Genomic DNA, 119375 nt, shown 5'->3' with positions numbered 1-119375 from the left:
TTGTTCAAGTATTATGGAGAAAAGAAGAGATTTTACGACTTTTATTCTAGTTTTTTTCTCTTATTATTGATATTTGTATCAGTATCAGTGTTGTAAATCAGGACGACCTCTAAACATGCTTGTCTGTATTACACTGTTGCTTTACTAAAGTCAAACACTGCCATTAGCGACTGTGTGTTTTGCATACTGTATTTAAATTAGAAGGGCGCAAGGTTCACAAATGCAAATATTAGCCTAAGAAGATTTGTCATCGTCAGATGTGTAGACTCTTACATTTGCCTTCGCAGCCACACTCTTTGCTTTGCAAATAGACCTGGTGTCATTTGTGAACTATAGGTGTTTTATTTTTATGAGGTGAATAAACATTTTATAGAGATCAATTTTTGTTTTATCTTTGGATTGCTTTGTTCGCGTGACTTGGCGAATTTACAGTCATTTGTTGTCCTTTACTGCTTTAATTTAAGACATTAATATTGTCATGTTATTATTATTATCCCATCTATTCTTATCTTACTTTACATCTTAAATAGGTCAAACAGAAAGGTTGAGGATGGCTAAGATCTTAGATAAATGAAATCATTGCACCAACATGCACTCCAGGGCAAAAATGATATCCATTTGCTTAAATAATTGTAATTTAGAAGGACGCAACACACGACACGTAAAGAATAAAGCACTCGTTATAGGAAAATAATGAGTGACGGGGTTGTGTGAAGAGCAGACTTACTGTTACCACACTGAAGTTGATTATCTTCCAATAATTGTTTGTCCTTTAAGTGTTTTATTCTTCTTAAACCACAGCAATTTGCCATTATGATTTTTTTTTAATTAATTAAAGAGTGACACATCATTTTTATCCATTTACACTTACATTTAATGTCCAATATTCTTTTTGGTGGAGTTTTTTTTTCCCCAAAACCTTCCCCAAATGAGCATAGTCATAGCAAGTGAGGCTTAATGTAGCCTGAACAAGTAGCGTAAGGGATCTGCAGGATCTATCAGAGGAACAGTGATCACTTTGGAGGATCAGCTTTTACATGAAACTGTATCACATTTACAGCCACTGGGATATACAAATTCTACACAAACAAGTTAAATCTTCTATAAATCTTTTATTATTTCAGAAGCATGCACTCCACCCAGAGTGATAATATTTGCTTTTCTGACAAATATCATTATTTTGCAGGAAAATACATAGGCTACATTCTCTGTTCACACATGAAGTATAGTGAGGCAGGGAGGTTTGTGGCCGTGTGTGTAGTCCTAGATATACTTATATTAATGCAAGACACTACAGGTAGAGAAAACAATGTTGTTGATGTCAGCCATTTTTCAGATTTCTGGATAAATTCTATGTCTATAATCTATATCTATAACACGTAAGTTTTTTTTTTTTTTTTTTTTTTTTTTGTCCACTTTATTATGTGACCACTGTATTATCTGAAACTTAGCAATTTCGAGGAAGGCTTTAAGCTCCGCCCACTTGGTACAAATATCAAATATTCCTGAATATCTTGTTTCCTGTTATCATATCTATGTTCAGAACAATATTGCAGAGGTATTTCTCAAAACGTTGATTGCTGTATAATGTTGTTTTCTTGGTTTAACAATAAAGAAATTATTTTCCAACAAAATTTCCTGTAAATATTTTCCTCTTGAGAGGCTTCAGTGTGAAGCGAACATTTTAATTCTAACATCCAAAGACTAGATTTTTGTTTGTTTGTGTGTTGGTTTATTTTAATTAAGTATGCAAATTTACACATAATTAGACAAAGCCTCATTTTGCATAAATAAATCTACATTTTTGAAAAAGTTCCTATACAAAAAATACTCTCAGTATCAGTAATATCTGATGATATCTTCCATCTACTGGCAAACAATTGATTGTGGTATCTGTTGTTTTAAAACAGCTTTCCACCTGTAGTGACTTTCTTATCTTAATTAAATTACACACTTCTCAAGCACACAAACAGCATGGATCATAGAATATCATCTATTATTAGTTTTGGGGCATTTTATCAGGTAAATCTTCATCTGTCACTGTCCCCTATTTAACAGTCCCTCATCCACAGAAATAAATTTAATCAAATTAATATTATACAGCTTCAAATAAGACAACTAAACTATTTTTGGCTTTAAGTTACACTTGCAGCACGATTACTTTACTATATTTACTGAGATCATTAGATTACTAGTTAGACAACGACATTTAGGCGCTTGTTTTGTCCCTCTGCGTTTGCCGTACCCCGTTTTGGTGAGGCTTTTTTTTCCCACCCAAATTTTAATAAGTCCCGCCTCCCACGCTAAGATTGGCTGATCCCACGTCTTCAGCGCGTAGACGTAAAAATTGATCCAATCACAGAGCAGTATCGTAGTGAAGAAGGCGGGTTTAGTGTGAATACGGGTAGGAATAATAACCCAGGTTTGGTTGATGGGTTGGAAACATGGCGGCTGTCGTTTTGGTTAGCCGTCCTGCGAGTGTCCTTCCCAGGCTTTCCAGTAAGTATTTAATAAAAGTTGTGATAATATGTGTTATAATGAAACTGCAGAATAAAATGTTGTCACTTTAGAAGGCAGTAAGAGGTGATAATGTTGAAGTCAGGAGTTATTTAAGATAAACAGTTGTCCTCTGTAGCTTATAGCTTGACCCCGCTCGAGCTCAAGGCCGGTGATGTTAGCCACACTTTAAAGTAATGATACAATAATTATAAACGTTAGATAAAATACATTTTACTCCAAAAGTCTCAATGACAGAAATATTAGCTAGCTACTTAGCTCACTGAAATTGCTATTGAGATGATCTGAGCTGTTATTCATAGCTTTAGCTGTCAGTTAGCTCCACTAGTTTAGAGTTTATGATGTTACTTTACATCACAGAGAAATAATCATTTTGTATTTTTGCTCCTAAAAACAGTTGGTTAATGTATTGACCAGATATTTTCATTCACATCGTTCTTACAGATCCACTTACTGTTTCTATTAGCACTTGTATTACCAAAACTGATTCCTAAACAGCTATTGGACATGGTTAAATCCAAAATTATTGGCACCCTTCATTAAAATCAGTAACCCATGCCAACCATATTAGGATTAATATTAATAACTCTCTTCAATTCAGACCACCAGTTTGCAGTCATGTTCATAACTGGAGAGTTGTCTTTAGCAGTTACACTATATGGCCAAAAGTTTGTGCACCCATATGTGCTTGTTGAACATCCGATTCAAGATTTATTCCTCTTTTGCTGTTATAATAAGCTCCACTCTTCTGGGAAGGCTTTCCACTAGATTTTGGCGCGTGGCTGTGGGGATTTGTGTTCATTCAGCTACAAGAGCATTAGTGAGGTCAGGCGCTGATGTTGGTGAGGAGGTCTGGGGTTCAGTCGGTGTTCCAGTTCATCCCAAAGGTGTTCAGTGGGGTTGAGGTCAGGGCTCTGTGCAGGACACTCGAGTTCTTCCACTCCAACCGTCACACACCATGTCTTCATGGAGCTCGCTTTGTGCACAGGGGCATCGTCATGCTGGAGCAGGTTTGGGCCTTTTAGTTCCAGTGAAGGGAAAATGTAATGCTACAGCGTACAAAGTTGTCCTGTACAATTGTGTGCTTCCAGCTTTGTAGGGAAGAACCACATGGATGTGATGGTCAGGCGTCCACATATTTTAGCCATGTAGTGTATATGCAACATCATTATTATGTTATCCTTATTTTGTTCAAAGATTCATCTTCAGCTTAACCTTGTGGCAGAGGTGACCAGGTTTGGCACCAAAGTATTGTACTAATTTACGATATTCATAATGCCATCAACGTACGCAGGAGGCCCTGGAACACTAGCTGTAAAAGCATCAGCGCAATTCTCTTTTTGTTCCTGCCAAACATGTCGATGGTGTGCGTTGCATATTCAACTGTAATTCCAGCGAGTCTTAGTGAAGAGCTCTGCATTTTCTTACCACCCTGACTGACTCTGGCAGTAACATACCCCCCCCACAAAAAAAGAAGAAGAAGAAAAATTAAATTAAAAGATTGGCGACACCAGAACTGAGTTTGCTTTGTGACTTTATAATTTTTTTTTATAAATGAATAGCGGATATTAACTTCAGAAGCTGATTAACTTCAGGACAAAAATTATAATCCACCCCAACTAACTATACCCAGAATAAACTAACTACGCCAAACTAAATGAAACAAAAATGCACTTTCTTTCCTTAGTCCATGTCTAACCCATAAACAGGAGAAAACTGATTAAACGTAAATGTCATTGACTTCCTACTATAATTTTTTTTTACGAGTGTGTGTTTGTATGTATTGTATACAATTTATAAACAGAGAGAGTCACAACGAACTTGTACACAGGCAATAATTAAGAGACGCGACGTAACAATGTCAGTAGTCTGCAGTGGCATGCATTATGGCGAGACGTTATATAAAATACGCTTGGACACGTCGGTCAAACCAAGGAGCGGGAAAAAGTCACGTGGCAATGAGCTGGACCTGAAAGACAAAACACACCCACTTTACTGACATAGACACACCTACACTCACGGAACAGACAAAAATACAACAGAGGTCATCTTCAGCCAAGTCTCAACCTCCAGGCAGACAGGTTTTCAGCCAAAGTCATGAGCAACAATTTAAAAAATAATTAAATTTTTTTAAAAGATGATGGTTTGCTTGTATTTATTTTTAAAGGTACAATTTTGCCACATGGATGGGAGATGAGTGCTGTTTATTTTATTGCTCTGTGTCTTTAAAAGTGTCTAATTCTGTATGGTGCACTAGAGAAAAGAAGATAACATAACGTGCATAAGTCGTTCACTTATAGGGAGATACATCGCACACTTTGACACACTTCGTCACTCCATGTGTAATGTCTATAACGTTTTGTGCGTGCCGTCTCGTACAGGTGCCTGCTCGCCTGCGGTGCTGGCCGCTGGGCCTGTTGCAATCCAGCACAGGCAGATCCACCATGCCCTCATCCCTAAAGGCAAAGGGGGTCGCTCCTCGTTCAGCGGAATAGCAGCCACCGTGTTCGGGGCCACTGGCTTCCTGGGCCGATATGTTGTCAGTCGACTTGGTGAGTGTGTATCAGACGTGTCCAATCGTGGTCCTGTAACAGTGATTTCCTGCACTAACATGCAACAGATAATAAATTAACATAAGATGCAGTGTGAAATAAAACTCAGTTAAATGCATAAGTTTGCGTACCTGATGAAAAAATAAAGATGAAAAAAATTAATCCATTCACTGTGTTAGGTTTTACAGATGCTCATAAGTATATAAATGATCATGTAATGTAATCTATGTTCAAGCTACAGAGCATAGGAAAAATACAGTTAAATAAGATTATTGAGTTAGGAAACAAAAATACTCTATATTCTGTGGAGACGAAGTGGTTTGAGGCGTGACATTAAGTGTAGTTACTGTTACCACCTCAAAGTGGATTATTTTCCAATAACATCACGTCCTGAAGTGTTTTATTCCCCTTATACCATAGCATCATACTTTATTACTTTATAGTTACGTACAATTTTGTGGAATGTCCATGAAGCAGGTTGGTTCATGTCACTTATGTTATAGCAGCTATAAACAGCCATTTCTTCACGTTCTCTTGAAGTTAGTAAGACAAAAAAATTGTTTTTAGTTACTATAGAATCGATAACATTAAAATAAGCGCATTAATATAAACCCGTGATTTGCAAGTGATGCTTTTCTTTTCTTTTCTTTTTTTAATCCGAGCCTTTAAGAATTCGACAGTAGTATGATACAAGTCGTAATTATTGTTTGTAGTAATCAGACATACACTATGGACAAAATAGATTCGGTTTAAAAGTGTTCATTTAATCGGATGTATGAATTAAGATGCTTATTAATGTCTTTTGCTTCGTGTTCTCAGGACGGATCGGCTCTCAGGTCGTGATTCCTTACCGGTGTGACCAGTATGATCTCATGTACCTCAAACCCATGGGCGATCTCGGCCAGATCATCTTCATGGTACGTTCTGTTCACCTTGTGTTAAACCAAGTGCGCACTACACGATTTTAACCCTGACAGTCCGTGACCAGTCGGACAGTGTGCACCGTACAGGAATGTGATTTTCTCAGTCTGTGATCCATCGCCAAGCAGGTTTGGTTTTCTCGCCGACGAATCACATAGAGAAGCGGTGTCCAAAATCCGGCCCCAGGGTCAAATGGGGCCTGCAGATAGATGTTAACTGGCCTGCAGCTTCTCTAACAGGACGTACGATAGGTGGCCCACTGGCCAACATGCTGCAGTTTTTCCTTTCACCAGGTGCAAGAGCCTGTTTTTCCTCTGACTACACCTGCAAATTAATTTACAGGATGATATTTAGTCATGGCTGCAAAGAGAGAGAACATGAAGCATGTAAAGCCTTTTGTGAGTCCTGAAGTGGATTTGCAACCAAGTGATAAAATAATGTCTGTTTGCCCAAGTACTTTTGGTTGCTGAAATAGGGCGGAACCACACGTGCTGTAATTCCTACACTGTTTACCTGATTTGGATGTAAATAAATCCCTGAATCCAGTTTATTATCCATCTCTTTCTGTGGGAGTGCGAGGACAAAATGTGAGCACAGTAATACATTTTTTGGCATGTCTTACCCAAATGGTTGTTAAGAACGGCAAAAATAAACACAAACATGACTTATGTTGGCACACAGTATAAAAATACTTCATGCATCTCCCCAACCATTACCACCACATTTTCTCTTATTTCTCTTTTTTCCTGTTTCTGTACAAAGTAGCGTCAGTCCCATGATAGACAGCTCTCACGGTTATTTTCATGAGAAGGCAGGATTTGGTGGTGAGGTGCACTTCAGCTGTGATCTCTCCAGGTGAAAGATGGTGTAGTGTGAACGCCTTGTCTTCGAATGATGGTGTAGTGTGCACTGTGCACAACACCAAACAACTGATCGCAAGCGATTCAAGTCGTGTAGTCTGAGATGGTCAGCGATTTTGAAAGTTAAATTTTGTAGTGTGCACTTGGCATTATGGCATCATGTGAGTGCAACAGCATCCTTTTACCTTTATCATTATACCTCAGACGTCTTGTTTTTTTATGTTTCAGGAATGGGATGCAAGGGATTCAGAATCAGTCAAAAGAGCAATAGCTCACTCAGATGTTGTGATCAACTTGGTGGGAAGAGAGTGGGAGACCAGGTATGCAGGGCTTGGGTATGTTTATTGGATGGAAAGTTTTGGAGGTGAGGTGGAGTCTGCTATACGTCCTGTTTTGCACTCTGCAGAAACTACAAGTTCGAGGACGTGTTCGTGACCATCCCTCAGCAGATTGCGAAGGCGTCACGGGAAGCCGGAGTCTCAAAGTTCATCCACGTCTCGCACCTCAACGCCGACATCCGCAGCCCGTCAAAATACCTGAGAAATAAGGTACGCTGGATGATGCACACAATTTCACCACTCTCATGAGAACTCGCACAGCATTCTCCATAGTGAGAGGGGGAAAAAAATAAAGCAATAGACGCACATTTGTGGAACTTTTACTAGTGCTGTTCATTTGTAGCTGTTTAAAATGGATGGATGTCCATGTTTTTTCTCTTACTCCAAATATAGTCCATCTGTAAGAGTCTGGGTCTTTGTTTTTGCACTTGAGCTAAGAGGCTGATGTTTACGATTTTTAAATTACACAGACTTTATCTTAAAAGACATTTATCAAGTTGGATATGAGCAAATTCATTCGTAAATTGTTTGCAGGAACATGTGCACAAGAAATGTGGTATTCATGAAAATCCAGTTAGTTCAGAAAAACGTTCATATCCTACGAGAGCTCCTGACTTTGTCTAAATTCACATACAAGGAGACTCACAAATCAGTCCGTGAACTTTACCTTTTATGGAGTTTTGTGGGCATCATATCCTTGGTAATTGGCCCGAGTGGAATTTTTTTAGTTCAGTTTGCCTTACGAAAACATTAAACTTTTATTTAAATTTTTATTTAAATTTTTACACAGTAGTCATGTGTTTATTTACAAAAGATTGATAAATAAGGCTCATTTTTAGGTTTAGTAATGCCATTTAAATATTAATCGTTTCATAAAATGAGTTTTTCTTTAAAAATTGGAACGTTGTTTTCCAGCTAAATCACTTCTAATGTCAGACTTCCACCTTTAAACTCTGAAAACCTAAAACCCACTAACCCATGAGCTAAGGAGGTTCAAGATGGCTGGTGCTGCTGTTTTTAGCTTTGTGACATCCTTTTTCCATTTTTATACATTATACATTCTTTATACATTTTTATTGGCTGAACTTTTCATGACAGGCAGTAAATGATTCTGACTTGTGTTGAGCAGGCTGTTGGGGAGACGGCTGTGAGGGACGAGTTCCCAGATGCCATCATCATGAAGCCGTCCGAGTTCTTCGGAAGAGAAGATCGCTTTTTCAACCACTTCGCTAGTATGTGTCTAGTAGTCCATCTCCTGCTTGACAAACATCATCTATAACAGCATGTTGGGATTAGATTGTGATTTATTTCCCATTTGATTTATGGATTAGTTGAATTATTTCAATTTTTAAGTAGTAGTACTACAAAAGTGTTAACTAGGCTTCATTAAGTAACAAATCTCTAACTGAAATACAACATTACTGGCATTTATCGGATAATCTGTCATGTCAGAGACACCAGCTAACATAACATACTTTTCTCCAGAAGTCCTCATCTAGACCACCTTGGGGAAAAAACAAACAAAAAAAAATTGTTGACATTTAATTGTGGGATAAAAAACGGACGAAAAATCAGATCACATTGTTTTGTAGTCATTTGCAGTACAATGTAGAATAAATTTGAGACAATTTTAGACTAGTAGGATTGTATATGCACAAGAAGATGGCAAAAAATAATTTTAATCTTAGCACAGTGTATCTAGTTTGGTGTTGATGGCAATTTGCCATCACTGCAGATTTGTCTTAGTTTAGCAATCTGTCCTCCCACATTAATTGGCTGCCAGCATGTAAAATAGCATTTGAATACCACACTCGTGTGCATTGGATATTTTTTTTTCCTCATTACTCACACTTACCTCAACTCTGAATTCAGCTCTAAATGATTACTTATGAGGATTAATGAGTAATAATAAATACCTTAAACACTGGCTAAAGTAAGTAAGCACTAATTTATGGGTAGGTGATATGACAAAAATATGACATCATATGTAAAGACAATCATTTGATATGAAATGCATCATGATATGACAGTAGTGTTGCTTTTAAAAAAATACTGAATAGAAAATAAATAATGTAACACTGAAAAGGGGAAATTGTAAAAGAAAATCTGTAAAAATTAACTTTTTACAATTTTAAATACTCAAACTAGTACAAAACATTTAATGGCTGCTTTTGGAGTTTTTAACTATTATTTTAAAAAAGCAACATAGTTTTATATAAAGCTGTCATGATACAGATGATTCCTGTATCTCACAAAACTGTGACATAATTTATGACAGTATCGAAATTATATTTTCATATTGCCTAGCTGTAGTGTAAATAGTACAGAGCTTAATCTGCTGCTTTTGAAGCTTGAAACTGTTATTTAAAAAAGTAAACATTTTATTTAAAAAAAAAAAAGCAATAATTATTAAAAGTGAACAAAAGTGTATTTTTATATTAATATTAAGTGATATCATTATCATATCATATTGCACAGTCCTAGTATAATATTTTTGTTTAAATTGTTGAAAACATGATTTTACATTACACTAATGTATATGTGTGTGTGTGTGTGTGTGTGTGTGTGTGTGTGTGTGTGTGTGTGTGTAGACATGCGTTGGTTCGGCAAGGCCGTGCCTCTGATAGCGATGGGCAAGAAAACAGTTAAGCAGCCTTGTCACGTGAGTACTTTATACACTTTTTTGACTCAAATGTTTTTAGGTGACTACATTCAGAAATCTTTATCACAGGGGTGTGTGTGTGTGTGAGTGTGTGAGTGTGAGTGTGTCATGATTGAGTCTAGCCTACATTTTTTTATTTATTTATTTTTTTAAACTGAAAGTACGCCAGTTCCATGGGCAGTATTTGCAGTCATGACCTCTCTGTTCTGTCTGTAGGTGGTGGATGTGGCCAAGGCCATTGTTAATGCCATTAAAGATCCTGATGCCAACGGCAGAACATATGCATTAGTCGGGTAAGAGGAAAGCATGATTATGTATGAGCACTGCTTTCAGTGTTGGTAACCTACAGATTACTGAGCAAACACGGTCATCCATAATGCCGACATATCCATCAGAACTCTCACGTTACCTCCCTTTGACCTTTACAATACTTATGAAGAGCTGTTAGGAGGGTGTTTCTTCTTTGTGAAGGGAAATGGTGTGTTTCTCAAACATTACATGTACATACAGTGCAAATGTTTGGTTTCTGGGTGAAAAAATCTCTCTCTCCCTCTCTCCCTCTCTCCCTCTCTCTCTCCCATTTTACGGAGAAGACTTTCCCATGCTGGGGAAACTTTGCAAAGCGCTATGACTGTTTAAAAGCACTGACATTGGAGACTCCTTCCATAAATGTTAAATAAATGTCTCCAAACCAAAAATGTCACATCAACAATTCTACATTTTACTTTGTTAAAAGCTGTTTGTTATGTTATAGATAAGTGGAGCGTCTGCCATACAAGTCCCTGTGTATCAGCTGTAACTATAGAAACATTAACGTATTAGAACGAGGGCATTAATATAAACCTGTCGTTCATGTTACAGCTGGAACTACTGTGTGAGCCGTGCTGTTCTACAGAAATAATGCACACCTTCTGACCAATCAGAATTGAGAATTCAACAGCACTGTGGTATAATATTATGAAAAAATATTACCTGACTTTGTCCGTTATCCTGGTCAAACATTAATATTGTTGCTTTTGCCAAGTCTGTAAATGTGAAAAGGGGAACACAGTTTAAACACTGCGCTGAGGTTCTCCTTTTAAGAAATGTCCTGCCTGCTGTTTACTCTGTATGAGCTGTAAGGTCAAAAATCTGCTCGACCATGACGTTATATTCTTAATGTGATTTTTAACTCTGCGTTTTTATCAATGTTTAAGGAGAAAGTAAAGTTAATAGAAGATTAAAGCTGAATTTCTGAAGGTTCAACTCAATCCAGAATGGAACACAAACCTATGTTTAAACAATCTGTAGTGTCTTAAGCATACACATGTAAATATGATGATTAAAAATGTAAATGCATTAACTTGAATATGTCACAAAGCACAGCTGAGAGGAAAATAAGACTTCTCTTGTTGACTCTGTCTCATGTTTATAGAATTTCTTGCTACCTTATAGTGTGCAAACAGGTGGGATTAATCGCTTAAACAATGTCTTGTACAAACTGTGTGTAATTCAACACTGTGTTCTCTATCAGGCCTAACCGATACCTGCTGCATGACCTGGTGGAATACGTGTACGCTGTGGCCCACAGGCCATTTGTGGCGTACCCCTTGCCACGCCCTCTCTATCAGTAAGCCTTTTCTTTTGTTTCAGTGGTTTTCAGATGGTAGTGATCACTGATGTGTGCATGAATTAATAATTAAACACTGGTGTTCTCATTTTTAGTCTCATTGCCAGCTTCTTTGAGAAAAATCCCTTTGAGCCATGGACGACACGTGACAAAGTGGACCGGGTATGTGTATCAGAGCCTGAGATATGATAAGGATTTCAAAGTACTTGCATAATAGTTAGGAGTGTACTGTTAGACTTGTCTAAGGCATGTTGTTAGGCAGTAAAGTGCCTTTTTTTCCCACAAAATGAGTTATTCCTGCTGTAATTTTGTTTAACACACGCTTCCACATTGCGAACAGTAACTAATCCCTTTAATCCACTTTGAAATGTTAATGATAGCAGCAACAATGGCAAATCATCTGTAAACAAGAAAAATAATTGTATAAGTAAGGGATAAACCACTTGGTGTGCAGTTATAGGGAAGTAATCAGCAACGGGCTGGTGTGACAAGTTGATTTATTTTCCAATAACAGCACATTCCAGTGTTTTATTCCTCTTGTACCACAGTGATTTGCCACTTATTATATTTTTAAATATATATATATATATATACACACACGCGCGCGCACACACACACACACACACACACACACATATAATGTACATTTTATGCTTTTATATTTAGAATTCAGCAATGCTGTGGTAAAATTAGAACTAATTACACAGCAACAGTTTAATGTCAATCAAAGCCACCTGAAATATCATTCAAAATTTAGTTTAAATTTCCCTGTAATGCATTTACCCATTATTCAACACCTTATACATAAACAAAGATTTAGTCTTCATGTGGTACAAATGTTTAATCTATTTTGTGTTGCATTGAAAGTATACTCATTAACTGCAATACCTGAATTCAAAGCAAAAAAAAAAAAATCCTTGAATCCCTCCACATCGTTGATGGATATTTGTGTAGTGTCCAAACCGCATGTAAATAATTTGGTCCTGCTGGGTTCAGACATTTCCATATGATTTCCAAGCACCTGGCTTACCTTAACTTATCCTTCATCGTCAGTGGTGCATGCTTGCCTAGGCAGAACAAGTGGCCAATGTCAAAAAAGCAAACATGCCAAACCACAAAACTGTGTTCTCCCCGTGCCCACATGGGTTCCCTCCCTGTTCTCTGGTTTCCTCCAAACTCCCAAAAACATGCCAATAGGTTGATTGGGCCTCCTTTATCAATTATGTAGTAAAGTTGTGTGTAAATGTTTTCATAGGCCAAACCAAACTAAATAATTAGTGCATAATCACATGCATATATTGATAAACAACCATAATTTACCAAGTGCAAATTATAGTTACCAATCAACCAAAATGTACCAAGCATTCACAGCACAGCTGATTCACATGTAGTGACACCCACAAAACTCCATAACAGCTCACAGAAAGCTGAAAACGACAAAATGACGACTAAAAAGCAGCATGTGCTGAATCTTCCAGTACTGCAGCTCAGCCACTGCAGCGCGTCAGATACCTCAGACACGCCGACGCTTCCTGCTTTTATAGGGTGGAATTGCTTTTGTCCTATTTGAATGACTAGTCTTATTCATCTTAATACATGGTTTTCTTTGATTTGGATTGAAAGATCAAGTTATTAATATATTACTGAGTTTCACAAAATGTTTTTTAAACTGAGAAATAAATTATTTATTAAAATAAATAAGCGATTTATACTTCAGCATAATCTGTAAATAAAATCCCAGTAACTCACCAACAGTTACATATTATATTTAAAGCTGATTAGTGAGTCTCCTTTTACATAAATTTACACAAACTCAGGAGCTCTTGTCAGATATGAACTTTTTTCTGGATTTTCATGAATACCAAATTTCTTGTATAAATGATCCTCTAAATGATTTATGTTAAGACTTGTATTACTGTATTAACAGTTGGGACATTGCTTTGCTTTCCAGTTCCATTTAACGGACATGAAGTACCCAGACCTGCCAGGCTTTGAGGACCTGGGCATCACGCCTTCCTCTGTGGAGCAGAAAGCCATCGAGGTCTTGCGCCGTCATCGCCGTTTCCGCTTCCTGGAGGCCGAGCTGAGCGAGACCAAGCCTGCCAAAACAGTCACCTATTGAGCAATCAGTCAGAGCGCAGTCCTCTGCTCGTCTTCACACCTTGTGCTGTCTGGTTTTACTGCAACTCTGTACATAAATAAATCATAAATAAATAATTAAATAAAGATGACCCCTATTTTGGGCTGGCTGTCTGTGTGTTGTGAGTGAAGGGGAAATTTAGTGTTCAGGAACTGAACGTGAAGGGAAGTGGAGTCCATAAAGGGAAATTCCGCCCTGAATGATTTGTATATCAATATTTATAATCAATGTGATCTTGTGATTAACTGTGCAAAAGTGCAAAATTTCTGGGTTGAACTTTTTTAGTTTAAACTTCTTTTACTAATATGTCAGTCTATTTTCAGGTCTAACACAATAGTTTCCTACATTACCCACAATGCTGTTTGACAACCTGCTGACAGTGGTGCTGGGAGATTTATCCCTGGCTTCACATCTACCTAAAGAGTGTGATGCAGCGGTGCTTTAGTCCTTTAGTCCAGCTCTCTCACCTCCTCATCTGTTCACTCTGCTCAGACAGATCAGCTTCCAAAGCTTCAACCTTAATTCTCATGCCACCATCTACAACATCACACTCTTCATCTCAAAGTTCACTAACTAGCTGAGCAAAGTCCCTGCAATAACTCAGCCTAACTGCGTTGTATAATTGTATTGCATTCTGGGACTTTGAATCCAACGTTTGCTATCTCCATTACTTCTGTGTTGGAATTCTCATGAATTTGATGTTGAACATGATGGAAAATTGAGAGTGAGAAAAGAAGCTCTTGCTCTGTTTTCTAGGCGCTAACAGTGAAACCTGACTTATTTCTCAAGTTTGAGATCATTGAAAATGTTTTGTCCAAACATTTCAGAAATATTTCAGTATAAACAATTTTATGCGTTTCAGGGTGGAGATTTTCTTTAATCTTTCTCTTCCACAGACTTTCCACAGTGTTTCAAAATTACTAAACAGCAAAATTCCTTTAGGTTTCTGTCTGAAAGGTCGTCACCTCACTGCTCCTGGGTCCTGGTTCATTAAAGAAAACTAATTAAAGACAGTCCATACAGTGGGGTCCAAAAGTCTGAGACGCATTGAAAATCTGTTGTTTTTTTTTCTTTTTCATTCAAATCTAGAACTAAACAGAAAATTAGATTTTTTTTTTAAACAATGGAAGGCTATGAAGAAGAAACATTCAAGACTGTGCACTGTTTAGGTCACTATTCAAATGTATCCAAATTTAAATTTTTTTTTACATTTCACATATACTCCTTTTGTACAACAGGTCAGATTTTCCTTGATTCTTATCACCTCCAGTGAAGCTATGTTCAGACGACACTGTTGAATTTGATATGATATGAATCATCAGGTTTTATGAAGTCCATGCCAGCTCGAGCGCACGCTGTCATTAAGAGTAAAAGGAGGATGTACAAAATACTAAGAAAGTATGTAATAGTTGAAAGATTCTATGTTTCACTCAAATTGTCATGCTGGTAATATAATTTGTCGATTTAATTTTAAAAGCTTGTGTTAAATTACAAAAGACTGCAAAAGAGAAGCATGTTCACTACTGATCTCAGACTTTTCCAACCACATTGTATTTGCACTACTGATAAATTCTTAAAATGACATTTTAGCTGTGATTATATTGGGGTCCATGACTCTTTTTTTTTACTCAATAGATGAGTCATTGGATGAAAAATCTGCTCTAGAGGCTACCACTCCAGTGACAAGGTGCAGTGTAGTACTCTGTGATAATAGGTACAAAGTTCAAGAGATCTCAATCCTGTTTGTATGGCAGGGACTTCTTTCTTTTGTTGCAGTGTAAACACTGCATTGTTTTATCCTTTATTGGTTTACATTTGCAAAGGATTGCAGTAGTGTTTTTTTTTTTTTTTAATTTTTCTTTTATTCCATTCATCATTACCTGCTGGCCAGTGTTTCCTGTTCTTCCTGCAGCCACTCCCTCTGGCTCTTCAGGCTCTGGACTGCAGGGAGAGGATGTACTTTCACATCCCCAGGCGCTCATACATACTTATCTTAGAAATTCCAGGGTTTTTTGTGAGAATGAGGAGTCGAGGAGTCGCAAAAGCTGCGTGCTTTCTGAGCACTTCTGCACTTTTGATGTACGCGGTGTTTTATTTTACCATCTTCCTCAGAAATCCGTCTCCAAACCTCCTTCCAGAGCTGAGGCTGGACAGAGCAGCTGAACACACCATCCTGGACAAACTGGAAGCAATAGAGCGTCAGATTAATCAAATAGGTGAGTTTGTTCAGTTAGAAATTAATGGGTTTGCATGCACAACATTTATTTTTCTTTAATAAGCACGTGCATCGTGTGTTACCTACATGGCATTAGTACTAAGTGGTTTTTTATTGGTAGTTTTAAAGATGTACCTGTGCCAGGTGTGGAGCTTCATTATGGTGCGGTATGACGCACGTGCATTCAGGTTCAGAATAAGGTGCTCCAGTCTTCAGTACTGCTGCACCAACAAGTCGTTAAAAAGTCCCTGAAGTGTTTTTGGAGCCGAAGTTAAGTTGGTTTACACCATAAACAAGCTCACCTGCGAGGTGTATACATAAAAATAATCTCTAACTTACATAAAAGGTTGTACTTTATACTTGGACTCAATAAAGCTGAGGGCAAATTTGCTGTGAATGAGACGTTAATATTGCACCTGACAGGGGAGAATGGGGTTAGTTGTATCAACCAGTACAACACAGATAAGATGTTTGTGTAACAGTCATGGAAAGTCATTCACATGGTGAATTTGATTTCTACTCATTTATACTTTTGACTATTATATATTATTGGTAAAGATACAAGCTGAGCTATATTTCTCTTTTGCATGTATATCAATTATAAGTAAAGCTGTAGCCAAAAAAATAAAAATAAACCCTCTAAAAGTGAAAAAGGAGAAAATTGTTGCAGAAACATTGCAGACATTTTGACAGCTGGTATCTGATCACAAACTGAAACACTTAGGCTTATGTCCATTTCACTAAGGCACCTAACTATCCATCAACTTAATAAAATCGTGAGAATTACCACACTTTAGCTACCCAGAAAAAAAATGGAATATGTCGTCAGTCAGATTTAATGAAAAAAAAATGTATATATACACACACTCCCGGGCAAAAAAAAAAAAAAAAAGGATATCTAATGCAGGTTTTGTGTCTAGGAGATGTGTTAAAAGCCATTGCTATCTCAGACACACTGATGTTTGGTTTTGACAGAACATGGAAAGTTTGATTCAGGGTGGTTCAGAGTTGTGTAGAGTGGTGAATCATGCTTTGAGTTGCATGGTGATGCTCCAGAGAAAGGTCTGGTGAGAAATACAATAGTGAATGCATCTCTGCTACAGTTAGGCATGGAGGAAGAGGTGTCATGATGTGGTGAGCCTTATCAGCTGCTTGTACGGGTGAGCTGCTTCACTGTGAGAAGTCAGTTAATGCTTTGGAATACAGAGGAATATTGCAGAAAGGCTTGCTTCCCACAACTGAAAAGTTCTTTTCTAAAGAGGAATGATCAGATGTTATTTTTCAACAAGACAATGCTCCTGCCCACACTGCAAACACCACCAAAAAGTCACCTGAGAACAAGTCCATCAGCCTCATGGTTTGGCCTGGTCAGAGTCCAGATTTGAATCCTATAGAGAATATTTGGTCTCACAATAAACCCAAACTCACCAGGAAACATTTTTCAACTACTCATCAACTGTTTGAAGCCATCAACATTGAATGGAACAACACTGACTCCTCTTTCTGTAAAAAGTTGGCCGCAGGTTTACGCACAAGACTTAAACATTTTAAAGAAATCAGAGGGAAAAGCTATCCCATACTAAGTTACTTTATCTAGTTGTTTAATTCTTGCTAATTTCCTGACCAATGATTTGTTGTTAAGACCAGGCGTAATATTTTGCCATTTTGGGCTTGGTCCATTTTTTTTCCCCCCAGGAGTGTATATTATTTATGTATGTTTCTCTATGTGTATTTCATTACTTATACTAAATTTAATTTAAACAAGTATCTAATCGACTAGCTTGCATTATGTAGAGTGAGTGTGATCAATTCATGTAGTACCAACATGATCCAATTACTTTGTAAAATCTCACGAGAATGTTGGTGCTGACTGGTGCTGAAGAAATGACTACAGTATTAAGTTGATTAACTCATGTCTGGCACAATAGCGCAGTGGATAACGTTGTTGTCTCACAATGCCGTGGTCCTGGACTCCATCCTGAGCTCTGAGCTCTCCTGAGGTGACTGCACAGAGTCTGATTTTATTGCAGGGCTTTGAAACTACATGATCAAATCATGTGGGCTGGAAGAAAACAAATTGTGTTGATGCAACTCAATTCTTTCATGTGGAACCGATGTACACATTTGAATTAAGTACATTCAATGAATTTTTTTTTTTTTTTTTTTTAATGTAGCAAGGTTTTTAGGCAGATTGCCTGTTTTCACCACCGTGTTTGTTAAACTAACTCCTTAAACAACATGATCTTTGACTTTTTTTTTTTTAAAGTTGAGCTGCCGAAACGCGTTATAGGGAGAAAAACCTAATCTTAGCCAAATCAGATTTTTCATCCATTTTGTCTGTTTGCCAGAATTCAGCCACAGCCACATCTGACACACTTTCCCAAACCACCACACATTTAACAAAACACTTGGAAATGCTTTCCTTCCTGGAAATCTTCGTGGCACAAGGAAGAAAGACCTGAACATTTCAGCTGTTCATAAGCCCTATCCAGACAGGATTAAATTTACATGGGGTCCTGGGGTAATTTCCTATTTTACAGATGCTACTCTGTGATTTTATTATTTATATTCAAACTGCTAATCATTTACAGTTATTCATTTATCAGCATTTAACAGTAGATATTTAAGGAACTGATGCACATGACGCAAACATCCAGGTTCATAGAAAATACAAAAAATTCCTGTGGTAATTTTATTGCAGTCCAGATGCAAGAGCTTTTTTTCACTGAAGAGACGTGTAAAACTAAATAGGGCTAAATAGTGCCAAACATTTATGCACCCACTTACTAACAGTTTTAGCAAAGAAAGTGCTTCATCTGGTGCAAACATAGTACAACTATAGAACAGCTCCTCACTGCATGAAAAATAATTTTTAAAAAATATACCTATCTCTCCCACAGACATGGATCTGGCAACATTTTGATCCTTTGATTTAATTTGATATATCTGCTGATATTAATATAAGAATGGTAGTTGTTTATTATGAATAGTTAACAGACAAATTTACTTATGTGTACAAAAAACTGGAGCTTTAGCATATTTTACTTATAAGATTTTAAAAAATGTATGACAAATTTTACTGCTCACCCTCTATTTTCTGCTTAAAAGCACTGTCCCGAAGTCGGAAATTAAGCCGTAAGTAGCTTATAAGGAAAAATAAATGTTATCTTTTGAAAACTATCCATTCCATCCATTCTCTGTACTGCTTATCCTACACATGGTCACAGGGAGCCTGGAGCCTATCCCAGGGGACTCGGGGCACAACGTGCGGGACACCATGAACGGGGTGCCAACCCATTCCAGGGCACAATCACACACAGTCTCACACACCCAATCACACACTACGGATAATTTAGAGATGCCAATCAGCCTACAATGCATGTCTTTGGACTGGGGAGGAAACCGGAGTACCTGGAGGAAACCCCCAAATCACGGGGAGAACATGCAAACTCCGCACACACAGGGCGGAGGCGGGAATCGACCCCCCCACCTGGAGGTGTGAGGCAAATGTGCTAACCACTAAGCTGCCATGCACTCCCTTTTGAAAGCTATATAAAAAAAAAAAACTGTATTTTTAGAAAATATTTCTTAGAACCATTAAGAGTTCTTCATTTGTCCCTCTGAGCAGGAGTGGCTGGTATAAATGAGCAAGGCTTAGCCCCTCCTGTCTTTCAAAGATATAAAAACATCAATCCAAAGTTTTATTTTTGGCACCAACATCAGATAATTAACTTTTAACAAATGGCTTAGGGTGGATTATTTTAGAAAGGACTTTGTGGAACCAAGCACAATAGCACCACCAACAGTCAAAGAAAAATATGAATAGAATGGTATAAAGAAGCGAGAAAGCGAGGCGGCGGCTGAACCCTTAAAGGTGCTATGGATGATTCTATCATTGCGTTGCCATTTAGCCCTTGTATCTGTTATAAATTAAACTTTTTTTTATTATCTATGAAAACATGCATTTAACCAATCAGAAATGTGTTACTTCATCTCAGGCAACAGTCTCTCTCTCTCTCTCTTTTAAACAGCATTTCTTTGCTGCATTTTGCTCTTGTATAATTTTAGCACAGAATTAAAAAAATACAAAATTTCAATTGATCTAGCATCTATGCTAATGTCATAAGGACATCAAGGACATTCTAATGATTAAACCTCTTTTTTATTCATAAGCTATATTCCAGCTATAATTTGGGTAACAGGGTTGTACTTTCAGAGTGACTTCATCAGACAAGATCACTAAAAAAATAAAGAAAATAGAATCAGAGAAAAGAATTTTCTTCTTCCCATGGTATTAAAGAAATTCAGCTCATGCAACTCCCTGAACATGTGACTTGTGGAATATTCCAAATATTTTATAGGGGTGAATATTTTCAGATATCAGGGTTGAGTGAATGTTGTGGGCCATTACAGAAATGTACATTTTTCATAACCTATAATGGATGACTTGAGATGTTAACCATGAGACGTTAAATGGATTTACACACTAAGGCAAAAATTACAATTTTTGAAGCATTTTAATGATTATATTTCAAGGTAAAGTATATTATTTCAAGGTAAAGTGTAGTTATAGTGGAGTTTGACATGCAAAAATGCTGTTTTCTAAGTGCTGTAGAGGTTTTATTAATGTTTCTAGTTATTTATCTGAAATATAAACACAGGTTGGTGTGAAGAGTGTATGTAAAGGCGTTACATACATTTTTGTAACTATAATAAGTAGAGTATAGGTAGAGCCCTTTTTTGGAAGCTAAGAACCCTTAATTATCCAATGAACCCTTAAAAACCCCTATAGGTATGATCAAGATGTTCTGTGTGTTTCCATAGCTAAGGAGCTGAGGAGTCAGAAAGTCTCACAATCTGGCGAAGATCGGCCGGCAGTGGAGAAGAAGAAGCAAGTGGTCAACAAGTTGTTCCCAAACTCAGAGCTGTTCATCAAGTGGGGTGATGAGCTGTCCGAGGAGGAGCAGAAGCAAGCTGAGCGCTTATTTCAGCTTTACGGCTACAACGTGTTTCTCAGTGACAGACTCCCTCTGAACAGGACACTACCTGACACCCGAGACTCCAGGTAAAAACCTGCTTACATGTACATTTTACCAGAGTACAGGGGGGGTCTCTCTCTCTCTCGGGGTGAGACATGACACATTACATTATGTACACTCCTGGGCAAAAAAAAAAAATAGACCAAGCCCAAAATGGCAAATATTAAGCTTTTAATGGTCTTGACAACAAATCACAGGAAATTTGCAAGAATTAAACAAATGCACTCCTGAGAGCTCCTGTGCCATTTACTTTTGCTGCAGTGAACTGTTTGGGGAAAAGCCAGAAACAGGGAAATTCGCTTATATATATATATATAGTCTTCTTGTACGCAAAGGTAAAATCATCATAATGATTAAAATGTTTGATGTGATGTAAAATTCAAACTAACACGTCTGGGTGTACAAAATTTTCCGAAAATATCTTCTAGGGTGTTTTTTTCTTAAGATTAGACCCACAAGGTTTAAACATTTAAAGAAATCAAAGGGAAAAGCTTCCCATACTAAGTTCCTTTATCTATTTGTTTAATTCTTGCTAATTTCTTGACCAATGATTTGTTGTTAAGATCATTAATATTTTGCCTTTTTGTATTATTTGCCATTATTTTGCCCAGGAAAAACAACACAGAATGATAGAAGGAAGCCAGCTTAATAAAAATACACATTAGCAAAAAAAAAAAAAAAAAAAGCAAATGTTTTACTAGATTTGGCATAAAGTGTCCCAATTCTTCGCTATTTTTTTTATATTCACATGCATTTTATTTTTTTTTTTACACATACCTCCCCTCCCAACCCCCTGATTTGTAAGAGGTGAGTGTGAGAAATGCTTCTCCTTTAGGTCAGTTAGTTAGCTGATTTACTAAAGCAAGCTAATGTTGGCTAACTGAACAATCTTAATCAACTGCTAAGTGGATTAACTAATAAATATTAATGAGCAGTGGGTGGAGTCAGTGAAATGTCAGTGTACTAGATTTTCTAAATGTATAGGCATGACTTTTAGTTTAAAAAAATCATAGTGAAAATAGAACCTTTTATACATTTAAATACAAATATAGGGACAACATATTATGTTTTCAATTATTTGTCCTGTGTAATATGCTTCCATCGTTACTAAATACAATAGACCTGATACTGAATGTGCAGTCACCATATTTATTATAGTCTGGAATAATGCATTTACCCGAATTAAGCATATGGTGGGATGGTGGTACAGTGGGTAGAGTTGCTGCCAGGGAGCAGCAGTGTTCAGCTGTGGTGGCTGAATGGTTTAGGCTCTGGGTTACTGATCAGAAGGTCAGGGGTTCAAGCCTCAGCACTGTCAAGCTGCTGCTGTTGGGCACTTAACCACATCTGCTCCAGGGGTGCTGTAGAGCATCATGGCTGACCAGCAAGCTGGAACATGTGAACATCTGTCCTTGTAGTCTGCACAATGACAATAAGGTTGAATCTAATCTAATGTTCGATCCTGAGCTTGGGTTAGTGTCTGTGGAGTTTCACGTGTTCTTCCCGTGTCTGTGTGGGTTTTCTCTGGGTTCTTCTGTTTTCTCCCCGTACCAATAGGTAAATTTGTCTCTCTAAATTGCACCTGTAGAGCAAGCGTGTGTGTGTGTGTGTGTGTGTGTGTGTGTGTGTGTGTGTGTGTGTGTGTGTGTGTGTGTGTGTGTGTGTGTGTGTGTCATCCCATCCAGAGTGTATTCCCGCCTCATGCCCAGTGTTCTGAAGATAGGCTCTGGATCTACCATGACCCTGAGCAGGAATATGGCACTATCTGGAAATGAATAAATGAATGAATGATATGGTGGAAAAGTGGAAGTGTGATTGACGTGATAAGGAGTCAGATTTTAACTTTTACTTAAATGCTGATAGAATTAATTAAAAAACTCTATAGACTTCCAACCCTGCTAATAATCACATTCCTGATAGGTGTGCTACGAAGGTGTACCCAGAGCAGCTCCCGTCACTCAGTGTGGTTCTGATCTACCTGAACGAGGCTCTGTCGATCTTAAAGAGAGCCATACACAGCATTATCCACAGAACGCCTGCTCATCTGCTCAAGGAGATCATACTGGTGGACGATCACAGCACTAATGGTTTGTAACTACAGTGATGTGCAAAATTTTTTATTAATATTTAATGCAAGTGAGGTTTTACAAGTGTTCCTTTATTATATCAAGTAAGAATAATTTTAAATTTAAGGATTCGTTTCAATTTTCACTTTTTGATCATGTTTTTGTGTCTATGTTTCTTATATTTATTAATAATTACTTGTTTTCATAGCCTTCTCCAGCTCTGTGAAAGTTAATATCCTGTTTAAGTTAATATAATTTCTACTGAATCTCAACATGACTGCTCCCTACTTGAGGTTTTGAGAAAACAGTGCAAACTTCTCATGCCTTAAACAAGACAAAATGAAAGTGGTGTATTTTCAGTCATTAGAAACCTCAGTAAAGTGTCTAATGTTAAATAAAATAATTAGATCTAGTCAAAGGGGGTGCAAACTTTTCAACTGGCTGATAAAAAATAACCACTGATTTAGTGTCATTTGCTGTAATGTTGTATTTAAGGTGTAAATGAACCAGTAAATGAACATGTTTTGTAGATACTATAATTTACAAGCACTTTTTAATTAATTAATTTATTTTTAACCTGGGGCTGCATATTTTTTACTCAAATGTTTTTTATTCAAAGTCAAAAGTATGAACAGCGATCCAACAATAGCAGCCTGACCCATGGGTCTGTAAAGTGATGGATTGGATGAAAATCCAATGAGTCCGGGGTGGGGGTGGGGTCAGGAGATTTTACATAGTAGTTATTGACTTCACTGAAAAGAGGTAATGATCTTAACTGATCACAGTCTGTTTTTAATCATTGTAGATGATCTGAAGGAAAAACTTGGTGAATTTATTGACCAAGTTCATCAACAGCGGCCTGGCTTACTCAAGAAAGTGAGTCACAAACAGCGACTGGGTCTGACACAAGCTCGTATTTCAGGATGGAAAGCAGCTATCGGCGATGTAGTGGCCATCTTGGATGCCCACATTGAGGTGCATAAGCAATGGTAAAAACAACTTTCGCATGTATAACCATGTGTGTCTTAGTTTACATATACAGGAAGTAAGGAATAAAAAACTTGGGGATGTGATGTTATAGGAAAATAATCAGCGACGGGGTGGTGTGATGTGGCACAATGTGAAGCAGCGTCTCTGTTACCACCCTGAAGATGATTATTTTCCTATAACAGCATGTCCTGAAGTGTATTTTTTCTCTTATTTCTCTTATACCACAGCAATTTGCCAACGATTACATATTTATTAAAGAACAACATGTCACTTTTTATTCACAATTTTGAATGAAAGCATTTCGATCTATGAATCAGTGTAAAACTGCATTACATCATTATTATCACCTTTATTCTATGCTAGGATTTATATTTTCATTAAGTATATAGTGCCAGAGCTCAGGTGACATTTCCTAATTTAACCTCTGTACATAATAAACATACAGAGTGAAGTATTATTTGGTACACACTACTATTTAATTGTCTTGATTAAGGGCATGATGGGAGCAAATAGATTCATTTGTTTCCTTTGGTTTTAGGGCAGAACCACTGCTGGCCAGAATCAAAGCAGACAGGACAGTGGTGCTGTCTCCAGTGTTTGACCGGGTGGAGTTCGACACACTTGAAGTGAGTTCGTACTCTGCAAACGCCCATGCCTTTGACTGGCAGCTGTGGTGCATGTACGAGTCCTTCAGGCCAGACTGGTATGAATTTAAGGACTCGTCCAAACCTGGGAAGTGAGTGACACCTATTTTATTTACAATGAAATAAGATCTATTTACTCTATACAAGGCTCTGTTTATTTATATGTTCTCCAAAATGTAATGGAGAGCACGTCATTCACATATGCAGGAAGTAAGTAAGAAAACACTTGGGGTATGCTGTTATAGGAAAATAATGAACGAGTGGGGGTTGGTGTGATGAATGACTGGGGGAGTTGGCCCAACTGATACCACCCCAAAGTTGATTATTTTCCTATAACACCCCAATGTGGTTTATTCCTCTTACACCACAGCAATTTGACAATGATTACCTTATTTTATTTATTAAAGAATGACACATTGTACTTTTTAATCCATTTATAGTTACTATTATAGTTTATAGTTAGTTGTGGAACGTCCGCAAAACAAGTTCTCACTTATCTTATAGCAGCTATAAATAGGTTTTCCCTCATCAGACTCTCTATGTTCTTCCTCGTGAACTTAATGAGAGAAAATTATTTAGCTTATGATACTGAGAAACCAGAAAGAGCAACGTCCTTTGTCCCAAAGAATTCCCCATGGCAGTAAACTTAGAGGAACAGCTTTACCTCTGACTGTTACAACATGCTGACACTGGAGACTCCTTCCATAAAAGTCTCTGCACAAAAAACTTCACCATATCAGCAAATACATACATTTTTATTCCTTTTTGTGTAGAGCGTCTGCCATAAAAGTCCCGTAGAAACGTTAATCTTTAGAATGAGTGCATTCATATAAATGTGTGGTTCACCTTACAGCCGGCAATACTGTTCAATGCTGTGGGCAGTGGTAGCTCAGTGGTTAAGACGTTGGACTACTGATCGGAGGGTCATGTGTTCAGACCCCAGCACTGCCAAGCTGCCACCGCTGGGCCCTTGAGCAAGGCCCTTAACCCTCAACTGCTCTGTTGTATAAATGAGATAAGTCACTCTGGATAAGGGCGTCTGCCAAATGCCATAAATGTAAATGTTCATCCTGCTGTTATAGAAACTTAATCAGCACCTTCTGACCAATCAGATTTGAGAATTCATCAGTGCTATAATATAGACCTTAAATTTCACTGTATGAATGTTGTGTACATGTTTCCTAATGGTTCTGCGATTATTGCCAGGAGCCCTTCTGTCATGGGAATCCTCGTGGCTGATCGATACTTCTTGGAAGAAATTGGAGGTTTGGACAAAGGAATGGAAATTTATGGAGGCGAGAATGTTGAGCTCGGAATACGAGTAAGTTGTTATGTGTGTGTTTGCTATTTAACATTTGAAGAGTATTTAAAGTATGGTGTTTTTTTTTTTTTTAAACTAGGTTTGGCTGTGTGGAGGAAGCATTGAAATCATCCCTTGCTCAAAGATTGCTCACATAGAGAGAGCACATAAGCCCTACGCACCAGACCTAGGCGAGCCCATGAGAAGAAACGCGCTAAGGGTGGCTGAAATCTGGATGGATGAATATAAGAGAAACGTTTTTATAAGCTGGAATCTCCCTCTGAAGGTTGGTTGTAGTAAGCTGTAGTAAGCTCTGATTATTCTTTGGATAGGATGTAAACATGCTTTAGCATCTACACTATTGGGTATCTGCTCAAAATTTGGTTGCTGAAGAAAAGCATGTGTATTAAGTTGACTGAATGCATTTCTCAGGTGCGGCATTGGAAAGTGTGTTAGTTATGACTGGCTGCTTATCTGCCTAATTCTCTCCTTACCCAGTTACTTTTGGTGTTGTAAGGTGCTTTTAGTAAATGCAGGACACAAGTGCATAAACTCAGCTTTTGCTTTATTAGGGCAAATCTGAAATTCATTGCCAAAAAGTGCATAGCTGGGGTTAGAACACTGGTGGGCAGCATTGCACAAGGATAATCCATGATCAGAATTCAACACAGGAGCAAGCGTAAAAATAAATATGAAGAAACAAGAAACCAAAGACAAGACTTCATGAACATACTAAGACACAGCAGGGTATAAATAGCCAAACTAATCCTGGACCTGAGACAGGACTAGAAGCAAAACATAGGCCTAACACATGGCCAAACATAAACACAAGCATGATAATGGGTTTAATGATGCTTTGAAGGGTGTTCAAAGTTTGGGATATTTTTTTATAACCAAACCCTCATTCACAAAAATGTTCTCCTGTATGTTCTTCATGATGCTGTTTGTTAAGGTATGTTGTCTAATAAAGTCTGTGGCTTTCAAAGGACAGCTGTATTTATATTGAGATTATGTGACCCATGCTCACAGGTCGACTCCATTCAACCAATTATTTGACTTCTGTTGGAAGCTGGTTGCACCAGAACTAATATCGAATTTATGGGAAACTAGAATGAAAAATGAAGTAAAAGGTAGTTCACTGCAGTAAAAATAATAGAAAAAGAATAGAAGAAGCAAATCATTAAATTATTTACACTTCACTTGTAGCAGTATTGCCTTCCATTTTTCCATGCACATCTGCAGATCTTCACTTACAATTTTCCCTTATTTCTTTCCAACAATTCAAGTGTTTAACTCAACTCAACTTTTATTTATAAAGCACTTTCAAAACCATTAAAATGGACCAAAGTGCTGTCCAAAGATAATAAAATACTAAAATTCATGAAAATGTAGAATAACAAGAAGACATAACATCATGAAAAGCATACAGCCAATCCTTCACAATTCTCCGACCTAATCAAACACCGAAAGCTTGATAAAATAAATAGGTCTTCAAGTCCTTTTTAAAAATGTCCATGCTTGACGAGGATTTTATAGATAACGGTAACACATTCCAGAGTGAAGGAGCCGCAACAGAAAAAGCGCGGTCTCCACTACGCCTCAACCGAGACCATGGGACAGTTAGGAGCATAGTTTGAGAGGAACGTAAATGACGTTGAGACTGGTAAGAGATTAACATGTCCTTTATATACTCAGGAGCCTGATTGTGCAATGCTTTATAGACAAACATTAACACCTTGTATTGTATCCTGTATTTTACAGGTAACCAATGAAGAGATATCAATACAGGCGTTATATGAGCTCGTTTTCTGGTGTTTGTCAGAATTCTTGCAGCAGCATTTTGGACGTACTGAAGACGAGCAACCAGGGATTCACTTATGCCTATATAAAGAGCATTACAATAATCCAACCGTGTGGAAATAAAGGCATGCAAAACAGTCTCCAAGTCCTTGTTTGAAAGGATAGGTTTCAGTTTAGTCAATTTTCTTAACTGAAAAAAAGGTGTTTTCACAACGCTGTTAACTTGACGATCAAAGCGGATTTCAGAATCGAAAATTACTCCAAGATTCTTCACATAACTATTATTGGACAACAGTCCATAACTTTCAATCAGGTCATTTCCAGGTAGTTTGTTCCCAAACATAATAAACTCAGTCTTTTCCTCATTTAGTTGTAAAAAATTATTTGCTAGCCATCCCTTTACCTCAGTCAAACACTTATAAAAATTAGCAAAAGATGTACAGCCATCACACTCCAAGGGAAAATACAGTTGTAGATCATCAGCATACAAGTGATAATTAATATTATATTGCCTAAAAATTGACCCCAAAGGTAACATATATAATGAAAATAAAGTCGGACCGAGAATTGATCCCTGAGGAACCCCCCAAGTGATGCTCGCAGATAACGAAACATAATTTCCAATTTTAACTGAGCATGTCCTGTCCTGCAGATAGGAAGAAAACCACTTAAGGGCTACACCCTTAATCCCAACATAATCTCTAAGGCGTTCTATTAAAATCACATGATCTAAAGTATCGAAGGCTGCACTTAAATCTAACATCATTAAGGCAACACTTTTCCCGGAGTCAATACTTAACAAAAATATCGTTTGTAACCTTTAATAATGCTGATTCTGTGCTGTGTTTGGTCCTAAATCCAGACTGAAAAATATCCATTATGTTGTTTCCAATCAAAAGGTCAACAAGTTGATTATGGAAAACTTTCTCTAAAATCTTATTCATAAAAGGCAATTTGGAAATAGGCCTAAAATTTTTTAAATCCTGTAAATCTAAGTTCTTTAAAACTGGTTCAATAACAGCATGCTTAAACTCTAACGGTACAGTGCCATGAAATACACTATTGTTAATAATCGATAATATACTGGGACCAATAGTGTCTACCATCTCCTTAAACAATCGAGGTTTAAAGTTTTTTGCTTTTACACTAGTTCTGATTTTGGTAGAGAGTTTGGGTCTCGTCCTAACTCGAACACTACCCAGTACACTTTCCTACTCCACAAATCAGTGTTTACATGATATAAATAAACTTAGATGAATATAAAGTGCAGCTTTGGAGTGAAATATAAAACTGGTTAATCAAATCTGCTTCAAACTCTTCCATTCAGGATCATGGAATTGATATCGGAGACGTGACTGAAAGAAAGAAGCTGAGAAACCAACTTAAATGTAAGCCCTTTAGCTGGTACCTGAAGAACGTGTATCCTGAGTTAGAAACCTGGGATGATCTACTTGGCTACGGCGCAGTAAACAACATTTATTTCCTTTGCTTTTTTTATATGAAATCTATTTCTGAATCTAGAAAATATAAGTGATACACTTAAGTGGAAATTAAATACACAACACTTTGTTTTGATTTGATTTGATTTAGAAAAAGTCAGTGAACTTGAATGGTTTGCTTTTCTTGCCTTTGACAGATACAGTCTAGCCTCTTAGAAAATCACTGCATTGACCAGGGTCCTGTTCCTGGCAGTGTCCCTGTCCTTTACCAGTGTCATTTCTTTAGCCCTCAGGTATGTGTTTGGATACTGTCACTACTGCGAAAACATTTAAAGGCTGTGACACACTAAGCCAACTTTAAAGAACTAGCGCCAACCAAAGCCAATTAATCATCGCCTCACGTCTTCTGTGAAAATTTGTATTGGAATAAACTGGAAAGGCAAAGGGATGGTAGCCTGTGTGTCAACAAAAGGAAGAAAAATAAGCTCTATGAATAAAAAATATGCTCCACCCAGCAATGTCATATTGTACAGTGTCTATAGGTTGTGCAAATGGACGAATGTAACTTAACCTAAAAGTGGATGGTCAGTTTGGTCAGACTCTGATGTTGCCTTTTATGATTTATGTCCATGCAGAACACAACACTGACACTCCCATGGTCCAGGATGCTGACTTTAGGTTGCTTAGATCCAAATCTGTGTGTGACTTGTTCAATCAGCCTGACTCCAGACTAAATTGACTAGACCTCAACTCTACAGAAAACGTATGGAATTGCCCATCGTTAGGAGATGTTAGAATCCCAAGGATACCACTCCTTAGCCGGGAGTTAAGGGAGCAAAATTGGCCATGCTCCCCCCGCCCACACAATCGCAGTGACACAAACCAATTGTAGGCATCTATGAGCACATGTGTGTGGAAGAGGGCATATAGTGCTTTCCTCTATTTTTCATCAAAGCTTTATATTAATGCATTCACTCTAACAAGTTTCTATAGTAACTATTCATTCACAGGGATTTGTGTATGGTGGGACAATCTCCATAATCTAAGATTAATAATAAACAGATTAAGAAAATATATACTCAGTAATATGGTAAGGTTTTCTGTAATTAGACATTTGTTTAATCTGTGTGGGAGGGGTGTACTGTCTTTCCCTGTCAATCACAGTGACACAAGCCAATTTCAAGCATCTGTGTGTATATGTATGCGGAAGAAGGCAGATAGTGCTTTCCTCTGAGTGTGTTACACGATTACACTGCCCTGTGATGCAGCATGAGCAGCAGTTTCAGGATTCACATGTTTCAGAGGAGTCATGTGTTTGCCCCATCCTACCCGGTTGGTTGTTGTCATGTGATAGGAGGGGAGTTAGCTAGTGGGTGGGAAAAACAAGAAAAAATATTAACTTATAGAATTGTTGGGAACAGCAGGTAAAACACCAAAAGAGTTGCCAACGAACTCTAGGTGAGTTGGAAGAGTGACAGGAATTGGCGCTGTTATTACGGCAAGGGAAAGCGTATTAGGAACAAAAGCACACAAGACTCATTTTTTGTCCATGGAGCTCGTTTTGACATACTACTCAGTGCAGTAGTATGCAATATGTGATTATATCCACATAAAATAGCCTGGCTACCAATTTAACGCCACTTAAAATCTAACAAGCCGTTATTTCTAGCCATACAAGATGATTGTAAATCAAGAGATGTTAAATGGATTAACAGATATTGGAAAATTAAATACTGTAACAATGCAGAGACATTGCTTTTGTGTTTGATTCACATATGGGTGTAAGGAAATTTAAACTAATTTATTTTTGTGTTAGCTTTAAGGCCTAGGGTTATTGTTGTGTTAAATGTTTTGGAAGTTGAGTTTGTCAGTTAGTTGTATGGGTGGTGTGTGTGTGCATGGATTAGATAGTCTTGTTGGGATCTTCCAGCTCAGCAGGCTTTATATACAAGTCTTCCAGTATGAGTACAATACTTTACAATACTCTTCAGCGTGTCATTTCGTCACTTTGCTCACATTACTTACTGCACTGATCAGCTCAGCCTAAAAGCCAGTCAGAGAATTCCTTCTCATGCTATCCGCTTATATCATTTCAACTGCAGCTGACAAGAACAAACCAGTGCCAAAACGCAAGACTGTGAAAACTATGAGTGAGAGTCGGCTTGGTGTGTCAGGGCCCAGAAGAATGATCTAATAGTTATACAGGACTATCACTATTCATGGTAAGAGATCATCTACTAAAACATTTGATCCATTTCTTGTGTATATAGCTCTGTTACTATAAGAGTAATGGGGAGCTCTACATCGGAGGCATCAAATCTCACACCTACAATAATAACCGCTGCCTGGTGGATCCTGGTGAGGGAAACACACCTGCACTTCATGACTGTAAAATGGCCAAGAAGAAAGGATTCCATATGCACTGGGACTTTAAACAGGTAATTACTCTCAAATTATTAATTGCTTATTATTACTCTCAAATTGTTAATTGTGTGCATGGATTAGATAGTCTTGTTGGGATCTTCTACATTCCATTTTATACTAATGCACTCACTCTAACAAGTTTCTATAGTACCTATTCATTAACAGGAACATGTGTATGGTGGGACAATCTACAGATTAAGATTAAGAAAATGTATAATCAATAATATGGTAAGGTTTCCTGTAAGTAAACATTTATTTAATATTTATGGAAGGAGTCTCCAGTGTCAGCACTTTGGCGAGGTCAGTAAGTTTTCTGATAATGGTAAATTTATCTGCACAGAGGACTTTACAGTTTCAGGTTTCTCAGCAACATGACAGGCTGCATTTTTTGTCTTATTAACTTCAACAGAGAGAAAAAGTTTTTATGAAATTAATATCACACCAACCTGTTGTGGAATATTTTCAAGTCAGGAATCAGTTAAGTAACAAAACTGCTATTACTGTTGTATAATGCTGTATCTTTACCCACAGGGTAGTGCAATAAGAAACAAAGACACGCACAGATGTCTTGAGATTGCCCAAGGAGAGTATTCATGGTACCAACTTGTCATTCAGGCCTGCAGTGGGCAAAACTGGAGAATACAACACATCATTAAAGAATTTTAACTACCTCATGACAGCCATATTCATCAAATGATAACCAAAGGAAATGACATGGAATGTTGGCCATCACTGAGACTTCACTGGCCATCATGGTTGACTTCCACATGTGAAGCAAGGGCACGTTCAGATAGAACTATGGAAATGGAAAGGCAAACATAAAAGTCCGAACATTGTTGTTAGGCAACTGGCACATGTATATGCCTAACAAACTAGCTGATGACTGAGGTTAATGATTTAGGTAGATACTATGTAGGTGTTAAGCCTTTTTTTTTTTTTTTTTTTTTAAAAGAAGATGTAAACACAGAGTGACTGTGGAGACCAGTCAGGAATATCAACACTTTCCTCAGTTGTGTTGTTAAATTACAAAGAAAAGACTCTGTACAACAAAATTACACTGTACTACACTTAACATCAACCACAAACCGAACTTTCAAGGGCTCAGCTTTATGGAGAAACATGAAAAAGGCATCACAACTGGTGAACTCAACGCAGTCAGAAAACTGTGACGTCCAAAAGTGAATACGACAAGAGAGGGCCGCTCACGTGGAACGTCCGTATAAACATGGTGAACACATGACTCTTTCTGAACTGAGCATAATACCATTACCTGATCTGGTTACTTTTTCTGTTTACAGTTGTGGCATTATTTTTGCATTTATTTAAATCCTTTTCCTGCATTAAGTTATTTGTATGTTTGAATTATATACAGTACACTGGAGAAATGCGTTTGAGTACATCTGATCCCACAGCATCACCTGCTGTTCCAGGAGGATTCAGTTTTCCAGAGATCCCTGACCCAGCAGCTTCACTTGACGTTGCAGGAGGATTCATCTTCACAAAAGAAAGGTCTTCCTGTAAAAAGAGAATTGGAAGACATGTCTGCTAAAATCCCAGAACTGACTCTTTCTGTTACATTACCCACTTCTAGTCTAATAACGACTACTTATCACTCTCGTTTTGCCAAGAAGGTCCTGTAATCACATTGGTTAATTCATAATGCTGGTTAACATTAGACAATTTAACATCCAAGCTGAAAAAGTGAAGTCTGTTTACCTATTAATATTTGCAGCATATATAGAATGAATCTTTAAATTCAATGTTAAGTAGTCACCCAATTTAAACAAACCCTTAAACACGTACACAAGGGACCATATATGGGGTAAAACTAAAAATAAAAACTAAAAATTCTGTAATTGGTTAAATTATTTCAGATCATTATCACTGACAGTCTTTCTGACTGTAAATAAATATGAATAAATTGCATTATAAAAGTAATTTGATTCCCAAAAGGGTCTTACACAAAAAAAAAAGACAGCAAGTTAAAATAACTTGACTATAGTCAAATGTATCTAATATATCCTATTATAAGATTATGATAAACCAAATATATGATTATTAAACATTTTACTAGACATTGTAACAGTCTTGTTCTACTGGAAGATAATTTTTGTTCTAATTTTAAGCATTTACTTCTAGAAAGAAGCAAAATGATCTGTCAATGGAATTTTAAGCTCAAAATGAGAAAAATCATCTAAAACCAGGCTGAATAATCTTGTATTTGATTTATAATAATCCCATAATAAAAAAAATATTACATGATTATATGTACTCTGTAATATTATATACAGTCAGGTCTGGAAGTATTTGGACAATGACAGAGTTTTTGTGATTTTGCCTTTATACACCACAACAATGGATTTGAAATAAAACAATCAAGATGTGATCGAAGTGTAGACTTTCAGCTTTATTTTAAGAGGTTCCACAAAAATATGGCATTTACCATTTAGGAATTACAGCCATTTTCAACAAAGTACCTCCATTTTCAGGGGCTCAAAGGTATTTAGACAAAGTGACATAATTGTAAATATAACCATAATTTTAATACTTGGATGAAAATCCTTTGCAGTCAATGACTGCCTGAAGTCTGGAGCCCACGTTCTCAAAACTCAAATTCTGAGTTTCCTCCCTGGAGATGCTTTGCCAGGCCTTCACTGCAGCCACCTTCAGTTTCTGCTTGTTTGTGGGTCTTTCTGTCTTCAGTCTTGTCTTCAGTAAGTGAAAAGCATGCTCTATTGGGTTAAGATCACGCGACTGACTTGGCCATTGAAGAATATTCCATTTCTTTGCCTTCAAAAAGTCTTGAGTTGCTTTCGCAGTATGTTTAGGGTCATTATCCACCTGCACTGTGAAGCGGCGTCCTATCGGTTTTGTAGCATTTGGCTGAATGTGAGCAGAGAGTATAGCCCTATACACCTCAGAATTCATCTTGCTACTTCTGTCAGCAGTCACATCATCAATAAACACCAGTGAGCCCATTCCATTGGCAGCCAAACATGCCCATGCCATAACACTGCCTCCACCATGTTTGACACATGATGTGGTATACTTTGAATCATGAGCTGTTCCTTTCTTTCGCCATGCTTCTCTCTTCCCATCATTCTGGTATGAGTTAATCTTGGTTTCATCAGTCCAAAGAATCTTATTCCAGAACATGGGAGGCTTTTTTAGATGTTTTCTGGCAAAGTCTAATCTGGCTTTCCTGGTCTTGAATGTTACCAGTGGTTTGCACCTTGTTGTAAACCCTCTGTATTTACATTCATGAAGGCGTCTCTTGATTGTAGATTTTGACAATGATACGCCTACCTTCTCCAGAGTATTCTTGACTTCTGGTGATGTTGTGAAGGGGTTTTTCTTCACCAAAGAAAGGATTCTGCGATCATCCACTTTAGTTGTCTTCCGTGGTCTTCCAGGACTTTCGATGTTGTTGAGCTCACCAGTGCTTTCTTTCTTTTTAAGAATGTACCCAACTGTTGATTTGGCCACACCTAAGGTTTTTGCTATCTCTCTTATAGATTTATGTTGTTTTTTCAGCCTAATGATGGCCTCCTTCACTTGCATTGAGATCTCCTTGGACTTCATATTGGTAGCTCCAGTCGAACAACTGCCAAAAGCCAACTCAATACCTGATATCAACTCCAAACCTTTTTTCTGCTTCATTTGTCTTGAAGTAACGAGGGAATGGACCGCACCTGGTCAATTAAATTCTCGTCAGTCAATTGTCCAAATACCTTTGAGCCCCTGAAAATGGAAGTACTTTGCTTAAAATGGCTGTAATTCCTAAATGGTAAATGCCATATTTTTGTGGGACCTCTTAAAATAAAGCTGAAAGTCTACACTTCGATCACATCTTGATTGTTTTATTTCAAATCCATTGTGGTGGTGTATAAAGGCAAAATCACAAAAACTCTGTCATTGTCTAAATACTTCCGGACCTGACTGTATATACAATATTACACTTGCTAAGATAATTTTTTTTGCAGTGTATATAATAGTGTATGTAAATTTGGCATTTATTTACAGTACTGTACAAAAGTCTTATACTAATTTTGTTTTAGCTGTTTATTTTATGACTTCTGCATGAGTCAGTACCAAAAAGTGTTTTAGATTTCCAAACATTTCATTTCATTTCAAACATAATAATTAAAATGAAATATTACAGTAAAAAAGTTTGTTTGTCAGTAAAGAAAGTAACATATTAGGTAATAGACCACTTTTCAGACAAAATATGAATGCTGGCTGTCACGCATTACCTACAGTCTCCATAGTCTCCAGAAGAACTGTAGCAGATTATTCAACATGCTTAGAAAGTCGTACCAGCCAATATATTCATAATACCGTGCAAAGTGTACTAATGATGCGTTTGTAAAGAGTAGTTGTGTACTTTTAAAAGGGGCTGCTCTTTATGGACAAAACATTTAATTACATTATATTTGAAGGCATATTTGCTTTACAGCATTGCTTTACATGTGCCACAGTGCTATATTTTATTCAGATCTTATATCCCTCCTAAAACCCTGAACATCTGTGATGTGTGATGCTGTTGGTCTTGTTTTATGATTGGACGTCCCTGCAATACCGATTACGTCTAGTTGTTTTGAGCATAGTTATATTTCATTAACTTTATGTGGTTAACGTAAAGTTAACAGCTCTACAATGAGTTTTCTTTAATCTTTCCATTAAATACTGTAAATATTCACTTTAACATAAATTTCCTGTTAGTGCATGTGTTATGCCTACCGGGAGCTGAGATAATGTCAAAAATGTTCATGACGTTATTTTTATTTTCTGCATAGTATTGCTCTGACATTATCCATTTTATAGGTTCAGGGGTTTATTTGTTTCATCTATTTTAATCTATATTACCCAACCTTTAGAACTTACAAGCCACTATTAACTTGTCTCACACATCATTAAACTTCCTCTCTCTCTATCTCTCTCTCTTTCTCTCTCTCACACACACACACACACCCAGATAGCTGATTCACAGATAGTATAACAGAACCATAAAATCACTTAGCTGGTTTAGATGTTTCACTAAAATCACCCATCAACATTTCCACTTTATTTATTTATTTATTTATTTATTTATTTATTTATTTATTTGCGCTGAAGCCACTGAGTTGCTGGGCATCACTAGTGTTATTCATTATCCATATATTTAATGGTAATAATAATAAAGGGATGCCTATATTTGCCAATTCATTGGTTTAGGTGCGATTCCCACCACTGAGAAATAACAATTCCCTGGCAACTTCCACGAGCAAGGCTGAGTAATTGGTAGTACACAGTAATACTGTACAGCAGGCTGTATTTAGAAACAAATATTTTTACATTTTTTCTTTCTTCTTTAACAAAATTCAGAAAGAACATTAGAGTGATTTGACACTTTTATATTTTTTGTTCAAAAATGCTGTCTGATTTTCAAACAGAAGTTACTTTTGACTCAGCCATGTTCAAACAAACAGCTGCAGTCAGAAGCTGTATTCGGTCAGAGAAGGAACACCCATTAGTTTAGGCAAGGTGTTGTTATCAGAAAGTTCTCACAAGGCTCTAAGAATGAGGCTCTTAAAGCTGACTTTGGCTAGAATTGTCATCGGTACTGCCATAGCTCTCTTTCTGATCAATTATGTGACGAGATGGAGAGTATTAAATAACGACCAGACCGAAAAAAGCGGCACACTGGAGAGAGGACATGACAAGGAACAAACTGTTGAAAAACTCTGTGAGTATCCTAAATATGGATTACCTGCTGCATCTGTTTCATTGTAAATATATAGTATTGTTTGTTTTTTTGTATAAATTGATTTCTTTAGCACAAAAGAGTCGCAAATCCAAAAACTGAAGTGAATCTGATCCAATATTATCACATGGCTCTTGCTGTCAACTGCAGCTTGCTTACTGTTGCTTTGAAACATGGTTAGATTGCTTACTCAGTGACATTAGATAAAATAGAAAGTGTGCCAGAAAGTTCCACAGGACATCTGGTTCAGGAAATGAGAAAACTTTATGTCCTGAAAATTGCTATTTGTTGTTAAATTTGTGAATTTAAAAAAAAAAGACTTACTTTTTCAGCAGCCCTGTTTTTTCCCCACTGTTTTTCCAATGTTACCAACTACAACTACTACTTCTATTACTACTTCCGGTTAAAATCTGCATCAGAAAAGTGCGTACATAGTTGCAATAAGTGCATCAGAAAAGTGATTACATTTTACATATTTGCCATATTCTAATGATATACACTATATGGCCAAAAGTTTGTGGACACCTGGTCATTACACCCATATGTGCTTGTTGAACATCCCATTCCTCCATTTATTTCTAGAGTCCTTGCAGCATATTTCTGCTGGGTCTCCAACAAAAATAATCATTTGCTTAAATTTATTTTTATTGTAAAACCTTCATGACGCATGTTTTCATCGCTCATAATTGATCTTTCTGTGTCGTTACTGAATGTTCACAGATGGTCATATAAACATTATAATAAAGAATCAAAAGCTAAATGCCACCAATTTATGACTTGTCTGTGCTCTAGTTTTATAGGAGATTCTGATCCGGAGAAGTTTTCTGAACTTTCTGCAATGTCGCAAATTCCAAAACTGAAGTGAATCTGATCCAATATTATCAGATGGCTCTTGCTGTCAACTGCAGCTTGCTTACTATTGCTTTGAAACATGGTTAGATTGCTTACTCAGTGACATTAGATAAAATAGAAAGTGTGCCAGAAAGTTCCACAGGACATCTGGTTCAGGAAATGAGAAAACTTTATGTCCTGAAAATTGCTATTTGTTGTTAAATTTGTGAATTTAAAAAAAAGACTTACTTTTTCAGCAGCCCTGTTTTTTCCCCACTGTTTTTCCAATGTTTCCAACTACAACTACTACTTCTATTACTACTTCCGGTTAAAATCTGAATACAATTATTTTGAGCACTAAACAGATACAGATACAGATAATTACATTGCATTACACTCCTACAATTTAGGTTAAAAAAAGGTTTTATAGTATTTATTGTAATAATTTATCATTATGAATCGATGTTTACTTCTCATTGTGTTTTATTAGCTATTAATAACACTAAGGAGTCTGCGTCTCTGAATCCATATCAGTCATTAATTAAGTCGTTAATAATCTTTTGATATGATAAATAAAGGAACAAAGTGTACAGTTAAAACATAACCAAATATCACAGTAGATTATTTATAATTAACTGAAGAAGCTGATAAATATAACAATATAACAATAAACAGATTTATAATTAATGCATCTTGAAACAAGAGGAAACTTAACCACAACATTTACAATCTGATGGCCAGGGTGGACCTGCTGATTTTACTGTGCTGGAAACTGTGTTAGGTTACATAAATTATGTTGTGTACAGTAAAGCAAGTTACCAGAGGGCAAAAATAATGTTAGCTAATGTTATTAAATGCTAAGACTTGTTTGTTCTCAAGCAAGCTAACAACATCCTAGCATCCATTTAATATCAAAAAGCAAGTGAATAACTGCTGATCCTGTTACTGATACAATCCAAATGCATTTCCTCCCAGTAAGGACATTGTTAGAGAAATATAATCTAATCTATTTAAATAAAAACTCTGAAGCTAGGTAATGTTAATAGCAATAACAACAACAAATTATTCTTATTTTATTCTTATTCTTATTATGGAATTCATATTAGTTAATGTAGCATTATCTGTGTTTTTTATTTAATGCTGAATAACATTCCATGTGCCTTTTGGGTTGTCTTTATTAATATTAATAATATTCCTATCCTGTTTTATTGACCTCAGTTGTTTATTTGCAGATGACATGTTGATGTCCTTCGAAGAAAAACAAAATCAAATGCAGAAGATGTTGGAAGGGATGCAAAAAAACAGAGAAGAAAAGAAAAGTGCAGGAGATCATAATTCCCTGCTTTTCCCAGAATCTCCACTGTTTAAAACATGGGGTAGAAATCTTTCCCATGATGAGCAGCGTGAGGCGCAGAATGGCTATAACAAATATGGATATAACGTCTACCTGAGCAACCGGCTACCAATTAACCGACCACTACCAGACACCCGTGATCCCAGGTGACCTATAATAATAATAAAACATGGAAGGATTTAGCAGGTGGTACACATGGACCTAACCCTACGTTCACAATAGCAAGTCACAAGTCACTTGTGTTGCTTGAAGTTTGTCTCTTGTGGGCGTGCAGTGGCAGTTTAAATGGGAAATAATTACATAAAAAGTAAAGTAAAGTTCTTGGGGGGAACTGAAGAAATGTCAGACCACCAGTTTCCCTCAGGGATCATACAGCAGGAACCAAACTCACTGTCACTGCGTCACAGAAACAATATCCAATCTTGTTTCAAAGAAAGAAAAGTAAGAGCCAGTCATGTTTCGTCTTTATCAGCCATCGGCTGAAGTGAGATGCGCAAACACTAGGTATGTTCACGTGCAAAGATTTTTGGCAACCATATAAATGCATTTCAATTGCTGATTCACAATAAACTCTATATATATATATATATATATATATATATATATATATATATATATATATATATATATATATATATATACACTATATGGCCAAAGGTTTGTAGACACCTGACCGTCACTCCCGCATGTGCGTTTTGAACATCCCATTCCAGATTTATTCCACCTGTGCTGTTATAATAAGCTCCACTCTTCTGGGAAGGCTTTCCACTAGATGTTGGAGTGTGGCTGTGGGGATTTGTGTTCATTCAGCTACAAGAGCATTAGTGAGATCACGCACTGATGTTGGTGAGGAGGTCTGGAGTGCAGTTGGTGTTCCAGTTCATCCCAAAGGTGTTCAGTGGGGTTGAGGTCAGGGCTCTGTGCAGGACACTCGAGTTCTTCCACTCCAATCTTACACACCATGTCTTCGTGGAGCTCGCTTATGGACTGGTAAAAAAAAAAAAAAGGAAAGAAACTTGAGCCAGATGTAGCAATCTGTGTTAAATTAGCTTACATATTTTTGCCAGTTGACAAAGCCAGCAGTGACCTTCGCGGTGTTAGCAGCACAGCATCAACCACCACCTCCACCAGGCCTAGTAGTTTTGAGGGTAATGTACAAGAGTTTAATGTCTTTGTTCGAAAAAAAAGTCACGTGAGTTTGACCCGTTTATCAAATACCACTGGATACAGACAGAATTACTGACGAGGTGTTGGAGAAAAGTGACATGACATGACATTTGCTGGTGGCTAAGGATAGGATACAAACATCTGCTATTTCTATCACAGGAAATGTGTGTGTGTGTCTGTGTGTGTGTGAGGGAGTGACGGTATGAGAGTTTTATTTATTTTGAAATTTATTTTCAACCTCTCCTAGCATTTGCACATTTTACATTTGCCAGACTTGCTGTTTGCTCACACTGAGTTCAAGCAAATTCTGTACTTAAGAAAATGTTGTATTTAAGTATTCAATTTAAACTGTTTCTGTCTCACGAACGGATTTGCTGCTCAGATGATTTTGCGTTGTTACTGTTGTGTGCATGCACAGATGCTGATACTGAAAGTAATCAGACACAAAAGGTTACCTGGCTATTATCCTTTTTTTAATCAGCTGTTGACATTATTAACCATTAACCATCATTTGATTTGATAAAAATAAATGATAAGTGCTGTGGATTTTGCAGATTTGATTAAAGTGTCAAGTTTTTTTTATTTGAAATATCCACACAGGTTGCTGTGAAGGACACTTTACCCGTGTTTAAAATTTTTTAATTTTACTTACTGGGCTGTAAAATCAGTAGGACATAAATCACACAGCAGTTGTGAAACTATCCTGTGTCAGTTTGCAATATTTGATGATTAAAGTTCTGAAGAAGAATCAATCAATCTTGACCATCTGATTCATTGTTTGCATTATTAGATTGTACCTATCATTGCTTGGATTTAAAACCTGTTTTTTCGTACAGGATATGAACAGGATTCTCAAGAATAGTAGCAAACAATACAGTAAAGTGTGTAAATGTTTAATGTTTCCCAACCCAAATTTGTAATTCAAAATTAAACATAAGATTAATAGCAGATGGCAAAGCTACTGTCATATAGTCGCTCGACGGTGGAGTGGCTGGCTGCCTTATGTCCCAGGGTGCCCTCATGTCTGTGTTAGCTTCTGGCTCTCCCTTTCAGTTATGCTGTCATAGCTAGTCTTGCCGGAGTCCCTGCTTGCACTCTGCATGCAAAGTACATCGTGCTTAACCATTAGAGGACAAAAGCTCACCTAACAATCTCTTCCTTTCTCTCCATCTCTCTCTCTCCCTCACTCTCTGTCGAGCTACACATGCTACTTCTGAGATGCCAGTGATGCCAGTGATCCTGACCCCTTCTGCTCCTCCTCGCTGCCTGACCCATCCTGATGCCCTACTTCTGGTTGGAGTTCTCATCGGTTGAGTTCGCTCGCTGCTGCTGGGGGTGGCCCCATATGGACTGCCTGAAGAACTGTTTGGATTGCTGGGGATGGTGCCACCTGGGGGCTGTGGAGATGGCACGGGGATCACATATGGGGAGCTGTACTGTAATGGCTTGGGACTGCGATTGCTGTAGTGGCTTTGGGGCTGCAGTTGCCACGAGCAGCTTCGTACTCAGGACTCCATCAGTGGACAGTGGATAGATTTTAACCAGCCAGACCTCTTGCAAATACTGTGATGAATTTATTGGTTGCACAATTGCACTATTTGTCCATATAGTACACAAAAGAAGGGATTTATTTATAATTGCACTATCCGTTGCACCCAGATGAGGATGGGTTCCCTTTTGAGCCTGGTTCCTCTCAAGGTTTCTTCCTCATATCATCTCGGGGAGTTTTTCCTTGCCACCGTCGCCACTGGCTTGCTCATTAGGGATAAATTCACAGTGATAAATTTAAATATTTACAATATATTTTTGTGAATCCATTTATTTCTGTAAAGCTGCTTTGTGACAATGTCCATTGTTAAAAGCGCTATACAAATAAAATTGAATTGAATTGAATAGTCATATTGTCACATGAGAAAGCTTATGAAAATATAAATATTGTAGGACCATTGTAGGATCAAGTGCCAAGTGTCAAGGAACAATTTGTACTCACTCACTATTAGTAAACACGTTATCCTGGGCAGGGTTGCAGTAAATCAGAAGTTTATCCCTGGAACACTCGACAGGAAGCGAGAATACACCCTGAATGGGATGCTAGTCCATTGCAGGGCACCATACATCCACACATACATACACACATGCACACACCAGGGGCAGTTTATCTTAGCCAATCCACCTGGCCTGTTTTTGGGACATGGGAGGACACCAGTGAGCCCAGAGGAAACCCACACAGACACAGAAAAAACATGCTTAAATAGATAGTCTGACAGATATTTGCTCATCTACCTACAGTACATTTGTGTCTAAAACGCTGCCAAGAAAATCTTTACATATTCATCACGCATGCAATTTTATGTTAACAATTACGTTTAGAAAAGAAAAAAAAAATTTTTAAATTCTGAAAAATAACTTAAAAACTGTATCCATCTCAAAAATATAGAAAATGGCCATTTCCAAATATAGTTTTTGTATTCCAAAAAACATGGTTTTATCAGTTTAAGAATATATTAAACCATGCATATTTACAGCGAGTGTGTAAATGGTAAATGTAATAGAGGATGTAGAGGAATAGAGGAACTATGACATTGCTCTAAAGAACAGTATATGCAGCAATCAGACCTTCTATTAATTTTTTTTTATGTAGCCATGTTTCTGTTAATTTTATTATTCAGGTGTGCTAAGAAGGTGTATCCGGAGCAGCTCCCGACGCTCTGTGTGGTTCTGATCTACCTGAACGAGGCTCTGTCGATCTTAAAGAGAGCCATACACAGCATCATCCACAGAACGCCTGCTCATCTGCTCAAGGAGATCATACTGGTGGACGATCACAGCACTAATGGTTTGTTAAAAAAAAAAAGTTAAACCCGTTTAACGGTTAGATTTGTGACATGTTTATACTTGTATTTGCTGTTAATCAGGGTTAATTAGATGAATTCTCAACTGAAAGTTGGTTCATATTTTGCATAGGTTGTGGAAGAAGAATGCTTTATGATTTCTATTTCATGTTGTCTTGAAACAAAAGTGACTCCAACAGTGGTAGTAATTATGGTAACCATGCTAAACACTCTTTCATAGTTCATTAGTATTAAAAGGGTTACTAGTTAAATTTATTCACTTAATTGAGGCGTATTTTGTGTTCATGGTAAATATTGTTTATCCTTGATTCCTGGATTAGACTATGGGTCTCCAATCTTTTCCACAAAGAGCCTGTATGGCTGCAGGTTTTCACTGACTATTTAATCAGGTTTGGAATGAATACACAGCCATGGACACTTCTGGAAAAGACCAATTCATGAACGTTAATCACATTTTGCTAATGTCACTATGCCCCGATCATTATGCTACTTTTGCACAGATGACCTGAGAGAGAGTCTTGATTTCTACATTGCTGCCACACAGAAGCAGCATCCTCAGCTGAAAATCCTTAGAGTGAGACACGATCGGCAGATGGGCCTCGCCCAAGCTCGCGTCTCTGGTTGGACTGCCGCTAGTGCTGACGTGGTGGCTATTTTGGATGCACATGTAGAGGTCAATGTGAAGTGGTGAGTATGAAATCAGCTGAAGTAATGCAGAATATTAACCAGCGCTAAGTTACACATTTGGGTGGCACTGTGGTTTAACAGATAGTATTGTCGCCTCACAGCTACAGGGTCTGGGGTTCAATCCTGGGCACTAGCCCTGGCCCAGCGCTCACACCAGCAAGCGACAAAATGACAGATGACTGTTCATTTTCTACGTATGTGCGTGACACGGCGCTATGATTTCAGCGGCAAATGACGTTTGAGTTGACGTTTTCTCAATTGTATGCAAATTAGGTGTGATGCAATAAAGTGACAAATCCAAACTATTGACCCAAATGATTAGTTGGACCAATCCTATGGCGTGCAACATTTTCTCAGTTCCTCACTCACAACATTAACTCCTACCTGCATTTAGTTTCTTATTTACTGACTCACAAAAAATGGAAGGAAAACTTCTAACCAGGGTTTCATCCTAAGACCATTCATTAACTGAGTGTAGAGACATGAGAAAGTAAAAGAAAGCTTGAAATGAAGTAGCAAAGAACATTTGAGAAACATAGGGTATAGCATTGTAGATTTCCTCCTCATACTCCGGTTACCTTTCACCTCCCAAAAACTTCCAGCAAGAGGACTTGAAGTGCTATTCCATGCATAAAGTACTTCCAGGATAGGCTCTGTATCCACAGCTACCACCCCACAGTAAAAGTGGTTGAAAAGGGAGCAATAAATTAGATATTTGTCCCTTGTTATCAATGTGATTATCAAGTTGCCACCATTCTCAAATAAACTCTGAATAATAATAATAATATTTTAATGACAGTCACGCACAGTGAAAGCAAACATTACTAAGCCTTTCCCAGTAACTTAAACCAGTCTTTTCACCCATTGAGTAAATAATGGGCAGGCAATACTCTAATGTTTGCATGTTTCAGCTGAATGGTTTTGTTTTTTTCTTTTTCTATTTTATTGTTAGATATTGGTAGAATATTGGTAGAATATTAACCAAGCTGTTAAAAAACACACAGCTTTGACTGATTTCATGCAGATATTCAGACATCAGTGTGCACTATCCAGACAGACATCTTTACAATGTGGATTTGCTTGCATGTTTTATTGTTTCTTCTGTCTATGTGAGCTAATATAGTAGATATGTGATTAAAAAAAAAGATGATAAAAAGAGATCTGTCCAGATGGAAGATTTATCAAGTAACATTACTGTAAGAAAGACTGAATAATATTTGCAGCATCCTCACATTTGTCATAATTTTATTTGTACTTATTCATCATTTGTTTTCTACTGCAGCATCCATAAGAATTTCATTGTACAAGGAAAGCTTTATACAAACAGAAACTTATCCATATAATATTTTGATCATTGCTTTAATGGTACATGGTCATCATGAACAGAAAGCTAATGTCGTCTGTTTTATTGTTTTGTCTAATTTTCTTATCTGCGTTCTTATTTTCCTTTAACATCACCAGGGCAGAGCCACTGTTAGCGCAGATCAAGGCAGACAGAACAGTCATCGTCTCGCCTGTGTTTGACCGAGTCAATTATTACGACCTTGAAGTTGTTCAGTACGGTCCTGCGGCTCATGCCTTTGACTGGGCACTGTGGTGTATGTACGAGTCTTTCAGTCCTGAATGGTACAAACACAATGATGCCTCACGTCCTGGAAAGTGAGTAGATTGGCACTGAGATTGAGAAGCTTAACATAATCTTTTCTGATGTGTCAATTTTATTATACCACAAACATATAGTAATAAGAATTATAGCAGTGATGAAAGTACTGAATACTTCAGTTAAAGCATCTGCTAAAGAAAAAAAAAAGTTAAATTAATAAATATATCAGAAATAAAAGTATTCATTATTAACTGTATATATAAAACATCACTAAAAGCGCAAATAGTTATCTAAGTAAATATTCTTGTAAATGCTGTTTTCTCATCAAAGTACAAGGTACAAACTCTTCATTTAGTTAAAGTATGAAGTAAAGAGATAAAGGAACTGCTCATAAATCTCAAATTATACTCTGATTGTAGTTACGGATAGTAAATGAATGTGTCTTTTGTCACAAAATTAACAATCACATGCAGATCATTAGAAACGCTAACAAACAACAGCTCAAACGTTTGCATGCTAATAACTCGTACAATGGCAACTAGCTTGCATGATAATAGCTAACTGTCACAACACAAACTGACTAGATAAGCATAATGTAGCTAACAACAGATAGATATTTGTATCCAAAGGCATAGATTTGGTTTGAAAGATGGGGCATGTTACCTCCCTCCAACAAATAAATTAGTTACGCCACAGCTTTGCCTCTGAATGTTACGAAGCGCTGACACTGGAGACACCTTCCGCAAATGTTAAGTAAACATCCCCTTACAAAAAATTTTTAGTCTTAGATTATATGAAGCATCATGCCAAGTCCTTGTGAATGAGCTGTTGCTATAGAAACGATATTGTATTAAAAAGAGCACATTAATAAGCAATATATTTTGTCAGTGTTGCTGTTCTAGAAAATAATTTTACACCCTTTGACTAATCAGAATTGAGAATTCAACATGCTTTGGTATAATGATCATTGTGTCATGACGTACTCATCTGAAAACTGTGTGAAACTTCTTTTTCCCCCCATAAGGTCTCCCTCTGTTATGGGAATTCTGGTTGCAGACAGAGCTTTTCTGGGTGAGATCGGCAGCCTGGACGCAGGAATGGAGGTTTACGGTGGAGAAAACGTGGAGCTTGGTATTCGGGTGAGATCTATTAAGCTTACTGTTGTTGTTACTACATGGCTTTAATTCACCTGTAAAGCAAAAGCTGATCTGGGTTCATGTTCAGGTATGGACGTGTGGTGGGAGCATTGAGGTAGTGCCGTGCTCCAAGATCGCCCACATAGAGAGAGCCCACAAGCCGTATATGCCTGACCTGAGCAATGCCATGAAGAGAAACGCACTGCGGGTGGCTGACATCTGGATGGATGAGTACAAGTATCACGTTAACATAGCCTGGAACCTTCCCCTGAAGGTGCGTGTGCAAACAATGGGTACAAATGATAGCTGAAAAACACCTGAGTATTGAGTAAATGATATTGATGATATTTATTATTGATACTCTAATGTATAATATAATGCAAATGAGCTGTTTTAATTAGATATGGTATAATTTCAACATTTTGGTAGCCAGTTATCTCATCATATTATGTATAAAGAATAAATCACTCTGTGTTGTGATGTTAAAATAATAATCAATGACCAGGTGGCATGATGAAGCAGAGTAAATGTGAACACCAAAAAGTTTCTTTCTAAGATTCTTTTCCTAAAACAGCATGCTCCATAGTGTTTTATTCTTCTTATACTACAGCAATTTGCCAGCAATTACATTTTCTAAATTTATTAAAGAATGACATCATACTTTTTGTCCATTTATAGTTACATTTAATTTAGAATGTCCACTAAAAAAACAGGTTAGTTCCTGTTCTCACTTACATTATAGCAGCTACAAACTCTGTCAAACTCTCTTGAAGTTAATAAAATAAATAAAATGCAGCTTGTCATGTTACCAAGAAACAAAGCTAAGTGCAAGGTCCTGAAGATTTTCACTGTGGCAGAAAACTTACTGAATGTCACAAAGCACTGAAACTGGAGACATACCAACGTGGACAAATTTGTTGGTACCCTTACAGTTCTTTGAAACAATGATTCATTGCTCCTGAAAAGTGATTAAACCAAAAGCAATAGTCTCATATATACCTGCCTGCCCGTAGTATGTGATAGATTAAACCAATAAAATTGTGAAGAGAAATGACTTATTGTTTATTTTACCAAGATAATCTAAAACAACCTGGACAGAATTCTTGGTACCCCCTAAAAAAGATTAGAAATCATTGCATTCTAATCGTGTTTCAAACTAACTGTTTAACATTAATTAGTGTCACAGGTGTCTTCAATCTTTGTAACAGCCAATCAGCCTATTTAAAGAGAGAAAATATGCCACTGTGTAGGTTGGTATCATTGTGTGCACGAAAGAAAAGGAGAGAGTTGTCCGAGGAGCTCAGAAAGAAAACTGGAGATAGCCATCTTAAAGGTAAAGGCTATAAGACCATCTCCAAGCAGTTTGATGTTCCTGTGACTACAGTTGCAAATATTATTAAAAAGTATAAGGTCCGTGGGATTGTAGCCAACCTCCCAGGACCTGGCCGCAAGAAGAAATGCAACCCCAGGTTGATCAGAAAGGTTGTGTGGATGGTAGACAAAGAGCCAAGGAAAACATCCAAAGCCATTCAAGGTGAACTCCAAGGTCAAGGTACGTCACTATCTGATGGCACCATCCGTCGCATTTTAAACAACAATGGGCTCCATGGAAGAAGACCCAGGAGAAGACTATTATTGAAAGAAAAACATAAAAATCCAGACTGGAATTTGCTAAAATGCATGTTGAAAAAGCCACAAAGTTTCTGGGAGAATGTTTTTTGGACTGACGAAACAAAACTAGAGCTTTTTGGCAAGTCACAACAGCTGTATGTTCACAGACAGAAAAATGAAGCTTTCAAAGAAAAGAACACCATACCTACTGTGAAACATGGAGAGGGCGCAGTCATGTTTTGGGGCTGCTTTGCTACATCTGGCACAGGGGTCTTGAATCTGTGCAGGGAACAACGAAGGCTCAAGACTATCAAGGCATGTCTGAAGAGAAACATACTGCCCAGTGTCAGAAAGCTCTCCCTCAGTCGCAGGTCATGGGTCCTCCAACAGGATAATGACCCAAAACACACAGCTAAAAGCACTCAAGAATGGCTGGGATAACTGACTTCTCAACCATGCAGGAGCGCCGTGTTTGACAGTGAAAAAAACCTATGAGAAGAAAAAAAAATCTGCCCAGCATCCTGATTGGTGTGGAGCTCCAACTCCACTTGCATAAAGAGTTTATTTGCATACTCTTTGAATAAAGAGTATCTTATTTCAGCACAACTGTGTGGAGCAGCAGTTCCCGCACTTTCCTCACTCTGATGACAGGGGCAGCACGACAAATCACTCCCCAAAGATTAGGGCATAAAGCAGGAATTTGGTAGGGAAGGGATAAACCATGATGTTTTTCAGACAGAAGAGACTTTAAAGAATAGAAATATGATATTAAATATCAAAAATGTTTTAAATCCATTGTGCCAGAATTTTACAAAAACATGCTCAACTGTGCGGTTGATATGTCAGTAAAGGGTAGAAATGACCATGAGGCAGGGCAACATTATTATCTATAGACTTTTTGAAGTGAGAGTTTAGCAAGTCAGATTGTCTGTTACAAATAATACAGTGATGTCAATTTTTTTCCTGTACAGAATCATGGCTTTGATATTGGGGATACGTCAGAAAGAAAGAAACTGCGAGAGAAACTAAAGTGTAAACCGTTTAAGTGGTACGTGGAGAATGTTTATCCTAAACTAGACAGCTGGACCAGCGTTGTGGGCTATGGAGGAGTAAGTCTTCTCTTTCTAAAAATGTTCTAATCTTATAAAAAAAATATTTTATCAGCTTAACAATTTGGACAGCTTCTAAAATCATATTTTATTTAATCAGTTGTGGTACAAACAAATTGCTTGATTAATAGCACCACAAACCACAAGTCATTAAACTGGCAGAAGAAATGATAATATTTACTAACCATTTACCATAAAGTTTTTCAAAATTGTACATTATTAATTATTGTAATAAATAATAAATAATATAGTAATTTATTATACTTATAAATTATAGTTAATTCATCAGAAATCTTCTTATGACCTGACTTATTCCTGTGATGCCAACAGCATTTAAATAGAGCAATTTGAAAAGGTTTTTATTCATATATATTTATTAACAGCGTCACACTTATGGCTGGAAGTAAAATTTTAAAATTTTTGATGCTCACTGCCTTTAATCACTTTATACTTGAATTTCAGTTTCAATTTTATTCTTCCACGAGTCTTTTTTAAAATCTGAACTTGCCATGGCTATTGAGAACAAATTGTGCAAAAAAAAATAATAATAATTTCAATATGGCTTTCTTATAAATATTCCTTAAACATTGTTTCCAACATTGCATGAGATGCTATACGCACACTAACTGTGTCCATCAGTTTACTCATTACGTGAGAACTCATTATCTGAGATCTTAAACGGATGTAGTGTGTTAGATGTCACAGATGTTCCTTCATCTGCAAGAAATGTTGACATTACGAAAACTTCCTGGTGGTTCTTTACTTAGAGGTATACCACAGTTACACAGAAACTTTTCAAACTTTTTATAGAAGGAATTAAGACTGGAGCTTTACTGCTTTAGGAAGTGTCAGACTGCTACATTTTAACTTAACAAAGTTGTGTGTCAGTGGCTGAAATGCATCCAAAAACTTCAATTTCACTGATCAGGAAAGTAATTTTTTTGGATGCATTTTATATTTTAAGTCTAAAAGAATGTATTTTTTCACATTACCTGATGTGGCTTTTGAATAAATTCGTCCTTATATTTTTCATCTTAAAGTTAAAAAATTTAGACTCACAGCTGTGCTTGGATCAAGACCCTGTACCAGGTCATGTTCCTATAGCCTATGTATGCCACTATTATAGTCCTCAGGTGAGTACCTGCAATTACAGCTGCACTAATTCATCACTTGCCACTCTGTACACACACCACTGACATACAGGGACTGACCTCTCTGTTTGTTTTTCACAGTATGCCTATTACTGGCAAGGTGGCAAGATTTACATTGGTGGGATCAAATCTCATAAACAGAATGACAACAGGTGTCTGGTGGATCCTGACGCAGGAAATGTCCCTGGTTTGTACCCATGCAAAGAGGCTTCGACGAGGAACATGGGCATTTACTGGGATTTTAAACAGGTGCTGTGAATCGTTATTTGATTGATGTTTTTATGTTTTTGCTATTTAATAACCCTGCAGTTATTTTATGTACACTCTTTTTATACCTTTAGTATGTATCTTTTATCTAGAGAGGTGGTAAAGGTACTATATCCAGGGTTCATACTGAAAGATATGTATTAAAGGTACGAAAAATGTACCATTGAGGGTAAAAATTTTGTTTCAAATTTAGCAGATGGTGATGTTAAACTTATTTGTGGCTCATCATCTTTATTATTATTATTATTATTTTATGTGGGATTTTATTTTGCTAGCAGTAATAGCTGTAGAAATATTATTAGTTAGTTTGGGTAATAAAAATCAAACATGTAACAAATACAAAGTTAAACAGACAAAATAAACCATTATTAAAAATATTTTATATGGTTACGTATGTGTATGTGTATATATATATATATATATATAACACAATTCTATAAAAATAGACATATACATATTTTTACACAATTGCACAATTCTATAAAAATGCAGTTACAGTTTATTGAGGCTGTTAAGGCTGGTGCCATATTGTTGGGGCTGTTAACTGTAGATAAATCAGCAGGCAATAAGCTGATCAAAAGGAAGTGTTTGCACAGGAATAACAGCATTGGTCACACTGTATGCTCATCATCGCTGTGTTGTTTGCAGGGTGGTGAACTACGCAACCGAAAGACAGAGAGATGTTTGGAAATTCACCATCACACTCTTGTTATGCAGAACTGCTCAGGACAGCAATGGGAGATTAAATATGTTATCAAACCCTTCTGATGGTTTTCCTGTCTCTTTTGCATTTACTGTCAGTTTCTCTACCTGCACAATGTTCATGTAAAACTCTAATGTGATGTACAATATTTAAATGCCTAAGAGCGTACAACTTGAGGTGGATTATTTTCCTTTGACAACATGTCCTGGGGTGTTTTATTTCTCTTATACCACAGCAATTTGCCAATGATTACAATTCAGAATTTATTAATGAACGACACGTCATGTTCTGTCACCTTTTATAATTACATTTAATGTCATGGAACATCCACAAAACAGGTCAGTTTCCTCACCAGCATCTCTCTCTTTCTCTTAAAGTTAATAAGATTTTTTTAAAAAAAAAAACAGTTTGTCATGTTATTGAGAAATTTCTACACACCAGGCCCTCTGTCCTGAAGACATTCCTGTGGCGGAAAACCTAAAGTTACTTAAAGATAAAGCTTTACCTCTGATTGTGGCTGACACTGCTGACACTGGAGACTCCTTCCATTAATGCAAAATGAATGTCTCTCCTCCGAGAAAACGTCATCACATCGACGAGTTTATCTTTCTTTGTTAATTAACAGTATGTTGTTTCATCTATTTATTATAGAGATTATGTGTAGTGTCTGTGTGAACAAGTGAATGAGCTGTTACTATAGAAACGATAAAATATTACAACAAACTCATTCATAGAGACACGTGATTTGCCTTACAACAGGAACTACTGTCAGAGGTGCTGTTACGGAAACTTAATCAACAACTTCTGACCAATTTGATGCAAGAATTCAAGGGTTGTTGAATAATAATAAATTAAAGTGTCAAGCTTGCTTGCCATTCATACCAGCTATCAAAATAATATTCAAGTCTTTTGTTTCATTAGATCTCATTTTTTTAGTTTGTGAATTCAAAAATCGAAATGAAAAAATAAAAATCTTTTTGTCTGGATTTTTGTGTTAAACTCATATTTTTTTTCCTACATCTACAATTATTACTGAAGTACATAAACACTGCAGTCTCTCTCTGGATTCATATGTTACTGAATCGACTCACGGATTCGATTCCCAAACATTGATTAAAGTGATTCGGGAATCGGAATCGATAGATGGCGCTCGCGCGTTCGTGTTTCCTAGCAACGGTGAGTGTTTACAGTTTGCAGTTCCCGGATGAAGGCTTGCCGCGCGACCGGTAAATAAATAAGTAAATAAATAAGTAATAAATAACTGAATAAGTAGGTTAAAAGGTGGTCGGGGTGAGTGGAGGTGGAGGCTGACACACATGAACCGGATGGAGGTGTTATCTGAGCGCGTGGCAGCCGCTCACTTGGACAGGAGAAGACAGCGAGAGCTGCAGAGACAGGAGCGCATCTTCAACACCAAAGTCCGGACCATAGGAGTGAGTCCCAGCCGGTGTTTCATTTCTGTCATAAAGCTCAGTCTGACATGTTCCTGCTAACGTGTCCTCTGTTGTGTAGGTTGATAAAGAAGCTCTTCAGCATCAGGTGGAGGAAAAGAGAGCTCAGCGAGACTCCGAGTCCAGAGCTGTGAAGGAACACTGTGAGTTTAACCCGTGATGAGATCACCATGATGAGTTTAACCCATGATGAGAGCTCCATGATGAGTTTAACCCGTGATGAGAGCTCCATGATGAGTTTAACCCATGATGAGAGCTCCATGATGAGTTTAACCCATGATGAGAGCTCCATGATGAGTTTAACCCACGATGAGAGCTCCATGATGAGTTTAACCCATGATGAGAGCTCCATGATGAGTTTAACCCACGATGAGAGCTCCATGATGAGTTTAACCCGTGATGAGATCACCATGATGAGTTTAACCCGTGATGAGAGCTCCATGATGAGTTTAACCCACGATGAGAGCTCCATGATGAGTTTAACCCATGATGAGAGCTCCATGATGAGTTTAACCCACGATGACAGCTCCATGATGAGTTTAACCCATGATGAGAGCTCCATGATGAGTTTAACCCATGATGAGAGCTCCATGATGAGTTTAACCCACGATGAGAGCTCCATGATGAGTTTAACCCACGATGAGAGCTCCATGATGAGTTTAACCCATGATGAGAGCTCCATGATGAGTTTAACCCACGATGACAGCTCCATGATGAGTTTAACCCATGATGAGAGCTCCATGATGAGTTTAACCCACGATGACAGCTCCATGATGAGTTTAACCCATGATGAGAGCTCCATGATGAGTTTAACCCATGATGAGAGCTCCATGATGAGTTTAACCCACGATGAGAGCTCCATGATGAGTTTAACCCATGATGAGAGCTCCATGATGAGTTTAACCCATGATGAGAGCACCATGATGAGTTTAACCCATGATGAGAGCTCCATGTTGTAATGAGAGTTCAGGGAAAACACACACCCTGGGATGATACTGAACTGCTTCTGAGGTCTTCAGTGATCTTACTGCTGTTTTGATATCTGCTCTGGTATTCCTGTTACTCCTGCGAGAAGTTAGAGATTGTGTATCGCTCTGACGTCACTGACGGACTTTCTTTCAGATGCTGTATTCGGCTTAAGCTACGCTACGTTGTGCAACACATGCAGCGATTTTATCACTGCGAGTCTCCAGTCGCTGCGCTATGAAGTCGCCAGTCGGCGTTCCTACTACTGGTTGCCATAGTAACGTTTATCAGTGAGTGGCGTAGCTAGCGTTCCACTTTGGACCAGTTTTCTTGCCACTAAAATTAAACAAATTCTGGAGGGAGAGCGTTTGTATCTAAGATTCACCAGTGTGTATATGCATCGTATCTTACATGATGAAGGAGAAGCAGTGTGTGCTCTTTGCCATTGAGGGGACTTTCATTCGTGGTGTTTCGTTCGTGAATGAATCGTTCTCGTTCACTTCCATGTACGGACTCATATTTTTTGTTCACTTAAGTCCCGCCCGGGTAAAACATGACTGCTGTGGCAGATTTTTCCTGCTTTTTAAAGACTATGAAGGAGCACGTCACTGATTTTACCTATTGAACGAGTACGCCTCTTACTTTGAGTCTGAACGAGAGTGGTAGACCTACTGAATCAGAGTGAACTGGTGCTCACAGTTAATTGTCGTTCGTGAACGAAATGAACAAACGAGGATCTGCTGACTCACTGATCTCGGATCGGCTCATGATATGTGCATGTCGTTGGTTCAGTTCGCCACCCTTTCAACAAGAAGAGAAAGAGGGTGGAACAGTGCATTTGAAAAGACAAAGCCTTATGTGTTGCTGTTCTGTTGTTTGCACCATAATCCGCTATACATGAATGTGTAAAAATGACTGATGGCTAATTTTTTTCATACACGTATGTAAACGTTTATTTTTTTCAAATTACATTCATGACCACTCTCTCAAAACTAGCCTACATCAAGCTAGCCAGCTACTTGTGATGAGTTGTGTGTATATTTTCCTCGTCTGTTTAGTTCTCAGTGTTATACATGTAACAAGCGAATATGTCTGTATTCGTTGACTGTGTTGATTGATCTAAAGCAAATGCTTGTATATACAGTATAACTTATTTAAAGGTAAAGAAGTGCTACTTTGTTTACTTCTGTGCGCAGCCATGTTGATTTGACGTCACTCCATAAACTGGGAAGGAACTTGTAGTTGAGAAGACTACTCAGACTTCTACTCAGAGTTTATGGCTAGCACAGTTACAATGGCATTTAATAGGAGATCAAGGAGATCATCTTAAATACAAGGGATGATGGTCAGGTTTCACTGTCAGGTCCAAAAAAATACTCATTCATTGTCCAACATTATATTAAGGAGACTCCAGCATCGATGTAAAGGAGACGTTGGTGCAAATATTGGACTCAAAGTACAACAGTCCAGTCCAATGCGGCAGAGACTCGGCTCAGTGAGCTGCAGTATTGCTGTGCTATAGATGTAACTAATTTCTTCCTTTCAGGAACAAAGAAAAAACCCTGTCTTACACTTTTCTCCACTCTCCCAGCTGATGACCTCATACGCACTGACCGTGCAGCATGTCTCCTGGAGAGCAGGCAGAAGAAAGACGAACGTCTCCTAGCGGAGGCCATCGTGAACTTCCGCCAGCAGTTCCAGCAGCCCAGCAGCAGGCGCGAGTTCGACCTGAATGACCCTGAAGTGCTGAAGAAGCAGGAAGGGGTGCGCGTTTTGCCCGGGTTGGCAGGCGAGGATCTGGGCAGTGAAGACAGGACACGGAGACAGCGGGAGCAGCTGAGGGACTGGACCTTACAGCAGCAGCAGGAGCTGGACCAGGCGAAGGAGCTGCAAAGACTGCAAGGTAACTTTGGTTTACAAGATTTCAGGTAGCAGCTGATTTGTGTGTTGGTTGTGTTGTCTCTGTCTACAGTGAGCTCCAGAATTATTGGCACCCTTGGTAAAGGTAGGTAGAAAAGGTTATGAAAAATGTTTTCTGTAGGAATTGCTCTGATGAATCTAGCTGTTAAGATGAGCTCTGAAAGGTGACATGTTTTTCATATTCTCATATATCACAACATCATCACTCTCAACATCAAAACATCACCTAAATGTCAATCGATTTGTCATCATGGTCAATTCGTTTTGAACAGAGAACATAGTTAATTCCCCAGGAAAGAAAAAATTTGCTTTAGGTTCAAAATATTGTGAGATATCTGCCAATACCAAATGAACTAAACAGAGGATCTCTTAAAATAATCGAGGCTGTGTTCTGTTAAATAGCTCAGCAGTATGATCAAAGTAGACTAACCCTGGATAACCGAACCCTCAAGCTGCAGAAGATGGAGGAAGAGCAAAAGAGGGCCACCAACATCGCCATCAAGGACTTTAATCGAGCTCTGGTGAGTCAGAAGAGCTCAGCTCAAGCTTGGTGGACCAGGATCCTCCTTGTCTCAGCTAAAGCTCATTCCCTGGTGCGCAGGGAAAAACACTGATGGATTATCCAACAGTGTGGGTCTTTAGAATCGAATCTTGATGAGTGTGGTGTTTTCTGAATGTAGCGTCAGTTTAAAACAGTTGTGTGCATGTTTCTGATCTTCACACAGGCGGTCGAATTGCGAGAGCAGAGAGAAAGAGAGCGTCGTCAGGTAGAGGAGAACAACCGAACCGATATCCTGAACCATCTGCAGGGGGAGCTGCTGAGCGAGAACGTGCAGCGGAGTGCCAGAGTGCGCAGGGACTGCTACAAGGGCATGACGCCCGAGCAGATCCGAGAGTTCACCAACTGTCAGCGGCAGCAAGCTGAGGAGAAGAGAGTAAATTATAAACATATACATCTTTTATTCCTGCATGGTTAATTAGTCTTCATGAGTGAGTTACTGTAGTAAGATGATCTAGCATGTACCACAATCACCAGCAGTGGATAGATGGTATTGATAGCACAATTTTTATATTTACTCTTTATCATGATTAGGAATTTTAATAAGTCAGTAGTACCTGTATAATCGAGACATCTCTCAGCATACGGTGAAGATCGTTAAGGACTGAAAAACTGAGGAGTTGGCTGACACTGATTAGTTAAAGATGCAGTGTGTGCCAGGCCATCAGGATGTGTTCCTACATGTAGTTTATGCTAAACCTTAAGATGATGTTTGATGGAAAGTCATGTCAGTTGTATGAACATGGCTGACTTATGACGTGTGTGTGTGTGTGTGTATAGCGTGCTCGCATGGAGCAGAAGGAGGAGCAGCTGCAGGAGGACCGCCTGCACATGGCTTCGGCTCGGGCTGCACTGCTGCAGGAGAGACAGCAGGCGAGAATTAACAAGGAGCTGCGCAGGGCTGTGGATGAGACTAACATGCAGCTGGCCCAGGCTCAGCATGCACAGTCTGTACCACACACACACACACACACACACACACACACACATACACGCACGCACGGACATACACATACACACACACAGCTGTAGACCAGGATTTAGTTTCCCAGAAGAATGATAAACTCTGTTAATGTTTTATTCAAAGTGGTATACAATGGCTTGCATAAATATTCACCCCCCTTAAGCTTTTCTACATTTTGTAGTGTTACAATCTAGAACGGAAATGGACTTAATTGAGAATATACATCACAAATCTATATAAAATAACCCATGAGGTTGGGGGTGGGGGGGTGTCAATATAGTTTGCAAAATTATTTAGAAATAAGTAGTGATTGCATAAGTATTCACCCCCCTAAATTAGTTCTGATGTCATAATTAGTTGTTAGGTGTTACATGGTCTCAGTGTAAATACATCTGTTCCTGGAACAAACAACATCATGAACACCAAGTCCAGGAAAAATATCAGGATTTGGTCATAGAAAAAAATATCTCAAGCTTGAGATGTCAGTGACAGGGTAAAGAAGGCATTAGTCAGAGAAGCAACCAAGAGGTCTTTTTGTAATATTTGGTGAAGTTCTGCTCTCAGTCTCCCAACTTTAATAAAACTCAGGTTTTGTTTACGTACGCACAGCTACACTGATAAATCCAACACGTTCTAACTTGCTCTTGTCATGCACAGCCACCCTCATTTGCATTAAGAAACGCCCCCAAATTGCCATATATGGTAAACAACCTCCCATTAAAAGGCAAAGAACGCAACTGATGAACTAGTCATCACTCTCAGTAATCAGTTTTACATGTACCTTATATACGACTGTATTTTGCATCTTGTCTGCATCATGTCTGTCATATTTTGTTGATATGACAATAAGTGTGATGGAGCTCCTCACAATTAGTTTATCTACAGTTACACTTTTCTACCACTAGGGGTTTCTCCAAACGCATGGTCAGATCCTTACACACAGGAAGAACTTGATATATGCAGAAACATCTGTATGCTCAGTTTACACACAAAATTATGTGTATGCAAGACTGATAAATGAGACCCCAGTTGTTTTGTGGATGATACTTGAACGCTTAGATAACACATGAGTGCATTTGTTTGGATATTGAGTTTCAAAACAGCTTCAATTCAATAACAGAAACTGTTGACTGTACCTTTAATAATGTGTTGACTGTACCTTTAATAATATGTGTTGACTGTACCTTTAATAATATGTGTTGACTGTACCTTTAATAATATGTGTGGTATATAACTGGTATATATTGAGGACGGACTGCGCTGTGAATTTAGAAGCTGTTTTCTGTCTTCATCACAGGAGGAAGAAGGAGGTTTACACCAACATCCCTGATGAGAGCTACTTCTCCCAGTTCAATAAGAGCAGCAGATAGAAATTTCATTAAACATCATTAAGACACCTTTCAAAAAATAAAGATCCCATTTAACACAAAATGTGAATTGTCTTTATCTGTATTGGTGATGTATAATTTGTAAGTAAGTTGGTACTTTTAGGAGAACACTGGCTGACGTTTGGTTTATTGTTGAAACAAAGCAAATTAGATCATAAGATGGTCTCGGTGAAAATTCATCAGTGTTCTTAATGGCATTAATGACATGCAGGACCACTGTGATCAAAATGCATCCAGTGAAACATTTTTATCAACATCTGAATTGTTACAGTATAATGATTTCTCACCAGATCTAACAGGAATGGGGAAACATCTGAGAAGGTGGGACTGAATAAATGCTTATGATGATAAATGTTTACGGTGGTTGAGTGCAGGTCAAGTTTGAGTCCAAATGAAAGTGAGACCGAGTCTAAATTGAGACCGAAACCCATTCATGCACTGAGCGATGATTAGGCTGTTTCCTAGAAGAAGGAATCTTTGACTTCTTGTCAAACTTTGTGCTTCCATGAACGAAAATTCAGTACTAACATTATTTTTACAAACTCTGGCTGAAGATCTAGATCATATTTAGCAAGAATACTGCACAAGACTGTGTCTAAGTCAATACAGAAAAAGTCTTGAAACCGGATTCGAGTCCTACAGCTATAGTAAGAGACTTAAAGATGTGAACAGGTATCAGGTAAAGAATGTATCTTCTTTATTGTCTTCTTAGTGCTGGAAGGTTTACTGCATTGTGAAAAAAAAACAATGCAAAATATAAGATTTTTGTGTTCTCTAGGCAAAGACAAACAGTCATCCATCCATTCTCTACCGCTTATCCTACACAGGGCCACAGGGAGCGTGGAGCCTTTCCCAGGGAGCTTGGGACAATTTCACACACAACGGACAATTTGGAAATGCCAATCAGCCTACAATGCACGTCTTTGGACGGGGGGAGGAAACTGGAGCGCCCAGAGGAAACCTCCTGAAGCACGGGGAGAACATGCAAACTCTGTGCACACAGGGCAGAGGCGGGATTCATCCCCCAACCCTGGAGTGCAAGACAACAGTGCTGACCACTGAGCCAGTCAAGAAATGTTTTCATTCATTATTTAGTCAAGGTGTTTGTCCATGAAGCTCTTAATCTACAGAATTTTTTTTTTCCAAAGATGGGAGTGAAAACATGGCATATATTGTTTAATGCTTGTAATTTGAAATTTGCTTTAGATGGTTGGATCATTTAAACATTTACTGAGTTCAATTATAGATTTTGAATCAAAGTTTTCGATTCTTGTGTCAGTACATGGAAACGTGTAGAAAATCTTGTCTGTGGTAATCACACACACACACACACACACACACACACACACACACACACACACACACACACACACACACACACTACAGTGGATAGAGCTTAAGATGAAAAACTTAATCTGGAGTACTCCTTTAATGCTCCTTTATTTCTACTGAATACAACAATTACACCATTTTAAAACTTTAAACCATTTCACAAACATATTAAACCATTGTTACATAAACACAACATTCCTTGTTGTCCCACTACACTTACTGTAGTTGCATTTAAATTGTAGCAAATAATTTGTAGCAAATAAACGACATAAATTCTAGCAAATCCATGCGATCTCATTAGGACGTCATTTATTATTAGAATAAAAGTGAATGATCAGATAGGCAGCTTAAAGCACTTAGTGTCTCTTCAGTGTCCCTGAGATTACAACATTCACAAACTTGCTCATCTATTATGATTAAGTAATTAATGAAAAGCAACACACACACACATACACACACACACACACACACACACACACACACACACACAAAAGAGCTATATAAATACGAAGTGGTTAAAAGTAAAATATAGATCTAAACCTTCACAGATAAGATTATATCTGGTAGTTTTCTCCAGGATGTGCTGATGAATGCTTGATTCTGATTGGTCAGAAGGTGTTAACTCATTTTCTCTAACAGCAGCTCTGACAGTAGTGCAGCTGAAAATCACAGGTTTATATTAAAGCACTTTAAACACTAATATGTTATCATTTCTATAGTAACAGTTAATTCACAGGGACTTGAATAGCTGATGTTGATATAATTTAAGCCTATATTTAAGCCGATACTTGTTTTTTAAAAAGTGCATCACTTTTAAAAGTGTTGTCATTTAAAAAAAAAAAATACAACATACAAACGTTGTTCTGGTGAAGTTTCCTGTGAGGAGACGTTTATGTAACATTTATGGAATGAGCCTCCAGTGTCAGTACTTTGTAACAGTTACAGGTCAAGTTATAACTTTCATTGTACTCATGCAGGGATTGACGCTTTCTCAGTAACATGACAAGAAGCAAGTTCTTTGTCTTATTACTTTCAATAGTGAGAAAAAAAAGAGAGTCTGGTAAGGAAGCGACTGTTTATAGCTGCTATAACGTAACTGATAACCGGAACAAAATTGTTTTTGGACAACATTTTCCAAACATTAACAGTTTCCTCAATATTAAGTGTAACTATAAACAGATAAAATGTATGTTGTTCTTTAATAAATAAAAATCGTCAGCATTGTCAAATTGCTGTGGGATAAGAGGAATAAAACACTACAGAACATGCTGTTATAGGAAAATAATCAACTCTGAGGTGGGAGCAGTATCTCTGCCTCGCCTCGGGCCGCATCGTTGATCGTTTTCCTACAACAGCACACCCCCACGTGTTTTATTCCTTACTTAATATATCTGAACATGATTTGACCCAATTTATTTCTTACATTATCCTGACACTTACTTTTAGCCTAAAGTTAAAAAATAACAGTATATTGTCTCTAAACAGTTAAACAGAATCAAAATCAGTTATACGCCTGCAGCATAGTTTACACATATTATGTAAAAGTACTTGCATGTTTGTAAAACTAGATAAAATTAGCTTCATAGGTTCTGAAATAAATGCAAAAGTAACCAAGTAGTACAATAGTGACCAAGTGCTTGGTTATTATCTGTCACTTTTCTTCTCACTACTGAAATTCACCTGAGATGAAAAATTCAAGTCCTCATGTTGTAGTGGAGAGAAATGTGGCAGCGCTTGAGGGCAATAAATGATTTTGTCCAGCAGAGGGCAATCTATGCACTCAGAAGTCTTAATGGAGCCATACACTTGGCTCCAGGTAAGCTTTCACCTTCAACAGCAGGACACAACTATTAAACACTCAGCTGAAAAAAAAAATGTAGAAATAAAACGCATGTCATCAATAGCATCAAATGGTCCATCTTTCAGTAAACTCAATACTGATGGATGGAGTAACACGGAAGTGCAGTTTGAACTTTTTCCACTTGCGTGTATAAAAATGCACGTGATAAAATGAAGAGTTTGTCAGTTTCTCCAGCAGGTTTACAGCAAAGACTCAGAGACGAACTTGTCCCACTTCACTAGTAAAGATGCAATGGCTTTTTCCTTCTGCGTGGGAGACAAGGAGCTGTACCTGCGAACAAAAAGATCAGCCATTCCATCAAATATCCCGGGTGAAGAACTTTTCTAACACTGCGGACACTGAAATTACATACACAACATTCTGAAAAGACTGAAATGTTCAGAGAAGATAGGACGAAACATTGACACATCGTGATTTGTGTTGAATGTAAAGTAAAGCTGTTCTGAAAAAAGCGATGGTCAGTTCAATATAAATACATCGATTGTTCTTATGATTCAGTTTTAATGCAATACTGTGCAGGAATTACTTTTGTTAATCAGAAAAACATTTCTGTTACTGTTCAATTTACCTGAACATGTTGGATGAAGAAGTAAATTGGGACACTTTTTAAAAAGAATTACCTCACACCACCCAGTCGTTGAGTATTTTCCTATAACAGAACACTCCCAAGTGTTTTATTCCCTGAATATACTGTAGTACATCTAATATATCTAATATAAACCAGACAGTAAATTTATACCAAAAGGTATTTTAGAGGATTTGTTTTGTTATTTAAAATTTTATACAGTCATTAAATGATAAAAAATATACTAGAATGATCTATATATTATAATTTCTCCTTATCCACATTTCATATTAACATTCTTGATGTTATATAAAACATTTATAGTCATTTTAATGTAGACACATATCATTTTAAAGTTTTCTACATATGATCCGAAAGCTTAGCGCATAAAACTAGAATCATACTTATCATTTTATAGATGTATCTGAAACAAAATGGAGTTTAAGTTTTACATGAACATTTGAACAGCAGTACAAAAGTAATTTAAAATACAACAGCTGTGAAACTGTTTCATTAAAAATATGAGAACATGAAAACCGAATAAAATTCTAGTTGTGTTGTCCAACTGAAACAACAATATTAAAAACTCGTTATTAATAATGTTATTATTATTATTAATAAGGAGCAACTTTGCTTTGAAATGTGGTGATACCTGAGACCTTAAATGTTTTATTTGTACTTAAAAAAAAAGTAATTAGGTGATTTTTGGGATTTCTAATACAAACAATCTAGCAAAACATGTTGCTGTGTGTGTGTGTGTGTGTGCAGTGATACATTACCTCAGAGAGTTTAACACGAGCTCTTTCAGTGTAGCTAAATTCGATTTCATTCCACCGAAGCCGACGAAAGCCTGGTAGAAGTCATATGAGAGACCAGTGGCTCCGAACAGAGCCGGGTCGTCGGAGCTGATCACCATGGGATGGCCCTCTGCCATTAGTACAGCCGCGGGATGGTTTCGCAGGTCTGAAATCAGCTTCAGGACCTGAGCAGGTGAAAAATAACACAGTTTTTACACATTCCTGTCCTGATGACTTACTGCACTGTGTAGATTAAATCATCTGATTCAAAAAAACGAATAACTCTCTGTCTAGCTGCAGTGAGTGTGAATTCATATGACTGAATTTGTAGAATAAAATTAAAGGAATAATTTAGGGAGAAATCAAATTGGCATAAGTTCCAGTTTACTTCACACGCAGGCAATCAGACGACATCTTTGTTGCCCGACGTTTCTTTCTTTAGTTTTAAATCATTACTGTAAAAACATGCACAAATGTTCATGTATTAGCTTAAAATAAAAACATTAATCTTCATTATCTTATTTTTAAAATAAACTACAAAGTTTCAAGTTCAAGTTCAAGTTTCAAGTTTATTTGTCATTAAGCAGGGACAGTCTGTATTTACCAGATGAAATGTGGAGCCTAATATAAGCCTAATATAATGTAGTTAATATATTCCAATTTTAGTATTATATTTGTTAATACAAATTGTACATCCTATTTTACAAAATTATTCATTTTAAGTGAGATCAGAGAGCTTTATTCTATCATTTGGAGCAAATAAATGAACATTTGGGCAAAGATTTTGGGTGACAAACTGCTATTATTTGTTTCCTTCATTACCATTGTAGATCTAGAGCAAATCGAAAGAAACAAATGTCAGAGAATAATGGTGTCTTGGATGATTTACTACATTTCAGGTAAAGGGAAATTTTTTTTGCAAGCTTGATTATTCATGGCATTATTTAGGGAAGTCCAGAAGCCTGTCAGATGAGTAGAAATTAAACCACAAGTTCATTCATCCCAAGGCTTCTGATGTTTTGTGTCAGAAAAGTACTTCTGACACAACATGCACATGCACTTTCACATAGCACTCTGCTGCTTACTGCCCTCAGCAATCCTCCTACTGCTCTGAAACACTACAAAAGCTCAGCATTTCCTGAAATTCATTTCAGATGTCTCTCAGAAGCTCTTACCAAGCACGCTGGTGAGAAAAGACAAACTGTGCAGTGATGTGGCCTAACTGGATGGGACACTTAAAAAAATAAATAAATAAAAAATAATAAAAAAAATAAAAAGTCAGTCTTGAGCTTTCTGTCAGAGCAAATGTAATAAAGCAGTTATAAAGATTAAAGCAGATGAAGTACTTAGCCTGATGAAGCAGCGTCGTGCTGGCAGCAGTAAATATTACACTGTTAAAATGAGCAACACGTCCATTTTTCGATTCTCACTCGCTTTTCAGGAGGAAATGACTATGTTCAAATATGTTACCATGCTACAAAAATCCAGGTACTAAACAGGGAATGGCAATAAAAATCACATCCATTTGAGACATAGCCATGATTTTCAGCTATAATCATTCATCCAGTCTTACTTGATAATGGACAGAAAGCTACCTGATTAGAGATGGGGCAAACCTCCACTGCTACATCCATCTTCCTGGAGAGCTCTTTGATCACGGGGTGACGTGCTATCGCAAAGCCGTGTCCGATCCGGGATGTGTTGAAGAGCAGAGCGTCCATCATGTTCTGATCCACTGCTGTGCCCTCTGAATCTACACAGGAAGTGGAATACATACACTGTATCAAGTTACAGTAGAAAAGTCAAACTATAGAAAGATATTTAGATGTCTGATGTGTGTTGTACCAGTCTCTCCTGCATGGAAGAAGTAGGGCAGATGGACGCCGAGCTCCTCCGGCAGCCCCAAAGCCTCATTAAAGTACCACAGAGGATTTCCACTGTCTTCACGACCCACCTAAATAAATAAATAAATAAATAAAAATGTTGAATGTTTTAATCCATTGATTTCATATTGAATTTTATGTATCGATATACCCCTAGTTAGCTGACTGCTTAGCAATCTTGGCTTGATTTTTTCTGTTATTGCATTTGGAGTTGTACTTACGAAGTCAAAGCCTGCCATGATGTCTGGAAAGTTCCTCTGCAGCCTAATGGCCTCCTCTACCACCTCTACAGCTTGTGTCGAATTCAAGCCTCTGATACACACACACACACACACACACAAAAACACACACCACTTATCAATGATCAATTTTTGGTACTTATTTAGCTCCAATACCCTGTCATACACATAACAACATGCTGTATTAAAGGCTCTAACCTGTGGACGGTGAAAATTATTCGGGCTCCTAAGAAGTCCGGATACTGAGCCGTGAAGCGTTGGAGCACCTCCCGACAAGCCCTCATGCTCCAGTCCCTACTGTTCTTTCTGCCGTCGAGCTCATACGTCTGAGTGATGCCAAAATTGAATTATTTCCTAAAAGTTTCTTTTATAAAAAGCAGAACGAGGAGAATAAATACACATACCAGCGGCAGAAGAGCTCGGATTTCCACATACATGATGTTGTCCATGTAGAACTGCCTGAAACCTTCGTAAAGATAGTCCTTAAAGACCGGAGCATACGTGACCAGCCCGTAGGCCACCAAGAACGCTTGTTCAAACCTCTTCCAGATGACGTCTTGGTTAGGGTACTCGCTGTCTGGATCCTCAGTAACCAGCGTCAGGTTTCGAATAAAGCTGCAAATGCAAAAACACATTTGTTCCATGTGAACCTCATTACTTCAGTGTGTGATAGATTTTTTTTTTTCTGTAATTCTTCAGGTTTCTTCACCTGTTGTCCAGCTCAGTGGTGTTGTGCGTCTCCCTCATGGTTTTGAGCAGAGCCCATGTGGAGCAGGAAGGCACTGCTTTGGGCTGCTCAGAGGAAAACACAAAGCGCACAGAGCCATCATCGGTAAAGCACATGTAGCAGTTCTCCCTGTAGGTCACGTTCTTCACCAGCCATTCAACGCCCACCATGGCAAAATCGTGCACGTGCAGAGCTGCACCTGAAACAGATAAGAGGGAACTTCTAGGGCAGACGTGTAAAGGAAGATACGTTACAGCGTTTTTTTTTTTATGCTTTTTAAATCATGGGAAATCTGTAGAAAAATTTCTGCATTGTCTCACTATGTATTTTCTTATTCGATGAATTTTTTAGGGGTACTTAGTTTTTTTTTTTTACCCCAGTTTCTCATCAATTTGGTCATCTTCCAATTCCACCTACCTCTCCCCTACCACGCGTCAGCTACCAGACAGTGAGGGTGAAAGCTAGCATGTGCTTCCTTTGAGAAGCCAACCTTAAGGACAGAATAACACACCTGGAGGAAAGCGCCACCTACCCTCTTCCGCATACATGAGCTCACAGACGCCTGCAATTGGCTAGTGTCACTGTGATTGACAGGGGAGACAGAGTATGCCATCGCAAGGGAGCAAAGGGACCAATTTTGCTCCCTTAGCTCATCATCGTCAGGATTCGAACCTGTGATCTCCCAACATTAAGGCTTTTCTGTTGCACCACTCGTGGGGCCTGGTGGTAATTACTTTTAGTTAACCTGAGTATTAGGAAACCTAATAACTTTTAACTTTTTAACCCGCCTTTATCCCAACAATCCTTTCGTAGGATATTCATCGCAACTTGACCCCTATTCGGATGGGATCAGTTTCACATGGAGAGATGGGGTAACGTAATTATTTACAGAGTATCTCTGCGACTGTAATAGATTTTATGGTGCAATCTCTAAAAAAAAAGATTACACTTCTTTTACAGAAAGTTTACTTCTACTACAAAATGACCTATAGAAATAACAACATGTAAAATATATCCCATGTGTTAATATGTTTATTCATCAAATACTGAGATTTTTTCTTAAGTATGAATACACTAAAGGAAGTGCTTGATTTTTTTTGTACTGTTTCCTCATTCAAACCAAGAATTAACTGAATTTGAAACCAAAATTGGTGACATTCAAAATGACGTCTTAGAGAGGTTTTAGATAAGCTGGGTCAGTGCTAGCTTTGCTGGTTGGTGCTGAATTTTCATTATTTCTGTGAGAAGTTAGCGGTTGATGTCACAAGGGGATGTTATTATTACTAGCGCGGTCGCAATGGCCTCCAAAATACAAAAGAGCAAGAGCTTCTTTAACTTATTTAGCATTTGTAGTGACATTTACCATCATATTAATGAGAAATCCAACATAGAAGTAGTGCAGACAACAAACATTGGAATACAATCAGAATGAGTTAGGGGGCGTGGCAGTTAGCGATGTACGAGATTTTTTTCTAAGGATGTTCAAACTGTAACTGTAGTTGAAGCAATTGTCCTAAACAACTGGTAGATCACCGAGTATCAGAGATATTTATTAAAGTCTGCTGATATAAGCTGCAGAGACTATAATAAAAATCCTCTGATTAGGAAGGGAAAGCAAAAATAATATTGATCAGCGTTTTCACTGCTTAAAGAGAGTGAGATGTCTGAGGATAAATATTACCGCACCCTTCGGCATCTTCTGCAGAAAGCTGAAGACTGGACTTGCATCGATCAGAGACTTTGCTTTAAAGAAGTGCATGGCAGGGGGGAAGTCTGGCGCTGCCATTTCCTGCCACTTCATCTGGTATAGTTTATCATCAAGGAGCTTTTCTTTCTTGTTCAGCACCACACTACCGCCGATCTCTCTGCTATTCTCCATGTTTATCAAAGCCTCTCGTTGGTGCGGATCGGGCCTCGAGCTGCACCGTGGCGTGAAGCACAGCAACAACAGCCATGTCAAACCCAGCTGGATCGTCCAGGGCGGCACACACATGGCTCTGGCTGCAAAGCCCTGGAAAGATACACACACATGCATACATATATATAATAAGATATTTCACCTCATCAAAGATTCAGAGAACTCATACAATGAGAGAAGCATATTTTAAAATAAACAAAACAAAAAAAAAATTTACTAGTATTATATCAGGGCTGTTGCTAGCTTGAAGTTCTGGATCAGTATGAACTTTTAGAGATTTTTTTTTTAACCCAGTCCACAACATGCAATTCAATACAAAATTAGCTTTACAGAGATGGAGATTTTAGATCCCTGATAACCAAGCCAGAGGCAACAATGGTACATTACAGTGGGTTTTTTTGTTTTTAAATCATGGGAATGGCATAGAAAATTTTCTGCATTGCCTCAGTATGTGGTGTGAAGCACAGCAACAACCGCATAGGGTGAAGGCTAACGAGCTTTCTTTGAGAAGCTAACCTTAAGGACAGAATAAGACACCTGGAAGAAAGCGCCATCTGCCCTCTTCTACATACATGAGCTCAAAGACGCCCACAATTGGCTAGTGTCACTGTGACTGACAGTGAGTGACAATTTTGCTCCCTTAGCTCGTAGGGTTGACCAAGCCAGAGGTGACAATGACGAGAAAAAAACTCTCTGAGATGACTTGATCTATCATTCTCTGTTTCTGCAAACTGTTATAGAACAAATGTTTCCCTTCATCTTTATTTTGTCTTCATCTTTTCTTCTCTGATCTTAAGTCATGTATTGAGTGAACATTACTACAGATGTATTTCATTAACATTTAAACAAGCATCAATCGATGTGTCAATTTTGTTCCTTTGTTAACATTACTTACGGTTTATTAATGCAGAAGTTTATCATTTATTGATAATGTAGTAGATAGATAGATAGATAGATAGATAGATAGACTTTATTGATCCCATGAGGGAAATTCTTGTGTTACAGCAGCATGGTCAGTAGCAAGATACAACATGTACACACACAAAATATAAAATATAAAATACAGTAAGTTAAATTAAATGTAGTAGTGCAGATATGGAACACATTTGTAGATTTAACCAGATTTACATCAGTATTTACATAAGTACACTACTGAAAACTGGCAGTGAATAATGAATATGAAGAACCTTGAGAATGTTGAATATAATGACAGCTTTCTAAATGATAGCTTTCTTGTAGTAGTGTAATGTGAAAGTGTTATCATCTGTCACACACAGGTGAGCTGTTATTGTCACAATGTTATCGCGAATGTTAAGAACGAACTCCTGTAACGTTCTCTGTGACAACGAATTTGAATGAGTCTTTTGGAGAATGAGCTCCATTAGTTAAGAGAACTGTAAAGTAAAAGGTTAGGGCAGGGTGAAGTCCAGGCTCATGCCACCTGCTTACACTTCTCATTTCATCATTGTGCAGTTTCTGTTACATTTCTGCTATGTTCAACCAAAGCTTACTTCAAACTTTTTGCTGTGGTGATAGAAAAACAGCTGGGTTTCTATTATAGCTTGACTTTTACTTCCTAAATTTCACAAACATTTTCTGCTTTCTACAAACATCAACAATTTCTCTACAATCACACACATGTAAAGGCACAATGCGACTTTTTAGCATCAGACTTCAGCTTCAAAAAAGTCGATCTAAATTCCTAATAAATCTAAACTTGACAGCAGAGTCATTAATGAGACCTAATCTCTACTGCTGTACTCGATCTGCTGCTACGTACACTGTATTTATCACAGCAGTCTGCAGTCTGACAGCTAGCTCTAAACATTCAGCTAGTTTGTATAGAGAAAGTTATAATCATGCTAGTTAACATCTGAGAGATTAAGAATAAAGCTGATGTTAGTTAGTATACTACAGCGCTGCCGAATTTTCAAATCAACTCAAAAGGTCAGAAGGTGTTGATTCATTTCTTTAGACAGAGAGATTTGTGCAGCTGCAAATCACAGGTTTATATTAATGCGCTCGTATTAATATATTATCAGCTCTATAGTAACAGTTTACACAGGAACGTGTATTGCATAACCCAAGTCTAATAATAAACAAGTTAAAAGCATGTGTTATTGTTATTTACAAAAAAAAAAAAAAAAAAAACCCTTTTGAAATTGTTGATGTTTTCTGTGAGGAGACGTTTGTTCAGCATTTTGGAAGGAGTCTCCAGTGTCAGCGTTTTGTAACACTAAGTTTTCCGACATTGGAAAGACTTCAAGACCGGATTTATAGAACGACTGCTATAGCGTAAGTGATAACAGGAACCTGTTTTGTGGAAAATGTAACTATAAACGAATAAAACATAAATAAAAAATATAATTGTTGACAAGTTTCTGCTGTATAAGAGGAATAAAGCACTTCAGGATGTCACTGTTACCATCAATGACTAATATTTGTGTTACTGGAGGTGTCTTTTTCTTCATATTTTTCTGCTTTAATCCTCCTTTTTTCAGGAGTTTTATTTAGACAAATGATTGTTCTTTTACTTAAGTAAAGAATTTGAGCATTTTTAAAACTCCAACTGTTTAGTCCTGGAACAGCTTTGACATTTAAGCTCATTTTAACCCCCAAACAAACAAACAAACAAACAAACAAATCCAGCATCTATTAAAAGCTCGTGACTGTCAGTGTGTCTCTCTTTATCAGCACTAATGCAGCTCACTGCCTTCTTTCTTTAAAATGTCAACTATTTTCTGTCGACTTCACCCAATGATTACCTGGTTGTGTTTTTATCCTCACTTTATATGCTGTAAATAAGAAAGAAATCAACAACAACAACAATAACAGCAGCAACAACAACAACAATAACAGCAACAGCTGCTTACTGACTCAGTGGCTGTGTTTTGGAGAAACAGCTGTACAGGAACATTATTTGAGAACGTCATGAAAAACAATTTAAAGTATAACTGAAAGATTTAAAATGACTGATTAGGCTCACCTTGACAAATGAGAACTGAAGGACCAGCATATAGATGTTTAAATGGTAAATAAAACGCGCTAACAGATACAGTAATGCTTCAGAGCCAGCTAGCTCGATTCCATTATGGTTGCCAGGTTGGGATATTTCCATCTCTTTCACGGATGCCTTTTATCCGTGCTAATATTAGTCTGGAAACTAACACTTCAACTAATTATAGATGATTTTGAAACTATTAAATCCCAGAACTAGTATCTGCGTATTTATTCTCTATACTTATCACAGTTTTTGTTTAAACTAATCCTAAACTAGCCAATTGTTTCGCACTTGGACTGCTTGGACTGTTTTCCTCATGTGAAAGTGGCCATTGATTATTAATAATTTCAAGCTCCTGTAGGCTTTTAGTTGCAAGTCGATGAAAAAAAGACAATCATCTTAAAATAAGCCGAAAATTTCACAATTTTTTTTCCCAGCTCAAAATTTAAACCATCACGTTTTTAGAGGTTTATTACCAATATGGCAACCCTAAGCCTTGCCGACACTGGGTGGACGTTGAATTGAGGTACGTCATTTCCGGTGAATCTTTTTGGTCGGTTGTTGATTTTGTTTTTGTAGTTCTGCCGATTTGTAAAATATTTCTGGCAAAAAAAGGGCTTTATTTTTATTTATATGTGTGAGATAAAGCTAAAAGACATCTTAAACATAAATAAAGTGTCCTTCACAACAAGCTCTGTCCATGTTTCAGATAAAAATTAATAATGTTTTAAATGATTTAACAGAATCTACAGCACATGATTCACAAATTCAACTCATGGAATACAGTTTGATGTAATTCAACTAAAACCTCACTTACAAAAACAAATACAGGCAGAAAATTCAGATTTGTACATTTTAAAGTCAGATTGTAGTGGCACATTTCTTTGTCCTTTATTGATTCTTTATTTACCCACCTGGACAATAAAGACACATATGTTCGAATGCTGTTCATAGACTTCAGTTCAGCATTTAACACAATCATTCCTCAGCACCTGATTGGAAAGCTGAACCTGCTGGGCCAGAACACCTCCCACTGCAACTGGATCCTGGACTTCCTGACTGGGAGACCTCAGTCAGTCCGGATCGGGAACAGCATCTCCAACACCACCACACTGAGCACTGGAGCCCCACAGGGCTGTGTGCTCAGTCCATTGCTGTTCACTCTGCCGACTCACGACTGTGTAGCAATGCACAGCTCGAACCACATCATCAAGTTCGCCGATGACACGACCGTGGTGGGTCTCATCAGCAAGAACGACGGGTCAGCATACAGAGAGGAGGTGCAGCGGCTAACGGACTGGTGCAGAGCCAACAACCTGTCTCTGAACGTGCACAAAACTAAAGAGATGGTTGTTGACTTCAGAAGAGCACAGAGAGACCACTCTCTGCTGAACATCGCCGGCTCCTCCGTGGAGATCGTCAAGAGCACCAAGTTTCTTGGTGTTCACCTAGTGGAGAACCTCACCTGGTCCCTCAACACCAGTTCCATAACAAAGAAAGCCCAGCAGCGCCTGTACTTTCTGCGAAGGCTGAGGAAAGCACATCTCCCACCCCCCGTCCTCACCATGTTCTACAGAGGGACTATCGAGAGCATCCTGAGCAGCTGCATCACTGCCTGGTTTGGGAATTGCACCGTCTCGGATCGCAAGACCCTGCAGTGGATAGTGAGGACAGCTGAGAAGATCATCGGGGTCTCTCTTCCCTCCATCACGGATGGAAGCCACCAGCATTGTGGATGACCCCACACACCCCTCTCACACACTCTTCACCCTCCTGCCGTCTGGTAAATGGTACTGAAGCATTCGGGCCCTCACGACCAGACTGTGCAATAGTTTCTTCCCCCAAGCCATCAGACTCCTCAATACTCAGTAACTGGACTGAAGGAACACTCACACACATATACCAATACACACACAACTGAGCATCCTCCATCCTCTCTGCAATTTATTTGCAAGTTTTTGCACATGTTTATGCTGCTACAATAGTCATTATATTATACTGTACATAGGCTGCTACTCTTATGTTTACACTTATGTTTACACTATTTCAGCTACTTGTATTGTACTCTTGTACTCTTTGCACTATTGTCACTAGATTCACTTTAAACAGAACTGTGTACTGGTCGGCGCTGCACTGGGACTTACTATGTCCATTGTCTGACCTAGTAGTCATTGAACTGTCTTGTGCTGTCTGCACATGTTTGCATTTGTACACTTTATGTATATATTATGTAGTCCCTTGTAGTTCTGTGTTGTCTTATGTAGCACCTTGGCCCTGGAGAAACGTTTCGTTTCACTATGTACTTGTATATGGCTGAAATGACAATAAACTCCACCTGACCATACATTTCTGCCTGTCATAGTCCACTATAACTACACTTTACCTCAAAATATAACCATTAAATTTCTTCAAAAATATAATTTTTGTATTAATGTGTGATTCTATTTAACATTTCATGCGCAAAACACTCACTTCCACGAGTCATCCATTATAGGTTATGAAAAAAATTTACATTTTAGGTCGTTCACTCCTGTGAAATATTTGGAACATTCCACAAGGCACATATTTAACAGGAAGTGACATCATCCAAATGTCCTGAAGATCATGAGAAGAAGAAAAGGTCTGTCATTCTTTTTCTTTATTTTCTAAGATATTTTGTTCTTGACCGATGAAGTCTCTTCACAAAAGTACAATCTTGTTACCCAAATTATATTATTACAAGTAGATTCTTAATTTAAAAAATATTAATTTTAATTAAATCATTAGAACAGCCAATTTTTGCTAATTTTATGCTAATGCAGCAGTTTTTAGCAAAGAAACTTTGGGTTTTTTTGTTTTTTTTTAAAAAAAAAGAATATTTATGACATTTTTGAATAATCAAAATGTGCTTTTATAGATAATAAAATTTAATTTTTAAGAGTTACAAAGTCTAAATGGCACCACAATTGTCAAATCACCTAAATACTGTTGTACATTTTATGTTATTACAAAAAACATGTATTGTTTGAGCTTGTAAAAATGAGATAAAGATATATTCATATATGATGAATCTTATAATAATGAATTAAAGTTTTCTTCATTAAAAGAAAACAATAAGACTTTGAGACTTAATATTAAGACTTGTGCTTTGTTTAAATCTTTAATATTAAACTGTATTTACCCTCTCATAAATGTCTGATTTTTTAAAATATTTTTTTGTACTTGCAGTTTGTATTAGGTTAATAAAAAAAAAATTCACCAAATCAAATTTCAGTGTATTCTTACATTTAGCAGAGTGCATACACACACAATCACAAGACTCAGAGATCCAAAAAGAGAGCAACAAGTGTTTTTTTTTTTTTTTTTTTAATTCTAAGAAATGTACAGAGTATAGAAAACACTTCGGTCCATTTCCAAAAATAAGAACCTGTAAACTTCACATCAAAATAAAACATACAAAAGTCGTTCTGATGCCACTGTGCTACTGAGGTATCGACAACTGTTTAAAAAATAAGATAGCCAAAGAAAAAAGAGAAGACATTTATAAAAACAAGCCCAAAAACAATGTACAAAATGTGAAAGAGCAAATAAATATGATTTATATTCAACCAAATCTAATCATTTCACTAGTGTAGACAGAAAGACAGACAGCAAAGATGCTGAGGAATCAGTAGGTGTGGATCAGTCCCTAACTCACAAGTTTAAAAAAAATCTGTACAGAGAAAAAAATTCACATCCTCATAGTCCATACAAATGATCTTGTCCTACTACCAGAGAACAGAGAGCAGACGTCAAAGAGCACGTCATCTACTGCTAAAATATTCTCTATCTATTTTTAATAAAAAGCAAGGTCGGCTTTATGTCAGCCTGTAGCTAGTGATTTCTTCTGCTCCTATTTTTTATTCACATGTGCCTACTGACAATATTTATGAATGAAATATCACTGGCAGACGCTCTTCATGCCAAAAGGGCTCTAAAGTGTGCAGCTGAACATGAACGCCATTACAGCTGGCTTTAGCTAATATAAGCCTTTTGTAGGACTCGAATCGGTCATACTTTTATTTAAAAAAAAAAACAAAACTGTGATGACAAAACTCTTGCAGTGATCGGTATGCAACAAGAAAGGACTTGTGTACTCAAACACCGGGGAAAAAATTAAATAAAAATGTGCTGAGATTTGCTGCAGAAAGTATGATGTTAAAATAATGTTAAAACTTGGCACAGTCTCCTGAAGCTGTCAGATTCTGTCTGGTTAAAAAGGTTAAGGCTGATTTAGTCACAGGTTTAGCAGTCGAAAGAGGAAATGTTTCAGTGTATGAATGAGAAACTGTGTGTGTGTGAGTGTGTATGTGTGTGTGTGTGTGTGTGTGTGTGTGTTGACAATGCAATCATGAGAAATATTGTGTGTGTTTATGTTTATTGTGTGTGCACGCATGTGGCTCGCCAGACTCCAGCTTCATGAGGTAGATAGATGTGTGGATATTGGCACAGATCTGGTACAGATCCATTTTAAATGCTACAGCTAAATTAATAAAAAGTGGGACTGAGTAATTAACACACGCATACACACACACACACACACACACACACACAGGTCATTGTCATTCATCAAATCCAGCAAAAATCAATGAAAATAGAATGCCAACTTATCCTTCCAATCTGCTCTGAAAAAAAAAAATCTCACAAAAAAAAATAAATTCATCACAGCTTTCAGGTTCTTTTTGTTTCTTACCCACACAAAAGGCTTCAAAAAAAGACATTTAATAAAGTCAAGATCATATAAACCAAGTTAAAAAAAAAAAAAATCACTGTCTTCACATCAGCTGAGGTCGAGTAATCATCACAGTTCCAGTCGCAGTCCCACTTTGTCACTTCCCCTTTGAAAAATTAATTCGCTTATACCCGTATTAAAAGCACGACACCCTGAGGACAAATAGTGTGAAAGAGGAAGCACCAAAGTATAAAAACCTTTTCTGATTCGAATGATCTAAGAATTGTCTCAAAAAAGTGAGCTACTTTCACAGTTGTAAAGATCGATGCTCTTTCCGACACAAGCAGCTAAAAATCACAATCAGAGAGACGACAAATCATAATGATATATACATGAAGAAAGTAGAAGTGGGAGCCTTGAACAGCTTAAATGCCTCTCTGTGTTCACCGTGTTGATATATAAACTAGCATGCATGGGAAAATCTCATCGAGTTGCGTTATATACACAGTAGCACACGTCTAAGTTCAAGGCCACTAATTCCAGTAATAAAGACTATCTCTAGTGCATAAAAGAGGAGCAGCGGAGCGCCCCGGGTCCAAACACATTCTACGAGCCAAGGCAGTGTTGAAGGATGCGTAACCCTACGTTCACACTAGCAGGCGAGTTGCTCATGTCGTTTCAAGTTTATCTCTTGTGGGTGTGGCTATTGTTGTCACTTATGGGCGTGCACTGTCCAGCATTTTTTATTTATACACACCACTTTTGTTTAAAACGTATTTAAAGTTTGATTTAAATGTTACATGCTCAGTAACCAATCACAAGCTTCGCTGGCGGATTAGAAAAGCAAGCTAACTGTACTAGCTACGTATACTCACGAAGGGAACCGACAATCCCTGCTACTTCCGAGAGTTATTTTTCTTCGTATTGTCTCTATACGGATTTACGAAACATCATACATGACAGGACACGATGAAATCACGGTTAGAAGTTTTTCTTTCATTTTTGTGCGTCAAACAAATTGCGCGTAAGAACTAAAGTTGTGAGTTTAGAAGAAACTGTAGAAACGTCGGACCGCACGGCTGGTCCTAGAAATCATTTGAGCCGAATCGTTTTGATTTGTTGCTTTACGATTTAAATGAGTCACACCTAATTTGAATACAATTAGAAAAAAATAAAATTCGCAATAAATTTGCTGCCATCTACTGCAATTTGCTGCCAAAGTACAAATGAAGTGAATGAATGATTGCCTGTTTCTTTGTCGCTTGCTAGTGTGAACGCAAGGTAACATTGCAGGACTAAGTGAAAAGTCTGAATGAGTTATAGGTGGAGAGCACAGACAGCTGATCCACTCAACATGCTGTAATCTATATTAGCGTTCATTCATACATACATACATACATACATACATACATGACATTCAATGATGATGCAAAAGGCAACAGTTTCCAGTGTGTCCATGAGGAATGGAGATACCTCCAAGTTCCTTCTTTTCAACACCTGAGTTTAACTTTGGAAAGGAACACCGAGTTAATCCACAACCCTCCTGATGTCTTTCCTTTTAGCTGTGCATGCAGAGGATCCTGTCAGCTGTACTTCCTACCAGGTCAGAGGGTCAGTACTCGCCACCAAAGTGCAGAAGCTCTCAAACATAGGGAGCGTATATACAGAGACGGCAAGCTGCAGTCCCGACCACATTTCAGTACTGATGAGCGTTAAACAGAGTGGAAAGCCCACAGAGCTTGTCTACGCAGTCCAGAGAAACAAGGCAAGAACAACACGCGTCTTTTCACAGACATGTCTGTAGGCCAGCATCAGAAAACTGATTCTTCAGCTGAGGAAATGGCGCAGGTCTCTGCTCAGCCTTCTCCATTTGATTTGTCCTTCACCTATGTAAATACACAGAGTGAAATAGTGCACTTTAATTATAATGTTTTAAAATAACTGAACATGTGTGCATTTTTTCAACCTAGCATCGTAGTGTTTAATTAATTACCAGAGACAAGAACTGACATGTTACTCTATGAAAAAAGGACATGGAATCTTTAAACTTCACTTATAATGGAAGTCAAAGGTTTTTGAATTCAGCCAATAAAAACTTATGAGAAGCATCCTATTACATATGATTATAACAAAATAATCAATGACAGGGTCCCTAATGCTCAGATCCTCTTAGAAGACATCATTTGGCAACAATTACTTTTTTGTTATTAGTAAGACAAGTAAGACAAGTCATACTTTTTATTCAGGTATAGTTCCTGTTAAGCTTGTGGAATATCCAGGAAACAAATTAGTTCTTGTTATTACTTACATCATAGCAGCTATGAACAGTCTTCCCTCACCAGCTTTTTTTTTTTTCTCTCTCAAAGTTAATCAAACAACAGTTTGTCATCTTACCAAGTAATCATAAAGTTCAATGTTCTCTGTCCTGAAGTGCTGACACTGGCAACTCCTTCCAAAAAATTCTAACAAACATCACCATATCAACATGATTTTTAATCCATTTCAGTGGAGCATCTGTGTTACAAGTCACTGTGTTAGTTGTTACTTTAGAAATGATAATATAGTAGAATGATTGCATTAACATAAACCTGTGATTTACCTTGCACCTGGAACTACTGTCAAAGCTGCTGCTATAGAAAATTATTTAACAAATTCTGAACAATCAGAACTGAGAATTCAGTAGTGCTGTGAAATAAACTTGTACAGCCCATCCTTTCAGAGACGGGACTACTTTTTTTCAGAGGCGAGAACATGTAAATACAGCAGCGCCCCATTTTCCAACCGATCGCACAGGAATACCGCAAAACCTTCAGGTAAATTGTAAGCAAGTGGAATTATTTTTTACAATATTGCTCTAGTGTTGAAAAGTTGAGCAAAACGACATTAGACGAGCTGTGGTTTTGTATATATCATGGTTATATTTTAAATTCACATTATATAGTCATGTATTTTAAACATTTTCACCCAACAACTGCCCTTAGATGTCCATTGTACGTGAGCTGTGATTAAATTGGTTCCTGTTCTTTTCTCATTCCAGGGAAACATCAAAATGACTGTTTTAGAGATTAGAGATTTGCTTCAAGTTCATGCACATCTTGAGTAAAAGGAAGTGAATTTCACATATAAAAACAGAAATGAAACTCAACATAATCTGCCATTAGAAAAGAAGAAAAAAAAAATCTGTGTTTTTCTCTAAGGTTGCCAAATCCCACCTTTCAGACTCCCTGCTTACTGCTAGGACCACTGGGAGCTGCTGCACTCATCAGGTGTTGCCTATCACACAAGACACAATGTAGTCATGGTAAAATTTAAAATCTTTGAATATTAATGAGTACATTATGCAAAGTTAAAAAAATATAAAGTAAATTGAAGAACATACTAGTGAGAGTAAGAATCTGCAGAAATCACCTGTATTTCCTTGCTAGTCTCTAGTACCCACTGATTCAAAACTACGGCCAGTGTTGCCAGTTTAGTAATTTTTTAGTAGACTTTTTAGACCTCTTTAGCATCTTCATTTCAAAAAAAGAGCCTAACAACAAATCTAGCGACCTTTTCAGCAGGCGTTAGAGACTGTCCTGCATTCGATATGGCTGTCCAACTCACATCACAGCTGTAGGTTATACTAGTTGAGAGAGTAGGTTAGCTCAACTCACCACCAGTGTGTCAAGTCTGAGTTGAGCTTGCGTAAGCCGATGTTACCAGTAACCAATCACTGATCACTACTGTTCCCAATGACCAATCACTAATCACCATTGTTTGTCCCACCCGTACACTTTCTTGCTCTTCGTTTTAAAACTCTCTTCTTGGTGATCACTATTCTACTCTATTCTATTCAGTAAATGTTAAAGAGCAACTTACCGTGGATGAAATAAGTGTTCAGGTACCATGCTTCTCTGAGGCAACATCATGCCTTGAAAGTGACCTGCAGCATGTGGGTGCCTGTACATAGTCTGTCCCGGGGTGTAGGGTAGGTGCTGGGGCCTCTGCAGCGCCTCCATCAAGTGAGGGTGAGGATTATGAGGACCGAAATGTCCACTTGGGTGTTGAGGCCTGGAGTATGGTCCACCTGGCACACCGTAAGGTGGGTGAGCTCCACCCTGCTGCATGCGGGGATGCATGGCCTGTGGATCATAGGGGTAGTTGTGTTGAGGCTGAGCAGAGGTGCGGCAGTGAGCTGCAGCATTGTGGCTGTCTAGATCCAGTATCTCTTTCGGGCTTTCAGGCAGATCCGAGCTGTCGTCAGTCCGGGCCTGTTTTGCCGGGGTGGCGCCCTCCCGATTCTCAGTGGAGCTGCCCTGGGATCCATCAGGGAGAAGATTCGGAGACATAACATTCCCACCAGAACCATCTGAACCCAGAGGAGACATGGTGTTCTCCTTCTGCCGACCATTCAGGCCAGCATCTGCAGAAGGTAGGTAAGCGCTGGGCATCATAGGGGGATGAGGCTGGTACTGAGTTCTAGGCCATTCTCTTGCTGGGAAACCAGGCCTGCTGTTCTGCTGGTGCTGGGGATAGTACTGCTGTTGCTGCTGGTATGAAGCGTGCATGCTGGGATGGGCCTGAGGATGCTGTGGTCCCATGTGGTACTGATACACCGCACCTTGCTGATATGGAGAGTAATGGGCAGGATTGTGATGAGGGCTCATAGACTGAGTCTGTGGTGCTTGGCTCGGGTAAGGCAGACGACCAGATGGGGGCACTGCTCTGCCCATGTATTTGCTATAATGTGGATTGGCCATGCCATACTGAGCCATAGAGTTGCTCTCTGGACCATGAGGGTGGTTTGATGGTGTCTGACTGTGCGGTGGTGCCTGTTCCGGCCTGTTTAGCTGGGTTTGTGACTCTGGGCTAAAAGGCTGCTGTTTGCAGTGCCCATCAGCACTGGCAGGTGCATTCTTCATACTGGGATTGGGAACACCGGAGCTTCCCTCGGGGTCCCGGGTAGGCTCACTGGGTCTCTGGTCACCATGTTCAGCAGGGCAGGGCTGAGCAAGTGGTTGGGAAACAGGGTGGCTGGGGGGCAGTGAGGTTAAAGTGGCAGGGTGTTGAGCACCAGGTTGTGACCCCTGAGGAACAGACTGTGGCATTCCATGGACAGGCCCGGGCTGTTGACAGCGGACAGATCCGTTTTGGGGCATCTGCTGATGAGCAGAATTGGAAGCCATGTGTAGTGGCCCACCATGAGGGTACTGAGGAGATTCACTTGGAGGAACCTGCTGATGGGGACTCTGCAACATTCGTTGGGGACCATCCTGTGGGGAATATAACTCTGGAGGAATGGTGGAAGACATTTGTTCAGACAGACCTGAGGTTTTCTGAGTGATCTTCACAGGACCATTAGAAGGATGTGTAGAGGAATCCTCACATTTCTGTGACTGGGTTTCAGACTGGGGTTCCCTTTGAGAGACAGGACTGTTTTGGGGTACGGGTGGATTGCCTTCTCTAGTGCTCTCTCCTTCCAGCTGTGGTCTGTCTTTTTTTGGTGTGGATAGCAAGGTTGGTGCAAGCTCTGCTGATGTTTTCTGTGGTGAACCACCCCACACTGCGGCACTAGGGCACTGCTGGGTACCATTGGGCTGTTCGGGAACCTTAGTTGGACCAGGAAGAGATGAGCAGTTGGAATCCTCACTCTGTTGTTTATTTGCCAGCTCTACCTCTAAACCTGTAAGAATAAATAGAACACACACATTTTCTTTAAAGGGATCACAAAAAACAATGATTAACCACATTGGCACACTACTCTCTCTGAAACTGATATTGCAAAATTAGCATTGTTGGCTAAGGTAATCATTTGAGAAGGGACGGTTCATTACAAAGGCAGGACATTGAAGAAAACTCCTACCTTTGGAGACTCTGTCAGCTCCTTGGTTATCTCCCACAGACCTTGAGTTCTGGCTTTCAGGAGCTGCTGCGGTATTAGCATGCCTCGCCGGAGGCGGCTGGTAACCTCCGACGCTGAGACAAGAGGACGATGCCGACAGCTGCTGCAGGGCAATCATCTCCGGGCTGTCCATCATTGATCCCACATGTGGCCTGGGCTCTTGAGAGGTCATGGGAGGTCTGTGGGCCATGGGTCCCTGGGAGCTAACTGCTGACATCCTGTATTGGCCGTTAGAAGGGGGATATCCTGCATTGTGAGAAGGACGCATCATTCCATGACCGTATGGGTGCTGAACACCCATAGGCTGGTCCTGCATCATTGGTCGTCCAGGCTGCTGCTGGTTCGAGCCTGGCCAAGAACCGTAAGGAGCGGGTGGAGGGCCATAAGGAGTGAAGGAGTTGTGCAGGGGTCTAGGGTAGCCATTTCCCATGGGGTGCATGGGTTGCCCGTCAGGGTGATGGTGAGGTCTATACATGTCGCCCTCAGACGGAGTGGTACACAGTCCTCCAGACTGAAGGGCGACTGGTCTTGGGCCCAGTGATGGGCCATGAGTGGGGCCAATGTAGGAATGCTGTTGGTGTTGAGGCTGAAGGTGACGAGAATCAGGCCCCATTGGGTATCTTGGACCAAAGTGTGGACCATTGGTAGGCGGACCCTGAGGAGAAGAAAAATGTATTAAACACAGAATTAACACAAAGGCAAAAACATATTCTGTATGTCAGCAGGTTTTGTCAAGTTAATTGTATTACTTTAAGACTTTTTAAAGCCACTTCTATTGTAAGTTAACACCAAATTCACAGCCATGATAGGCCAAATATAAAAACTCACATTTCCATGTATTTGAGAGAGTAGAATAAATAAAAATGTTCATACAAAACACTTCTATAACGGAAGCCTTAACCTTAACTTCATCAGTAAGTTATGTGAGCAACAATGACAATGAATACAAAAGGTGCCGCACCTTTTTGTATGTTAAGGAGCTATAATATTTCATGTCACTGCATATATTTCAAAAGCAGTTGTATGGTATAAGATTTGTGAGAGTCAAATACACAATTGTAAGCAGTACATGTTCATGAAAAAAGCCTTATAGTTTCACATGAGCAAATGGTAATATATTTACATTTACATTTACATTTATGGCATTTGGCAGACGTCCTTATCCAGAGCGACTTACAGTAGTGCTTTGAAGTCTATCAAAAATACATTCTGATATTGGCTCGGTAGGTCACAAACTAGGAATACCATCAGTCCAAAACTCTGTTGGGGAGGGTTTTTTTTTGTTTTGTTTTGTTTTTTTTTGTTTTGTTTTGTTTTGTTTTTGTGAAAGTGCTAATTTAAGTATTAATTTGATAGACCTTCAAAACTTATAAAGGACCTAATTGACACTTAGCACTGAACTGAAAGTCTCACTGAATTAATTAAATGTATTTGATCATATACAAAATAATCTGACAAACAATACATCCATTTGGAGGTTACATTTATTAACCGCAAAAAATAAATCCTCCATGCTCTGCCTATATTACTTAGAAGTAATACTAAAATCTGCACAGATTATTGACTGAATACATTATTATAATCCCTGCAATCCCTACATGCTCATTCATAACAATGTCAAATGTGTTCTTTCATACCTGAAATAGGATAATGTGTCATACCTGCATAGGATAATGAGGCATGTGCTGGGGGCCATGCTCTCCTGGACCCCTACCCATGAAAGGTCTCTGTCCTGGGTATGGATATCGGGGGTCCATCATCATACCTTGGCCATACATTCCTGGTCCCGGGGGACCTGGGTGCCGCTGGAACTGTTATTTTAAGAGAAAAGACACTTCTGTTAAATTCTGATGTACTAAATAACATATTACAGCTCACTGTATGAGGTTTGTACCCTTTTTGAGAATGTGTAAAATGTGCAACAGTTTATAGCTATGAAAGTAAAGTACCACACAAAATTGAGTATTTCCTGTAGTACTAGTTAGGGGCTTTTACTTCTAGGTTTGATTAACTTTTATGGTGTTACTTAAAGGGCACATTCATACTTATAACTCTATGGCCAAAAGTGTGTGGACACCTGACCATCATACCCACAGGTGCTTTCTGAACCTCCCATTCCAGATTTAATCCTCCCTTTACTGTTATAATAACCTCTACAGTTCTGGGAAGGCTTTTTCACTAGATTTTGATACATGGCTGTGGGGATTTGTGTTCATTCAGCTACAAGAGCATTAGTGAGGTCAGGCGCTGATGTTGGGTGAGGAGGTCTGTGCTCCAGTTCATCCCAAAGGTGTTCAGTGGGGTTGAGGTCAGGGCTCTGTGCAGGACACTCGAGTTCTTCCACTACAGCATACAAAGGCTTTCTAGACAAATGTGGGCTTCCAACTTTGTGGCAACAGTTTGGAGAAGAAGCACATGTTGGTGTGATGATCAGATGTCCCCATAGATTTGGCCATATAGAGTGAAACTGATACGTTTGGTTCATTTTCTCCTTTGGTTTGGTTTCACTCTGCACATAATTAAATAAACCAAAAAGCATTAGCTGAGGGGTGTGTAGGGCTGAAACTACCTGTAAAATTCTTTCATTCGTTGATTAAAAATACGGCAACGGATTTGCCAAGTGTGCTAGAAATCAGAAAAATCAACCGAGCAGGAGAACACAGAGCTGGCGCTCGACAAATCACAATTATATAAATAACTAGTAAAAAAAATTTTGTATATAGCATTCAGTTTTTATTTTACTCTTTTTGATTGTCTGTCTAGAACAGGCAGAGCTAACTGCTCTATGCTTTGGTTCCGTTTTGTGCCTCATGGCTCAGTTTAGCAGATCGCATCTGTAAGCATGGGTTCTTCTTCTTTATTGGATACTTTCCGACTCGTGCCACATTTGAAGTAACAAAAATGATTACTTTATTTCCATTTAGCTTCTTCCATAACAACAAAAGGTATCAAAAATATAACTTGAATAAGAATACTAAAATAAAACTTAGACTGACTGCAACGGATTGTGACTGCGGTCAGAAAAGGTGTCGCTCTCTGCTCTACAACCCATACTTCCCGTTTTTTCTGGACCGCCGCCCCTAATACAATTTCCCTCGCTACTGCCCTCTTCTGGCTGTAAGCTACTAACACTTTACATTATACTATGCAAGTATACAAAAACATGTGATACATAACATAAGTACATAATGAAGGTACTCTTTAAAGTGGCGCCTACAGCATCTACAAGAAACTGCTGCAACCCAAAATACATGGCATGTCTGATTCACTTCAAAATACACTTCAGTTCTGTCGATTCAGAGTTGAATAACTTTCTCTTAATCTCCACCCAAGCATGTTTCCAGTCTTCTAACCTGCCTAAACAACCACACAGAGGGAGAAACTGCACCAGGGACCAATGGACTAAACTATGCATATTGGAAATATATATTTTTGTTATAGTGATCCTGCATAAAATCAGACAGGAAGTGTAGCCTTGCCTGTTGTGAAGGATGGTACATGCCATGCGGTAGATCATTCAAAGAGCGAGGCTGTCCTGTGTTCATGTTGTGAGGATGTGAGGGCCCGTTGCTGAACTGGAAACCAGGTGGACCAGGAGCAGATTTGGAGCCGTTCTCCTGGGGCTGGATGCCTCCTTTACCCCCGCTGGATGCTTTGCGTTTCTGCACTTGTTCCGTGGCCCGGATCAGGCTCTCGGGCCCTGATTGCCGACTGCTCTTACTCTTCTTCTTTTCCTTGCGCTCGCGGTCGCGGTCCTCCTTGTTCAAATGGAACTCCTCGTCGGTGTCCCCGTCCTCAGAAGGGAAGTGTTTTAGAAGGGCTCTGCTGAAGCACCGCTCCAGGGACTCGGCCATTATCGTGTACTCTGAGAAACACAAACACAGCTTGTCCATTTAGCCCCATCAACACACACATGCAAACACACACACACAGAGGTCTCGGCTTCCTTCTCTGAGCTGGTCCACTGACCAGGTCACAGAGCCACAGTTGACCTTTGACCCTACAGCCCCTCCCGGTGGGGGGAGAGCATTCTGACAGATGGATGGCTCCAGAGAGAGGGGCCGCAGGGATGGAATGTCTGTGTGGCACTGCAGGACTCGGCGCACTGGAGAACAGCTCAATCATTCGCCATTAATCACTGTCAGAGGCTCTCTCTCTCTCTCTCTCTCTCTCTCACACACACACACACACACACATACACACAAACTCACGTACACATACTCTACAAGCAATCACACTAAAATTGCCTGTTTTTTTTTTTTAAGCTGACATTTAATAACAGCATCTATTTACCACTCTCCTCTCCGTTGTACTCCAGGCAGTTCTCAAACATGAGCTTAACGTCGGCTATGAACTCATCCTTGGCAACATACTCTCCTTCATTTAGTTTTTTCTCAATGGTGGACAGATCCATTGGAGTCTTAAAAAGTAGACAGAAAAAAATAATCAGATTTATCTCATATACATGGAGAGCGCTTTTCGTGAAAATACTCGCAAGTCTAAAAATATCCACATTTACAGTTTAGCCAAGCAAGCTACCAACGACATCCCAACTACTTCAACAGTAAAACAAACATCCATAATGTGATTCATCTGAAGCAGGAGTGCAATCACAGTGACAGCCAGTTTCACTGCTTGGTGTTCATTTAAACACTTGTGAAGTCTGAGAGTGAAAAAGTTTCCCTGCTGAGATATATGGGAAGCTAACCTGAATAATCTCATGATAGTTAGGGGCATAGGATTCATCCACAGGCTCCATGAAGGGCCAAGCGTCTTTGTGAGCCTTCAGAGCCTCCAGCACTGAGGAGAAAAACAAAAACAATCACAGAAAGTACTGAAGCTGAGAAATGAGGAAACATGGGTTAGGCTCTGCTGCTGGCAACGTCCTTTCTACCGCTACCCACCTTTGTAGAGAGCAGCATAGTCGTCATCGATATCGTAGCTGAAAGAGAAAAAGAGAACTGGAAGTTAGCGATGGGGAACATAACCATGTAGAGGGGGGGAAAAAAAACAACACCAGCCATAATGGCAAGAATTGTGTGAAAGAATTTTACTGGTAAAATTCCACATGTATACATATCATAAACTGACTTCTGGTCCTTGATCATGATGTTCTTTTCAGTCATCCAGCCCAATAGTTATGAACAAAAAGGAATAATCTAATGGACAACATCTAAACAATAACAGATTCAATTAATTGCAGGGAAAGTTAGGATTTCTCATCACTCACCAACACACAAAACCAACACTTGGAACCTGTGATGTTTTATTACTCGGGATTTTATCTGTACTGTTATTAGTTCTGCCCTAATTCTTTTTTAAATGTGACTAATCTTTTAAATAAGGAATAAAATGCTGTTATAGGAAAACAATCAATGTCGGAGTGATGTGATGCAGCTCAACATGAAGCAATTTTCCAACCCTAACAATTTTTTGCTAATTGAAAATACGACATACTTTTTAAAAATCTATTTATGGTTACATTTAATGTTGCGGGACATCTGGGAAACAAATTAGTTCCTGTTACGCTTCAGTAGTACAGCAGCTATATACAGTTATTCCCCTCACCAACCTCTCTTTTCTCTTCATCTTCAAGTTAATAAGACTTGAAAATAAAAAATGCAGCTAGTTCATCCTAAAGACCTTTCCATGTCAGGAAACTTAAAGTTACAGCTTTACCTCTGTTACAAATCACTGACACTGGAGACTCCTTACTTTAATGTAATTCCTTTCAGAACCATTAATCTTATCAGGCTTTTAGTAATTTAAAATGGCAGTTCTGGGGAGCATCTATAGTTTCAAATAAATGAAATATGAATGGTAGGGTTTATATAGTGTAAGCTGCTGTCTAGGATTGTAGTACATGAGTGATGTCATAAAATAAACTCTTACAGCTCACTGGTGCGGCGAGTGCGGCGGACGGGCGAGTGGGGCTCCAGGTGGAGCAGCTCAGCCGGCAAGTCCTTCCCCTGAGACAGCAGCCACGCCCTCTCCTCGCGCTGCTTTCTTCTCCGCGATCGCTCTGAACACAGACGTGCACACAAATACGATCATGAGCACGTCCACATGCACATGCATACATCCATACATTCAAAGGCTTTCAAACCTTTTTTTTTTTTCCACCATTCATAGTTCTTTACTCAAGGCACCTGTTACTCAAACAAACCAGGTCTGCTTAGTCTTCAGGGAACAAGACAGAAGTCAAATGAGTGACTCAGCGAGCAGCTTTAGAAGGCAAACCAGATCAAAAGGCTTGTGTGAGATAAAGAACCGAGCTGGTTTCTGTGCTGATATGAAAGGCTGTGTCAGGCGCACCCTGCTGAGAGGAATAAAGAGGTTTGGGAAAGGAGCCACTGGAGAGCTCCTCAGGCTACCATCTACATCCATTATATATTAACAACACAGCAGCCCAGTGCCACAATCAGGAGTTAAATAACTCTCACACAGATATCAAGAGTGAACCGGAGGGAGTTTGGGGTGATAAACGAGGTTTGGGAGTTTCCTCCTTAACTCGCTTCTTTGTGCAGTTGAAGCAGGCTGGGGATAAAAGCATGTAGACACAAGAGTGCGCGTGTGCATTTGATCTGGCTTCTGAAAGCGTTCATGCCCATGGGCTGCCTGCGGAGGTGGAAAAAAAGTCGAGTTTGTGCGTACCTTCAGCTGCTTTGGCCCGCTCCAGCTCCTCTCTCTCTCGCTCCTCTTGGAGGAGTCGTTCCTCTTCTCGCCGCTGCTCTGCGAGTAGAGCCTGCCTTTCCAAGTCCTCTTCTCTCTGTTTCAGATCCACCTCAGAGACAGCCTAAACAAGAAAAGTGACTGTTTACACAACAAAATTTACACAGAGAACATGAATTTAAAAAAAATTTATCTACACCTTTTGATCAGTCAGTATCGAGAATTCAAGTGCACTGAGGTACAAGTACATAAACGTTACCAGGAAATCCTTACGGAAGTAAACAGACGAGCAGATTTACATCACGCAATATTTCAAGTAATTCTAAAGACACTAAAAGCAAACGATTTAAAAGCAGAATTTAAGGGACACATACCTCCTCTTTATTTACGACATGCTTGTCGGAAAGCCGCACAGAGTTTCGTACAGGAGGATTCAACAGTTTCTGCAGCTGCTCTTTCTCCTGAGAAGAAAAAAAATTAATGTCGGGGAGTTGTTCCATCTCTCTTCCTCTCTCAATCAGACACATTCTCTAGGGAGCATTTTTAAAAGTGTAGGGGCGTCAGAGGAGGTCACTGGGATCAAGTCGTGCTCTGTCGGACTTACCCTTTGCTTCACCTCGACATCAGTTAATGTAAACAACTCAATTTGCAATATGAAAGCAGTTAACAATGACTTAGGATAACCTGGGACATGTATATTAGTGTAAGAAAACTTAAGATATGATGAAGTCACAGTGGTGACTATGGAAAAGAGGGTTTATGATCGTAAGCGCACCACAGCACCATAAATATCTCTGAGTGCTGAGTGTATTATTACACTGCACTTAAATTTGGCAGAGCAAGATGAACTGCTTCAAGTGGAGCCACTTAAGAGGTCACCCACCCGGCCACGCTGCAGGCCGTCAGTCACCAGGCTCTGGCCGGCTGAAGGTGAGAGCCTGCCTCCTGTCAGAGCCTACATAAGATAAACTCTGACAGGGTTCTTTGTGTTGTGTGTCAGATTTATGAAAGATGCCCCACTCTTTGTTCCATCTGAGGTCAATGTGCATTTAGCTCTCTGTGCATGACTCACACTGACAGGTAAAGGAAAATACAGAGAGGCAGATGATGGAGATGTTTAGCACAGAGTAGGAAAATGATGTGGGAGAAGTGTAATTAAACACAAGCAAACAAAAAGAGTTTTTAGTGCGAGTTCTGGCCTTCTGTAAACACTGAAAACTCCCTCCAAAGTGGAAAAAATTTAAAACTCATTTCTCACTGTTTCTGTGTGAATGAAAAATGAATGGTTTTGAAAACACTGAACTCTCATCAAGCATCAACCTGCACATATACCTATTCCAAATTTGTGTGTGTTACGATTGTGCTAGGAGTGTGTTTATCATTTTTTCTGACCAGGTTGTCAGTTTGTGGTCTCTCATTTCTTATTTGATAGCCTGTGTGCAATTTAATTTCAGTTTGGTTCATTATTACACCCTTGTGTAACTTTTTCAATCAATTAATACGCTCAAATGCTATTCTTGAGGCTTTGACTAAACAGTTTATGATGTACTTCTGCTGGGCTGGTGTGCTCATGTGAGCTTTTTCTCAATTGGTATTAATATTTTGGTTTTTTTTTGAAAATGGGCTTTTTAAATGTTGCCAGTGATGCTGAAAACAAGACGAAAAAAATCTGAAGAAATTAAAAATGAATTAGTGAAAGAAATATGATAAAATGAGACTCCACAGGCTCTGGCCAACATGTGGCACTTAAATTAAATCAATGCACTAAAAATGTCCCTAAATCCACCCCATGTAATCAAAAACATTTCATGCTGTAAAAACACTGGTATGATTTTAAATAAATGAAACTAAAGCTTTATTGTAGGCTGAATAGCAAAGTTATCAATATCAGGTTCCATTCTGTGTGTGTGTGTGTGTGTGTGTGTGTGTGTGTGTGTGTGTGTGTGTGTGCTGACTGTTTTAAAACCCCTGAATGAAAGTGTAAAAGAATCAAGTCTGACCTTGTGCTCAATCATGCTGCTGATCTCAGGCAGGAAGTTCTGGGTAATGATGCGAAACAGGTGCCGGTCCTGAGGAGAGGTTTTGTCCTTAATGCTCTCAGCCAACCTGGTCCACTGCTCCTCATTTTCACACACAAGAGACCAGCTTCCACGCTCACGCTCTGTCACAACACACACACACACACACACAAGTTCACACAGAGCTCACAACATTATGAATTCAGAATTCAGATCACAAACGAGTGTAATAAACGGCAATCACTGATTGCTAAGCATCTGTTAAGATTAACGAGTCCTTTTAAAAAGCACTTATGTTCATGGTTAGTCGTTCATTAGTCGAGTAACTCACCTTTACTCAGTTGTGTCTCTTCTTCTCCGTTCTCTTCATCCTTTATAAATTCAATCTCACTGAAATACACAAAGGACCAGACGTTATCAAATTAAGCTGCTTTCACACAAGGCAGATTGCTCCACAGGAAAACCACTATCTCTGTGCTGATGTGAAATAAGCAACTCATGTGACACAAACACACACTATAACAACACTATCACATAGTCCAGAAATCACGGTCCGTGAAGCGTAGCTAAGGGTTTCGTAATTTTTGTTTATTTTGTTACAGCAGTGGAAATCACAAAGCACTATTATGAACCTGATAATGTTTACAATAAGTTCCTCAAGCTATACACTAGTTCTTGTAGTGCCTATAGTTATTGATCATATTCGATGGGGTACTTGCATTTAATGCATTTACTCAAAGCTCAATACTTCAAACAAGTAGGCCTATAAATAATGTCAGCTTTCCATACACATTTAAATAATGAGCTGAATTTCTAATTTGAATAGGTAGATACTGTTTGCATAATAAATATGTGCTAAGGCAATCCATAGAATTTATTCTACAGTTTGAGAAAAAAAGTTTGAGAAGCCCTGTCATAGAGATTAGATTTATGTTTCAACATTTAGTCCACTACTGCAGAAAGAAGGCAGCTTGCCTGAGCTTTTGGCTTTGCAGTGCTCTGTGTGACGAGACAGCATTGAGGCAGGTTGGGCTTCATTTATCAATCTTTTGTTGTGTGTAAATGTTTGTGTAAGCCAAACCGAACTAAAATTATCTGCCAGATTTACAAACGTTTCGGAAACGCAGCTTTTCTTTGTACTCACGTACGTATGCTGATCACCTGGAAAAAGTGCAGAGCGCATTCCCGACATATGCATATGCACGTACAGACAGCTGGGAGCATGACATGAACGATCGCTGTAAATGCTAAAAGGCAGGAGTGGAAACTATAATTCAAGCAAATTATATGATTTGATCAAGTCGAGGTTTACTTTAGATAGTCTTCTTGTATGTGTATTTTTATACACACTCAGGAGTACGAGTAAGGTATGAATGTTTTTTCGGAATTAACTGGACTTTCGTGAATATCAAATTTCTTGTGTAAATACTCGTACGAATGATTTATGAATAAATCTGTTTGTATCAATCTCGATAAATCATGTATACAAATCATGTATACAGATGATCAAGAGTACCTGGTTTGGGACAGTGGATACCAATAATCATCACAAAATTGCATTTTTTTTTAATCTCTAGTTACAATGCACAAGTTAAGCACATCACTCATTCACCAACATGTAGCCACTCTGTGTTCATTTTTATTGTTTCCCGGCCAAGCTGCAATCTCACTGGTCAGGAAATGAAAAGTGCATGATGTCATTTATCGCAATGGTTCTGGAAAGAACTTTTTCAACTTTAGAAGCACTCCATGGTGACTATAAGAATGAAGAGCTTTTTAAAACCAGCCCCATTTTATCAGCCTAGCCGCTGCTTTGCATAGGATTGCACTGACAGTTGAGGGAAAATGCCTAGTGTGAAAGCAGCCTAGCTTCACTTTTATCTCGTGCAAGACTTGAGATAGAAAACTTAACACAATACTCAGCTACTTAAAAAACAAACAAACAAAAAAAAAAACCTTACACTGGTGACGAATCTCCATACTTCTTTTTCGGTGGTCTTCCCCTCCTTTTTTTCTCAGGTACTCGTACTTCAGGGATTTCACTGTGACACGAATCATGAGAAGAAGACAGTATGTTTCACTCTGCACTACTAGAGCGTAACTAAACTGTTCACATGAACATTGCATTAAACCTTCCTTTTAAAGTCTCGTGCCCCCCTTAAGCATACCCGAGCTCAGGAGACTTCTTCCTGACAGGCTCCTCTTTATACAGGCGAGTGCCGTAGAAGTACCAGTAAAGGGCACCGTGTCCATCCTGACCCAGAGGCTCGACACGCAAGCTGTCTGCCTCCAGCCCCTGAGAGAAAAGGTCAGGAACAAGAAATGACACTTCAGTCAAAAAGACAGTTAAAAGAGTAGAAATACCCAAAGTGAGAATGTTGCGTATTAGGAACGTATTATTCTGAGTTTCACTTATAGCAGGTAGGTTACTGATTTAATGGATGACATATAATGGATGATATGGCTGTTAAAAATAGTGCATGTTCAGTAAATTTAATTTAAGCTAAATTTAGTGATGGACTGAAATGAAAATTCATTGTGGAAAACCAAAACCCCTAGACACCGGAAAGAAACATGATTAAAAGGTAATTTTTCAATTTTTTAATCTGCAAATCTTGGATTCTGGAGGATAAATGAAGCAATCAAAGTGATGACAGTAAAAGCAATTGGGGCTATTACAGTGAAGCCATCACGTTGTACCAAGTCTATGGATAAACATTGTCAATCTTTTTGGTTAACAAACTTAGGTTGTCCAGGCAGCGATAAAATTATTTTTAAAAGGGCTGATCAATGAAAGACTTAAATTTTTGGTCAGCGATTTGGACAAAATGATTCTTCAAAATCTAGCAAAATAAAAAAAAAATAACACAAAAAAAGTATGGTAGCCTTGTTTACTCAGTGTTTATTTCTGATTGTTAATTCATTCTATGTGACGCATCAGGTGGAAAATAAATAAATAAATAAACAAACAGCCCCCAAGTATCATGAGCTGTTAGTACCACTCTTGAGCAAGAACCAAAAGCAGTGGCCAATTAAAAATGCTCAGCACCAGTTTTTTTGTGCAGAGTGAATCTTACCTTAAGCAGGTCGAAGACGTCGGCAGCGTCTAAGCGGTAGTCACACAGCCTGTGCAGGATCTCCACCTGTGTGCGGACTGTGAGCTCCTCAAAAGAGCTCTCCTTCAGAGGGTTTGGTTTACCTTCCTCCAGCTCCCAGCGGTAGTTGATGATGTCCTCCAGGTAGCTGCGGAAAGCCTGAGGCCTGATAGGAGAAATAAGATGTGCAGTATTTAGATACTTTTAAGCTTGCTGGGTTTTTTTTCCCCTATTTTTCTGCATTAAAATCATTAAAAAAATCATATTTAAAAAAAAAAAAAAAAAAAAAAAAAAGGTGAGATTAGTTTATGGCTGAACTTCAATTTATTGCTATTTATACAGTTATTTATTCCTTCATTCATCCTCCAGAGCCCATCCCGGGAACACAGGGCACGAGGTGGGAATACACAGAGGATGGGACGCAAGTTTGATGCAGGACGCCACAAACACACACACATTCACACATTCATTCACACCTGGAGGCAATTCACAGTAATCAACCCACCAGCATGCATTTGGGAGGTGGGAGGAAATCAGAGAACTTGCAGGAAACCCACATGGACACGAGGAGAACATGTGAAACTCCACAGTAATGACAGCAGTTATACAGAGTACAAATCCTTTGTTCTGTACAAATGACACATCAATCCCATTTTCATCAATTTCATTCAAACTGCACTTACAGCTGAGTGCAAGGGTTTTGAATGTCATTATTTAGGTTTCACAGATGTTCAAGATCAGAAGTAACCAAACTGGTTAAATAGTGACGCAATGGAAAAGCATTTGCCTGATCATCTGAAGATTGTGCGATTGAATCCCAAGGATGTCACACCCATCCGTGACTGGGAGTCCAACAGAGCGTAACTGGCCATGCTCTCTGGGTCAATCAAAGCAGCACTAACCAATCCAGCGAGTCCGTGAGCGCTTTCCTCAGAGTATGTTATTGTATCATGTGCAGCAGTTCAAAAAGACTTCACGCTATCTCGACAGAAGCATGTTAGCCTTCACCCGTAATAGAGGAGAGCTGGCTAGTGGGTATTGGCCAATGACCAAACTGTGAGAAAATGGGGTAAAGAAAATAGTGGGGGGAAAAAAACAAAAATGTACCAGTTCCAAAGTGAGTTTACATCTTCCTGTCTGGGTTTTCTGTCAGAACTAGTATGTACACCCTTTGGCTTTATAATACCTTCAACCTGCTAAATTATTCCCGCTATATTCATTGTAACTCTGCTTTCTTCGGTCAAAGTCTGGAGATCTATTTTTTGTTGATGAATACTACAGTAGAGGTACGCTCTCCCTTTCCACCCAGAAACCACGGGGTTAGGAAACTTTTGCACGTGTATACAATGATGCAGTTACTGGACTGAAAATTAGACACCTCTACCTCAATTTATTCTAAAGGAATCGTTTCATTTCTGACCAAATGAACAGCAATGTATGCATATGGTTGAAAGGGTTGAAAGTCCAGAGAAGCTACAACGGCTGTTTATTTGGCTCTATTATCAGGTTGGTTTTGACTGGGCAAACAAGCATTAGTTCTGGGTCACATTGTTTGGCTTCATCCAAAAGCAAGGAGAGCTCGAGTTCCTGCTAGGATGCACAGAAACAAGAGGCCAGGCCGGGGGTGAACCCTGCCACAACGCAGACAAGAAAGAGAGCAGAACGGAGGGAAAGAATGGGCTTATCTGGAGAAAGCAGAATGCACTCACACACAGCTGCAGGCCCCCCACTATCCTATCACTCCCTCTGTCTTTTTTCCCCCTCCTCCGCGACGCTCAGCAAGTGTGTGTGCATGAAAAGGCCAGGGCCCAGCAGCTGTCCAGTCCAATAAATCCTGTCGTTCTGTTAACCACATGTGCCAGCAGGGTCATTTTTACCTGTGGTACGTAGCTACAGCTGCTACTCTACCTGATGAGATATCTGTGTCCCTCAGGGATCAAGCCATTTATCAGAGCGCTGACTCAACCACTAACGCAAACACCCATTTCGGGAAACAGGGCTACAGCTGCCTCGAGCTAACCACCAGAACGGTTCGAGCGTGTCATGACGATGTGTTGGGTCAGCCCAACCTGCTGCACAAGCTATGACACATTCTTCAAGAGTGCTGGTGAAGGTTGTGAAATTGATGTTAAGCCCCTGATCCACTAGATATGGAGTTGCTGGGACTGAAAGAATAAAAACTTACGTAATGTCGTTTCGCTGGTAACATCCCTGCAGGAGACAGCAGAGGAGCTCGGAGAGGAAGTCTCCGTCCTGTTTCAGCAGCGCTTCTTCCAGCTCCTAACAGACACACAGCAGCAGGAAGCAGAGGTCAGCCATTTTTACAGGGTTTTACAAGCACCACTTTTACCAGTTTATGAGAGCATATCGGGTTTAACGACCGGGGTCATCCCATTTTTATAGGAGCAATGCTTCACCTCTATAAAATATTAAGACTGACCAGGGTTGAGTTCCTGGGTTTGACTAGCAGTAACTGAGATTTAAGGGTTTTGTGAATCATTTAGACATTGTTAATGAAATATAACTTTGTCTTACTGAAGTCAGAACTACAAATGGCATGAAAGGAACATACAAGACATGAGCGACACTGACATGAATAAACCACAAGCATGTTACGTCCTGACCAAAAAGGCATCCTGTAAATCTGGATTGTCCAATTTTAGTAACACTCAAGGCTCCAGACACGAACAAAGAGCTAACTTGCGCTACACAGAACAACAACTCACTTTATATCGCAGCTCTATTAAAGTCTCCATGTCAGAATGTGTTGATCAATTTTCTTTAATAGCAGCACTGACAAGCGTGCCAGCTGTAATTCAAAAGTTTCTTGATTTTATATTAATGCTATCATTTATATATTAACTGTCTATCTACCTATCTATCCAGCTAATTCACAGTAATGTGTATGGAGAACAAGCCATTGTAATACGTTAAAATAAAAACATATACACATTTAATTATGGTGTTTTCACAAGTTTTCTGTCAGGAGATGTTAATTTATTATTAGAACGTTTATGGAATGAGTCACCAGTGTCAGTAGTTTGTAACACTCAGTAGGTTTTGTGCATGACATTTTTGTCTAACTTCAAGAGAATGAAAAAAGAGAGGCTAGTGCAAGAATGACTGTTTATAGCTGCTATATCACACGTGATAACAGGAACTAAGCTGTTTTGTGGACGTTCCACAATTAAACATATTTATATACATAAATGGATCAAATGTACGATGTGTCCTTCTTTGATAAGTTATTTAAAAAATGTAATTGTGAATTGATGTGGTATAAGAGGAATAAAACACTCCAGAACATGTTGTTATAGGAAATTAATCATAATATCATCCTCTGTTTTGGTTTGAGTTGGACAGCCTGTTCCTAAGAAATGCCTCAAGGCTCTCAGCAAGGCTCCTGCAGCTGAGGTTCAAGTTCAACCTTGACCCTTCTCCGGCCCGGCGCTGTGCACTCGCTATTCAGGCTTTATGAAGCGGCAATAAGCAGGAGAGTAAACTCCAGCATGGTCAAAGAAAATGAAGCCAAAACACTTGGCACCAGCAGGAGCCCAAAAGGCCACAGCTACCAAACCACCTCCTTCGTCTGCGCCCGAGCACCGCCCTACCCAGAATGCACTGCTGAAAGATAGCTGAGAGGGCAGATATGCAAATCCACACTCTACCCCTCCACCCTTCCCCTGTGGCCCATGCCCATTTCATTTAGCTCCCCCTTCTCAAATAGAAGCATAGCAACTACACTGAGCTTTAGCCTCTTTCGTTTTCAACCCTTTCTCAAGGACTCAAGTTTGCTGCTCCGTCCCTCCGGCAACAGAGCGCACTTTTCAACCTCAGCCCCAAACATCCTCCCCCTTCCCTCCTGACAAGAAGAGTGACACTCCAACATTAACTCAAGGGCAGGATAGGCAGACCTCAATTCATTGTGAGAGTCACTCGAGCTGCAGATTGCCACCTCTCTCCAGAGAGACAGCAGAAAGAGCTGGGGTCGGCAGAGGTCGGCTAACACACCTCCTGGCTGCGTAGAGCCATGGAAAACCTGGAGGATGATGTCAGCAGGATGAAAAACAGAGAGAAAGAGGCAGAGAGAGAGAGAGAGAGAGAGCACTTGAACAACAGGATGAGACACATGTTAGTGCTTAAGGGAAAGAAAAAATCCACAGACTCCTTATTTCAAGCACTGACAAAGAAAACACCAACTGTCTACCGTTTTTTTTTTTTTTTTTTTAAACGCTGAGCCAAGTGAACTTCCTGGGAGGATCTTAATGAGTAATTTAAAAGCTATCGATCTGCTCGCTCAGGTGTTCAGCACAAGAAAGAATGGATGTGTCAGAGTCTTATTTGAAGGAGTCAATTGGTGTGGGATTGAGTTTGAAAGGTAACTGGCCTGTCTGTCAAGTGGGCTGGGTGCAACAAAAAAAGGTCGTGATCCTGCGGTAATCAGACGCCCTTTTCATTGCAGAATTTATATTCACATCGTGACATTTTACATCAAGTCTTCCCTTCAAAGCGCCCACTTCACATCCACTTCAATGCATCTTCTCAGATCAGGGTTGGATCTCATTATAACTGCTTATAATGAATATTAATTCCTTCATATCATCTTCAAATGAGCCCAAGAAAGCTGATGAGCTGAAATTTGACTCATGAGATCACAGTTTTCTTTTGTACTCATGATTGAACTGATGTCCTGAACCATCCCTGAATTTCCGTCATATAACAGGCTACGTTGGTGAAAGTCTGGAGACGGTCAGGAGTGATGGGTTGCTTCGGCCTGTTTCGTGAGGTTCCTCAGATCCTCAGTCACGTTCACACACACTTCTTGGTCCCCTGACAACCAACAAGCTGAAGAGAGCCCATCTATCAGCGCAGGCTGCACTTTGATCACACTTCAAACCTGAGTCCGGCTGTGGGGGATTAGCACCACCACACGCTGGCTTTGAAGTGCCATTCAGCAGCTCAAATGGCAAAGGAGGAGAATTAATGTGGTGTGTATGGCCTCTTTCTTCTGCACAAGCCAACTCTCCCTCAACAGCTGGAAATTTAAACTAGCCCAGTCCCACAATGCCTTGCTCACTGTTTGGGAACATCCAGGGCACTGAAGTGGGCATCGTTCATGCCATACTACAAAATAACTGCCTAAACGGTGAAATGTTTGTTACTAAACCTGAATGAACGGTTAAAACGTAGAGGACATGACCCAAAGGATGTATCTCAGATAAAACGATGGAATTCCTTCAGGTAGTTTTCCACAAACCTGTATCATGTGTTTTAGTCATTGAAATATATAGTGGTTAATTATTATTATTATTATTATTATCATCAATATTGACCATCCAAAAATATTTTCTTATTCATTTTAAATTATTAAAATTAAACACATAATATTTAAATCACACAGATAATTAACTAGATAATTCATTTGTTTGATTAAATGTTAATTTTACTTGAATTTATTACCTTGATTATTTCATTTTAAAAATAAATTAACAGTGAACCAGCAATATGAGGTCAACAGAATACGCCACTAAATGCTGTCTTATTTCTCTGTAAATAAACTCTAAAGGAGGCAATCCATCACCCCATTTGTGCTGAACAACTAAACATAGTGATCTGTGAACACATCTAATTTTCCTGTTCTCAAATGTTTTCACCCCCATTTTTCTGGCAAACCAGCATTTTTTTTAATCCAGCGCCAAACAACAATCCACATTATGGACTAAGCCCAAACACCTGTCTAAGACACAGGTGGTTTCAGATCGGACCTGGAACTCTGCCATTTAGTCTGCCAGGAAACATGGCTGCTTGAGAGACCAGACTGAGCATCAACGCCAAGAAAGCAATAAAAGCTTCCTAATGATGGTTTATTTACCCAAAATGTTGTCAGACAAATGATTTAAGCCGAGTTGGCAGTCGAGCCTCTAATGTAGAAAGAAGAAGAAAAGCTCCTGAGGTTTGTTCTTTTTTTCCAGCACTTTCTTCCGATACCGATACAGAATATCAGGCTGAATCCATGTCTACTTACTGTTCAAGCCCCAGAGAAACCATGAATTTTCATTCAGGTCACTGAATTTATGTCTCCTCACATACACGATATGGCTGAAGGTATGTGGACACCTGATCATCACACCCATATGTAATCCTTCCCCAAACTGTTGAAACCACACAATCGTATGGAATGTCTTTGTATGCTGTAGCATTACAACTTCCCTTCACCGGATCTAAGGTAGCAAAACCTGCTCCAGCATGACAATGCCCCTGTACACAAAGCGAGCTCCATGAAGACATGGTGTGTGAAGGTTGGAATAGAAGAACTCGAGTGTCCTGCACAGAGCCCTGACCTCAACCCGACTGAACACCTTTGGGATGAACTGGAACACCGACTGCACCCCAGACCTCCTCACCAACATCAGTGCCTGACCTCACTAATGCTCTCATAGCTGAATGAACAAAAAAATAAAATCCCCGCAGCCACGCTCCAAAATCTAGTGGAAAGCCTTCCCAGAAGAGTGGAGGTTTATATAACAGCAAACCGGGAATATATCAGGAATGGGATGTTCAGCAAGCACATAGGAGTGTGACGGTCAGGTGTGCACATACTTTTGTCCATACAGAGTACATGCATTTCATTGGTTTTGTACTTGTTCTCTGCACAATGACAATAAAGTTTAATCTAATCTAACTAAATCTAATCCAAAGCCCAACCATGATTCACTGTAGAATTACATCCAACCCAAAATCATTATAGTATTAAGTCACCTGAATGATTTAAGCATATAATTATCATCTTTAAGCTGCAACACCTTTGCGGTCCAAGTTACCAGAAAACAAAATAGCTACATTACAAACCACATATGCTGACTCAGTTGTACTGACTGTGGTGGTGAGCAACTCAATTAAAGCCTACAGCTTCAAGATCTGCTGAAGGCAAATGACCCCTGAAGGCAAATGACCCCTGAGTGCTCAAACCACCTTGAAAAAGAAGTTGATCAGGCGTTTTTGCTTGGTGTGTGTCAGCAGTCTTCGAAGCCTCAGAAACCATGCAAAACCAGGACGTTCCTAGTATCAGTCCCTGATGCACACCAGAGGCCTACCACAGATGGTGGAGAGCAGTTAACAGCCGTTGCTACTTAAGGGGAATTTGGGGGATGGGTGGGGACATCTCCTCCATGTAAAGACTTGTCTCCCTTGGCAAAACTTCCCCCTCCTTCCCGCAAACAACCTCCACAGTCATGTCTTTTGCCATGCCATGTTCGGTGTGCAGAGAATGAGTAATGATCTATACGTCATGATAGATCACAGCACCCTGGGGTTACACTTCCAAACAAGTGCTGTACTTATGACCCCAGGACAGAATCCAATGGATTACTGAGAATGTTGATATTTCCAAAAAGATCATTGTAAGTATTATTCCGATGGGATAAGATTTCCAGACTTACCTCTGTTGAGTAACGTTTGTCGGAAAGTAAGTTGTCTGTAGTAATTATGGTCAACTTGCATGGGATATATGATCTCTATATAAACCACACTTTGCGCTTGATCATTAATAGGTCACATGATCACATGACCATAACATGTAAGTATGCTTTAGGCATGTATGCTAGGAACCCAGTAACTCGACTACAGAACGCCACAGAAGTGTTCAATTTCTGACAAGTCCTAATAAACATTGTCTACATTTTACTGTTTCACATTTTAACATTGGTCAATTCCTGGTTTCGGTTTGGATTTGGGAAGGAACTTGTAGTTGAGAAGATTACCCCAAGTTGGGCTTTTTCTTTAGTTTTTTCTGGTTAGAGGATGGGAAATACAAGCTGTGACCTCGAGTCGAACGCAGCAGTAATGTGTACCAAGTAATGGTAAAAGTGCGAAGAAGTGAAGTAAGTTTATTTACTGTTGATGGTGTGAGCAGCCATCTTGGTGTGACGTCATTGCCTGAACTCTGGGTTGAAGTGCCCTTTCCGACTTTTGAGTAGGAATTCCCACTTGAGGGGCGATTTCTTAGGTTTTTCTAGTCAGATATTGGAAATTCCAAGTTACAAGATTTAGCTGAAAACAGCATAAAGACTCTTATGGAGTTAGCTGGTCTTGGACAATGCTGAATTGCTCACTTTTCAATGTTACACCACAAAAAAAGATTCCCAAAACAATATAGTTTTAAACATCTTTAGAAAAGGGATCCAGAAATTAGTTTTACAGTCAACAAAGAGGAAGGAAAGCCAGACTGGTCTCAGTGTCATGGCTGGGTGGTCAGACGCTTCCTGGGTTTGAAATCACAGCTCAGGCCTTTCAGTGAGGATCATTAGCTTCAAGAGGAGTTAATCGTCCCTACATGAAAAACTGCCACACATATCCGCTTCCTTTCTGACCGTATGAATCATGCATAGCTGTGGGTCTGGTCTCCTTTCCCATATCTTTTACAAAACTAATTAGGTCTCAGGCTACATATACGCTTGGTGAATTTATGGCGGAGGCTTCAAACAACAAAAAGCGGTTTGGCCGATCAACTATAGGGGTTTATCAAGGATAAACAAATCTTAAATTAAGAACATAAAATATAGTACACACCAACATAAAATTGAGAACATAAAATATTGTACACACCAACAATCATGTTTACATTTTATTACACCTTATACTTATAGTAAGGTGAGTTAGCTAGGATATGTTCCTACCAACGAACTCATTAAGGTGCTAGAGTGTAAGCCGTTCTCCTACAAGATGTTTAAAAGTAAACAGAGTAAAAAAAAAAATTTTTTTTAAATAATTAATTAAATAAATGACTTCGTTTGGGCTAATGTGTCATTAGAGGCATCACACCCTGTGAGCCTGCGTCTCTCCTAACAACTGTTCCCGAGAGCAGATGAGTGTGTCTCGCTGAGCTTTTGTTCCAGACTTACTCAATCAGCTTCTCAAAGCACACAGACATCAAGAACATCAATACAACAGGCCTAAACACACACACACACACACACACACACACACACTCACACCTCCCTCCTCCTTCATGGGTTCAGGCTCCCTCACGTCTCCCCATGTGTATGTTTGTGTCACGTACTGCACTGAGCCCAGGCTTCCCAACACCCAACGGCTAAACTCTTAAGGGTCTGTGGGGTAACACACTTGCTGCTTACCCCCACCACCTTACCCAACATACACACACACACACACACACACACACACACACACTCGCACCACCCCTTCATCACATTCAGCTGTCTAAGGGAAGCCCAAGGTGCAGCCCGTAATGACGCACGAGTCTTCTCATCTATCTCGAAACCAGCATGTTCCTGCATCACAGTTACCAAAACCCCAAACAGCAGATTAGCGCAAAACCGATAACAGTAAACTAAACCATCGCTCCATCTCCAGTTTCACTCCGAGCTCAGCAAACTCCTGGAGAGAGTGTTGTGTGTTTTCTGGAGACAGAGACAGGGAGCCATAGGGAGAGGAAACAATAGAGGCGGCTGAAACAGACCCTAAGGAGTGTGCCCCACCCCCCTGACACACACACACACACACACACACACACACACACACACACTCATGACCAACTCCCCATGTGAAGCCATCTGATGCATGTACTGCCGCCCTCACCTGTCAATCACGCCTGGGGGAGGGGAGTGGATTATTACAATGTAACTCAGTACGGCTGTTAGAAAGACTCGGAGTGTAAAGGTATTATATGTATCCAAGAGTAGATCAAGCGAGCGGGCTTTCTTTACACTGAAAAAGATCTGTTTTTACAAGTGGCTCATTTGATGAGGGGGGTGTGACAGTACTACCCAAAGCAAAAAAGGGATCTGGACTTGTGCAGAGATTTATACCACAGTGCGGTTGAATTCTTGAATCTGATTGGTCAGAAAGTGTGCATTATTTTTGTATAACTGCATGGCTTGGACAGTAGCTCCGGCTGTAACGTGAACAATAGGTTTACGTTATCGTTTCTATAGTGACAGCTCATACACAGGGACTTGTATTGCGGATGCTCAAATAATCAAAAGATTTCATTTTTATTGTAATCTGAAAAAAGAAACATGTTTAACAAAGCCAAATGAATAATCGCTGACGTGATTTGTAAGTTTTTTGTTAGGAGACATTTATGGAAGGAGTCTCCAGTATCAGTGCATTGTAACAGTTACAGGGCTTTAGAGCCTTCAGGACAGAGGAGTTTACGCTTTCTGGTTTCTCAGTAAGCTATGTTTTTTTTGAGAGAGAGAGAGAGAGAGAGAGAGAGAGGCAGATGCTGCTGAGGGAATGATTATTTATTGCTGCTATAATGTGAGCGAAAACTGGAACTAACTTGTATCTTAGATGTTCCATAACATTAAATTGAATAAACTGTTACTATCTGTTATCTGTTAACTAACTGTTAAATCTATGAACCGTTCAAATGCGCAATGTGTCATTCATTAATAAATTAAAGAATTGTAATTGTTGGCAAATCATTGTGGTATAAGCAGGACAACAAAGATCTTTTGTGATCAAAGCAGCTCAAGATTATTCCTGGAAACATGGCTTATTCAATTTTGAGAGATAAAGTGTGATGAAAGTGCCTCGTGCTTTCTATCTTTCATCTTTTATACCATTATACCTTTCATTTCTCAACAAAACCTGCTTCTTCTCTTAAATCTGATTTGCCAAAAAGTGTTGATTCATTTTCTACAACAGCAACTCTGACAGTAGTTTCGGCTGTGGGTGTATGTTAATGCGCTCGCTCTAGAGTTACGTTGTAATTTCTGTAGTAACACAGGGACTAGTACGGCAGATGCTACATAGAAATTGTGCAATTGTTAACAATCTATTTAACAATTTTGGAAAAAGTCTCTCAGCACACAATGGCTACCAACAAGGGAGGAAGGGCGTCTTGCTTCCTCCAAGACACGTGAAGTCAGGGGATCTTTTCGAACTGCTGCTCGTACCATCCACCTTCTTCCACATACATGAGCGGTCAGATACTGATGATTGGCCGGAGTTGCTGACTGACAGGGGAGACAGAGTACGCTATCCATCTCGTCCCAGGAGCACAGCCATGTGGACTCCTAGCCTCGGCATCATCGGGATTCAACTCCAATGATAGGGAAAATGTTTTTCTGTTGTTTGGATTACGTAAGAAAAACCCTAAACATTCTGTTCACTGTCGTTATGCATGTTTGTTTATGGTTCAATGGTTCTACAACATACCCACAAATTGTGATATCTACTGTTTTGTTACTGAGATTCAAATTTTAGCATCACGAAAACACTACGCTATATTGTGAAATACTGTCCGACATTTCTATGGTATTTCATTGAAAGCAACATTCCTGGCGTAATTACGGAAACAGATGGTACATCAGATCTTCATGTATTTCCAGTGAAAGATAAGTTGTTTACAAGAGCCATTATGATGTCCTAGTTTGTTCAGCTCGAGTAGACCGATCATGTAAGCTGAGCCATAGGGTTGGTTTATTTACTATGCCCCAAATCTAGTGGAAAATCAAAATAAACTGAAAAGTCGGGCTCACTTCCTTGTCCATGTGCCAAAACCTGGCTTCTGGCTTCGAGTGGCTAACCTGAACACGAATGAAAATATACTGTAAGCAAATCAAGCAAGAAAGAAACTGCAGACCCAGATCCCTTACTTTCAGCTCAATCCACCTGCTTCAGACACACACACACACACACACATGCCCTCAACTGTTGTTCTGCCAGACTACAGACTAAATCTCCTATTACAATCAAGCTGTGGAGCGGCTGGAAGAAAAGAAGGCCCAGATGAACTGCAGCACCCAGGCAGGAGCACCTCCACCCTCCAGGGGGAAAAAGGCAAAGAAAGAAAGAGCCACCATCTGTGACTTAGTCATGGTGATGCCAACAGGGAGAGAGCTGGAGCAGCAGCAGTGTGTGAGGAGCATCGTGAATGAGGGCCTATTCAGCACAGGCAGAAAGCACACCCACCCACACACACTCCCATCACACTGCGCTCTCGAGAGCATAGGCCAATAAGGGGTGCTGCTCTCAGGATGGCGATCTGAGAAGAACGTGACCAAAGAAAAAAAAAAAAGAGACTCTTATCAAAGGCAGGGGAGAAAAAGTCTTCGTCGTCGGTACAAGAGGATGAACAGCTCTTCTATTGGTTAGGTCTGACAAGAGCGATTAGGATTCTCTTCGCAAATCAAGGTGACAAAGATGCTCATAAAGAAGAGATTGTTGGTGCAAAGGAAAATCTCATGCTCATCAAAGAAGCATTATGATGTTAAGAAGAAAGAGTTAAAGGTGCAACAGTCGAACTTGTACAAATAACCTGGAAAATATGTAGAACCTGATACCAAAATAATGGTTTCAGCCATGACCTCAGGAAAAACATATTATGTGGCTGAGAAAACCCGTTTGGAAAACTGACTTCTGATCCAGCCTCCTGCAAGTCATTTTATAGCCACTCACTCACTTTATAGCCATTACTCTATGAAGAAAAACCAAGCTTAAAAGGAAGTAGCAGAGATCGCTGGTGTCTCTGGAGCATGTTTGTAGCTAGTAGAGTTAGCTTGTACTGCTAATTTGTTAATGGCTGATATGAAGCCTGGCACGTAACGTGTAAATCAAACAAACCATTTTCACACTGATTACTGTGTAATGTGTTCAACAAGTTAGAAGAAGATATATACAGAAGTAGATACTGTACCTAGGCATATGAGGAGTGTATGTAGCTAGGACATTTAGTTTGTGCTGCTAATCTGCTAACAAGCCTAATATGAATCTTGGCACATAATGTACATCATACAAATCTACTGTGATACAAGAAGGAATTAAACTCTATGACATGCTTTTATAGGAAAATATTTCATTTCTTGTTGAAACTCGTTGCGTTAAGCCACATCACACGTCCCTGTCATTGAATATTTTCCTATAACAGTACACCATCCCAAGCTGACACTGTCCATGGTTTTAAGTGCAACGTCTTAATCTTAAATTTACTAAATTTACTAATCTTAAATTTACTTGCTCTTTAACAGGTCTAAATCACCCCAGTCCCTTTTTTGATGACTTATATCTCTTCACTCATCCCCCAACATCCTCATCAGGATTTGACTGGCTCAAATATACATACACTGAAGGAAGAAAAGTCCCATATGACTCAAATCTCACTTTAAAATGATTTGTTTAGAAATTCTGCATTTCGGTCTACATAATAATGTTAAAACCACATGTGAGTGTTGTGATGGTGTTGTGCGGTGGCTCTGAGCTCCATGACAGGTGGTGCTATGCCCCTGTGATTTGACACAGAATGGCCCAACGGCTTTAATTAGCACTCTCTCAATAACCTGTGTGATCGCTAAAAGACAAGTCATAATTAGGGCTCTTTAGGTGACCACAATTATCCACAGATCCAGGTATATAAGTCATAATGATGGGCATAAATGAGCTACAGTTTAACAACCGAAAAGCCAAAGAGTCACATCATCTAATCTTGTCTGTAAGATGTTCAGAGACGTGCATGAGTGTGTAAGTAATTGAAGTGGTTGATGATGATGGATTAATGAAGGTTTGGATTTAATTGGTAAAACGTCAAAGATAACATTGCTACCCGAAACGGCAAGGTGATTTTTAGGACTGATTCAGTTAAGTGAAGGTTTTAGGTGTGAGGCCATGTTTATAACCGCCTCAGGGTACATATACTGTTTACAACATTTACAAACGTATCAGAGAAACGGGCTGAAAAATATAGACCAAACAGAGATCATTAGAGATCTAGTGGGCGTGTCACTCTGTACATGACTGTCACTGACAGGCTGCATGAATGTACACTCTGGGCTAGAAAGAAGTCAGACCCAGTCTCGCTTCTCACTTTTTCATACCATTCTCTGATTTTTTTTCACCACCATTGGTGATGCTGTTGCACTCGGCGCCACAAAAGTCAAAAATATTGATGTCTTTTTATATCCTTGAAAGACAGAAGGGAGGGGTTCAGCCCTGCTAGCCCCTTTATACCACCACCCCTGATTAAGACATATCAAAATTGTCAGGCAAGAAAACCAAAATCATGCCAAGCAGACAGGCTAAACTTCCTGGGAAGGGGGGTGTGTACGGTAAGGTATCCTGGAGCATTCAAGGTCTTTTCAGGGAAGTTTTTCCCCCCCCAGAGTTTGAAGTCTCCCCTCCTCACAGCCAAGAGCCCCTGTCCTAGGGGCAGATTTTAGGGCTCGTTTCACAGCTACAGTGCCGGGAAATCAAGCGTGCTCCCCTCAGACAAAGAGCGAGGAGATAGCCTGGGCGATCAGGGCCTCTTCCTGCCGAGCTACTGTCTCCTCCAAGCAGGGATGCGGAGAGTGACAGTGAAGTGTAACCAGGGAACAATGTGACAGGAGCCATTTTATAAGGCGACCAAGTAAGGAAAAAACTGCTCTATTGTTGGGCTGCCGGAACCGACCTGCCGGAAAGAATGAGCTGATCAGCACCAGCCACCAGCAAACTGGATCACTGCGTTTAGAAAATACAGCGAGCATAGTTCCAGTGCACAAAGACACTGAGGGTGCAAGTATTGATCGTTCTCATCTCCATTCTGCAGAATGAGTCTTAAATTCTTCCTCTGCAGAGCAGCAAGTATCGACAGAGGGTTTGTAAACACACCGAGAATGGCGTGAGGCTGAGTTTCCCGCTTCCATTCAGATGCACACTAATGATCAAAGCAGATTATTATATTAAGTGGTCATGTAAACAAAAAACTTAAACTGGATTAAAGTTGTAATAAGAAGTCAAAAATGTGTGATTTTACTGATATCTTTTTCTTATACATCAGTTAAAAGAATTAGAAACAAAAAGCTTACCTCCACCTCGGTTCAAAAAACAAAAATAATGGTAGCTGGAATGAGGACAACAAAATGTGCAATAATTAAAAACTCCGAAATAAATAAAGCAGCAGCCAGCAACTTTGAGTGAATTGCATCAAACTAGAGATGGCACCGATCCAGAACCCAGAACAGGTCAATACAACTGGGCCAATACAAGCGCAAAATTTTGGATTATATATCGGGAAAAAAGAACAAATTTGATCTGACCGCGTAAAGATTCCTCTCTACATCCATCCAACCAACCAACCAACATGATGGAAAAAACTACTTATACTTCAATGCTGTTAAACTCTCGAATATGATTCATTTTCCGCAATAGCAGCGCTGACAGTAGTGCAGCTGCACATCACAGGTTATATATTAATGCGCTCGTTCGAATCATTTATCGTTTCTATAGTAACAGCTAATTCATAGCGAGGTGAATGGTGCACACTCCACATAATCTAATAATCTTGTTGATATATGAAATGTTCTGTGAGGGATGTTTATTTAACATTTATGTAAGGAGTCTCCAGTGTCAGCACTTCGCAACAGTCAGAGATAAAGCGATAAGTTTTCAGACAATAACAAGTAACAAGGTAACAAGTCTTCAGGAGAGAGGATGTTGCACTTCGTGGTTTCTCAGTAACACGACAAGCTACAATTTTTTTGTTTTATTGATATCTGCTATAACGTAAGTGATAACAGGAACTAATTTGTTTCATGGATGTTCAACAACATTAAATATAACTATAAACAGATCATGAATATGACATTCTTTTATGAATGAAAATGGTAATCTTTGGTAAAACTGTTGAGGTATAAGAGGAATAAAACGCTTCAGGACATGCTGTTGTAGGAAAGCCACTTGACTTAAAACATTGCAATCTAGTGTAAGTAATTTGATTGAATTTTTGCAGATATCTGATTTTTTTTTTTAAAACAGATGATTCTGCAGTAGAGAGATTTACTACAGTGCTACATTTATAAATTAGCCAGCTAAAAAGAAAATGACTTTCATCGTAAGTTTGTCAAAAGTTGAAATGACAATAGTTGAATTGATAAAAATAATATTGATAATTTTATTTGCTACTTCAGAGAGCAGACATATTGACTTTACAAGATTTTTTAAAGATGGCGATTGTACTTAAAGACATTCTGGGATCCACTCAAGGGGTTTCAATAACTAATAGACCAATCACAGAAGTAGTAATTCTGCCATCAAAATTTTTAGGTAGAACCTCAGACGGGTGAGAAAATGGCTTCCTAAAGTCTGGTCTCTGGAAGTTACTGCTATCAGCATGTCGTCAGTTGATCGGTTAATCACCTTCCAGGTAAGCTTCCTCCAACAACACACACAGAATCCTCTTACTTGGATTTGCGTGCTATTTACTGACACGGCAACCCTTTTTTAATGCCAGTCCTTTCAGAACGCAGACGAGAATAAAGCAATAATCTGTTTGCTACGCTGGCACGCTAGTGTGTTAATTCTTACCGCTCATTTACAGTATGTGTGACATGAAGAGGTTCAGGTGATGTTTCAGTGTGATGTTCATTGAAGCACTCTCCTCTATAAGGCAACCTTGAACAAACACAACACGCTACATATATAAACGATTCATCTACAGTGCTCCGGCTGAGACACAAGACACTACCAATGTGCCAAGAAATGTGAAAATTCCTTCCCAAGATCCTTTTTTTGGCGTTTTCAGTCAGGCGTTCAGAGCTTAATGAGGCTACTGTCAATCAATCAGTCAACTATAGAACAAGGTAAGCAATTTACAAGCTGTTCTGAACGTATCTCGTTAACCAGAAGTGCCACATTAAAACCCAATTAGCAACAAGCCGCAAATTGGACGTTAGCTCATCAAGCTATCTTCCTGTTTTTAACATTTCATCATCATCTTTTTTTTTTTCTTACATACTAGGATTTATTTGATTCTGCCATCAGGAAAGCTAAGTATCACGATACATGTTACGTGCCATTAAAACTATCTTCATGTATCTTCATGAGTTTTATACCACAGTGCTACTGAATGCTCAATTCTGATTGTTCAGACTGTTTTGATTAATTTTCTAAATCACAGCAGCTCGGACAAGTCCCAGCTCTAATTCAAATCACAGGTTTATATTAACACAGCTAATCCACAGGGACATGTATGGCAGACATTTCACATAAAAAAAAAAAAAAACCTGTAATCATTGATATGGTAAGGTTTTCTGTGAGGAGATGTTAATTTAGCATTGATGGAAGGAGTCTCCAGTGTCGGTGCTTTTTTAACAGTTAAATTTAACCAACATGGGAACGTCTTCAGGATAGAGGGCTTTCCGTTTTCTCTGTAACATGATAAGCTGCGTTTTTTTGGCTGGTGATGGTACAGAATGATGTTTTCAGCTGCTATAACGTAAGTGACAACAAGAACTAGCTTTCCACAACATTAAATGTACCACTAAATGGATAAAGAGTATGACACAACATCATTTACACAACTTTAGTCAATGAAAATTTGTTATTGTTGCCAAATTGCTGTGGTGTAAGTGCAATAAAACACTTTGGGACTCAAAATAAATAGTAATCAATTTTAGGGAGGCAACAGTAACTCTGCTGCACATCAGGCCACGGCTCAAGATACCATCTTTGATTATTTTCCTATAACAACATGCCCCTAAATGTTTTATTCCCTAAATATTGTTCCGTCCTAAATACAAGTGCACGCAGGTGCTGTATGACCTTGAATCCATTTAATTTAAATTAAATGGTAATTTTCTCGTGGTAATGCTGCCATTTGCATCGAATTACCCATTTACATTTCTTCATTCTGCACACGCCTTTTATCCAAAGCAACAAGTCCAGCAGGATCCACTCCAAGCATCTAGCTGGATAAGGACGCTGGATAAGGACACGGGGTAAGGACGCTGGATAAGGACGCTGATGACACACGGCTCATATCTGGATCCTGCTTTGTGTCTGTTAGAGCGGTTAGTCTCTGGTTATCAGTATGTACTGAATGCAAAGTCCTGCTCTGTCTGCCTTATAACAGATACTCCAGAAATGCTTCAAGAGTAAAACCACACACACACACACACACACACACACACACACACACACACACAAACACACCCAAACGCTATGGTTTAATGCACAGCAGACAAAAACCGACTAAAACAATCAGCACTGAAAGTAGGACACGACTACGCAGCAGCATTGAGTACAGGAAAATAAAAAGTGAATGCACGTAGCAAGCAAAGCAAAGCACAGCGACGAGGCGTCAAATCTACACAACACAAATTTACAAATTTGTATTTTACACCTTTATTTCTATCTGTAAGTGAAGTTTTGAAGTTTGAAATTGCATTCCATGGCTTGAATGTATGCGCATGGATTTATAATAATCAGGTGTAGAAATTTAAATGTAATATCTGGTGGCACAATCCACTCCAAACTCACTTCTTAAAATTCAGATTCAAATGTTCACATCTGCAGGCCGGAAAAGCAAACGAGCGCAGGTTTCACGGCCGCCATTTCAGCCACCGAGCCCTGCATTTTGGATTCGATTTGGATTGATTCTGACTTTAAGGAACTTAATCTGAAATGGGTTGAAATTTCTACACCTCGTTATTATAAAATCGAATTTGAAACCTTTCATACGAGCCCTGAAAGCCACGGAATACAATTTCAGTTTGATGTCATCCAACTACAAAAATTCAAACACGGGCATAAAATACAGATTAATGGATTATAAATTCGGCACATATCTCATTCCACACAAATTCCTTTGCTGATGAAAGTGTGTGTTTGTTGCGCAGTGGAAGAAATACGCAACACACATAACGCAACTTCCTTTAAGCTTGTTTATACTTCCTTTAAACTAGTAAAACTAGTCTTTAAATAGGCGTTCCTTTCAAGAAAAACCTGTAATTATGGCACAAGATCAAAAACAGTTTTACATTGTCTCAGAGACTTTTTATTTTCCTAATGTATAACCTGGACTGTGTGTAAAGCCCTCATTAACACACAGAATTATAAGCACCTTCTAGTTCAATGGCGGGATTAACGTTATGTCCAGTGACATGAAAAGACCCTTAATGACGATAAATGACCTGAACTTGACATCTTAATCAAGGCGCTCAGAATAGACTACTCAAAACAGGAACTAAGCTGATAGACTACAGGAAGGAGAACTGGACAAGGCTATAGGTAGGGGTTGGTGTGTGAAGACGATTTACAGTCGTTACTAAGACAAAATCCACATAATACACACTTTTACACGAATATCACACGAGTTATCTTTAGCATTTCTAGGGCAACTGACAAACATCTTGCTTCTTAAGAACTCACTTTCTTAAAAGGAAGTTTAAAAAAAAAGAAAGAAAGAAAAAAGTTGACAAAATTCATGACAAAAGAAGAGCTTTTTCTCATTACAGAGAGCCTGTTAACAACCAGCCGAGATTTCACACTGTTACGTTAAAACACATTAGCAACAAGCTGCAAACTGGAGGTTTGGTAGTTAACTGGAGGTTTTTTTTAGTTAACTGTTAGTTAGTTAAGTGAGTTTAAATTGTCCACCTGTTCACTGTTGGATATTTTACTTTCAGAACTTCAGAAAAAGGATAATGGTTGTTTCTAGACTTGTATATCATAGAAGATATATCGAAGTGAATGTCAGGCTTTGATCAAGTTGTTGGCGTGTCGTAGTGACACTTCAGTTAGTAATTAGATTCTGTCGGTCGAAATGTCCATGATGCTCTTGTGATACTGTCAGAATGAAATCTTTACATTTTCTTACAGATTTTTAAGTTTTAATATTTTCTCCATTTTAAATTTTAAGGGTAATTAGACTTTAAATGATAAAACCTGCGGTTAAGCTGCACGCAAAAGCGAACGTTCAGGAAAGTTTGTAGTTTCTATAATTAAACATAGTAGAAGCGGAAGATAATTTCACCATGTGAAAGGTTTCACCAGACAGCCACATTTATGCATTTTACAGCTTTATGCCTCTCCACAGACTCCAAAATTCAGCAATGTCTCAAACCTTTACTTCACAATCTTCATTCACTTCCCATAAAACACTTTATCTATAATCTTTATTTATAATCACTTCAAAATTCTTCCTTCCCTTCCTTTAAAAACTGTCTCTCTAGTCTTATTCTTCTCTACCAGCCAACCTCGTCCTTCAGGTCTTTCCACGACCGGCTCCCTCACTCTGAGGTTCGCATATCTGCTTTCTCCGTTTGTTTGTTTTTTTTTAACTGTAAATGCTGTTTTTGAGTGACGTATGAAACCGAGTCACAGCCTCGTGCACAAAACAAGCCCGGAAACGGCTCTGAGTTCGTACTCGAGTATTTTGTTCAAGTGGGAAAACGTCCTGATAGTTTCCATGTTTAAATCTTACCTCAAAACCATAGCTACATTCAGATCCCAAAATAATCACACAGGTTGCCATGGAAACATTCTCACACTTCTCATTCATCTGGTTTATTCATTCTCATCGCTATGCTTTATACTTGATAATACCTGTAATGACATTACATCATTTTAGCACTGGGATCAAAGAGCGATTTATTGACATGGTGTGTACCCTGTAACTTTCCAAGATGGACTTTAAAAGCAGTATGTAACATTGCGCTGACTTTCTTTAACCACTGGGCTGCTCTTTTCACGCTCACATGGCGACTCTGACTTGTTTTTTTTTTAAATCCATTCGCCTTCAGTAAGCACTTCTGCTGCTTTCAAGTCCTGTCGGAAATGTCGTACTTACGAGGCGAACACAGCCGGAACGCCACCACGATATCGCAATTACAACTTGGGAGCCGAGTTGGGAGCGTGTCAATGATAAAACATGACGTCTACAGCAGACGGAAAGATTTAAGTGATAATTACACAATTAATTTCTTGCAATAAGACAACTTTGTGTTGTTGATACAAAAAAAAAAAAAAAAAAAAAAAACACACACCACGTGGACTTGAAAGTAGCATTAAACCTGGTTATGGTTAGGATGGACCTGGAGCGTATCCCGGGAACACTGGGCATGAGGTGAGAATACATCCTGGATGGGACACCAGACACACACTCATTCACACCTAGGGGCAAATTCAGAGTCACCAATCCACATACAAGAATGTTTCTGGGACGGTGGAGGAAACCAGAGAACCCGGAGGAAACCCACACGGACACGGGGAGAATACGGAAAACTCCACACAGACAGTAAACCAGGTTAGTGGGTCGATTCTGGAGATGCGAGGAAACGTGTGCTTATCTCTGATCTGTTCAGATACGACAAACGAGATCCTTTAAAAGACGGCCAGAGGATTGTTTTGTGTTTCGGCTGAGGATAAGTACCGACGTCTTCATCAGACCCAAATGTGCCAGATACAGACAGGAAGGAATTACCAAACACTACAAACTACATCGCAGGCTTTCCTGAGGACTCGGTGTGTGATGTGTAAAGCTTCAACGCTCTCTCTTTAACGACAAAGCGATGCCAAGTGCGTTTCACACCTCTGGGGGGTCGAAAAAGGAAGGAAAAAAAAAAGTGGGGGGTCGAGCGAGGCGTCCAAGTCGCTCTCTTGCATTTCCAGTATTAATTTTTTAATCGGCAAACTTCCAAAAAAACTTGTGGCACTTGCGACTTTTCAGTTTAAAATCGCAAAGCAGCACCTTCATAATAAATGAGTCAGTGTTAGAATGAAAACCCCAGTCTGCTGTAAATGACTCATGAACAATGAGGCCTTGCTGATGACTAACAATAAACTCATCCTACTCCAAAAAAACAAAAAAAAGGAAGTGACTAGACTATCCAGAGCGCAAAAAAGTTTAATTATAAGGCAAATGACTTTATTAAACCAACTTGTATGACGTCAGGGTATATATAATCAAGTGTACATCTGAACACTTTATAAATGTGGCTTTATTATTATTATTATTATTACTATTATTATTATTAAGCAAGAATAAGGTTCATGTAAACTCAGGCACTTTATCTGATGAATAAATAAAAAGAATGTGATCAAAACAACATCAGCACAACAACAACAACAACAACAACAAAAAGTTCACAAACACTGCACACACTTTCCACTCTCGTTTGAATACTTTTCACAATTTCTTTTATAATAAACTTTAAAACATCACCAAACACAACATGGAGTTATCCAAACACTCATGACGTCACCTGTGTTTTGAATGTTCGTTAGGCTAGCTAGTTTTGTTTGTTTGTCGATAAATAAAATGAAAAACAACTCAACGAGTGAACTTTCTAAACTGATTTGGACTTCCCAAAACAATTTTTTTTTAAAATATATATATATAAATTATAATTATGACCCCAGGTTCAGAGTTTGGTTTGGAGAGATAGCACAAAGCTAGGGTTAGAGGGTTAGGGTTAGAGGGTTAGGTGCGCGTGAGACAATAGTTACGACAGTTGGGGTTGTTTTCAGACTCCTTAAAGAGGCGTTAAAATGAATATCTACGCCTGTGTTCATGAAACTTCATGACGCGTTACCTCAATTTCAAAGTCTGGTAAGTTGAACGCCGTCCTGAAGAGAGAGCAGAAGTGCGCGATGGCGGGGACTTCCCACCAAGACTGGATCTCCTCCACAGAAACTCTACATCCCTGGGACATGTTTTCACTCCGAAAAAACACCCGACTTCACTCTTTCTCACATTAGGTATCGCTCTTTGACGAAACTATCCAACTTCCTCTCCTGTCTTCTCTTCTCCTTTCCTTCTGCCATATGACTTTCTTTAACTGAACACCAAAACTTGCTCAGTTGCCATCGCGACCCAGTGGACTTACTACAATCTGTTTCAATCACGATTTCACAACAAGGAGAACAGATGGGGCTGGAATGTACCAATCCTCCCACACACACGGGGGGAGGACGCGAACCAAAACAAAGTATACGCGAAACAAAAAAATAGTATTTCGATTAAACAATCATTCTGACATGATCATTTATAATGGAAAAGGACAGCTTAATCACAATTGGGTGGAAACTCTTAAATAACATATAATCAATAGTTCTTTGTAGTTGTTTGTACCACCTACGCACTCAGGTGGCCCAACCCCATTTAAAGGGAAATGCACGAGCCGTTTGGACTTTAGTTTTGCGCGTGAGGGCTCGTGGCTTCAGCGCTTCCGGAAATACAGCTATAACAGCTATATATACATACATATATATATATAAAGTTATATATATATATATATATATATACATACATGTAATGTTGTTATTGCTGTATTTGCTCTGCAGCATTTCTTTGCATGTGCCTAAGACTTTTGCACAGTATTGTGTGTGTGTGTGTATATATATATATATATATATATATATATATATATATATATATATATATATTAGTATTATATAGTTATTTAGTTACTTATATATATATACACATACACACAGTACTGTGCAAAAGTCTGAGGCACATGCAAAGAAAAGCTGCAGAGTAAAGATGCCTTCAAAAATAATGAAATTAAATGTTTCTACACTTAAAAAAGTACTATAAAGAGCAGTAAACAGTAATAAATGAAACAAAGTCAATATAAAGTTTTATAAGGAAATGAGCTGGAAGTGTTACTGAGCATCTTGCAGAAACAGCCACAGTTCTTCTGGAGACTTTGACTGTCGACTCGCTTCTTATTTCTGCAGCGAAACCCAGCAGCCTTCATTATGTTTTTATCTGAAAAGTGTCTCTTATGGAATCTGCTGCTCTCTTTACTGATATACAAGCATTTTTCTGTAACATTTCATTTTGTGCTGGAAAAGTAATGTTTGGAATCTAAAATCTGGTTAAAATCTGATACTGATTGTACTGAATCAGTAATGTAGAAGTCATAAAATACAAATCTATAACAAAGTTTGTACTAAAAAAAAAAATAGGGCGTCTAAGACTTTTGCACAGTACTGTATATATATATATATATATATATATATATATATATATATATATATATATATAATTATTATTATTATTATTATTATACATACATATATGCATATATTATTATTATTATTATTATTATTATTATTATTATATATATTTGTTAGTTAAGAAACACAGCACACTCATCATTGCTCAATTCTTATTAATATTAATAACCAGGATTCTAATCAGTGAATGTTATTTAATGAATTAAGTACCAATCAGTCATTCTTAGTGTAGAATAATCACTAAGCATTGTTTACAAAAAAAAAAAGATCACAAAAACATGCAAAGAGCTAGCTCAGCCCTTTACCTTAATTAAAGCACAGAGAAATAAATCAGAGAAAAAGTCAGTATTAGAATTTACTGTAATCATATAGCGCCACCTGTCGGCCAATAAATGTAACTAGAAAGAGTATTAATATTCTGCTGTCATCTTCATTTGACCCAAAACACTATATCACCACTAACATACAGAACTGGAAAACTTTAATTCCTTTACAGATGAAGAAATATCACTGAAACATAACTTAACATCTTGCTTGCTGAAATCCATTTTTATTGTGTTCTTCATTTTGTCCTAAGATCACATTTTCTCATTTCTATCAAGGGTGCCAATAATTTTAGAGATGACTATATACCTAAGCAACAGGTTAGTGCTTCAGTTAATAAATCCTTTTTTTCGTAGTTCTTTTTTTGCATTGTTGTTTATTTGTGGACGCTTGAATGAATGAGGTTCAGGATGAAGTTCATCTCTGAGCTAATTTGCCGAGCTCGCTTATAAATGTTACGCTGACCCTGTGTGTGTGTTTACCAAAGAAAAACCCGTCATCATTGACATGGTGATGTTTTCTGTAAGGAGATGTTTATTTAGAACATTTATAGAAGGAGTCTCCAGTGTCAGCACTTACTTACTCTTCAGGACAGAGGAGTTTATGCTTTACAGTTTCTTGGTAACATGACAGGATGCATTTAAAAAAACAAAAAACTGATTAACTTCTAGAGAAAGAAAACAGGAATCAATTTTTCATGGACATTCCACAACATTAAATGTAGGATGAACATTATGTTCTTCATTTAATAAAAACATAATCACTGTAAAAGTTCAGGGTGGTAACAGTGACTGTCACCCTGTTGTTGATTATTTTCCTATAACAGCACACCACCAAGTGTTTCATTCCTTACGTATGTTTCATTCAAATAGTTCATATGTTAAAGTGTAATAGTTTTAAAGTAATATTATAAGTATAGTCATGTCTTTTCAAACAGTTTTTTTTCTTGACGAAATTGAACAAAATGGTTTTCTTGCTATTTTGTTATGGGTTGAAATTCTTGTCCATGGTAGACAGATGATACAGATGTTGTATATAGAGATGAAACTGATGGAAAAACCTTGGAGTATCCATTTAAAATATGTCATGATAAAGATGTTGTGATGGTCTCTCCGAAAAGAGCAGGCCATACACTGCATCTTAGCAAGTGAAAATATCCTGAATATAGTCAGATTTAGCTAGATTTATAAGATTTATAGATTTACAAGACTACAGTTAACCAAATATAAGATTATTAAACCTATTTCTAGACATATCTATAGTCTAGATACTATAATACTAGCTACTATAATACTAGCTATATAGATTTAGCTAGTAATCCCCATTATAAGACTACAGTTAACCAAATACAAGATTATTAAACCTATTTCTAGACATTTTTTACTCATTTCGAACTGTACATTATGTTCTTGTTCTATTGGCAAATAATTTAGCTTCTTTTTTTACAAAAAATAAACTTAAAATTAGAAAAATTATCTGCCAATAGAACAAGATTATTTCAAGCTTGAAATTAGTAAAAATGTCTAGAAATAGTTTTTTAGTAATCTTATATTTGGTTTGTTGTAACCTTATAAAAGAAAATACTAGATCAATTTGACTATATTTAAAATATTTTCACTTGCTAAGATATTGTTTTTTGCAGTGTAAAA

The 119375-nt window shown here is 38.6% G+C and overlaps 6 protein-coding genes across 10 annotated transcripts; 4 read left to right on the top strand and 2 right to left on the bottom strand.

Annotated features, from left to right (window-relative positions):
- Nucleotides 1-2353: 2353 nt before the first annotated feature.
- On the top strand, nucleotides 2354-13690 carry ndufa9a (NADH:ubiquinone oxidoreductase subunit A9a). Its single transcript, XM_026946627.3, has 11 exons — nucleotides 2354-2499; nucleotides 4899-5069; nucleotides 5889-5986; nucleotides 7079-7170; nucleotides 7257-7398; nucleotides 8318-8420; nucleotides 9780-9850; nucleotides 10067-10143; nucleotides 11364-11459; nucleotides 11555-11621; nucleotides 13411-13690. The coding sequence occupies exons 1-11, from the start codon at nucleotides 2445-2447 to the stop codon at nucleotides 13579-13581; spliced, it is 1143 nt and encodes a 380-aa protein (XP_026802428.1). The 5' UTR covers nucleotides 2354-2444; the 3' UTR covers nucleotides 13582-13690.
- Nucleotides 13691-15553: 1863 nt separating this feature from the next.
- On the top strand, nucleotides 15554-35202 carry LOC113546644 (probable polypeptide N-acetylgalactosaminyltransferase 8). 3 transcript variants are annotated; one of them, XM_053235363.1, is made up of 11 exons: nucleotides 15554-15815; nucleotides 20639-20879; nucleotides 22774-22940; nucleotides 23725-23908; nucleotides 24448-24645; nucleotides 25760-25874; nucleotides 25954-26139; nucleotides 28981-29118; nucleotides 29290-29385; nucleotides 31363-31530; nucleotides 32048-35202. In XM_053235363.1, the coding sequence occupies exons 1-11, from the start codon at nucleotides 15554-15556 to the stop codon at nucleotides 32180-32182; spliced, it is 1890 nt and encodes a 629-aa protein (XP_053091338.1). In that variant the 3' UTR covers nucleotides 32183-35202. The 3 variants fall into 3 exon arrangements, with proteins under 3 accessions (XP_053091338.1, XP_053091337.1, XP_053091339.1); XM_053235362.1 differs by having other exon boundaries at nucleotides 31363-32188; XM_053235364.1 differs by lacking the exons at nucleotides 29290-29385; nucleotides 31363-31530; nucleotides 32048-35202 and having other exon boundaries at nucleotides 27615-29118.
- A 1649-nt stretch (nucleotides 35203-36851) lies between these two features.
- LOC117597628 (probable polypeptide N-acetylgalactosaminyltransferase 8) lies at nucleotides 36852-51800 on the top strand. 2 transcript variants are annotated; one of them, XM_034305643.2, is made up of 11 exons: nucleotides 36853-37241; nucleotides 39323-39590; nucleotides 43281-43447; nucleotides 43964-44150; nucleotides 45612-45809; nucleotides 46778-46892; nucleotides 46978-47163; nucleotides 49472-49609; nucleotides 50650-50742; nucleotides 50842-51009; nucleotides 51676-51800. In XM_034305643.2, exons 1-11 carry the CDS (start codon nucleotides 37076-37078, stop codon nucleotides 51793-51795), a joined length of 1806 nt encoding a protein of 601 aa, XP_034161534.2. In that variant the 5' UTR covers nucleotides 36853-37075; the 3' UTR covers nucleotides 51796-51800. The 2 variants fall into 2 exon arrangements, with proteins under 2 accessions (XP_034161535.2, XP_034161534.2); XM_034305644.2 differs by lacking the exon at nucleotides 50650-50742 and having other exon boundaries at nucleotides 36852-37241.
- A 1088-nt stretch (nucleotides 51801-52888) lies between these two features.
- On the top strand, nucleotides 52889-60199 carry ribc2 (RIB43A domain with coiled-coils 2). Of its 2 annotated transcripts, XM_053235802.1 has the most exons (7): nucleotides 52889-53163; nucleotides 53243-53324; nucleotides 55739-56050; nucleotides 56470-56588; nucleotides 56793-57002; nucleotides 57407-57573; nucleotides 58888-60189. In XM_053235802.1, exons 1-7 carry the CDS (start codon nucleotides 53047-53049, stop codon nucleotides 58958-58960), a joined length of 1080 nt encoding a protein of 359 aa, XP_053091777.1. In that variant the 5' UTR covers nucleotides 52889-53046; the 3' UTR covers nucleotides 58961-60189. The 2 variants fall into 2 exon arrangements, with proteins under 2 accessions (XP_053091777.1, XP_053091778.1); XM_053235803.1 differs by lacking the exons at nucleotides 52889-53163; nucleotides 53243-53324 and adding an exon at nucleotides 54081-55087 and having other exon boundaries at nucleotides 58888-60199.
- A 200-nt stretch (nucleotides 60200-60399) lies between these two features.
- ada2a (adenosine deaminase 2a) lies at nucleotides 60400-71429 on the bottom strand. Its single transcript, XM_026946513.3, has 10 exons — nucleotides 71287-71429; nucleotides 68069-68393; nucleotides 66365-66581; nucleotides 66060-66270; nucleotides 65854-65981; nucleotides 65638-65728; nucleotides 65379-65487; nucleotides 65129-65286; nucleotides 63516-63718; nucleotides 60400-62441 (listed from the first exon to the last, which is right to left on the bottom strand). The coding sequence occupies exons 1-10, from the start codon at nucleotides 71416-71418 to the stop codon at nucleotides 62351-62353; spliced, it is 1665 nt and encodes a 554-aa protein (XP_026802314.3). The 5' UTR covers nucleotides 71419-71429; the 3' UTR covers nucleotides 60400-62350.
- Nucleotides 71430-74638: 3209 nt separating this feature from the next.
- LOC113546518 (chromatin remodeling regulator CECR2) lies at nucleotides 74639-116346 on the bottom strand. The gene is made up of 19 exons (XM_026946437.3): nucleotides 115971-116346; nucleotides 95843-95937; nucleotides 93640-93823; nucleotides 92731-92858; nucleotides 92524-92604; nucleotides 90894-90952; nucleotides 90545-90705; nucleotides 88919-89005; nucleotides 88527-88668; nucleotides 87765-87894; nucleotides 86777-86814; nucleotides 86581-86672; nucleotides 86166-86292; nucleotides 85352-85737; nucleotides 83534-83683; nucleotides 81834-82527; nucleotides 79850-81653; nucleotides 79204-79264; nucleotides 74639-77877 (listed from the first exon to the last, which is right to left on the bottom strand). Exons 1-18 carry the CDS (start codon nucleotides 116088-116090, stop codon nucleotides 79207-79209), a joined length of 4536 nt encoding a protein of 1511 aa, XP_026802238.3. The 5' UTR covers nucleotides 116091-116346; the 3' UTR covers nucleotides 74639-77877; nucleotides 79204-79206.
- Between the last annotated feature and the right edge of the window lie 3029 nt (nucleotides 116347-119375).

The sequence above is a fragment of the Pangasianodon hypophthalmus genome, chromosome 7 (genome assembly GCF_027358585.1).
Source record: "Pangasianodon hypophthalmus isolate fPanHyp1 chromosome 7, fPanHyp1.pri, whole genome shotgun sequence".
Lineage (NCBI taxonomy): Eukaryota > Metazoa > Chordata > Actinopteri > Siluriformes > Pangasiidae > Pangasianodon > Pangasianodon hypophthalmus.
Note: the sequence above shows the minus strand (reverse complement) of the source record. Positions and strands in the feature narration are given on the sequence as shown.

Bases quoted from the DNA above. Each gene is read 5' to 3' on its own strand.
- ndufa9a (XM_026946627.3), top strand. From the start codon at position 2,445: ATGGCGGCTGTCGTTTTGGTTAGCCGTCCTGCGAGTGTCCTTCCCAGG. The intron at 5,987-7,078 runs GTACGTTCTGTT...TTTATGTTTCAG, and splicing joins TCGGCCAGATCATCTTCATG to GAATGGGATGCAAGGGATTC. The intron at 10,144-11,363 runs GTAAGAGGAAAG...GTTCTCTATCAG, and splicing joins AGAACATATGCATTAGTCGG to GCCTAACCGATACCTGCTGC.
- LOC113546644 (XM_053235362.1), top strand. From the start codon at position 15,554: ATGTACTTTCACATCCCCAGGCGCTCATACATACTTATCTTAGAAATT. The intron at 29,119-29,289 runs GTAAACAACATT...TGCCTTTGACAG, and splicing joins ATCTACTTGGCTACGGCGCA to ATACAGTCTAGCCTCTTAGA. The intron at 29,386-31,362 runs GTATGTGTTTGG...TTGTGTATATAG, and splicing joins GTCATTTCTTTAGCCCTCAG to CTCTGTTACTATAAGAGTAA.
- LOC117597628 (XM_034305643.2), top strand. From the start codon at position 37,076: ATGAGGCTCTTAAAGCTGACTTTGGCTAGAATTGTCATCGGTACTGCC. The intron at 37,242-39,322 runs GTGAGTATCCTA...GTTTATTTGCAG, and splicing joins ACAAACTGTTGAAAAACTCT to ATGACATGTTGATGTCCTTC. The intron at 43,448-43,963 runs GTTTGTTAAAAA...ACTTTTGCACAG, and splicing joins GGACGATCACAGCACTAATG to ATGACCTGAGAGAGAGTCTT.
- ribc2 (XM_053235802.1), top strand. From the start codon at position 53,047: ATGAACCGGATGGAGGTGTTATCTGAGCGCGTGGCAGCCGCTCACTTG. The intron at 53,325-55,738 runs GTGAGTTTAACC...CCACTCTCCCAG, and splicing joins CAGAGCTGTGAAGGAACACT to CTGATGACCTCATACGCACT. The intron at 56,589-56,792 runs GTGAGTCAGAAG...ATCTTCACACAG, and splicing joins AGGACTTTAATCGAGCTCTG to GCGGTCGAATTGCGAGAGCA.
- ada2a (XM_026946513.3), bottom strand. From the start codon at position 71,418: ATGGAAATATCCCAACCTGGCAACCATAATGGAATCGAGCTAGCTGGC. The intron at 68,394-71,286 runs GTGAGCCTAATC...GTATCTTTCCAG, and splicing joins TTCAGTTCTCATTTGTCAAG to GGCTTTGCAGCCAGAGCCAT. The intron at 65,982-66,059 runs GTATGTGTATTT...GGCATCACTCAG, and splicing joins TCCGAGCTCTTCTGCCGCTG to ACGTATGAGCTCGACGGCAG.
- LOC113546518 (XM_026946437.3), bottom strand. From the start codon at position 116,090: ATGTCCCAGGGATGTAGAGTTTCTGTGGAGGAGATCCAGTCTTGGTGG. The intron at 88,669-88,918 runs GTATGTGTCCCT...TTTCTTGTTTAG, and splicing joins ATGTCGTAAATAAAGAGGAG to GCTGTCTCTGAGGTGGATCT. The intron at 87,895-88,526 runs GTACGCACAAAC...GTCTGTGTTCAG, and splicing joins GCGGGCCAAAGCAGCTGAAG to AGCGATCGCGGAGAAGAAAG.